The sequence below is a fragment of the Monodelphis domestica genome, chromosome 8 (genome assembly GCF_027887165.1).
Source record: "Monodelphis domestica isolate mMonDom1 chromosome 8, mMonDom1.pri, whole genome shotgun sequence".
Classification (NCBI taxonomy): Eukaryota; Metazoa; Chordata; class Mammalia; order Didelphimorphia; family Didelphidae; genus Monodelphis; species Monodelphis domestica.
This window is the reverse complement of record NC_077234.1, coordinates 10,097,195-10,237,815: the sequence shown is the minus strand read 5'-3', so window position 1 is coordinate 10,237,815 and position 140,621 is coordinate 10,097,195. Positions and strand designations below refer to the sequence as shown.

At 50.1% G+C, this 140,621-nt stretch overlaps 3 protein-coding genes across 8 annotated transcripts in view; 2 read left to right on the top strand and 1 right to left on the bottom strand.

The window, feature by feature from the left end:
• MROH2A (maestro heat like repeat family member 2A) overlaps positions 1 to 27,212 on the top strand; it is a 63,521-nt gene extending 36,309 nt beyond the window's left edge. Inside the window, exons 25-42 of one of the 3 annotated variants that reach the window (XM_056808136.1) lie at positions 1,957 to 2,065; positions 2,978 to 3,073; positions 3,477 to 3,581; positions 5,109 to 5,232; positions 8,024 to 8,139; positions 9,723 to 9,875; positions 9,960 to 10,114; positions 12,362 to 12,521; positions 12,681 to 12,874; positions 14,543 to 14,680; positions 15,323 to 15,437; positions 16,118 to 16,264; positions 16,346 to 16,528; positions 18,090 to 18,242; positions 19,296 to 19,424; positions 22,668 to 22,770; positions 24,616 to 24,681; positions 26,199 to 27,212. In XM_056808136.1, coding sequence (XP_056664114.1) covers positions 1,957 to 2,065; positions 2,978 to 3,073; positions 3,477 to 3,581; positions 5,109 to 5,232; positions 8,024 to 8,139; positions 9,723 to 9,875; positions 9,960 to 10,114; positions 12,362 to 12,521; positions 12,681 to 12,874; positions 14,543 to 14,680; positions 15,323 to 15,437; positions 16,118 to 16,264; positions 16,346 to 16,528; positions 18,090 to 18,242; positions 19,296 to 19,424; positions 22,668 to 22,770; positions 24,616 to 24,681; positions 26,199 to 26,344 — 2,392 coding nt within the window. In that variant the 3' untranslated portion in view covers positions 26,345 to 27,212. Of the gene's footprint in view, positions 1 to 1,956; positions 2,066 to 2,977; positions 3,074 to 3,476; positions 3,582 to 5,108; positions 5,233 to 8,023; positions 8,140 to 9,722; positions 9,876 to 9,959; positions 10,115 to 12,361; positions 12,522 to 12,680; positions 12,875 to 14,542; positions 14,681 to 15,322; positions 15,438 to 16,117; positions 16,265 to 16,345; positions 16,529 to 18,089; positions 18,243 to 19,295; positions 19,425 to 19,542; positions 20,679 to 22,667; positions 22,771 to 24,615; positions 24,682 to 26,198 lie in introns of those variants that run through there. The other 2 variants (XM_056808137.1, XM_056808138.1) reach the window with 2 other exon arrangements.
• A 4,962-nt stretch (positions 27,213 to 32,174) lies between these two features.
• LOC100012054 (receptor-transporting protein 1-like) lies at positions 32,175 to 40,667 on the top strand. Its single transcript, XM_001366204.4, has 2 exons — positions 32,175 to 32,515; positions 35,554 to 40,667. Exons 1-2 carry the CDS (start codon positions 32,241 to 32,243, stop codon positions 36,068 to 36,070), a joined length of 792 nt encoding a protein of 263 aa, XP_001366241.1. The 5' UTR covers positions 32,175 to 32,240; the 3' UTR covers positions 36,071 to 40,667.
• Positions 40,668 to 46,414: 5,747 nt separating this feature from the next.
• On the bottom strand, positions 46,415 to 135,993 carry MASP1 (MBL associated serine protease 1). 4 transcript variants are annotated; one of them, XM_056807691.1, is made up of 16 exons: positions 135,663 to 135,925; positions 125,606 to 125,837; positions 98,445 to 98,622; positions 98,198 to 98,329; positions 94,332 to 94,528; positions 90,705 to 90,852; positions 86,469 to 86,587; positions 85,746 to 85,824; positions 76,482 to 76,619; positions 75,838 to 75,912; positions 63,387 to 63,521; positions 57,815 to 57,931; positions 54,037 to 54,222; positions 51,078 to 51,145; positions 49,399 to 49,498; positions 46,415 to 48,211 (listed from the first exon to the last, which is right to left on the bottom strand). In XM_056807691.1, the coding sequence occupies exons 1-16, from the start codon at positions 135,836 to 135,838 to the stop codon at positions 48,021 to 48,023; spliced, it is 2,271 nt and encodes a 756-aa protein (XP_056663669.1). In that variant the 5' UTR covers positions 135,839 to 135,925; the 3' UTR covers positions 46,415 to 48,020. The 4 variants fall into 4 exon arrangements, with proteins under 4 accessions (XP_056663669.1, XP_056663670.1, XP_056663667.1 ...); XM_056807692.1 differs by lacking the exons at positions 46,415 to 48,211; positions 51,078 to 51,145 and having other exon boundaries at positions 135,663 to 135,924; XM_056807689.1 differs by lacking the exons at positions 46,415 to 48,211; positions 49,399 to 49,498; positions 51,078 to 51,145; ... (1 more) ...; positions 57,815 to 57,931; positions 63,387 to 63,521 and adding an exon at positions 65,079 to 67,351 and having other exon boundaries at positions 135,663 to 135,993.
• Between the last annotated feature and the right edge of the window lie 4,628 nt (positions 135,994 to 140,621).

Below are 140,621 nucleotides of genomic sequence, written 5' to 3'. Positions count from 1 at the left end.
CTTTAGAAATGGGGACAGCACCCAGTTTTTAGTCCTTCCCGTTAGGGTTGTAAGGAGGTGACCACCTGGTCATGAGAGCTCACAGACGCCCTCACTTGACTCCCAGCTCCACCTTGTGAACAGCAGCTTGCCCTCCCCTCCACCCCTTCATTCTCCTTATGTGTGGCCTCTTCCCTCCTTGTAAGGGCAGCTCCTTAAGGGGAGAGAAGGACTGTCTGGTTCACCCACATTTGTCACTGCCACCACTCTTAGCAGAGGCTTGTCACATGGCAAGTCCATAATAAATGTCCTCTGTCTCCCTCTCTCTCATTTATCTGTCTGGTGTAGTGTACGACATCCTGTAAATAGCATTGTTCTTCAGCTTTTTCCAGACACTTCCAACCCTTCATGACCCCATTTGGGGTTTTCTTGGCAAAGATTCTGGAGTGGTTTGCCATTTCCTTCTTCAATTTACCAATAAGGAAACTGAGGCAACGAGGATGAAATGATTTGCCCAGAGTCACAGTTGTTAAGTGTCTGAGACAGGATTTGAGCGCCAGAAGATGAGTCTTCCTGACTCCAGGCTTGGTACTCTATCCACTGCACCACCTAGTATCCCCGGCATGATGGGCAGATTGAGAACAATTTGTTCCAAGAGCCATAAAAGGGGCTGAAGTGGACCCCATGAAGCATTTAAAGCTTGGTCAGATGTCAAAGACACCAAGGTCTGCCATTGCAACCTGGACTATCACTAGTCATCTTGGTTTTTGTCTTGCCACTGGACTTTGATGCCTGGAAGAGAGAGTGAGGCTGACAACTTTGTGACATTTTGTCTCACATCCAATTCACAATTTGAGTCAAGACATTGCCCCATGATGTCTTGGGGCCTCCTTGAAATAAAGGATGAACAACAATTTATCTATCCATCTATCATCTGTCTATGAATCTATGTATCTATCTATATGTCTGTTTCTGCCTGCTTGTCTGTCTCTTTATTCATTAATCCATCCACCCGTCCACTCATCCATCCGTCCACCCACCCATCCACCCACCCATCCACCCACCCATCCATCCATCCATCCATCCATCCATCCATCCATCCATCCATCCACCTCTCTCTTGACCATTCATTAAGTGCTTACTATATCCAAAGCCTAATGCTGCCCTTGTGTTAGGGGCAGACCAAAATAAAGTTCAAACAGGTGAAGCTGTGTTGGCCACCTGGGGGAGGTGAGACCCTGAGGAGATTTGGGGAGGGCTCTGAGCTCCAGGGAATGTTTTTCGGGAGCTGACTGACTGGGAGGCAGTCGGGGGAGAGGAGTGCTCTACACAGATGTCAGGATCCTATATTTACATCTGGAAATGTCTTCAGAGGTGACAAGTCCAACCTCCCCATTTTGCAGGTAAGGAACCTGAGGCTTGTGGAGATCCAGGCTCTTTCTCAGTGGGACTGGCTGGAGGTGCCTGAGTCTGGAGCCCTTGCCCTAGGGCACTTGCTCCTTCCACTGCACCAGGCTGTAGATTTGGGTTCTGGGCTAGTCTCTGGCCCCCCACCCCCCCACCCCAGCTGGGTGACAGAGGTGTGTTCAGAGCCTTGGCCTCTGGTTCTCAGGTTCCTCTGCTACTAGATGGGCTGGTATCGATTTCCTTCTCACTCAGACCTTCAGTGGACATCAATCAGGTCCTCGAGGTCAGGGATGGTTTCAGTCAGGGATCGTTGGAGCACTACTATGTGCCAGGAACTGTGCCAAGCATTGGGCATGCAAAGAAGAGCCATGCCTGGTCCCTGGGAGCTCCCCCAGGGCATGGCTTGCACATAGTAGGTGTTCCAAAAACATTTACAGATCTCACTGAATCAAGGCTTGATAGAGTCCCCCCCTGACCCTGGAAGTTGGCCACTGCATCTTCCTTCCACCTGTCTAGGGCAGGCCTCTTGGGCCCACCATCCACTTCCTCACTGTCTCTTGCTTTTCCCAGCAAATTGAGGCCTCCTTTCACCTTGGAGGAAAACCACGAGTTGATGGACAGGAGTCTCCAGTGTGTGTTCCCTCTCCCGCCCCCAGGAGAGGACAGTGAACAGGTTCAGGTAGGTTTTCCTCTCAGGCCTCTTCCTTTTCTGGAGACTGAGGTGGGTCCTGCATTGGACACCCTGGCCCTTTGCTCCTTCACACCCAGGTACCCTGCCTGAGGCCTGGGCTAGGTCAGGTCCTTTGACCTGAGACTACGGGAAAGGGCTGGGGGGGGGGGGTGTTACTCTAGCTGTACCTATGGCTGGCCTTGTGACATGGAATCAGCCTTGCCCAGCCCTTTGAGGCACTCCGTGCCCAAGACCCACCTTAGGCACTTATCAGTGGACAAAGCCTTCCCAGAGAAGCCCACGGCTCCAGGGAGCCATGCAGGGAAGCCACTGAGGAAATGAGATCCCCAAGGTGCCCTGACCTGCCTCAGTGAGAGCCCAACCCCCTCCTCCCTTTTCTCTTTCCAATAGGATCAGCTGTAGAGGCACCGTCCCAGGGCAGGGCCAGGGTCTTCTAGATGAGAGTTGCTGTTCTGGGAATTTTCCAGATTTAAATCCTCCCCCCAGGCAGCCTGGGAATATGTGTGGGTGTGGACTGGGCAGCAGGGGGGCTCTGGCATCAGCTGACCACCTTCCTCTGCCTCCCCGGTCATGGCGATGAAGGAGAACCTGGCTCAGGTCCTCTCCTCCCAGTCCGCTCCTTCTGCCAGTTAAACTAAAAATAATCACCTAAGGAGCCTGGCAGTGGCCTCAGGTGCCCCTGTCTGAGGGCTGGAGTAGCTCAACGCCCTTTCATCTAACCCCTCCGTCTTACAGACAGGGAAACTGAGGCTCTAAACGTCCACATGGCTTCCCCGTGCAGGCTTGGATGAGAGCTCCCACCTCCAACGTCCTCCTGGCATCAGGTGGAACAAAAGACCCCAGTGCCCTGTGGCTCCCTTTGGGTGGGTAACCCCTGGACATGTCTTCTCTTGGTCTCAGACGCTATACCAGAATTCCATGAATGCACTGATGGTGCTGATGGAAAGCCTTCTGGAAAGAGAGATGGATCCCAAGGGCCTGCAAGAGATATTCCATGTGAGCTGGACACCCCTAACCCCTCTCCCTGTACCAAAAGAAGTTGGCCTTGCCCGTGGCCATAAGTGGGGCATCGTGGATTGCGAGCTTCAGTCCTCCAAGCTCCTCATTCTCCTGTTTGTTGTTCCGTAGTCCGTAGTAAAGAAATGTCAGAGGACGGGAGGAGCTGGTTATCAGTGGGAGTTCTGAGGGCCCTTCCTGTCCAAGCATGTGGAAGGATGGCCAGATGGGGCCCCTCTCCTGAATGCTGGCCAAGTCCCTGTCCCAGAGTTGGTCCTCCAGTTGGCGATCACCTTCCGAGGCACTCTTACTCTGGGGGGAATGAGCAAAGGGGTCTCAGGGCTTCTCTTAGGTGACTCACCCATCCTCCTAATGCCTGGTGTTCCACCTCTGCCCCCTGCAGCTCCTCGAGAAGTGGTTACATTCGGAGAAAGACTGGGAGCGCGAGAGAGCGGTCACCCTGAGCCTTCGTCTCCTGCAAGTCTATAGGGAGGGCGTCACCATCCTGGTGAGTCTTCCTCAAGCTAAGCGCTGTGCTGGCCTCCCCTGAAGTGACATGCCTGAGCTCTACTTCTCCAGCTGGGCTTTACTCGCTGAGATGCTGGCCTCAAAGGGCTGAGCCCCCCAACTCTAGCTCACGCTTAGTTCTCTCTCTCTGTCTCTCTGCCTCCCTCCCTCCCTCTCTGTCTCTAATCCCTTACCTTCCATGAACAAGACCCTCCCTCTCTTTCAAAAAGCAAAAACCAAACCAAAACCCTCACCTTCCGTCTTAGAATTGTGTATTGGTTCCAAGGCAGAAGAATAGTAAGGGCAATGGAGTGACTTGTCAGGATAACCCAGCCAGGAAGTGCCTGAGGCTAGATTTGAATCCAGGACCTCCTATCTCTAGTCTGGCTCTCAATTCACTAGCTACACAGCTATCCCTTATTTTATTATTAAAAGCAGATTTAAGGAATCTTTCTCCTAATGAATATTGACTTTCTGTCTCTTCCTCTTGGTTCCCCTTGCCCCCACTGAACAACAAATGCCCTGAAACCTTCATAGAAAGCAGTGATGTTGATTCAATTTAAAAGCCTTCGTGCCCCCTGAAGGGCCAGTTACTGAGCCCCTCACAGCCTGGGCAGGAGCCCGGGCACATCACTTAACCCCTCAGTACCCAGGCAGAGGTCTAAGACTGATAGTACAGATCTTCATTGGGAAAGGGCATTTCTTCACCGGAAGCCCTCTGGGCTGGTGAAATTGCACACCTGGGCTATTAAGTGCAAGTTGTTCTTATCACCTTCTGGTTTTAGGCCATGATCACAGCCCAGGGGAACCCTTCCTTATATCCAAACGAGAAAGACTTAAACAAAACTGTTTGCCACAACTAATGCATCTTAATAGACCCATGTTGGCAAACCAGTGGCATGTACACTGCTCCCTTCCCCTCTCCATGTGCCCCTGAGGACTTTTCATCTGCCTCTCTGCCCTCCAGCCCAGTGGGAGTGCTTCCTCTCTCTTCTGCCTCGGGTAAGGTGGGGTGAGGGGGCTCACAAGCAGCGTGAGAGTTGCAGTTTGGGCACTCAGTCTCAAAAAGGTTCACCATCACTGAACTAGACCACATCCTACACCCTCACTCCTCACCTTCCTAATGAGAGGAGAAGAATGAGGAAGGAATCTTTCCTAATTAATTTTCCAGTATTCACATGGATGGGAGGCAAACTAAAATCTCTCTGGATTTATATTTGAGCCTCAGTATGAGTGTAATAAAAGCAGGAGATACAGACAGACAGAGAGACACAGAGACAGAAAGACAGAGACAGAGAGGCAGAGAGACAGAGTTAGGGAGACATGGACAGAGACAAACTCAGAGACCAGAGACAGAGCCAAAGAGATAGAGGCAGAGACACAGAGAGACAGAGACAAAGAGACAGAAACATAGACAAAAAGAAAGACAGAGACAGAAAGAGACACAGAGAGATAGAGACAAAGAGAGAAACAGAGACAGACACATACAGATTCTGAGGCCATCAGTTTTCTGCCTCTTACAAACCAGATCCCCCTGAAATCTGGCCAGTTTGGCACTCTGATTGGACTCCTGGCTCCACATACCTGTGATTCTGAAGTGAAGACCCGCCAGGCCACTGTCGATGTCATCTGCTGCCTTTTAGACCTCCAGGGTAAGAAGCCAGCAATCACCCCTTCCACTCTTCCAGGGTAGGGTGGGATGGGTGGTAAGAGCCTGGCTCCCCACTTAGGAGCTCCTACTCTTATTGGGGTGAGAAAGCAAAGACATATGTAAAGCTAATAGACTTGATTTCCCCCCTCATGTTACTTTTCCTCAATTACATGTTAATAATCCAACTTCTTATTTTTATTTTTATTTATTTAAAAAAATTTTAAATCCTCACCTTCCATCTTAGAATCAATACTGTCTATTTGTTCCAAGGCAGAAGAGTGGTCAGGGCTAGGCAATGGGGGTTAAGTGACTTGCCCAGGGTTACACAGCTGGGAAGTTTCTGAGGCCAGATTGGAACCCAGGACCTCCCATCTCTAGGCCTGGCTCTCCATCCATGGAGCTACCCAGCTGCCCCCCAAAACTAACTTATTTTTTTAAAATATTAATTTAAAATTCTCTCCTTCCCCCCTTCCCTAAGTTAGCAAGCAGTTTGATTATAATTGATATTTGTTGATCATTGCCCAGTATTGCTCTCATTGTATACAATGTTCTTCTGGTTCTGCTTATTTCACTCTGCATCAATTCATACAAGTCTTCTTAGGTTTTTCTGGCACCGTCCTCCTCTTCATTTCTGATAGCACAACAGTCTGCCCTCACACTCATATATAACAACATGCTCAGCCATTCCCCAGTTGATGGACGTACCCTCAACTTCTGATTCTTTGTCACCACAAAAAGAGCTGCTATCAGTGTGTCTGTACGGAGGGGTCCTTTTCCTTTTCCTTTGATCTCTTTGGGGTACAGACCTAGTAGTGGCATTGCTGGGCCAAAGGGGACACACTGTTTTGTAGCCCTTTGGGTCTAGTTTCAAATTTTTCTCCAGAATAGTTGGACCAGTTCTCGATTCTGCCAACAGTGTTAGTGTCTCAGTTTTTTTTCACATCACATTTATCATTTTTCTTTTCTGTCATATTAGACAATCTGATAGGTATGAATTATTATGTCATACTTATTTGGATGTGCATTTCTCAATAGTGAGTTAGAGGATTTTTTCAGATGACTATAGATAGCTTTGATTGCTTCTTCTGAAAATGGCCTGTTCATAGCCTTTGAACATTAATCAATTGGGGAATGACTTGGATTCTTATAAATTTGACTGAATTTTCTCTGTATTTGAGAAAGGAGGCCTTTATCAGAGAAACTTGCAAAGTTCCCTCCCCCCAGCCTCCTGCTTTCCTTCTAATCTTTATTTTTGAAGTCACCTTTTTAAAATTAAAATTTTTTTTGCTTTTGAATTTTATTTAATTGATTAATAAAGAGAATTTTTCCATGGTTACATGATTCATGTCCTTTCCCTCCCCTCCTCCCAACCCCCTCCCTTAGCTGATGAGCTATTCCACTGGGTTTTACACGTGTCACTGATCAAGACCTATTTCCATATTATTGATATTTGCACTAAGGTGATCATTTAGAGTCTACATCCCCAATCCTATCCCCATCGACCCATGTGATCAAGCAGCTGTTTTCCTTCTGTGTTTCTGCTCCCACAGTTCTTCCTCTGGATGTGGATACATTCTTTCTCACAAGTCCCTCAGAATTGTCCTGGGTCATTGCATTGTTGCTAGTAGAGAAGTCCATTACATTCAATTGTGCCACAGTGTATCCATCTCTGTGTACAATGTTCTCCTGGTTCTGCTCCTCTCACTCTGTATCAGTTCTTAGAGGTCATTCCAATTCCCATGGAATTCCTCCACTTTATTATTCCTTTGAGCACAATAGTATTCCATCACCAACACATACCACAATGTGTTCAGCCATTCCCCAATTGAAGGGCATCCCCTCATTTTCCAATTTTTTTGCCACCACAAAGAGTGCAGTTATGAATATTCTTGTACAAGTCTTTTTCCTTATTATCTCTTTGGGGTACAAACCCAGCAGTGCTATGGCTGGATCAAAGAGCAGACAGACTTTTAGTGCCCTTTGGGTGTAGTTCCAAATTGCCCTCCAGAATGATTGAATCCATTCACAACTCCACCAACAATGCATTAATGTCCCTATCCTTCCTTCTATCTTGACAACTTTCAAAAGTTTTTAATTTTTATATAATCTAAGTGATCTATTTTATATTCTGTAAGTGTTTTGTCACAGATTATTCCCCCATCCATAGATGTGACAGGGAAACTCTTCCATATGCCCCTAATTTGCATAGGATATCCATGTTGACCTTACCTTGGGGTTTGGTGTGAGATGGTGGTCTAAACCTTGTTTGGAGGTGGGAGTTCTCCCCAAGGAAAGCAATGGTCAGGCAAGGCTATTTGGGAAGGTGATAATTAGCGTCTCTGTGGACCTTTAAACTCTCCTGTTTGCAATTTATTTGACCAGTTATTGTTGTCTCAAACCAAATCAGTCAATGAATAAGCTGATGAGCATTTATTAAGCAACTACTATGTGCCTGGAACTGCGCTAGCCTTGGAGGTAGAATGAGAATAGGAATTGGTGCCTTTGCTCCCTGGGCTTGTGTTTCACCTAGGGATGGGGGGTACCAAGTGGTGAGAGTAGCCTGATAGTGTGAGGAGGGAGAAGAGCACCCAAACTACTGAGGGGAACTGAGGCTCTTGCAGGGGCCTGGACCTCCAGATGGAGAAGGGGATCTGGGGGTCCTCAGGCTTGGACACTGATAGCTCTGAGCCCTGGGAGAGCTGTGGGGAGAGATTCACAGGGGCCTTGGCCTGGGATCTTTGCCCTCTCTTCTTGGACTTCCCAAGGATTTTCACTGTATTTCTGAATTGCAGCCCGGCCCTGGTCCATACAGGACACGGCAACCGAGAAGGAGCTGCTGGACATCAAGGAAGAACTGAAGACAAGTGACATGGACAAGCTCTATTCCTTGTCCTCCAGGATTGCCAAGGTGATTAAGGCTGGTGGCCTGAGCTCCAGACGCACCGAGGCATCTGTCTTTGGCTGGACCCTCAGACCCAGCCTGTACTCTCAGCAGAGCCTGGCCACACTTTGGTCCTTTTGGTGCTCCCTGGGCATCCTTGGGTGCTGGCAGGCAGACATGATGGGGGCTCCTGGGTCCTTGTGAGTACTACTACCGCCACCACCACCACCAACATGACAATTCTACTGTTACTACCACTAGTTAGGATTTATCTAGCACTTCAGGGTTTGCAAAATACTCCCCAAATGTAGCTCACTTGATCCTCACAAGAGCCCTGGGAGGTTGATAATATTATTATCTGAATTTTACACATGAGGCAAATAGTGGGGAAGTGATTTTTTCCCCAAGAGTCACACATCTAGTGTCTGAGGCAGGATTTGAACTCAGGTCTTTCTGGCTGCTGTGACAGAACAGCCCAAGGAACTTTAGAGGCAGCCCTGGCAGGCATCCCCTTACCTCCTGGCTCTGTTCTCTCTAAACTGCCCCAGGATGCTTCTTCCCAGACTGTGTAGTCACCTCAGAGCTTGGTTTCAGCTTCTCTCTGGGGAGCTCTGGGTCCTCTTGGATGATGGCCATTGCTTGAGATTTTGTCTCTGGTTCTGGGGCACCAGGTCACCAGGGCCCCAGGGCCCCAGGGCTGTAGTCAACTTGTTCTTTTGAGCATTTGGGAGGCTCCTATTTCTAGGCTGGGCATCAGGGCCTGAGTAGTGACAGAGGACAAAAGAGGGCTCTATAGGAGTCTTCCATAGAGTGTGCCAGCCAAGAGTGCTAATGAAGTCACTGGTGGTAGGTGGCCACAGAGGCATTGTGCCTAGAACCAGGAGCTGGTGGTCCTGCTGCCCCCTCCCTTGATCAGGCCTCATCAGAGTTCTGGACTCTAGGGAGTACATTGGGGAAACTGGAGGATACAAGGAGGAGGGCTAACAAGATGGTGGAAGGCACTGGGGCCTCATCCACCTTGTGAGGCTCAGCATAGGGCACTGAGGATCCTTGGCTGGAGAAGAGGAGGCCCAGGAGAGTTGGGTGCTTGAGGTCTCCACTTCTCTGAAAGGCAGAAGAGACTGATTCTGTTGGGCCCTAGAAGGTGGGTCTAGGAATGATGGATAAGAACTGCCAAGAGGCCAATTCAGGCTTGGTTCCAGGAAAACACTTGCCCACAGTGACCGGCCCAAAGTGAGGATTCCAGGCAGCCCTGGAGGTGCTTCAGAGCCCTGATATTCTGTGACATTCCTGGGTAGACCTGGGAAGAGGGGTCCCCTCTGGAGGAACCGTGAACCTCCAGACTGGGGGTTCTTGACCTTTCTTGTACCCTCGGGCAGCCAGGTGGAGATGAACTTCTCCAAAGAGTGTTTCAGTGCCTAAAACAACATGCTTGGGCTCTGGAGGAGACCTGGGGCAATGAGGGCCACTAAAGAGCCAGGATGTCCCACCCAGGTGGAGAGCCTCTACCCTGGGCTTCCAGGGGAGACTCAGGCTTACTCAGGGATCCAGGGAGACCGAGGCAGGACTCAGGGCACCTTGACCGCTGGCTGGGCTTGGTTTGCTCACAGGTGATCAGCAAGGAAGTGCGGTGGGAGGAGCTGGTCATCCTGTTCCAGAGCACCTGTGAGAGCCTGGGGGCCACCAACCTCTCCCATGACAAGGCTGCTGTCATCTGGCTCAACACCATCCTCATGCTTCGGGGGCACGAATTAGAGGACAAGGTAGAGTGAGGGGAGGCCCGAGGGGGGCCTCGAGGGTGGAGGCTGCCTGCCCCCCAACCTGGTCATGGTCTCCATCCTCCGCAGGTGCCAGAGATCCTAAGCACCATCTTGGCTCACCTGCCCTCTGTGGGCCACCCAGATGTGCGGCGTCCCCTGGTGGAGGCTGTGCTTTTGCTGGCTCACTCCTACCAGGAGACAGTCATCACCTCCCTCTTGAGGCAGCCACTGCCTCTAGACAGGTAGGTGGTGGGGACTGGGGGGACCCAAGGCTCAGCCCGCCTCTGAGGGGTGCCAGGCTCCCCCATAACTATATGTGACTCCCTCAATTCTTGTTATAATTGGCATGGAGCTTCAGTGCACACAGCCCCTGGGCTCAGGAACTGGGTCCATGCCTGCCAGCCCAGCTCAGCTCTTATGAGCAGGGGGGCCCATGGAGCTTGGGGACTAGCTCAGGCACAGCCTGGTGGGGGCACCCTGAGCCAGGCACCCAGGCAGCTCTCTGGGACCAAGGCCTAAGAGGAGGCGCCAAGTGGCTCTAGCACAGGGAGTGCCCAGTCCCTACAAGACCATAGGTGCAATCTGGAATCCCAAGCTGAGACAAGATCACGCACACTCACATACTCACAGACACATGCACACACAGTCACACACACACAGACTCACCCTCACCCTCACATTGATTCACACACACACACTCCCAGTCTCCCAGTCAGACATACACCCCCACACATGCGTACAGTCACAGACTTTCACACAAACTCACACTCAGATACACCCACACACTCAGACACACTAACACACACTCACCCCCACTCATACACATAATACACATATATTCAGTCACACTCTCATCCCTCCTCCCTCAGACACACACACATGCCCTCAGACAGATACTCACACACACATACTCGGTCACACACACAGTCTTATCCACCCGCACACACACTCAGACACATTCATACTGACACACATACTCTCTCTCTCTCTCTCTCTCTCTCACACACACACACACACACACACACACAGACCTTCCAATTCCCCTCAGAATTCTTCCTTAGTTCTTCCTCTCTGTCTGCTGCATGTGAGCCCATAGGTTTTAGGGGCCAATACCCTTGTGCCCTGGAGGTCCATGAGCCCAAGCCCCTCATTGTAGAGAGAAGGAAACCGAGGCCTGTGGGGCCAGAGGATGTTGTTCATGACATACTTGGGGTCCCCAAAAGGCAGCAAGGAAAATGACACGGGCACAGTTGAGTGTCAGGAGGGCTCAAGGCCCTGATGGCAGCCAGAAACACTTTATTGAAAGTCACATCTACTTTTATAGCTGGAGAGGTTGCACAAATGTCCACTTCCACAATGAAGGCGAAGGATTGCCAAGGCTGGTACAGAGGATCTAGTTTACCTCATCGAATCTAGACAGAGTTTTCTATAGGCTGATACACCAGTATGTCAATATGTAACCATCTACCTCAGATTCCCAGAGAATGCGCACATCAGTGGTTCTTGTTGGAACATCCAGTTTTAGCAAAGGAGGAGAAGAGGGAGGGTCGAAGCCTCAGGTGAGGAATGAGCCACGCAGTTGACTTTAGCTGCACTGTGGCAGAGTCTTTGCTACTGGGGGGTCTTTGGAGGCCTTCCAGAGCTTTTCTCAATGGAAACTCCTGCTGTTCTCACGCTGTCCCCACATGAGCACTGGCCCAGGGTCACTCAGAGATCAGGAGCAGAACTGGGATCATTCCCAGAGTCACAGAGTTGAGTCCTGGAAGGAAGAGCAGAGAACGCTGGTCTGATGTCACTGGCTGAGCTGGGCACCCTCAAGGAGGGGCCCATCTCCCTCCTCATCTGGTTGGTTATTTTGTGCCAATTGATCTGGTCTCATGTGATATTAAATGGAGACCTACTGTGCATAGAATCCTCTGCCAGGGGCCCGAAGAGATCAATGCCCACTTTGACTGAGAGGTGACTCAGGGAGGGTGAGGGTGAGCAGAACAGTGACATGCAACAGGGCCCAATGGGTGCCTCAGAGAATGGCAGACGGAGAGGGGGAAGGCTTCATGGAGGAGGTGCCATCAGAGGATGCCCAGGAAGAGGAGGGGGGTGTAGGCTGAGGAAGTGGGGGAACTGCACTCATTAAGAGCCTCTACAAGACCTCACAATGGTTCTGGGCAGTGGATGCCAGGATTTCCCCATTTTGCAGTTGAGGAAAGGGAGGTAGGCAAGTTAAAGTGACTGGTCCAGAGTCCCTCAGCCAGTGTGCGTCTGAGGCCAGCTTTGAGCTTGGGTCATCCTAATACTGTGCCCCTCCCAGAGGGGAGAGGATGGGGTATGTGTTGGTGGTTGGGCTGGGGCAGAGAACAGTCTTGTTCTGTTGGACTGGAGGGTGCTAGGAGATCAGGCTGGAGGGCTGGCGAGCTGGGCAGGGCTTGCCAGGGGAGAGCCTTGAATGTCAGACTGGGGAGCCGAGGCAGCCATTGATGGTTCCGTTCCAGCAATGTCACCGAGTTGTGGGAGGCTCTGGCAGAAGATACGGCCTTTGCTCAGAAGATCCTGCATGCCCTGATGGCCAGGATCCAGGAGAAGAAAGCCCCCAGGAGCCGGGCCACCTCCAAAAAGGATGTGTGGCGGCTGGCTGCCGTGGACCCCATCACGGTGAGCCGGTGTGGAGCCCCGGGGCTGCTCCTCTGGGGTGGGCACTGGCGCACTGTGAGCCCAGCACGTGGCAAGGACGGGGTGCAGGCTGGGTGGCCCCTCCGTGGTGGGGACTCCAGTGGGGGTGGGATCGGGCACGTGGGCTGCTCTCTCCCCCAGGCGGTGTGCGCCCTCCACAAGATCACCATGGCCCTGGACAGCAGGGAGAAGCTGCAGGACATCTTCCCAGACCTGTCCTGCACAGTCCTCCAGGAGCTGAGCAGCACTTTGGAGCCCTCGCAGGCCTCCCTGCCACCGGACTCCTGGGGGGTCATCCAGACTGGGAACCTGCAGAACAAAACCACGCCGCGCAGGTAGGGCCGGCTGGCCTGGGGTGATGAACTTCGACACCATACGGGGACGCCTGCCCTCCCCACCCCCAGCCTCCCCTCTCAAAGGTCTGGAGACCCCGGAAACTCGTTCTGCCCTGCAGCAGCCATCAATCATCTTTGCTAAAAAAGTACCTACTGTGTGTCAGGCCTCGGGACACGAGACTGGGGGAGGGGGCGTGGAGGAAGACAACACGTCGAGAGTGGTCTTCGGGCCCTTTTGTGGGGGACTCGAGGGAAGTGGAGTCACGTGCCCAGGGAGGGATGGCTGAGCAGAGCGTGGTGCAGCCTGAGCCGGCTGGGCGCGCATAGGCGTGGTGGTTCGACAACGCTGGATGGGAGCGGGGGAGGGGCTTTACAAGCAGGTCAATGCCTTTAGCACAGACCCCCCCAGAGCGAGAAGGCGCCCTCTGAGCAGGTGGAATAGGGCAGCCTGGCATGCGCAGATGGTGTTGGGGAGGCCAGGAGGCTGCTGGGATAGGCCCTGGGAGAGGTGATGGGGCGCAAGCGTGTGAGTAGGGGAGGGGATGGACGGACCCAGGAGACGAGGTGGAGGGAGGAAAGGCACGGCACCTTCCCCATCTGGATACTGAGGAGGGACGTGTCTGCGCCTTCCCGGACCAGAGCGTGGTCTGATGATGGCCCCTCACTGTGCCCATTTCCCAGAGCATAAGACGAAGGCTTAGGGGGTCAGCGATAGACTCAAGTCACTCTGACAGCTGGAAGGCCTTATGGAGGCCCCGGAGTCCTTTGGATTCTTAGTCCCAGGGTGGGCAGGACCAAGGCCAGAGGATGGGGACTGGGCTATGGCTTAGTGGGAGAAAGCCAACCAGGAGGGTGTGCCAGGTCTGGCCCAGAAAGTAGTGTGCCCCAACTCTGCCTGCCAGTCCCCCTCCTCCACTTCTTTCCCCCCTGATCCCCCAACCCCCGCCCTCCGAGGATTCTAGGAGCGCCAGGGCTGACGGTTTTCTCTGGTCCCTGTTCCTCCTTCTCTGGCTCTGGCCAAGCCACCCTCCTGGTCAGCAAACCCTGGGGACTTCCTCTTGCCTCTAGAGCAATGCTTTGTGTGGCATTCAAAGCCCTTCATGACCCAGCCGCACCCCCAACCTTTTTCAGGCTTCTTACTCCTCATTTCTGGACACTGTCTTCCCCCCAGTGACCTTGGCCTCCTGACTGTACCTAGAATAAGACCTTCCCTCCCTCCTGCTCTCTTTTTTTAACCCTCTCCTTCCTTAATCCTGTGCATTGGTTCCAAGGCAGCAGAACCAGGCAATGGGGATTAAGTGACTTGCCCAGCATAACACAGCTAGGAAGTGTTGGAGGTCGGATTTGAACCCAGCACCTCCTGTTTCTGACCTGGCTCTGTCCCCTGAGCTGCCTGACTGCCCCTGGCCCTCCCTCCCTTGGGTCTGAGCATTCTCTCTGGCCATCCCCATACCTGCAATTCTCTCCCTCCTCTGCTTTCACTACAGACTCCCTAGCTTCCCTGAAGTCCTGGCTAAAATCCCCCTCCTCCAGGAAGCCTTCCCCAGCCCTGGTAATTCTGGGGTCTTTGGTCTGTCTGTAGGGGCTGGCCTCTGCCTCTTCTCATGTGCCCTGCAGTGCCCAGCGCCCATCACCTGAAGGGCTGCTCTCCTTCCCTGGTTTTCCCAGGCTCACAGTCAAGACCCTGCAGGGCATAATGAGTCGCACTGGGAATGAGGAGATGATGCAGAGCCTGATGGAGCAGAGGGTTTGGACCCTCCTGGAGGACCCCCGGACACACATTGATGGAGTCTGTCTCCTGGCCAGGTAGCCTGGATGAACATGAGGAAGACAGGGGCCTCTGGGAATGTGGCTGGGGCATGCCCAGCTGTGCCACCCCCATCCTAGGAGTCCCAGAGGTGGGCTGGGGGCTCTTCTGCCCTTCAGATAGGACTTTTATGGGGTCAGGTCCTTAGGGTCAGCTGATAACCCCAATCCTGAGGAAGGTGCCCACCTGGCACTCTGCCCACCATGCTAGGGGCATCACCTGGCCCTTCCTTAGGGTCTGGCATCCCAGGCATGGTTCCAACTTAGTCAGCCAACTTAGAAGTGGCCTCAAGATGGCTCCTTTGTGGTATCAGCCAGTCAGTGGTCAAAGGGGGATTGTGTGGAGGGAAAGGGCAGAAACGAGGCAATGCTCACATTCTAGCTAGAGGAGACCGCATGAGGGCACATGGGAAGACACAGGGCAGAGACAGGAGGTGGCTGGGACTGGGGGCAGCGGGACAAGCTCTGAGCAGAAGGTGCTGCTTGAGCTGAGTCTGTGAGGAAGCCTTCAAGGCTGTAGGTGAGAGCAAAGGCACGGAGGTGGGAAGTAAAACATTGGGAAGGCTGGTTTGACTGGGCTGTGAATGGGATCTGGCCCGGCCCCAGCTGGGAGCTTCTGCCACCCCCTCTGTGCCCCCTTAGAGCCATGGTCCTGCACGTCAGCTCCCATAGCCAGAGGTTTGCTCAGCTGCTTCTCCCAGGCCTAGACTCGGAGTTCTTGCCCTGGCGCCTCAGCACCACGGCCTTCTTCATGGAAGTGAGTCATGGGTGGAGGCTGGTAGCTTTTGGGCTCATCATCACCCCTCCTGAGTTTCTTTGAGGCTGAGACCCTCCCCTCCTCCTCCTCCTCCTCCTCCTCCTCCCTTGTGGGGTCTCTGCTCACAGCACCAGGGTCTACCCCCAGCTCTCGGCCTGGTGGGACCCCAGAGAGTCCCTTTGGGAGCTGGTGGTGGGGCTCCCTTCACCCTGACTGCCTGGCTCTCTTGGCCCCTGGCAGGCTCCTCATCCCACCCCTTAGGCAGCCCTGGGCAAACCCTCCCTTCTCCTCACCTCTGCCACCAGGCAGACCGAACACTGATGGGAGACAGAAATGAAAATGGCCCCTTTGGAGGCCCCCCTTGGGGCTGCTCTCCGGAGCCCAGTGGATCTCTGGGGCTGAAGGAGAAGGGCCAGCTGCTTCTCCCTCCTGGGGTCTGTCCTCCCCAGGGCCCAGGCTCTGGCCTAGGAGATGCCCACAGCCCGAGTGAAGTCAGACTCTTTTTCCTAAAATGTGTTTCTTTTATCCTGTGCCTGCCAGTGCCCAGTGAGAGGGACAGCCCTGGGCATCAGCTGGCCCCTATTCCTGGGCACCCTGGGTACCCACTTCCTCCCAGAGGAAGGAGAGGTTTGCCCAGAGCCCAAGAGGACCCTGGGTGACCTGGCCCCCTCTCTCCCCAGCTCATGTGTGACTCAGTTCTCCACCGAAAGAAGATGCTGAAGCCCACGATTTTCAAGCTGGCCAAGGGAGCCAGCCACATCCACAGCACCCTGCGCCTGCTGTCCACCCGGGCCCTGGGCAACCTGGCCATCGGGGCTCCCAGCAAGGTGAGGAGAGGGCTGGCCGGGCCGCTTCTGGGGCTCCAGCCACCACGGAGCGAGTGAGGCCCTGCTCTGTGTCCTGCCCAGGTCAAACAGTACCGGAAGCTGCTCCTGAAGAAGTTTCTGTGCTCCCTCAGTGACCCCATCAGCACCCAGGTGATCGCGGAGACCATGGTGGCGCTGTCCAAGGTGCTGGGGCTCATAGGCGAGGATGACTTGGGCTCCTCCTTCGAGGTCATCTCCATGCAGTGCAGGGTCTTCCTGGACGATGTGAGTCGGAGCCCCTGAGCCCACCCCAAGCAGCCCCCATTTTACGAATGGGGAAACTGAGGGCCAATGAGTGGTGAACTAACTTTCCTAAGGTCACGGGGGGGGGGAGGGGGCGAGAGCAGGGCTCAATTGGAACCCAGGCCCTTGGGCTGCAGATCCAGGGCTCTCCTTCACTCTGTGGTCAGTGGACTCCTTCTGGATTGGGGCTGGCACAGGATGTCACTTGCTTCTCCTTCCCACAAAAGTCGGCACCCACTTATTGAGTCCCTGAGGAGGCCCTGGGCCAGACACATGAGACGCTGCACCTCGCCCTCAAGGCGAGGGCGCTAAGTTGGGTGTGAAGGAGTTGAGAGAGGCCCGGATGGCTCCAGGGAGGCGAGAGGAGGGCTGCGGTGGGCCTCTGGGCCAGGGAGAATGGCTGGTGCACGTTTGGGTCATTTCTGGCATAACACACAGCTGAGCAAGGCTGTGGAGCTGGCGCTGTGTGGGAGCGCTGGGCTGTCCAGCTTGGACAGATGAGCTCTGAGTAGGGAAGGGGAGGCGCGGAAGGTGGTGCCAGGAGGCTTGGAGGCCCCACAGCTCCCTGACTCGTGATTCAGAGCCTCGGGCCGTGGGCAGAGAACCCGGTGACTGCAGCTGGGGCCTCCGAGGACGGAGAGGCACCGCCGGAGTGCTGGGCTTCCGTGGCCGTGACCAGGAGCTTGGCACAGTTTAAGGGCGAGGGGGGGCCTGAAGACCCAGGAGGCAGTGGGGGGCATCTCCCCAACCAAGAGTCAGGGCCGGAGGAGACCCCAGGACCGATATGAGCATGAGGCTTGCAGGCGTGCGATCCATTTGGACTATGGCTAACCCACCCTGGCCGGTGCTGGTGACGGGAAAAAGAAGAATTGGTCCCCTGACCTCGAGGAGACAGGCCATACAGAGGGGATCAGGGAGGGCTGCTTGGAGGAGGTAGCACTGGGGTGAGCCTTGAAGGGCCAGAAGGCTTCTGGGGGCGTGCTGAGGGCGAGCCTCACTGAAGGACACGGAGGCCAGTTAGTCCGGAGCTTGGCCAACGAGGGCTTGTGGGAGGCAGGCCGGTTCCGAGCCTTCCTTTAGCCAGAAGCGATAGGGAGCCCGGAGAGGCGGTTCTGGTAGCTGTGGGAGCCGGGTGGATGGGAGGGGATGAGTCTGGCATCCGAGAGGCTGGGGAGGCTCTGGCCGTGTCTGAGGGCACAGGATGGGGATGGGTGAGAGAGAGGCCGAGGCAGGGCTGCTGGCGGCCCTTCATGCAGCTCCAGCTGGGTGCGGGGCGCTGGGCTGCTCTCTGGAGCTGCACCTCGTTAAGGCCAGGGAAGCGCAGGCTTCAAGCTGGAGGCACCTTCCAAGGTCCTCAGGTCCAAACCTCGCACTTCCCAGATGAGGAAACTGAGGTACAGGCTTGCGGGACTCAGGGCGTCTGAAGGAGGATTCGAACCCGTCTTTCCCACCGCCATGCCTGCCTTGTTGCTCTGGCCCAGCCCTGTGGGGAGGCAGGGGAAGGCCCTTCGGCCTCAGGCTCTGTCTGGCTCTCTTGGCACAGGAGGACGAGTCACTTCGCTTGCAGGCCTTCATCCTGTTTGGGAAGCTGGCCGTGTTGGCCGTGAAGAAGAAGGACTTCTTCCTGCAGGAGATCAGGAAGAGCTGGATCCCCCTGATCCTCCACCTGCAGGACCCCAGCCCCGAAGTGGCCAAGGTGAGCGGCTCCCCGCCCCCGGGAGCCTCCTCCCAGGCCCCTCTGGGAGGGCCCCTTGGCCTGGCCTAACGGATGGCCATCCACCTGCCGCCTGTGACCTTCCCACTCCGTAAGAGGAGGGTCTACACTAGACATGGTCGGAGGCGCGGCTCCAGGGAGCCTCGTCACCCTGCTGTCTCCCTAGGGACATCCGCACATGCTCCTGCGGCCTATCTGGGGCTTCCTCTCCTGCCTCTGAGCCATTCTGACTGGGTGACCCTGGGCCAGTCCCTGCCCCCCGGACCTCTCGCAGATGAGGGGGTGCCGGCCCGCTTCTCGGCAGGAACTCCCCATTCAATGATTCATCGGTTCAGTGATAGGGTTGGATGGAAAAGTATCTCTGCCCGATGAAGGCGTCCAGCGCCGCGCCGTGCCAGACCCTCCCCTCTGTCATCCGTGGCTGTGTGGGCAGACCCGGGGTGCCCCCGGCCCACACTCTGCCTCCTCAAGCCACCAGCCAGCAGCTTCTTTGACACCGCAGGACACAGCCTGGAACCATCTCGGGGAGCCGGGATGGCGTTTGGGGGATTTTGTGTCCCCAGAATTCTCTCCTTGTACCGCCTCTGGGGAGTCCTCAGAGCTGGTGGCAGGTCCTTGGGACGGTCATTTGGGCTTCTTTGGCCACTCAGGCCAGGTGACCGCTAGCCCTGGCTCCGCAGTCTTTCTTGGGTTCCCGAGGGGCCTGTGGGTACCTTTTTAGGGTAATGTCTACACCTATAAAATGAAATGCACCCGATAACCTGGGGAGCGAATTAGAGGAAGCTCAGTGAATTCTTGTGACTTGAGGCCACTCTGTCCCAAGTCCTGCTCCAACAAAAGCAAGGTCTTCCTGGCTATGGCAGCGGTGGGCAGCACTGGGCATTTCCCCGTGCCCACACTTCCTTGGCATTTGAAGCATTGTGCCCAGAGGGAACTGACACCACAGGGCAGCCTCGGCCCCACCTTCCCTGCCCACCCTGGCCCACAAGGCAGGGCAAAGCGGGCCAGCCCTGATCGGCTGCTTCCTCCTCCCAGGCCTGCGAAGCCACCATTAGTCTGTGCATTCCCTTCTGGGGCTGGAAGAGGCTGCAGATCTCCTTAGAGAAGTATGTCAGCCAAGGCCTGGACCTGAGCCTCTTCCAAATGGAGATGTGCAGTTACCTGGTAAGCAGGAGGGTCAGACGGGCGGGGGGGGGGTTCGGGGATCCGGGGAGGCTCCAGGGGGGAGCAGGGATCACGGCTCGCCCCTAGGCTTTTAACATTTTTCTCAACTTGGAACGAGGCTGGGAGGGACAGCCATACTGTAGGTGGCCACCAGGTGTAAATCCCCCAAGATCCCAGGCCTGACGGACCCAGGAGCTAGCCGGGACTCCTGAGGACCAGTGATGGAGAGGCAATGGGCCCCGGCGCAGGAGGAAAGAAAGGCCTCGGCCTGGCCGGCGTGGGACTTGGCTCTGCTAGACGGCCTCCTGGGCACCAGGGCGCACGAGGCTGAGTGTGAGAGGCAACACGGGTCTGGTGAAATCAGCACCATTTCCTCACAGACCGAACCCCATCAAATGGAAATGGATGGATAGACGGAGTCCACACTTGGGCTTACAAGGCAGCTTCAAAGTTCAGAGTGGGACATCTCCCCGAATGACCGTTTATCCAGGAAAGGTTGTGGGGTGTTGGCGGAGGACAGGCTCCATCAAGACGGAAATGAGCATGAGCAGTAAGAGGGGACGGGAGTCTTGTTCACGAATGAGCAGATCCCACCAGCCCCTGCTCTGGGGGCTCCTGCGGTCAGCTGGGGGTGCCATGTTCTAGGATGGACCTCGGTACGCCGGAGAGGAGGACAGATGGGTCAGAGGAAGGCCCGGAGTTCATGTCATGGGCAGATTGGCTCAGGCACAGAGAAGACTTAGGGAGCCCCCTGAGAGCTGCCAGAGAAACTAGCCCTGTTCTCTAGGAACAACGAGGAAGAGTTCAAGGAGGCCAGTTTGGGTCTGAGCTCCCGAAGGTGTTGGCCAAGACAGGATTGGGATGCCTCAGAAGTGTGTGTGTGTGTGTGTGTGTGTGTGTGTGACACGTGTGTGTGTGTGTGACACGTGTGTGTGCCCTTCCTTCCTCCGGAGGTCTTCAGACAGGCTGGAGAACCATGGTGGGTCTGAGCTCCCGAAGGTGTTGGCCAAGACAGGATTGGGATGCCTCAGAAGTGTGTGTGTGTGTGTGTGTGACACGTGTGTGTGCCCTTCCCCCCTCCGGAGCTCTTCAGACAGGCTGGAGAACCATGGTGGGTCTGAGCTCCCGAAGGTGTTGGCCAAGACAGGATTGGGATGCCTCAGAAGTGTGTGTGTGTGTGTGTGTGTGTGACACGTGTGTGTGTGTGTGTGACACGTGTGTGTGCCCTTCCCCCCTCCGGAGGTCTTTAGACAGGCTGGAGAACCACGGCGGGTCTGAGCTCCCGAAGGTGTTGGCCAAGACAGGATTGGGATGCCTCAGAAGTGTGTGTGTGTGTGTGTGACACGTGTGTGTGCCCTTCCCCCCTCCGGAGGTCTTCAGACAGGCTGGAGAACCATGGTGGGTCTGAGCTCCCGAAGGTGTTGGCCAAGACAGGATTGGGATGCCTCAGAAGTGTGTGTGTGTGTGTGTGTGTGTGTGTGTGACACGTGTGTGTGCCCTTCCCCCCTCCGGAGGTCTTCAGACAGGCTGGAGAACCACGGCCTGGAGTGTTGTTTGGGGAATTTGGGCCAGGAGGTCACTTCCCGGTGTGGTGCTCTGTGATGCCAGGGCTCAGACGGCTCTAATTGGTCTTTATGGAAGGCCAATTTGGGCTGGCTGGCTGGGCTACTGCAGATTTGGCTGTCAGTCACTCTGGTGTCACAAGGCACGTGGCCCGACATTCCCTTATATTACATACCACACCAACAAGTCAGAACAGTTTAGGAGGTGCCTGCTGTGTGCCAGGTGTGGGTCTAAGCTCCAAGAAGAGAAAGAAAGGCAAAAACAGTCCCTGCCCTCAAGAAGTTCACCTCTTCTTGCAGGGATACATCCCAGAACCCTAGAATCTGACCAGGGAAAGGAGAGACCTCAGTGGCTGCTTAGCCCGTCTCAAGCTCATCCTTTCTCCAGCCCTCCCTAAATGTCTCTATTTCTGTTGAGCAGGCCGCCATCTTTCTGGCCATGCTCATCCCAGCTCCAATGCATCCTTGACTCCCCCCCCCCTTCCTAGCTCCTCCTCTTCCCAATCTTAGCCATTGTTACTCATAGCAGTGGCCCCTTCGCTGCAGTCATAGTCACTGTTAGTTTGGACTGACCCTGCCTCACAACCTACCCAGGACATTTCAATGACCTTGTAATTAGTCTCCATGCTTTTTATGTCTCCTGCCCCACTCCAGACTCCACACAGCTGCCAAAGATCTCTTCCTAGAACATAGTCACTCCTCTGCTCACTGATCTTCATGGGCTCCCTAGTGACTGGCAGAAAAGACAAAGTGCTTGGATTGGCCTTTGAAGCTCCCTCATCAACTTCCAGATTGACGCAGTAGACTTCTTACACATAATCCCTCTTCATGAACTCCAAATTCTATCCACACTGATCTATTAGCCCCTCCCAAATTTGACACACCATCAGTGGCCACCATGTCTTTGTCCAGGCAGTAGCCTCTCTGATCACCTCAGAATTCTGAGTCTTTTGGGGAAGTTTGCTTAAATGCCACCTCCTTTGAGATGCCTTCCTTGATTTACCATAGTGTATTTGCTCTTCTCTCCACTCGCTCTTCACAATACCCTATTGCTACTTAACTGGGTAATAGTTGTATGGTCTAGTGGACTGTAGGCTCCTTGAGGCCAGTGCATCTCAGTAGCCTGGATGCTGTCGGTGTTCAGTTGATGTATGTCAGACTGTGTTGAGCCTTCTCTTCCCCAGGCCAAACCTCCTTGAGTCCATCACTTGGCTTGAGTCTCTGTCCCTCCTCAGCTAATCTAAGTGACTTGACTAGGACGCCCTCTTTGTAGGGCAGGAGCATGAAGTAGGCCATGCTGCCTTCTCATGATTCTGCCAATCTGGGTCCTTGCTCTACCAGTATAAGCCACAACAGTTCCTCTGAAGCTTAGGAGGAGCCCCTTTCAGGTCCCTCTTATCTTCCAGTCCTTGCCCTGACACCCCACAGGTTGTGAGCTTCCTGTTGGTTCCTGGGAAGTCACCTTTGGCCAAATGGGCCAGAGCTTGGGGTTGGCTAGCCCAGCCTCTGGGATTGCCTCAGGCTATGAGGGGCATGTATTTAGGGTCCAGCCACCCTTGCCTCTTCTCAGGGCTTTAGCTGCAGAAGGTGGGATTCTGACCAAAACTTGGTCTAGTGCCAGGGTTTGGGGGTTCCGAGTTCTTCCATGCAAATACAGAGGCTTTGTCATTTTTTGGCACAGGCCAGGAAAGACCCTGCACTCTTGGACATCTTTTGTGCAGAAGCCATTGGCTACTACGACAGCGAGTGGGCCAAGATTAAGGCGGCGGCCTGTACCTTTACAGGTGAGCTGGCGGCTGGTATGGAGAGGGCAGGCTGACAACTCCCATTTCTTTTTTTCCTCTTTTTAAAAAAATATTTAATTAATTAATTTAGAACACTTTCCCATGGTTATATGATTCATATTCTTTCCTTCCCCTCCTCCCACCCCCTCCTGTAGCCAATGAGCAATTCAATTGGGTTTTACATGTATTATTGATCCAGATCTATCTCAATATTATTAATATGTGCAATAGAGTGATCATTGAGAGTCTACATCCCCAATCATATCCCCATCGACCCATGTGATCAAGGAAATGTTTGTCCTTCTGCGTTTCTGCTCTCAGTTCTTTCTCTGGATGTGGATAGTATTTTTTTCTCATAAGCTCCTCAGAATTGTCCTGGACCATTGCATTGCTGCTAGCAGAGAATTCCATTACATTCTATTGTGCCACAGTGCATCAGTCTCTGTGTACAATGTTCTCCTGGTTCTGCTCCTCTCACTCGGCATCACTTCCTGGAGGTCGTCCCAGTTCACATGGAATCCCTCCAGTTCATCATTCCTTTGAGCACAATAGTGTTCCATCACCAACAGATACCACAATTTGCTCAGCCATTCCCCAATTGATGGGCATCCCCTCATTTTCCAATTTTTGGCCACCACAAAGAGGGCTACTATGAATATTCTTGTACAAGTCTTTTTCTTTATTATCTCTTTGGGATACAAACCCAGCAGTGGCATGACTGGATCAAAAGGAAGATAATCTTTTAGCGCCCTTTGGGCATAGCTCCAAATTGCCATCCAGGATGGTTGGATCAATTCACAACTACACCAGCAATGCATCAATGCCCCAACTTTGCCACATCCTCTCCAACATTTATTACTTTCCTTTGCTGCCATATTGGCCAATCTGCTAGGTGTGAGGCGATACCTCAGAGTTGTTTTGATTTGCATTTCTCTAATTATGTGAGTTTTACAACACTTTTTCATGTGTTTATTGATAGTTTTGATTTCTTTATCTGAAACTGTCTATTCATGTCCCTTGCCCATTTGTCAATTGGGGAATGGCTTGGTTTTTTTGTACAATTGATTTAGTTCCTTGTATATTTGAGAAATTAGACCTTTGTCAGAAGTTTTTATTATAAAGATTTTTTCCCAATTTACAACTCCCATTTCTTGAACCATTGATGATCCCCTCTCCATCCAGGACAGTCCTGGAACTGGAGCCCTCTGACTTTTGCTGATGATCAGATTGAGGCTCTGGGAGAGGAGGCAGCTTGCCCCATGGTCCCAGGGCCAGTGAGCATCCATAGTTATCTGACTCCAGGCTTAGTTCTCTTTCCTTCCAGTGACCTTGCTACTTCTAGAAGGGCCTTTGCTTTCCTCATGACTGCTCAGGGGCCACTTCTTTTGGAAAGCCTTCCCTGACTGCTCCAAACCCAGAGCCAGTTGTTAGTATTCTCCTCCTCCCCTCCAAGTCGTCTTTCCCTTTCCTTCCTTCTCCTTACTCATGGCAGCCTTGGCTAGGTACCCTTGGCAGATGCTTGGGGTCTGCTATTGCTGGTGGGCTTGGAGGGATGGGCCAAGAGTCAGGAGGACCTGGTTTCTTGAGCAGTCATTGGCAGTTTTTTGTCATTCTGGGCAAGGTGCTCCACCTCTTTGCTTTAGTTTCCTTAGCTGTAAAATGGGAATCAGAATGCCATCTACCTCTCAGGGTGGGGGGGTGTCAAATGAGATGCTGGATGTAAGCCACCATGTAAGTGGCAACACTTGGGATGATGATGATGATGATGATGATGATGTAGCACTGGGTAGAGGGAGGAGAACTCTAGGAAAGATAGGGAAAGTTCTTGTTCTGTTATCACTGTAGGGTATGTTCTGGAGCAGATGGTCCCCCTGAACCTGGGGGAGATGGACTTGGAGCGGCTGCACCAGTGTAAGTCATGGGACATCTGACTTTGAGTCAATGGGGGTGGGCACTTACAGCATCATGGACAAGGCAGCTGTCCAACCTGGTTCCTCCTCCCCTCCCCTGTGAAGCTCTGCAGTGGTCTAGGGCAGTGATGGTGAACCTATGGCACAGGTGCCAAAGATGGCACACAGAGTGCTCTCTATGAGCACGTGGCTACCCATCCCCACCCCCAGAGTTTGTTACTAGAAAGGCAGAGGGACTCAGGCAGAGCTTCTTCCCTTCCCTCTCTCCACCATGCCTAACAACATTTTTTCACATCTTTTGCCCCTCTGCCCAGCAGCCAATGGGAGTGCATGGGGGTAAGATGGGCAGTTTACAGGTGGCAAAGCTGGAGTGGAATAGAGTGCTCAGACTACTCCCCTCCCCCTCTCTACACTTGCTGAGGATATTCCTCAGTTCCCCTGCCTCTCCATCTAGCAGCCCAATGAGAGTGCTTCCTGGGTGGGGTGGGGGGAGGAGGGTGTGCCTGGCATTTGTGGAGGGGGAGCAGCATGGCACACAGTCTCTAGGGGTGGGGTGGGGCCTGGCACTCCATCCCTAAAAGGTTTGCCATCACTGGTCTAGGGGTTAGGCAGGCTGGCTGGTGGGTAGGAGGGCAGGGAGGTGGTGTCTCTTAATTTTCTTTTGAGAGGGTCAAAGTGTCCTTTTGGAGGTTCCTTTTGGGCAACTACTTTCCTTGTCTGGAGCTTTCCATTCTACACTTAGAGCTGTGACTTCTGCCTCTGAAAGCTTGGAAAGCCCCCACCCAACCCTGCAGTCCCCCACTTGCCAAGTCCCACAAGGAGACATCAGTCATCACTGGTTCATGAGATTTCTGCCCTTGGTGACTTCCTTGCAGATTCTCAAAGGGCCCAGAGAGCTCCCGTTGAAATCCATGGCCCTCTAGGTCACAGAGGTGGCTCTGGTATAGATATCTCCAAGAGGGCTATTTCTAGACAGACAGGCATCTCTAATGTAGCACCCCCAGAAAGGCTTCTCTAGGACACAGAGGTAGCTCTGGGGTAGACACTCCAGAAAGAGAAACCATTAGATGAAATGGAACCAGTTGCTTTTCCTCCAGTTTCTGTCTTTCCAGAGATCTCATGGAACCTCATTTTTGTTTCTTTTACATGATGTTTCTTTTCTTTTGTCCCCCTCCCCCATTAATAAACATTCATTTTCTCTTCCTTATACCATCCTTCCATTGATGAGAATACATCAAAAACAAAACCTTTGGAACAAAGATGCCCACCGAAGCAAGAGGAATGGGTTCCTTGGTGGTCACAGGAAGTGGCATCTCCTCCTCAACCTGAGCCCACTGGGTCTTCCCTTTCTTCCCCATCTCTATTCTGCATCCCTCTGCCCCAATGCTTATGAGCTGAAGAGGCTCTGGTCAAGGGCCTTGCTTGTATCCTGAGCTCTTGCTGATTGCTGGCTCTGGACAGTTTCTGGCCAGCGTTCCCCACAGCTCATGGATATCTCCTTCTCTTGTTCACTCTCAGGTCTTGAGGCACTACAGATGGACCCTGAGGTCATTGTCCAGAATGCTGCAAAGGAGACTCTTTCTGTTCTCCGGGAGAGGGAGCTCAAGGAGAAGGAGAAGATATCTGAGACCCTGAGGGAGGAATCTGCCCCCCAAGAGCCATAGCTGGTGGGCTCCTGCCTTCTTCCTTCCTAGGAACACTTGCTATTGAATGGGACAGACTCAAGTTTTAGGCTTGTTGTCATTTGAGAAAGGCTTGACCTGCCTCCCCAAGTCTGGGGCCATCTGGGGCAGTGGTGTTCAGGGCAAGTGGGCACCCTGGCCTTGGCCTCAATGCTCCTTGAAAGGGAGCCAGCATTAGAGCTGAGGATGCTCTGGCAAGGAGGGGGATGGACAAAGATGGATGAGGATGGAGAGGCGGCAAGTCCATCCATGGGCAGGAGAGTCCCTGACTGGTAACTACCTACACATTTGTCTTATTTCTCCTCCTCCTTTTTCCTCTGTCTCTCTCCTTGTTCTCCTCCTCAATGCATTTGGGCCCCAGGAGAGGCCTCCAGGACACTAAATCTCTTGGCCTCAAGTGCTTGGAATATTCATCTTCCAACTAAAATAACTACAGAGTGGACTGCCCAGAGTCTTGACCTTGAAGGAAGAATCTGGAACTTTGGCTGACGTGTTGGCTTAACTTTCTGCTTCAGAGTACCATATTGGCACTGACCATCTGGCCCACCTTAGGTTCAGCTCTGATGCTGGCTCATGACTGAGGTTAGCTAGATTCTCCTAGGTAGGAAGATCCCTCTCTGGAGCTGCCTATCTCCTTCAAGTCTGAGCTGCCCACATCTGGAGGGGATTTCCTGGGTTTTTCTCTGGGGCCTCTGGGGCACGAGTCCCATCAATCAGAGATTTTGTCTAGTTTTTGTCTGAACTGTTTGTCTTGGCAAAGACCCTTCTCCAGGCTTTCTTGGCGTTGGGTTTTCATGATGCATACTTTGTTTTTATTCTTGGTGGATTCTAATAAAGTTTCTTTCTGTGACCCTGTTGGCCTCATTCTTTTCCAAACCCATACTTCCCAGTCCTCAGTGAGTAATCATGATGATGGTACTGCATCATCTGCTTATGAAACATTATTTTACAAAAAGCTTTCACTTCTTTAAGGACTTATGAAATGTTATTTTACAAAGGACTCTTGCTTCTATAACTCCCTGACTCCCTATATCATCATCATGGGCTCCTCTCTTTTTAGCAGACTAGAGGGAGAGACTTAACTGTCCCTAAATCATTCATCAGCAGAACTATAGCCAGAACTCAAATCCAAGGCTTTTGACTTGCAATCCAATGGGCTCCATGTTTGCTCAGGAGCATATAGTCAGTTTGGAGGACACCAGCCACTTTTTTCTTGATTTCCCAGATTTCCCTGTTTGGTTGAAAGAACTGAAGATGTGTGTCCAGAGGAAGACTCAGAGAAGGTGTGAAATCATTCTTCAAGTATTTGAAGACCTGTCATCTGGAAGAAGAATTGGCTTTGTTGTCCTTGATCCCAGAAGTCAGGACTGGTCTCCAAGGGTGGAGGTCACAAAGAGATGAATATAGGCTTGCTTTCAGGAAGAACCTTCTGACCATCAGAGCTAGCCAAAGGTGGAATGGTCTGCCTTGGGGGCAATAGGTTGCACCTACTGGAAATCTCCAGTCAAAGATTGGCTGCCCACTTATTTGGAAAATTAGAGAGAAGATTCTTTTGCAGGGATGGGGTATAGACTAGATTAGATGGCCTCTGCAAGGCCTTCTGGTTCTGGTCTATAATTCTGAAAAATCCCATCTGTTATATATGATTGCAATTTTCTCAGCAAAGTACATGGGATAGGTAGACCCTTTCTTGGTTCCACTGTTTTTGCTGTGGTCTTCCTGTGCTCTTGTTGATAATAATGAGGGTTAGCTCTAGGAGTGTTCAATTAGACACTGTCCTGGCCCACTGGGCTCTGTGTCTAAACTAAACCTGGCTCTACACTGATGGGAATTGCATCATCTGGTTAAAAACACACACACACACACAACCAAACCCTTCGAAGATTCCCACCCTCTGCCTTTTTGTTTTTCTTCATTGGGGCTCATTATGCCAAAAGCAAGAAGGCACTTCTTTCTATAGGGGTAAAGCTTGCTGGTGGTTAATCAGGCTTGGCAGGCTGCCAGGTCATTAGCTCTTCAGAAGCACCTTGACTCTGGGGAGGACCCCGGCCCCACTTCTTTCTTGTGCCAGCATAGATTTCCATAACAACTGGTATTTGATATGGGGAATTAGCCAGGTACTAGGCTGATTCCTTGCTGGGCTTGGAGTTTTACCATTTCATCCCTTCCAAGAATAGAAATCTGAGGGAGTGTCCCTCTGATGTCACAGAATCTCTGGATGCAGCTTTGGAAGGGACCTTGGGAAGCTGTCAGGCTCAACCTGGCCCTGGATGAGAATGCCCCTAGACAATGTCCCAACAAGTGGCGAGCCAGCTATTACTTGAAGACTCTTGGTGAGAAGGAAATGTTTTCAATGGTCCTGTTGTCTCTGGAGCTGTGCTAATGGGAGTTTTTAGCCTGGAGACCATAGGGTTCCATGGACACATTTCAGGAGAATCTAGAAACTTGAATGGGGAAAAGACATCTTATACTATGTGAAGTCACTTATTATTAGTAATTATCAATGTATGAATGTGCAAATGCATTACATAGAAATAAATGAACATATTATTATGTAGTATTATATATTGTGTAACCAGTATGGATAAATAAATTAATATTTTAATAGTATTAAATATATAATTTCATTAATCTGTGGATAAATATATGATTAATAAAAAGTAACTGACATCTTTTGAGCTCACCATCTCATCCCATGAGATATCCTAGGCTGACTCAGACAATTTCAGTGTACCCAATGTTGATTGGCATGAGTCAGTTCCAATCCATAGACCATGGATCCATATACTCAGAGCACTGTATAGAATGTAAATTCTCTTTTAAAAATTTTATTTAAGTATTTTTCTATGGTTCCTTGATTCATGTTCTCTCCCTTCCCTCTTCCTTTTTCTCTCCCAGAGCTGACAAACAACTCCACTGGGTTATAGGTGTATTATCACTCAATACCTATTTCCATATTATTTGTTTTTGGTGAAAAACAAACCCCCTCATCCAATACCCATATGAACAAGTGAAAACTCAAATGTTTTCCTTCTGTGTTTCTACTCCCACAGTTCTTTATCTCCATGCAGAGAGCATTCTTTCTCATATATCCCTTGGGATTGACCTGGATCATTGCATTGCTAAAGTAGCAAAGTTGATTACATATAATCATCCCACAATGTTTTAGGCTCTGTGTACAATGTTCTCCTGGTTCTGCTCATTTCATTCTGCATCAGTTCATGGAGGTCTTCCCAGCTCATGTGGAGATCAAACAATTTATTGTTCCTTGTTGCACAATAGTTAGAACTCTTGAGGGCGTGGAAAGTCTTCCTGTCATCATATCTTCAGCCTGTGGCATAGAGCTTGGCACAGAAAAGGTGCTTCATAATTGGATGTTGAATTGAATGAAACAGTAATAATTCATTGAATGATTATTTATTAAGCCCTCTTTTATGCCAGGGCACTGTGGTAGGAGCTAGTGATACAAACACAAAAAATGAAATTGTTTCTCTTTGCAAGCTTACATTTTCCAGAAGAGAAACATCAAGCAACCCATTCATCTGCACTTATTAAGCACCCACTATGTGCCAGAAATTTTGCCATCTGCTTAGGGTACAAAGAAAAAGAAAAGAAAAGAAATAATCCCTATTTTGAAGGGGCTTAATTTTATCATCACTATCATGGTCATCGCCTATGTTAGCCAACTCTAGGGACAGCTAGTGGGCACTTTTCTCATCATTTCATGCTTACCCTTCATCCTACTGTTTCCTTGCTATTGAAAATGGAAAAATTCAAATTAAAAGCTCTCTGAGATTTAGATCTTCTTTGTGACTTCTCTGGTGGGAGGGCTCAATTGAGCTCATTTTAAAGGGAGCCATTTTATTCATGGACATTCAGAGCTAAATCTCCCCTTTGGTCACTAAAATATCACCTTTGGATGCCACAGCTTTCTGATATTTGGGAGCTGCTCAGACAATGGCTCTGTCCTGCCTGTGGTTCCCCTGATATCTAAAAAAGTAGGTAAGGTGGTTGGAGAGTGTGAAGAGTGTTGGCAGTGGGATGGTATGGCTAATGTGTGAGCAGCCTTCACCACATAATATGGTGTTGTGAGTGGTGGTAGCTGGCCAGAGTGGTGATTCAGCAGAAGGATGCACCCTGATTTACTTGAATCCTCCTCCAGGAGGAAGCCCCTGGAAGGACCTAAAGATAGATATAAGAAAGACTCTGAAAGAATGTAAACTATTTGGAAGTAGGGTCTTTGTACCCCTAGTGTCCAGCTATTCTAACCTGGGCCACAGTAGGTGATTAATAAATGTGTGTTGACTGAGTGCCTTCCAAAGAATGAAACTCAAAGAACTGGACTTTGGGAAGTATGACATAGTGAAGAGAGAGCTAGTCTTGAGACCTGGTTTGAGCCCTGCATATGATATATATAGATTGTGTGATCCTGGGTAAGTCACTTAACCCTTGAGTGCCCAATTCATTTTTCTGGGACTCGTAATTGTAGAGAAGATGCTGACTTCCATTAGCAAATGACATTACTTCATCAGAGAGTTCCCTTTGCCAGTTAAATCATCCAGTTTCTATCCCTTTTCTTAAACTATGCAGAGACCTAAATCAGACAAGTCAATACTGATCACCACTGGCCTGCTAAGAGTGGTTATCACTGCTTTGGCTGGGGAATGATTCCAGAAATAATGATTATATAATTGTATGTGAACATAGCCATGTAATGTGAATATATATTAGTCATGTGAATAATTATTCTTGATCATTCTATCATTTGGAGAAACATTTAAAAATCTGACTTTCTCTTTGATCTATTAAAAGAGAGGAGGCTGGAGTAGGCTGATGATGGTAAGCTCCTTGAAGGAAGGGACTTGGTTGTACCATAGCTGCACACCATATTGTTGACTGTGTAAATGATTATAGGTCCCTGGATACCCTCCCAATTTTAGGTCTATTACCCTATGATTTACTTAGTATGCTGTGAATATGAATGGTTTGAGATTGGGTACCCTTTCCCCCTTCTCTGTCTTCTATCCTTTGTCTCCATCTCTGAGTAGCCTTTTTTGAGGGATACTCATCACAGGGGTGGGGTGGGGAAAGGGGATCCAAGCCCAGTGAACTCACCTGTCATCCTTCAGAAATAGAGGGGTGGGGAGGGAAGCCCCATACTTCCTCTTCCTCTCATTCTGATCTGAAATGACAACCAACAAAATCACTCACTCATTAATCCTATAGCCCAGCCATGAAGGGGTGGAATGATTGCTGGAAACATTCCAGATCTACTACAAACTTTTCAGGTGTCTAAGAGAGCTTGGGCTTCCCCTCCCTGGGTCTCAAAGTCCTCTGCTGTCAAATGAAGGAGTTGGATTGGATGATCTTCGAGATAATTTTCAGCTTGGAATCAGTCTTTTTGCTTTGGACTTCAGCTTCCTTCTTTATTAAACAAGATGGTTTCATTGTGATCTAGTAGAAAAAGCCCTGGGTTCAAATCTCTGCTCTTCCACTGACTGCCTGTATGGTTTGGGGCAAATCAGTTAATCTCTCTGACTGTCCACTTCTTCCTCTGTAAAAATGTGGATATTGGACTATCTGATGGAGCCTGAGGGTCTTTGCAGCAGAGTCTTAGTATCAGCGGTGCTCTCCAAGGTCCCTGCCATCACCAAGTTCTGTGGCTGCAGGTGTTCCTGCAGGTGGAGCCCTCCATCTTTGCCTCCTAGCCCCTGCCTCTCAGTCTCCACCCCTGGACTAGGTCTCACTCAAACTCCCCTTAGATTTGTCTTTTCTCAGAGCTTGGGGTGCTTGGCTCCCAGCCTGGTTGCCGTGGTGACCAGTGCCTAGGAGGACAAAGGAGGGAGCTCGCTGGAGCTTTTGCTGCTAGGTCCTGTAGATGAGGAAGTTCAGACCGTGGAAACTCCGCTGTCCTGCCATCCACCTGCCCTCTCTCACTCTGTTCTCTCTCTGGAAGAGGGCTGAGCCCACCACTTCATCCAAAGGGGACATGTGTAAGAGCCTGACAACTGCAGAATGGAAGAAAATCTTCTACGAGAAGATGGAGGAGGCCAAGCCTGCCGACAGCTGGGATCTCATCATGGATCCTAACCTGCAGCACAATGTTCTGGCCCCAGGCTGGAAGCAGTACTTGGAGCAGCATGCCTCAGGCAGGTGAGCCAGGCCAGGTTCAGGAGGGAGAGAGTTCTGGCCCACCCCCTATGCCCAGTAGCTCGTGCTGGCAAAGTCAGCTCTGCTCTTCCCTTCTTCATATGGTGGGAATTGGAGTTGAGGGGGTCCATTGGTAGATTGGCAAGGTCCCAGTCAAGAAGGGGGCCAGTAAGCACAGGAACAATATCCAGGAGTCTTGAGTATCAGAGGAGAGGCAGACAGAATAATCTTTGCAATATATGATGAGAGAGGATGGGAGGGATTTGGGAACTAGAGAACAGGACTTGAGTGTAGAACAAGGAATTGGAATTCCAGTGGAAGTAGTTTGTGGGGAGAGATTAGAAGCTTGAGTCCTCATGATATAATGGATAAATCATTGACTTTGGAGTCCCAGGACTTGAAATCTCATCTGTGCTGACTGACCCTTTGCCTCACTCTACTCTCTATCCCCTTCCAGCTAGGTCAGTCTCTTACCTATTCTGAGCTTGTTTCCTCATCTATTAAATAAGAGAATTGAAGTAGTTGGTCTCTGAAGCCCATTCTAGCTCTTAGTCTATGCTTTTCTGTCCTCTCTGGATCTGTAAAATGTAGGTGATTGGATCTCAAATTCTCTGACGTCCTTTCCAGCCTTAAATTTAGAGCCTCTGCTCTCTTATTCTCAGGTTAGCCAGATCTAGCAACAAAGGGTGACATTCCATCTCCCCATCCCAGACCCTTCCTGACAGGGAGCTTGGACAGCCACATAGGACAAGGCTTGTGAAATGCTGCAGTCTTTGGGTGTAGGGTGAGGATGAAACCCTCTTCCTCCACCCTTCCAGTGCCTGCAAGTGTTGGTTAACCTTTATGATGCTGTGCACTTACTCTATTCCAGTCTCCCCCCTGCTATGGTCTCCCTTGGAAGGTTGGGTGAGAAGAGGTAACTCAGGATAACAGGGTGCTCAGGCTCTTTGGGGGAGGGCTTCTTCACCCAAGGCTTCTAGTAGCACCATCTCTGAGGAGGTAGCAACTAAAATATAGGACTTTTCTCGTCTCCCTTCTGAGCAGAGAGACAATACTCATTTAAAAATAGTTATTAATACATGTTTTTTGACCCAACAGTTCCCTCTACCCCCCACCCTGCAAAGTCCATTAGGGGAGAAAGACTTTGAAGAGATAAGTGAGTGTCCTAGGCAGAAGCAGGTCTGGCTGCCATAGGGTTTGCCTCGGTAGAATGTTGTTCCCCTTGTTATCTCCTTTCCTACTCTGCTTCCATAACCAAGCATACCCTGAAGCCTCTGCCCAAAGACTTTGGCATTAACCCAGCAGGGCTTGAGGGGGTTTGCCTGTTAGTGGAGAAAATGGGCCAGGTTGAAAGATGATTCTGGACAGGGAAGGGTCTTGATGACAAGGGTAGTAGGAAATGTAGCTGGCTTTGGAATCAGAGGACCTGGGTTCAAATTCCACTTTCATTGATTATAACTTGTGTGACCCAGGATGAGTCACGTAGCTCTCATGAAACTTGGTTCTTTCTTTGTAAAATGAATGGGATGGACCAGCTGGCCTCACTGTTGTCATCTGACTTCACCCACTGGATTCTAAGATGTTAGGAACAAATCTGTCCAGAACTGTTGGCCCATGCTTGGCATTCAACTAGTGTGAGGGGAGTGTGAAGCCATAGCTTATGACTTCAGAGTGCTTACAGTCTAGGAAAGGGCATGAGAACCAAGACTGAAGAAGGGCAGATCTGGCTTTAATACAAGACCATCTGGGATAGTTGCAGATGTGCAACCCAGGCAGTAAAAGTCGTGGGAGTTCACCTTAGGTGTGGAAGCTACCTGGAGGAGGAGAGGTCTTGGGATGGACCTTGTAGGGTGGATAGGAAAGAAAATAAAGGGTACTAGAAAGACAGGCTAAGATATTAGAGACCTAGAGTTGGAGACAGCAAGACCCGTGTTCAAATCCTGCCTTGGATTTTAATACATTAGCTGTGTGACTCTAAACAAATCACCTAACCTCCCCTAGTCTCAGTATTTTCCCATCTATAGAATAAGCAAAGAGTTGCTGCAAGGAGAAAATGAGATGACTAGCATTTATTGAACATTTTAAGGTTTAGTCAGGAACTTCACAAATATGATCTCATTTGACCCTCACAACAGCTTTGGAAGGGGGAAGGGGTGCTGTTATTATCCCTATTTTATAGATGAGAAAACGGAGGCCAACAGATGAAGTGATTTTCCCAGAGTCACCCACCTATTAATATCTGAAGATGAATTTAAACTGAGGTCTTCCTTCCGCCAGTCCTGGTGCTCTAACCACTGCACCACCCAACTGTTTATCTGGAGAGCTTCACTAACCTAAAGTGTGGTGCAAATGTTAGGGATGGTTATTATTACTGTTATGGCGATTATTATCGGGAGGGTCATGAGCAAAGGCTGTAAGACGCAATGCTATTGATTTAGAGCTTGGAGGGGATCTTGGAAATTGTGGAGTCCAGCCAGCTCGTTTTACAGATGAAGAAACTGAGGCGGGGATCCCAGTGGAAGTTCAGGCAGAGGCAGGACTCCTGAAAGGGCAATGAGCAGTGGGTGGGGGTGGGGAGATGGGGAAAGGGGGGTGGGGGATGGGGGATGGGGGATGGGGGATGGGGGGCCGGAAAGGGCCCAGCTTGGAAAGGCTTCCTCTTTTTGGACGTCCAGATTGTTCCACACCTTCTCGTGCTAAGCCCGGAGCTGGCCTGGATGAAAAGGAGGCTTGGCCCCAGGGAGCAGCTGGGGGTCATCAGGGACTTGTCAGGGGGTCTTATCCGGGGGGCCTCAAGGCCAGGGGATCGAGCTGGGACTCTGACCCGGAGGCACCAACGCCCCGGTAGGGAGGTAGGTAAGATGGGAGCCCTCGAGGAAGGGTCTCCTAGGACAGGAGGCGCTGAGGGCCGGGAGGCGGCAGAATGCTGCTAATGAGCCGAGGAGATGTAATAAACACTCCCCCCTCCCGGGTCCCCTGGGCCCGGCCGTGGTTGCTAGGAGACACGGGCGCTCCAGCCGCTGTGCTCTCCTCCCCCTCAGGTTCCACTGCTCCTGGTGCTGGCACTCCTGGCAGTCTTCCCACGTGGTCATTCTCTTCCACATGTTCCTGGACCCGACGCAGAGGATGGGCTGTGTGCGCATGCGGGTCTTTAAGCAGCTGTGCTACGAGTGCGGCACGGCCCGGCTGGACGAGTCCAGCATGCTGGAGGAGAACATCGAGGGCTTGGTGGACAATCTCATCATCAGCCTCCGCGAGCAGTGCTACGGCGAGCGCGGCGGCCAGTACCGAATCCACGTGGCCGGCCGCCAGGACAACCGGCGCCACCGCGGAGAGTCGTGCGAGGCCTGCCTGGCGGGCATCAACCACTGGAAGCCCAGCGAGAAGCTGCTGGAGGAGGAGGCCACCACGTACACCTTCTCCCGGCCGGCCAGCCCCTCCAAGGCTCCGGAGGGCGGCCAGGGCTGCAACTTCTGCTCCCTTCCCTGGTGCCTCTTCTGGGCCACCGTCCTCCTGCTCATCATCTACCTGCAGTTCTCCTTCCGCAGCTCCGCCTGACCTGCTCGGGGCACTGGGGGCCGCGGGGGAGCCCCCAGGCAGGGGAGAGCAGCGGGAGGTCGGCTGGCCAGGACCACCATGGCTTTTCCATCCCGGGCTTGGCTGCCGGGGAGCGTTCCCAAGAAATCCCGGGGAAGGGGCTCCCCGGGCGGCTTCCTCTGGCCCCACTCCATAGCCCAGCTCCCCCCCCCCCATATCCCACCTACATGTCCCAGTCACACCCGTCCCCCATCCCTGCCCCCTTCAGTTAAACCATAAAGGCGATGTTACCCTCAGGGAGGGGCGATGAGGCCCGGGAGCCATCTGCGTCCTACCTGACAGAGCCCGAGTCTTCCCTCCCCCCAGCCCCGGGCTTCAGCCTCCGGGGCTGGTTCAGAGCAGTCCATTCCCCACCCAGGGCTGCTGCCTTGGGGAGCACGTCTAGGAGAGCCAATTGCCTGAGGGATCTCAGCCTGAGCCCATCCCTGCCTCTGGCCTCTCACCTCTGGAGATGGGCAGCCCGGGATAGAAGCCCCAACTGTCCGAGCTCCCTGGGCCCTGGGGAGGCCTGGGAAGAGCCCCAAGGCTGAGGACCGGCAGGGGCTCCAAAGAAGCAGCCGCAAGCCTAAGCCACTCAAGAGACTTGGCCTCAGCCTAGCATGGTGCCTGGCGCATAGTAGGTGCTTCTAATTCACTGACTGAGGTGGGGACTAGAAAGGAGGATGGGGAAGACTAGTGAATGATGGGAAACTCTGCCTATAGAGAAGGGCTGTAGAAACCAGGATCTTGGAGCCCAGGTCAGTGACTGCACGTGGAGGATGGATAGGGCCAGCCTAGTCAGGCAGTCTGTTAGCACACTGCTGGTGTTGAGGTCCCAGATTCCTTTCTACCTGTTGGTCCCCAAGAGTGTGAAGTCTTTGTGTGTGTGTGTGTGTGTGTGTGTGTGTGTGTGTGTGTGTGTGTGAGAGGGCCACATTAACTGGAGCAACCCTGAATCTGGACTTCCTACGCATTCCTGTATTTGTTTCATTGACATATTTGCCCCCTTTCGGGCCTTTAAAAAATCCCTGCCTTCTGTTTTAGAATCAATGCTAAGTAGCAGTTCCAAGGCAGAAGAGTGGTAAAGGGATAGACAATTGGGCTAAGGGACGTGCCCAGACTTGCACAGCTGGGAAGTATGTGAGGCCTGATTTGAACCCAGAACCTCCCATATCCAGGCCTGGCTCTCAATCCACCCCGCTGTCTAGATACTCCCTTCTTACTGCATATGTCTTCCTTCTTTCTCTTTTGACTTAGTGGGCACCATGTTGACCTCAAAGATATCTGCCATAATAGTTGTAACATTCCCACTTTCTTAGGAGAATTTCCCACTGGATCTTGTCTGTCTCTGCTGACTGGCAGCCCTTGGTTCTGGTCATCTCTTCTCTGACAACTGGCTTCCCATATGCCAACCTTTATCCCAGCCCCAAAGGAATATTCAGGATCTCCTTCCTTCCTCCCTCCCACTCCCTTTCCCCCTCCTTTCCTCCCTCAGTCCCTTCCTCTCGCCCATTTCTCCTTGGTTTAAGTCACATCCCTGGTATTTGCTGGCTGTGTGACCCTGAGCAGCTTGCTAGACTTCTCTGATTCGCTTCTCCTGGCTCTAAAGCTAGAGAGTTGAATGAGAGGTCCTCTGGGCTAGCTTCTAGCTCTAAATCTTGAGAGCCTTTGATTCTGGGCCTCTTGAGATCTGACAGGTTGGGATTGGGGAGTTGGGATGACTCGTACCAGCCGTCATGGGCTCCACTGATCGCACTGCCATTAGAGCCATAGAGGAGGAATGGGTTCCATCTTGTTAGGAGTGGCCAGGAGCTGGCTGGTCCTCCAGGCATTAATCCTGTTGAATTTGACCTCTTCTCTGGCGCCCAGTGACGCCCAGGTTGGGACCAATGGCCTCAGAACAGGTTTCTCCTGGGAATTCCCACTGGCTAGCCCTGTGCTGCCGGGCTCACCCCCTTCGAGGCTCTAGACTCTGTTATTGGCTCCTGGAGCTTGGCGAGGCTCCTTGATGGCCCATGCCAAGGCCTTGGGTCTCCTGCCGTTGTAGCAGGAGGTGGACTCTGAGAGACACTTGGGAGACTTGGGCCAGGCACGAAAGGCCCCTCCACCTCATCGTCCCACGACTTAGCCAGGGAGGGGCTTTCTTCTTTTCTTTGGGTAAAAGCTGCAGAGACAGAATCTGGGGTACGAGCTAATGTTTTAATGGTGGCCCTTGTTGACACATCCTTGAACTCCCCTCTCCTCCCCCTTTGTCCCTCCCCTAAGCCGGGAGCTGTGCCCTGGACTTGGGCTTGACAGCACCTTAGGGGCCGCCCAGGACTCTCGCTTTCCAAGAGATCAAACTGAGGCCTAGAGAGGAGGGACTTGCTCGCCCGTGATGCCCGGGAGTGAGAGGACTCGGAAAGGAGAAGTCCGTCTTCATGGGTCTGTCTGAGGGATGCCCAGGTGGCACCTGCCTGGGAGCGGAGAGGAGGGGCTGTGTTTTTGCTTGACTGCAAATTTGTTACTGCAAAGTTGTTTTTCTTGTCAAAGCTGGAAGCATGAGAAGGAGCGAAGATTATTTTTTGTTCATTGAAATTAAAAGAGAGGCAGCAAGGTGGTTCTGTGAATAGAACCCAAGATCTGGAGACGGGAGGTCCTGGGTTCAAATGTGACCTCCGATACTGTCTAACTGTGTGATCTGAGCAAGTCACTGAATATGAACTGCCTAACCCATACCACTCTTCTGCCTTGGAAACAATACTTAATATTGATTTCAAGACAGAAGGTAAGGGGAAAACAAAGAAAGAAAAGAGGAAAGAGAGCCAGACAGAGACAGACAGACAGAGAGAGACACAGACACAGAGAGAGACTGAGAGAGAGAGAGAGAAAGAGAGAGAGACAGAGACAGAGAGACAGAGACACAGACACAGAGAGAGACTGAGAGAGAGAGAGAGAAAGAGAGAGAGACAGAGACAGAGAGACAGAGAGAGACAGTGAGAGACACAGAGATAGAGAGAGACAGACAGATAGACAGAGACACAGACACAGAGAGAGACTGAGAGAGAGACAGAGACAGAGAGACAGAGAGAGACAGTGAGAGACACACAGAAAGAGAGAGACAAATAGAGACAGACACAGACAGACAGAGAGGGCTGGAATTTGAATTCAGGCCCTTCAGTCCCCAGATCCAGGGGATCTCACTCTTCTGACCCTTGGCTTGCTGAAGCCTTCTGTTTCTCCCCTACAGACGTGGAACTGGCCATACAAGGGGCTGCAGTGGCCAGGCTGCTGTTCTCCCCACAAAGCAGGGGGGTGCTAGTTAAGCTGCTGTTTCCCACCTCTCTCCCTGATACCTCAGAACCTTGACCAAAGTTGGTGCGTTTCCCCAAGTGCCTGGGCTGCTCTCTTCCTCCGTGGCCCCGTCAGACAGCCTGTGCAGGGCAGGAGGAGGAAGCTTTGCTGGGCAGTTAGAGGAGGAGGCTGGCTGGTGATGGGGCTGTGGGGCGTGGAGGAGCCTCGGAGACAGTTTCTCCAGTTAGCAGCGACCTTCCCTGGCCGCCAGTGGACTCAGGCCTCAGCTTTGCAATGGACTCCTTCGTGGTGTGGACACCTAGGAACTCTGAGATGCCACCTTCTTGGGACCCGGCGAGCTTTTCAGAGTCGGGTGCAGGGAAATGTGATTAATTTGGAGCCTGCAGAGTGTGGAAACAGCAATAATCGGGGTGCTCGAGGTGGAGACTAGGCCCTGGTTTGGGGAAGCAAGTTAGGAATCTTGGTAAGATTGCTGGGAAGTTTAATAAGGAACACTTAGAGACTGTGGGACTAACTAGAAATGGTCTGTTCATTAAAGCAGGTCCCTGAAGGACCTGGAGGGCATTTGATTTGCTTTGTGTGCCTGGGGGAGCTTCATGCTCTTCTTTAAGGCTAGTCACTTGGATTTGGCTCCCAGGGCTCTGCATTTTAGGGATCTGTCCCACACCCAAATCCTTCCCAGTTTTTGTTTTATAAAAAAGAAATTCATTGTAGAAAGAACCTGCAGATGGCAGTCTTGGAACAGAGTCTGATTAAGCAAACCGATGGGGCTGGACTGGAAATGGCCGGGATTGCTCCTGCTTCTCCTCTCGGGTTGGGCTGCCCTTCCTGGACTGGAAGACAGTTGTGATGCTAGTGTAAGCCTCGGCTTCTCCAGACAGAACATCCCTCTTTCCTACATCTGATCTCATGATCTCCAGACCCTTCACCATTCTGATGCTGCCTGAAATATGGCGCCCCTGATGAAGCACAGGCCCCCGAGGAGGTCCGAGCAGGGCTCTGGACAGATGGACCTCTCTCTACTCCGCTCCATGGCCTTTGTCAAAGTGTAAAGTGCTACATGAATGTCAGTTCCTTATTATTCTAATATTATGATCCTTGTCAATGTTCCTGCAGTCTTATTAAAATGGAGATGACATTGGATTCTTTTTGCCCCATCAAGCTCTTGGTACGTATCAAGCTTGTTGTCCACTAAACCTCCTACTGGTGCCTTGGCCACGCTTCCCCCATCTGGTCCTGGTGCTTTGCTTTTTCAAAACCAAAATACAGTTTGTATTTATCTCCATTGGGCTTCCACTTGCTAGTTTGACCCATTGTCCAATAGAGATCTGAATTGCCATTTTGTTAGAGACAGCTTGGGATGGTGGTTGGAGCCAGGTAGATCTGAGTTCAAACTTTGCTTTTCATACCACCTAGGTGTATAGCAATCAAGATGCTGCTTTGAGCCTCAGTTTCCTCCTCTGGAAAATGTAGACAATAATCCCTGCAATGCCCACCTCAGAGGGTCATTTGGAGGCTCAAATGAGATATTGTCTGTAAAGCCCTTTACAAACTTCAAAGTAATATATTTATTATCATTATCTAGTGCATCCTTCCAGCTTTGTGTTCGCCATAATCCTGAAGAACAAAATCTAGATCTTCATTCAAGTCACTCATAGAAATCTAGAACAAAACAGGACCTATGAGAGAGCGCAGTGGCATGGTGGCATGGTGGAGACTACTTGGCAGTGCCTGCCATGTTTTCAGGGAGCCAATCATTATTCCTCATGTTTGATCATTCAACAAATTGTATCCACCTAAGGGTCCTAGCCTCGAGGCCACCTCTCTCCATCTTCTCATTTTCTGCCTTTTCCAGTTAATGACACTGGAGCCGTCTTCCAGAGTACATGTGAGAACTAGACACGGGCTTTGGGGCTGAGTTATTTCTCTCTGGTTACTTGAAATTTAGGAAGACTTCTATGGCCCCATTCCACAGAATGCCCTGAGGTGTAGACCTATGAGCAGTGAGAGGGAATACTCACCAAGCAAGTGGTGGGTGGCTTTAATCAACAGGCATGCACATGCCACACCCCAGTGGAGACAGTGTGTAAGGACCTGATTGGGGATCAGCTGATTAAGGGACACTTATTTGGACATGTAGAGGGCACTGATGTTTAGAAACCAGGAAACTTGACTCAGTACTGAAGCTGTGGGATCTTGAGCAAGTCACTTAATGCCTGTTTGCCTCATTTCCTCCACTGTAAAATAAAACAAGGCTAATAATAGCACCTGCCTTCCAGGGTTGTTGGGAAGATCCAGTGAGATGATTATGCTTAGCACAGTGCCTAGCATATATTAATGGTTAATAAATGCTTATTTCCTCCCTCCCTCCCTCTCTCCCTCCCTCCTTCCCTCCCTTCTTTCCTTTCTCCCTCCCTCCTTCCCTCCCTTCTTTCCTTTCTCCCTCCTTCCCTCCCTTCTTTCCTTTCTCCCTTCCTTCCTCCCTTTCTTCCTTCCCCCCTCCCTCCTTCCCTTCCTTCTTTCCTTTCTTCCTCCCTCCCTTTTTTCCTCCCTACCTCCTTCCTTCCCTCCCTCCCACCCTCTTCCTTCCTTCCTTCCTTCCTTCCTTCCTTCCTTCCTTCCTTCCTTCCTTCCTTCCTTCCTTCCTTCCTTCCTTCCTTCCTTCCTTCCTTCCTTCCTTCCTTCCTTCCTTCCTTCCTTCCTTTCTTCCTTCCACTGAAGAGCTCAATTGCATCATTTCTTCTGGAACACAAAGGTGCTTGGCTGCCATGTGCCAATACTCTCCACATGCAGCTATTGTCTCTCCATAGACATTTGAACCTCTGAAGAAGTCTGGGAAGTCCCCCCCAAAGTGTCCCTAGCCTGCCCCCCACCCCATCCAGTAAGCATCTATTCTAGACTATTTGAACGAGCATCCCTTTTAGGAAACGAACCTGTACCAAGCTCTCCAGTGAAGGGAGCTCACAGTTGTTTGTAAGTCATTCCTTGCCTCAATTCCTCTTTGCCTTTGCTCCTGGTTCTACCCTCTAAGGCCAAATTAAGTCTCTTCCACTGAATTTCCTTCAGTACTTGAAGAGAGCTTCCATATCCACCCCATGCCTGCTTTTCTCCGGTCTAGACATTCCCAGTTTCTTCAACCCATTCTCATTTGGCTTCGCCTCAAGACCCTTCACCATCTTAGTCACCCTCCTCTGGGTCCTCGTTTCTCACTGTCATTGCTAAAATGTGTTGCCTAGAACTACCCGAGGTGTTCCAGGGTCCCATTTTGAACCACATGCCCCTCTTGATTTGCTTTTGTATCACTGGGTTGTCTCTTATAGAGCTTGCAGTCCACCGAAGTCCCCAGCTCCTTCTCAGAACCAATGCTTCTCTGAGGTCACAGAATGCTGTGGGATTCTATAGACGGGAGTCAGCACCTCTGTCCATACCTGTCACACTTTCCCAAATTGGGAAGAAGACAAGACTTAGTTTTCAGGTGAAACTGCCCCAGTCATTGATGCCCACAAGCTGCAGGGGACCTTAGACTTCTTTTAGTCCATGTACTTTTATTGGACATATAGGGAAACTGAGACCCAGAGAAGGCAACTAACACTGACTTATCCAAGGCCAGACAGCAGGGAAGAGTAAAGAGGGACCAGAACTGGGGTTTCCTGAGATCTCGACCTCAGTGCTCAGGTCAGTCCACCACGTGTCCAAGCCTAGGCCAGTTCTGCTAATTTGAAGGAAGCTTTCAGAGCAGGACCCTGATGGGAACTGGGGGGATTGGCAACAGGCACTTGGTGGTGGCCGAGATGGAGCATCCCTGCTTGGAACCTGGAGGTGAGGTGAGGTGAGGGCCCATCCCTGTCTCCCTGGGCATCCTGCCTGCATCATCATTGGCTGTGTGAATATGAACACATGTTGTCTTGTAGCCACTGAAGATGGGGAGATCCTGGATCTCCTCTTGTGGCTGGTGGCCAATCAGCCTCTGGACCTTTTCTTATTCTGAGCAGTGACATTGGCTTATGCTGAGCTGGTTGATTGTACTCTGGGCAGTCAAAGGAAGCCCCACTGTGGTTGCTCTTGCTCCCATCCCTCTCTAACTGTGGAGAGCTATGTGTTTGGGTCCTGAATAAGAAAGGTGGTCCCTGGGACTGAATGTTGACTCCCAGGACCCTGGCCAGAGCCACGTATCCTCCATGAAGGGCAAGCAGCAGGGAATTTGGCTTCAGAGGCTCCATATTCTTTGGCAAGCCAGCTCCAGCCCCTATCCAGATCCACCTTTCATGTGTAGATCAGGGTTGGGATATGGGGAAACTGAGGCTGGGAAAAGGGTGGGGGAGCTTTACTGAAAGGGGCTGATTAAAATTTTGCATGGCAGCTAGGGGGCTCTGCTAGACCTGGAGTCAGGAAGTTGGCCACTCCCTACTCATCCAAGTGGTTCTAAGGTTGGAGCCAGGGCTCTGGGTTACTTCAGGCAGGGAGTAGGGTGTGGAGGGGGGGATTGGGGTCAACAGAAAGCCAAAAGAGGATTGGGCCACCTAATAGAAACTGGCAGTGAGGGCTAATGCAGTTGGGGGAGAACTTGAGTCCCTCAGGAATCTGTTGGGATCTGGGTGGCTGGGGGTGAAAAGATCTCTGTGATACCAACTCCCACAAAGGCCACCTGAACCTTTTGACATCTCAGCATCTGCCTGTGATCTAGGAGGAATAGCTTAAACCTATCAGTCCTTCATACTTTAGTATGAATCACATGTGTCTGATTGCTGAAGAAACCCAGGAAACCCAAGTGAAGAGAGGAGAGGGCACAAAAGAGAGCCTGGACTTTGTGTTGTTCAAGACCCTTGATGGTATTCAACTCTCACGTGTCTCTGAAAATGAGCTTGGTGCTCTCCCTGGCACATAGGCAGCTAGGCGGCCCAGCAGGTCTAGAATTAGACCAACGTTCAACTCCAGCCTCAGATCCTTACTAGCCATGTGACCCCGGACAAGTCACTTAACTCTGCCTCAGTTTCCTCCTCTGCAAAGCGGATGGAGAGGGAAATGACAACCACTCCCGTGCCTTTGCCAAGAAATCCTGAAAGGGGTCACCAAGAGCCGGACACACTCAGAAGGGTAAAGATTCTGTGCGGTCACCGCACGGTGGGGCCAGACCTCCCCACCAAAATAAACCTTGGGTGCCATCAGAGCTCCCGATTAGGGAGAATCCTTACCATTGGCACGGGTTCTCTCCAATTCGTGATCTCGTTTTCTCTTTGGGCAGAGAGGGGGGTCTTGACTGGCTGCAGATGAGGAAACAGGCTCGGAGGGTCCAAACCAGACCCGAGGCTTCTGCATCCAGTGGGGGCCAAGCCTGTTGGCCTCTGCCTCGGGGTCTCGATGGAGACGTCTCTGCCCTGCTTGTCCCTCTGGAGAGTGGGGCTGGGCATGGCAGGTCCGGGCTTCCCCCAGAGGGGAAAGAGGGAGCCCAACACGAGCTGCCCAACAGCCTCTGAACCCGTCTGCTGCAGGCCATGAAGATGGATGATGTCTGAGCCACAAGGGCGCCTGTTTCCGGTCTGCCGGCGACCCTTCGGAGAGGCCTTTGGGCCTCGGCGTCTCCCGCCTCTCCCTTTCCCAATGTGGAGCCTCGCATCGGGGAGTCGCCGTGACCCCACTTGAGCGGCCCCGACCTCCGGAGCCCAGCAGCGGGGCCAAGCCCCGTTCCAGGTGGCCAGGCTGGCGGAAGGGGGAGGGAAGGGAGGGAGGGAGACAGGAAAAGAGAAGGAAAGGGGGCAGGAGGCGGCTGGGGGGCATCAGCAGAGGGCAGCAGGGGGCGCGGCGATGGCCTTTCCCAAGCGGACCCCAGCGGGCCCAGAGGCCTCCGCAGCCGCTCGGCTCCAGCTCCAGCATCCGGCCACGTCGCCGTGTTTCCCTGCTGTTCTGGGCTTGAGGCCCTGCCCTGATCTCCCCATTCCTCTCCTGTGATCAGAAACCCATTGCTGGGAATGCAGAATGTTTTTTGGTTCCCAGCGACACTGTATCTTACACACACACACACACACACACACACACACACACACACGCGTGCACGCACACACACACACACACACACACACACACACACACCCCAAACCAGACCCAGGACATCCCTGCCAAGAATTTGTTTTTTTCCATTTTTTTAACAATTTAAGAGCACTCAGAAGTTTTCCTCATGGAAGCAGAGTCCCGGGCCTGGAGGGTCAAGGCAGGCCTTGGGAATGGGGAGCTTCTTCGTGTCTGGCCTTCATTCCCCTCCTCCCTCTGCTTCGGGCCGTCCCTTGCCCATTCGCCTGGCATCTGCCCTGAACTTTAGCCTTTCAGCAGGGGGGGGACTTTCCCCGGAAACCCTCCCTCTCTGGACCTTCTCTGTCCCCTGTGTGTGTTGGGCGGGGCCGGGGGATGGGGTCAAGGCAGGAAGAAGGTTACTGGTCAGGTGGGCCACACGCGGCCCCTCCCCACTTCCGGAAGGGGCGCCTCTTTCATTGGTGGTGAGTGAGAGGAGCTCACGTACAGTACTGCTTCCGGGGACCTCATCCTGTGTGTGGAGCCTCAGAACGGGCGCCATGCAAAGGATTGTGTGGCTGCACCATGGAAGACGTCAGCCTGCTGAGCGGCGATCTGGGGGAGGGGATTCCTGGGTAGACTGCTGCCCGGTCAGGGCAGGGTCAGGGTTAGGTTTTTATAGTCCGAGCCTCCAACAGTCTGAGTGAGGCCAGTGAGCTGGCCCCCTGTGTAAAAAGTTTGGGGACCCCTGGGTTAGGGAATACAGATTCCTCTTGCGGGGGTCCAGGGTCCAGAGCTTTCACCCGTGGATTGGCCAACTTCGGGTTTAGACATGGCTATATGAACATATGTATGTTGTTGTTCGTAAGGATGTTTTAAAAGAATCCAAGGTGGGATTTGAACTCAGGTCCTCTGGTTTTACTCTTTCTCCTATACATCTAAATTTTCATCAATACAATAAATCCTCGATTAGCTAGAAATGAGTGAATCAGGATATCTTAAAAGTAAAAACCAACACAAGCGGGGAGCTTTGATTCAATCAAGATTTTATTTAGAGCAGCCAGGATCTGCACAGTCTCTGTTCCTGTTGAACTCATCCCCTGACTCTTTTTATTTCTAACATTTGTTGTTCATCCACCAACTGTGGGCCAAGAGCTGTGCCAACAACTGGATGGCTTGCATTTCTATAGGGCCTTCACCGCAGTGTATCATTGGTCCCGACCAAAGGCATGTGCTCCAAGAGTAAGTGTTTTCCCCTGGGCTCGTCCAACCACACCTCAGAGGAGAGGTAGGGATATGATCCCATGCCACAACCTCTGGGCAGGGTTCACAAAGGTCCATTTCTGCTTTGGAAGACTGTGCCTAAATGAATTGCAGAAGGGAAGATGACTCTGGGGCCCCAGGAGACCCAGGAGGAGAGGCAGCACCTCCAGGAGAGAGTCAGTAGCGAGGTAGAGTGGAGGAGCGGACTTCTGAGATTCTCTTAGAGCTGGTTTCCAAGGGCGTCCACCTGCTTCAGAACTGGCCATGTCTTCAGATATCCCGACCAGAGAGAATGAGTAATGAAGACCCTGTCAGAGTGGTGTTTTCTTGTCTGTGGGATTTGATGCTCCACTGGTGGGGGATTCCCACTGAAGAAACTGTCCTCAGCTAAGTACTGTCCTGCCCTTACATGGTCCTAGACTGGGGACTCTCTTTGTGGCTTCTTGGTCTCTACATCTCAGTTGTTCTGAAATCCGAGAACCCTTCCAAATCCATTCTGGAGAACAGTGGGAACTTTAAGGGAAAGAAAGGAGGACAAGGCAATGTTCCCCAAATGGAACTTTTAGGATCACTCAGGACAAAATAAAGCAGAACTCCCACTGGAGATCCTGGGGGCTGAGTCCATAATGATGGGAAATTGAGAACTGAAATCCCTGGTTGGAGAAGAGAAAAAAACTCTTGAAACTGGAAAGAACTGGAAGAGAATCTGTAGCAATTTGGGCCCAACATTCATTTTACAGATGAAGAAACTGAGGCCTGAAGAGGTTTTAGTGACTAAAGTCCACAGTCCCTGAGTTGCTATGCTAATTCTCAGTAGCCTCCTCTGAGATCACCTGGCACTGCCAGAAGGCAAGCCTCCTGAGGGCAAAGGCTTTGTCTTGGTGTCTCTGGCACCCGATGCGGTCCCTTTTTTCTTGAATGATATTTAATTGGTTTGTTGTGGGCTATGTGGCATAGATGGGACTTTGAAGAAAGCTTCCTGAAATATTGGCTTCCCTCTTGATGAAGAGGGTATCCTTGATGCAGGGACATCAAATCCAGCTGATTATTATTTTCTTTTTTTTAAAGCTGTGATATTGGTGGCTGCCAGACAACAGTGCACATAGGTGGGACTGGGGGTGGGTGGGTGAGAAGGGACAAAGATGGACCCATGGACAAAGCCATCACCCAGCCTGGCAAGTCTACACCAGAGAAGACTGTCATGCTTCACCACTGGCCATGGTCAGCAGCTGAGGCAGAGGAGCCACCATTGCCCGGTCTATTATGGGGGAATGGACAGGGTGATGGGACCGGGGGGAGAGATGGGGCACTCTGAGGTCAGACAAGCAGCCTCCAGGGTCCCCCAACAGAGGAGTTGGCTATAGCCAGGAGCCTAGTTCTGGACTCCAGTGACCCTCTGAATCCAAGCTTGGTTCCTGTGGATGTGGGAGTACACGCCGTATCTCTCTCTCTTCCCACAGCCGTCCCCCCAGGACACGATGCCTGCCAAGTGCCAAGTGGATGTCTCCTCATTGTAGGTCACCATGGGGCCTCCAGAATCACCAGTACAAGAATCTTTCCCTCCTGAGGGAAGGAATAGGAACCGTGGAGGTCAGAGTGGATCTGTCCATAGTGGATCTCCCAGGCTTTCCTCAACCCCCAATCCCAACCTTTCATGTCCGAGTCTCTGAGTCACACAGGTGTTCCCTGCTAAGGGAACACCACCCTCCTGTAAAACATAGCCCCGGAAAGGACCTTCAAAACCTTCTAGTCTCGTCTTCCCATCTTAGTGAAGAGGATGCTGAGCCTCAGAGAGGGGAAACATCAGCTTGGCAGAATTGGGTAAGACAAACAGACAGACAGACAGAGACAGAAAGAGAAAGCAAGGCAGAGAGAGAGACAGAGTCAGATGCAGTGACAGTGAGATAGAGATAGAGAGAGGCAGAGACAGAGAGAGGGGGGAAGAGGGAGAGAGAGAGAGAGAAAGAGATAGACACACACAGAGACAGAGACAAAGACAGAGACAGAGAGAAAAATGAAGGCGGGTGGAAACAAAACCCTTCTAGCAAATGTGCAGATGAAGAAACTGAGATCCAAGGAATCAAGTCAGTTGTCCAAGGTCATGCAGGCAGGAAACCTCAAAGTCAGGTTTTGAATTCAGGTCTTTAGACTCCACAGCCCTTCCACTGTTTCACATAGCCCTCTAGCTAGTCCCACTTTCTCTACCCACAAAGATCTTCATTGCTTTTCTTTCCTATCATCTCCCAAACACTGACACCTTTTAGTTGAACTATTTCCAGTGTCATCATTGTCAACACTCACATTAAATAGTACTTTAAGATTTAAAATATGATTTCATTTTATCCTAACACCAACCTGAGGAAGCAGATGCTACTAGTATTATCGCCATTTTATAGATGAAGAAACTAAGAGGTTTCCTGCACAGCTGTTAAGAGTCTTTCTGGATTTGAATTCAGATCTTCCTGACTCCAGACCCAACCCTTTATTCATGGTGCCTTCTAGCTGCAAAAAGTGCTTGCAAACTACCTTGTCAGCAAAGAGGTAGGATTTAAACACCGTCTCCCTGACTTCAAGCATAATACTCTCCATTAAAGCCAGATGTCCCCCTACCCTCTTTCCACATCAGATCTGCTCCCTTGTGCCTAGCACCCAGGGCACCCATGAGTCCTCTCAATGACTCCACAATTCTCTCTCGTCCTCACCCTGAAGCCTCTGGTCTCCTGCCCAGAGTAGGCTAAAGATGGACCTACCTTCCCTTTCGCCAGCACAGATCATGTCACTGGTGATGTTCATCTTCAGTTCGGCGTATGCTGCCCTGCAAGTTTCCTGGTTCACTATGGGCACTTCAATCTGGAACAGAGGCATTAGTGATTAAATTAGGGGAAGGGCCTTTCCCTTTTCTGGACAGTCCACGGCTGTGTGCTCCCTGGTCAGAAATGGTATTTGTGCGGGTGTCGGCTGGCTCGGACAGCTACAGTGACCTAAGAGCCCGGGGATGGTCCTTCCAGCATCCTTTCTGGGCCAGGCCTGTGGGAGGAAGACTAACCCTAGGCCTGGGCTTCACCAATTGGCTTCCTAGTTGCTCCCTTTGTGTGGAGAGCCAATGGCTGGGAAGAAGACTGTGAGGTGCCTGCTAGGTCCCCAAGTTTGAATGATGGGACTGCCTGCCATGACAGAAAGTTCAGCGACTGATTCATGGAACCAGATGAGTCCTGGCATCCAACAGGTGAAGTGGGAAGAGTCCTTGGGGAGGGGCTTTGAGAGATGAAGAGAAAAACATTGATGGTAAAGCCTATTGCAATAGTGCAACATTTCAGAAAGGCGGAATTATTGGCAAAGGGTCTCATGTGAGTGTGCAGGCGTGTGTGTGTGTGTGTGTGTGTGTGTGTGTGTGTACCTGTCACAGGGTCACAGACTTTCAGAGTGCAAAGGGACCTTGGCAGCAGCATCTGGTCCAATATGCAACTGGACAAGACTTTCCTTTACATCATCCCCATCCCAGTGGTCATTTGACTTTCGCATAAAAACTGTCAATGACAGTGAGTTCATCATCTCCCATTCCACTTAAAGATAAGAATGAGATCTCTTCTACTTTGGCAAAGGGAACTCTCAGGCTGAGGGCTTTCTCTCGGATGCCAGGGAGCATTTCCTGTAGGACTTCTGGTCTCAGAGAGGTGCTCCTAGGCCTGGGAGTTCAAAGGCCATTTGGCCACGATGGGTTAGAAGTGAGACTGAGCCCAGGTCTTCTGAGTCCACGGCCACAACACACGGCCTCTCTCCACTTTGAGATAGCTCTAATTAATGACATCAAGGCTAAATTTGGTTCTCTGGAATGCACACCCATTGTTTCTAGTTCTACTTGCTGGATCCAAGTAGGACAAATTTCATTTCTCTTCCATACTGCTGATATTTCAGTGCTTGTAGATCACTATCACCCCTTCCTTTCTCTGGGCTACACTCCCCATGCTTCCTTCCCTGGATCATTTCACTTATTTCATGGCCTCTCAAAGGCCAACGAGCCAAGCCATGGCTAGAACAAATACAGTTCTGAGGGTTCTCCAAAGAACCTGCTGACCTTCTATATGACTTTCTATCCCTAGGGGACCTGCATTCATTTGCTGATGGGACAGGATGACCACTAGAAATCTCCACTCCCTGTTTCTAGGAAGACTTTCCCAAGGTACCATGGACAAGGGCTTCCCTTGAGTAAGGAAAGGCTCTTGTTGATTTTGGTTCAATACTCCAATGGGCTTTGTGAGATGGATCCAATGGGAAGCAAAGTGGGATTTATCATGGTTCCTTTTCCTCTGAGATTTGTTTTTATATTGCTTTCTCCCTCCCTCTCCCTGCTATCCTTGGAAGAGCTCCAGTGCAGGAATATTTGCTTTCACACAAGTGTCCTGCTGAGCCTGGAGAAGCTGAACATCACCTCCATCAGGACCTCAGGGAGTCTTTTTAAGAACTGCTTTCCCCAGCCACTCACAAGAACCATGAAACCTGGAAATGGGAGAAAGGATGGCGTGAGCACAGAAGTTCTTGACCCTCATTTCACTGCTTTGTGAAGGATGGACAAATTCCCTTCCTGAAAGAGAAAAGGCACTGTGGGATGGCTGAAAGGAGATTTATAGTAGTGTTCCCCAGGGATCAGTGATTGGCCTCATGCTATTGATCTTTAAAAAATTTTAAATTAATGACCTGGATGAAGTCACTGTTTATCAAGTCTGCAGGTGACACAGATCTAGGAGGGGGAGTCTACCCTGAGGGACATGGTCAGGATTCACACAAAGATCATGACAGCCTAGAACACTGGAAGGAATGGAATAGCATAAAACCCCATTGGGATCAATATAAAGTCAGATCTGTAGGCTTAACAGACTTATTTGACTCAGAGAGGTTGATCTACTCATGAACACTGAGTTCATACACAGTTCATTGCCCCCTGTGGCCCCCTAGATGCTCTCTTGGCTTTGAAGAACCACCTTCATGGGTCCAACACGAGGGAGTCCTGTCTAGAGAGCATTTTATTCAAAAAAGGTTGGGGCATTTTAGAGACCTAGAGCTCCATATGTGTCAACAGGCAGCCCCCAAACTGGGGTGATCTGAGTCTGGAGAGACAGACAGACAGAGAGATGAGAAAGAGAGAGAGAGAGAGAGAGAGAGAGAGAGAGAGAGAGAGAGAGAGAGAGAGAGAGAGAATCTCTAGGAAGGAGGAAGTCAGAGGAGTCTTGCCCTAACTGGAGCTCTCTTGAGTGTGGTGATGGTCCTGGGAGCCATATTTTAGGAAGGGACATAGACAAGCTGTGGAGTTTGTAGAGATGGTGATGAGGATGGTGGTGGGTCTTGAGGACATGCCATATGGGAAGAAATTGTATGATGAATAATAATTGCATTTGTATTGCATTAAAGTTTACAAAGCATTTATAGATCTTATCTCATTGGATCCTTACAACAATCTCTGACCATGCACCATTAAATGGTGGCTCAAAGGGTTTGGAGGATGCTCTGGAGAAACAAACAATGAAACTCCAGAGGAAATGGAGGAAATTTCTGTCCCATAAAATAAAACAAAACTGCTCCACCTGGTAAGAATTTTGATACATGAAGCATTTCTTTTATATTCTAGAGCAGTGATGGTAAATCTTTTAAAGACTGGGTGCCCAAACTACAACCCTCACACCACATGTGAGCCCCCCACTTTACCTCAGTTAGAGAGAGAGAAAACACCCCCAATAGGCTGTTGGGCAGAGGGGTAAGTGATGAGAGAAAGATTGGTGGAGAGAAGGAGGGGAACAGCCCCCTCCAGTATGCTCTGACACATATGCCATAGGTTCGCCAACAAAGTTCTAAAGCAAAACTATTACTGGCAACAAGATCTCATTGCACATCTATTTCCATGAGATTTTGAAAGACCATTCAGATTCTAGGATTCCAAGTCTCTTTGAAACTTGACATTCTATAAAGAATCGCTCTACTGCAAATATGAATAATATGGAAATAGATTTTGAACAATGATACATGTATAACCTAGTGGAATTGCTTGTTGGCTTTGGGAGGGGAGAGGAGAAAGCAGGAGGAGGGGGGTCATGAATCATGTAACCATGGAAAAATATTCTAAATAAAATTACAAAAAAGAAACTTGACATCCTTGATGGGGAGGAACTTGCCTCTCAATTCCAAGAGATCTATTAATTCAACCAATGAACATTTAGTAAGCACCTACTATGTGCCAGTCTCTGTGCTAAACATTAGAGATACAATTGACATGGATTAGTTCCTTTCTGAGGTCCTCCAAGGAGGGGGAAGCCAACACCTGTGCCTTTTTGGGATGACTCATTGTTAGGAAGAGTTTTGTGTCATGCAGCCCAAATGCATCTTTTTTTTACTCCATCCCACTCTTTACCACCAGTTCTGTTCTCCAGAATGGAGTAGAATACGTACCCCAATGCCACAGCACAATTCTTTAAGGTCAGTTCTCTCCTTGGGCTTCCTTCTCTAGGTTGTCTCTTCTGTTCACTGGACCTCCTAGTAAGAGGCCATCACATCTATCCCTGCCCCAACTAGTTATCCATCCTCTCTGCCTTGTTTATGAAGCTAAATTTTAACATAAAAACAGAACTTTCCAATTTTTCCATTTTGAATTTTGTCTCATTCAATTCAAGCCATTGTCAGCCTGTCAAGATCTTTCTGGATCCTGGCACCTCAGCCCACTTGCTAGCTGTTTCTCTCATCTTCGAACCATCTGGAAATTTGACAAGAATGCCTTCCACATTTTCATTCAAGCCATGAATAGAAAAATGAACCGCACTCTACCAAAGGCAGATGTGCTCAAGAAAGAGTTTTTAACCTGCGTTTAGTTAACTTAAAAAATGGATAATCATGTTTTTTTAAACCCTCACCTTCTCTCTTAGAATCAATAGTGTGTATTGGTTTGAAGGCAGAAGAAAGGTGGGGGTGAGGCAATGGGGGTTAAGTGACTTACTCAGAGTCACACAGTGTGACTAACCCCTCCCTGCCATCTTGTCAGAAAGGAAAAGCAAGAGGGCATTTGTTACCATCTGGATACCCTTGGTCTGCAGCAAAGCCCTGGTCTATCGAGTTCCTAGAATCTCTGTCCCCTTGGCCTCAGCATGACCAAAGGCTTTAATAGATCTTGGGCTTTCATTTCAGCATCCCTGAAGGAGGTGAGGACCTGGAGAGGGGGCCAGGGCAAGGCCCTCCCTGTGGCCTGTCAGTGGAAGGAGTCTGCCAGAGATCACTGCTGATACCCATGGCAGGATGGAGGCCCCACAACCCAATCATTCTAGGCACAGCAGAGCAGAAGTCTTTTTCAAAGATGGGGAACATCAGGTGACAAAGGGGGGCTTGGAGGATCTGCCTAGGGTGGGTACCTTCCTGCAGGGGCCCCTCTGGGAGGCAGATGGGCATCACATAGTCATTCATCACTGGCTCATTCAGCAGCTCAATTAGAGCGAGGTCATTCTTGATTGTTTTGGCATTGTAGGATGGATGCAAGATAAGTTTCTTTGGCTGGAGCTGCTGCTCAGTGTCATCCCTCCTCAGGGTCCTGTGCTTGCCTAGAAGGGAAGAAGGAAAGAGGGGGAGGCAAAGGATTCATTTGGAGGAGGGCTGGTGTAACTCCTGTGGGATGTTGGCATCTCCACATTCACCAGAGGACTGTCATGGCTGAGGAACATGGAGGACAGAGGCAGGAGATGGAAGATGGCTGACTTAATCAGTTGGTGAGAAGGACAGATTTACAGTTTCTCTTTTAAAGAAGTCTCAGAGCCAGAAGGAATAAGCATCCACCCAAGACAAAAAAAAGGTGGCACTGGCCTTGAGCATAGGCAGAGCACGTGGTTGTCTTCACTTGGGTGGTACTAAGGTCTGGTCCACTCCACAATGGAGTTCTCCCACTGTCTTTCTGATGTCTGAAATTCTACCATTGTTTTGTCACAAAGTCTTTATTCTCTGTTAAAGTAAAAATCATCGGTTCATTGTATTTATGGCAGGAAGAGACCTTATCCTACCATTTAAGGCTGAAAAGATCTCATCTATGTGTAGTTTCACCCAATAGAATGTAAGCTCCTTGAGGGCAAGAACTGTTTAGAGTAGTCTTTGTCTCCCTAGCACCCAGCATAGGCCCCTAAAATGATTGTTGATTGATTTAGCCCAGTTCTCCACTTTACAGATGAGGAAACTGAGGACAACCTAGAAGTCACTTGCCAGCAGAAGTAAATAGCAGAGCAGAGCTAAGAACCCCAATTCTTGGACTACAAGCCTGGAACTCTTTCCACCATCCTCTGTTACTTGTAAATTCCCATGGAAGGGGGAATGCTTGAAATATTATCAGTCTCCTTTGCTAGGACTTTGTATCCAATGGGGGGGTGCCTTCACGGCACTTTCTTGGGACCCCCTTTTCTTCCCTCAGAAAATTTCACCAGCTCCTCTGAGGGCTGGGAGAGACTGAGAGCTCAGCTAGTCTTCCTCACTCATGCTCTAGATGGGGAAATGAAGGCTGGAGCTTCTGGGGCTTGTCCAATGCCACACCGGCATTAATTAAGTGGCAAAGGTTCGATCCAAAGCCAGATTCTCTGATTTTAATGTAGTGCTTTTCCCACTCTCTCTCAGATCATCAATACTCTCTCCCCACTTAGACCATAAGCTTATGGGTGCAGGGACCACATTCTAGAGAAGGTTGGATATACAGCAGTCACTCAACAAACACTTCTTAAGTTGTACCTTACATTTATACCTTTTTATATATACCATAGTGCAGCCAGGTGGTATAGTAGACCTGGCCTGGAGTCATTCCTGAGTTCAAATCTAGCTTCCAAAACATGAGTGTGACCCTGGACATGTCATTTAACCCTATTTGCTTCAGTTTCCTCATCTGCAAAATGAGAAGGAAATGGCCAATCATGCCAGTATCTTGATGAAGAAAACCACAAACAGGGTCATGAAAAGTTAGCCAGGACTGAAAAGATGGGCCAACAAATGCACATGGTCCTATTGGGTCCCCATATTCTCCTTATAAAGCCCATAGAGAAACTACTTTGTCTACGTTTTACAGATGAGGGCATGGAGGCACAGCGAGACACAGAGATGCCCCTTGCCAAAGGGCATCGGGGCATGCTTCTATGGGCAGAGGCAGGATCTAACCCAAGTCTTCAAGACCCAGCTCTGAGAGTGATTCAAAGGATCTCAATCTGCTCTTCCCTCAATGGATGATGTGGTCAATCCAACAAGCATCCAATGCCGTCAACATAGCTTACTAGTATCTATCTCTATCTATCTCTATCTCTAACTCTATCTCTATCGCTATCCCTATCGCTATCCCTGTCTCTCTCTATCTCTATCCATACCCATATCTATATCTACATCTATATCGTGGAAAAGGCATGGAGAGAGAGGACTTGCAAGCCAGGCCATGCAAGAAACAAGGCTGGGGACCTGTCAATCAAGGAGAAGGTTCCAAATGGAATGTTCCAAGGAGGAGGAGGCAGTTGAAGCTGGAGGGGACTTTGATTCTGTCTCTCTCTCTGGGGGTGAATGACCAAGAAAGGAGGCAAGCCCGGCTGAAGGGGGAAGAAGCTGAGAACTAATATTATTAGTTTCTGTCCCAGACTGAAGGACCCTTGAGGGGGGCTTCTGAAATTAGGCTGAGAGACCTTGGTGGCTTTGTGAAGAAGAAAAGAAGAACAGTTGTCCTCCATCTCTAGTCAGAGAGATGCTCCCCTGTCATAGTTGTGGCTGGACTGATTTCCCAAACCCTCAAATTCTCCTAACAGTTTAGGGAAACCCTCATCCCTCTTTCCTCAGTTCTCTACCCTGTCGTTTCCCAATAAACCACTTACCTGAGAAAGAAAACAAGAGTATTTTATAGTCCACTCAGGGGGGAGGGGCGAAGCCACAAGCTTCAAGAAGAAACTAGGAGGGAGAGGCTGGAAGAAGGGAGGGGGGTGAGGGAGTGTGTGGGATCTGGGAGTGAAGGGAGGAGGAGGTTAGGAAATAGATCGATCTACTAGTCATCAATAGTGATCAGTAGGCAGAGCCCAGAGCATTCCCCTGTAGCAGTATCTCTCAGTGTCACTCAAAGTACACCTCTTCCCATTTTAACTAGGCAGCCCTCAGGTGTGTCCCCTACTAGTAGCAGCCCTCTAATCTCAAGTCAGAGTACATCAGTCATCGCAACAAGAAATAGTGTCACACAGATTATCGATTCTAATACAATATATATCTATATCTATATCCATATCTATATCCATATCCATATTCATGTCTATCTATCCGCCTGTCTGTCTATCTATCTATTTATCTATCTGTCTATCCATCTACTACCTATCTATCCATCTATTTATCTATCCGTCTATCTATCCTTCCATCTATCTACTATCTATCTATCTGTTTATCTGTGTCTGTCTGTCTGTCTATCTCTCTATCTGTCTGTCTGTCTATCTGTCTGTCTGTCTATCTCTCTATCTGTCTGCCTGTATATCTATCTATCTATCTATCTATCTATCTATCTATCTATCTATCCATCCATCCATCTATCTATCTATCTATCTATCATCTATCTATCTATCTATCTATCTATCTATCTATCTATCTATCTATCATCTATCTATCCATCCATCCATCCATCCATCTATCTATCTATCTATCTATCTATCTATCTATCTATCTATCTATCTATCTATCTATCTTTCTGTCGGTCTGTCTGTCTGTCTATCTGTCTGTCTGTATATCTGTCTGTCTATCTATCTGCCTGTCTGTCTATCTCTCTGCCTGTCTGTCTGTCTATCTCTCTGTCTGTCTGTTTGTTTATCTATCTAGAGAGTGAGCGCGAGGCACGCACATCGACACCAGCAGATATTAGGCAGCTCCTGTATGCTCTCTATCGATAGGATGCTCTAGAGGCCAGCTCTAGAGGCGTATGAGAGGCTGCTGCTCTCTACCCAACACGGATCCTCTGGGCGATCTCTGAATGGCATCCCTGGCGCACATGGCATGCTCTGGCAGCCTGCAGGCTATCTTAGAGACACAGTTCAGAGCTGGACACGGATGGACATGTCTCCTAACTCCACGAGGAACACTGAATGGACTGTCCTCGCTGGACTGGCCAAGGCTCCGTGTCATGGGCGCTCGCCGCGTGTCTCGATCACTCACCCAGGATGACTTTGAATTGGGAGGCGGGGAGGATATCCAGGCTCTTCAGAGCGGGGTCCTCGTGCTCCTCCAGGGACTGGTGGAGGCAGTGGGCAGCCGTCACGATCCACTTGTTTCCTGGAGAACAGAAACCCCCAGCGTGGGCACCCGGCGAGCTGAGTGGGGGGGAGGACGGGCCATCGCCGGGGCTGCCCTTCTCCAGCCTCTCCCAGCCACTAGAGCCTCTGGCTTACCCCACGGGTCTGGTTCCACTCAAGGCCCGGCGTGTGGCCAGGCCCGGGAGCCTCCTCGCCCAGCCAGCCCTACACGCCAGGTTGGGGAAAATCAAGTCATGAAAGGTGGCGCCTACTTCCTGGCTCTGCCCAGCCTTTGCGGGTCAGCTTGGGCGGTCTCCGCTTGAAAAGGAGACCAGCCAGGAGGGGCCGCACCTGGGGGAGGGAATAGCAAGGAGGAAGGGACGGTAACGGGGCAGGAGGGAGACGCCTCTGCGGCTGGCAAGGGAAGGTTTCAGGCAGGAAAGGATGCTGGAGTGGAGCTCTGGAAGAGTCCTGAGATGCTGGGGGATGGCAGCCGGGGCCAAGGCTGGAGCCTGGTGATGGAGGGCAGCCCAGGGAGGCTTATCTGCCTGGGCCAGGAAAGGCTCTGCCTCGCCCCAGTCTGGGGCTCCCAAGCAACCCCAGATCTCTCTGAATGTCCTTCCCCGGCTCCAGAGGAGACACCCAGGCGGCCCCTGGACAGGATGTCCTGGGAAAGCACCCCTGACACCCCTGGCTGGATCCAGTGGCCTTCCTCCTGCCTGAGCCATAGAAACATGGCGCCATCAATAGACGCAGAAAAAGCCTCTGATAAAATACAACACCCATTCCTATTAAAAACATTAGAAAGCATAGGAATAGAAGGGTCGTTCCTAAAAATAATAAACAGTATATATCTAAAACCATCAGCCAACATCATCTGCAATGGGGATAAACTAGAAGCCTTTCCAATAAGATCAGGAGTAAAACAAGGATGCCCATTATCACCTCTACTATTTGACATTGTACTAGAAACACTAGCAGTAGCAATTAGAGAAGATAAAGAAATTGAAGGCATCAAAATAGGCAAGGAGGAGACCAAGTTATCGCTCTTTGCAGATGACATGATGGTCTACTTAAAGAATCCTAGAGATTCAACCAAAAAGCTAATCGAAATAATCAACAACTTTAGCAAAGTTTCAGGATACAAAATAAACCCACATAAGTCATCACCATTTCTATATAATTCCAACACAGCTCAGCAGCAAGAACTAGAAAGAGAAATCCCATTCAAAATCACCTTAGACAAAATAAAATACTTAGGAATCTCCCGAGACAAACACAGGAACTATGTGAACACAACTACAAAACACTCTCCACACAACTAAAATTAGACTTGAGCAATTGGAAAAACATTAACTGCTCAAGGGTAGGATGAGCCAATATAATAAAAATGACCATCCTACCCAAACTTATTTATCTATTTAGTGCCATACCCATTGAACTTCCAAAATTTTTTTTACTGATTTAGAAAAAAACCATAACAAAGTTCATTTGGAAGAACAAAGGATCAAGGATATCCAGGGAAACAATGAAAAAAAAATACAAAGGAAGGGGGCCTTGCAGTCCCAGATCTCAGACTATATTATAAAGCAGCAGTCATCAAAACAATTTGGTACTGGCTAAGAGACAGAAAGGAGGATCAGTGGAATAGACTGGGGGTGAGTGACCTCAGCAGGACAGTATACGACAAACCCAGAGAACCCAGCTTTTGGGATAAAAACACACTATTTCATAAAAACTGCTGGGAAAATTGGAGGACAGTGTGGGAAAGATTAGGTTTAGATCAACACCTCACACCCTACACCAAGATTAATTCAAAATGGGTGAATGACTTGAACATAAAGAAGGAAACTATAAGAAAATTAGGCGAACACAGAATAGTATACATGTTCCCCTTTGGGAGGGGAAAGACTTTAAAACCAAGCAAGACTTAGAAAGAGTCACAAAATACAAAATAAATAATTTGGAATACATCAAATTAAAAAGGTTTTGTACAAACAAAACCAATGTAACTAAAATCAGAAGGAAAGCAACAAATTGGGAAGCAATCTTCATAAAAACCTCCGACAAAGGTTTAATTACTCAAATTTACAAAGAGCTAAATTAATTGTACAAAAAACCAAGCCATTCTCCAATTGATAAATGGGCAAGGGACATGAACAAGCAGTTTTCAGCCAAAGAAATCAAAACTATTAAAAAGCACATGAAAAAGTGTTCTAAATCTCTTATAATCAGAGAGATGCAAATCAAAACAACTCTGAGGTATCACCTCACACCTAGCAGATTGGCTAACATTACAGCAAAGGAAAGTAATGAATGCTGGAGGGGATGTGGCAAAGTAGGGACACTAATCCACTGCTGGTGGAGTTGTGAATTGATCCAACCATTCTGGAGGGCAATTTGGAACTATGCACAAAGGGCGATAAAAGACTGTCTACCCTTTGATCCAGCCATAGCACTGCTGGGTTTGTACCCCAAAGAGATAATGGACAAAAAGACTTGTACAAAAATATTCGTAGCTGTGCTCTTTTTGGTAGCCAAAAATTGGAAAACGGGGGCATGCCCATCAATTGCGGAATGGCTGAGCAAATTGTGGTATATGTTGGTGATGGAATACTATTGTGCTCAAAGGAAGTGGAGGAATTCCATGTGAACTGGAAGGACCTCCAGGAAGTGATGCAGAGCGAGAGGAGCAGAACCAGGAGAACATTGTACACAGAGACTGATACACTGTGGTACAATCGAAGGTGATGGACTTCTCCATTAGTGTCAATGCAATGTCCCTGAACAATCTGCAGGGATCTAAAAAATACTATCCACAAGCAGAGGATAAACTGTAGGAGTAAAAACACTGAGAAAAAGCAACTGATTGACTACAGAGGTTGAGGGGACATGACTGAGGAGAGACTCTGAATGAACACTCTAATGCAAATATCAACAACATGGAAATGGGTTCGAATCAAGGACACATGTGATAACCAGTGGAATCGTGCGTCGGCTGTGGGAGAGGTGGTGGGAGGGGGGAGAGGAAAAGAAAATGATCTTTGTTTCCAATGAATAATGTTTGGAAATGACCAAATAAAATAATGTTAAAAAAAAAAAGAAACATGGAGCCAGGACGGGGAGCTCCTCTGCCTTCTGGGTGGAGCACTGGGCTCAGCCTCCAGGAGACAGGGTGCTCCCACCCGGGACAATGGGGGGGGGGGGCGTGGGCAAGCCACACCTTCAGGAAGCCTCAGTTTTCTCTCCTGTAAAATGGGGGTGAAAATGCCTGGAGTGCCCAACGGGATGTTCTGCTGGTGTGCTGGCTCTTGTTATCGTTTCTGAACCCCGTAGGCTACTCCTGGCTCTGACGCTCACCTCATGCTGGCCAAATTCTGCCCCGGTGGAGGTGGCTGCAGCAGCTGGGTCTTTGCCACAGCAGTGCCCAATGCCCGGGGCACCCCCTCCTCCAAGGAGCCGGCGTAGGTCCCCCGGCAGCTCCCGTCCTGGCTGGTCTGCCGGGTCGAGGGCTGTGCCGTGAGCTCTTGCCTGGTACTGGGGGTGTGCGGAGAGCGAGCCGGCAGCCCCCTCCAGCGCGGGCCCAGCTTGGGAGTCGCTTCTCCCTGGGGGCTCCGCTCGGGCTTCAGGGGACGGTGATGGGCGCCCGGCTTGGCTGGCTGGAGAAGGTGCTGCCGCAGCCCCCAGGGGTCCCAAGGAGCCCGGCGGAGAGGGAGAGCCAAGCTTCTTCCCTGTTCCTCTCCAGAAGGACGGAGAGGGGTGCTTAGGGAGCCCCCGCCAAGCCCTGCACAGGCGCCTCCCTGACGGCTCGCCAGCCCCAGCAGTCCGTGCTAGCGTTGTCCCATTTTACAGCCCAGCAAACAGAGGCCACATGGCCAGCGTGGCCGGACTGGCTTTGACCCCAGGCCGGCTCTGCACAGCCCCGGGCCAGGAAAGAGTGCAGGGAAGAGTGCGGGGAAGAGTGCCGGGCGTCCCTGGGGCTCAGGGCACTCTGGAGAAGCCCCGGGGACACTGGAGGGCCCTCCAAGCTCGGCCTCGGTCTCCGGGGGAGCCTTGGGGACCTCATAGGAAGGGGGGCCCAAGGCGGGCAGAGGGAGCTGGGTGTGCTGGGTGTCCTGGAGGAGCAGGATCGCCTCCTCTTCCATACAGCGGCTCCCCACCCCGGGCTTTGTACCCCCTTTTCTCCTGGGTCTCTCCCTGGAGCCCGGCTCCCCTGACTGCTGAGGCAGGCCCCGGCCAGCCAGCTGTCCAGTGCACGGACCCCTGGGCGCTCCTCTGGCCGGCCCAAGGCCCAGAGTGTCCTCCGCCTCACCCCTGCCTCTGCAGTCCCCGATTCACGGCCCCAGAGCTGCGAGGGGCCTCGAGGGGGTCCGGCCCGACTCTCTCTCTCTCCAGGCGGCGGAGGTGGCGGAGGCCCAGGGCTCCTTGTGTAGGAGGGCCGGGGTGGGGGGAGGCCGGGACCCTGCCAGGCCCGCAGGTTGAGGGAGCCTCGGAGGGTCCCGGGGTCCCGACGGCCGCCATGTTGGTTTGACCCCCAGCCCGAGCCGGATGCTGGAGAAGCACGGCATGACCTTCGGGCCCCGCTTCCCGGAGACTCCGTGGACAGTCCGGTTCAAGAGCCTGGTGGGCCCAGCGCCACGTCAGAACCGGCCCCGTCCGAGCCCAGACACACTGGGCACCGAGACAGCGCAGGAGAGTGCTGGCAGGAGGGTGCCCACTTCCCTCTGCAGGGCCCCTCGTCAGAGCCAACGGGTGCCGAAGGGAGCGGGCCGTCCATCTCTGGTCCTCAGGGTGTGTGTATGTGGGGGAACCCAGGAGCACCCATAATCCCTCAGCTCTGGGAAGGGATCAGCTCTCTCATTCGAGTCTCAGAGCTACCCTCCAAAGCTACCCTCCGATGATCCCCGCCTTACAGATGAGGAAACTGAGGCCAACAGAGGTGGTGACTTGCTCAAGGCTACATCACTAGTAAGGGTCTGGGGTGGAATTTGAACCCAGGTCTTCCAGATCCCAGGCCCAGTACCCTATCCACTGTACCACCTCTGCCTCTGGGAAGAGAGGCCGAAGGCTACTGACTCACCGTAACTTAGATTAAAGGCTGGAAGGGGTCTGGGAGCGCATCTACTCTGATCTGCTGATTTCTGGTCACCCCCAAGTTTGTGGATGAAGAAACAGAGGTCTGGACATTTTTGGCTTCCTTGAAGTCTGAGCTTGGGAGCTACCTCCTACAGGAAGCCTTCCAGGACTTGCCTGCTCATTGGCATTCTTCCCTTCCTTTAATTGCCTGGTATTTATTTCCTTATGAATTGACCTACAGTGTCCTCCCTGGAGGGCCGAACTGAGTTGAATTGGAAGAAGATGGGAGTCCCTTCAGGCCCGGGGGAGGCTCGTGGAGAGGCGGACAATTTTGGGGTTCAGCTGGGTCAGGGACTTTCTTCTCCCACTGCTTACACTGTTGAGGAGCCTGGGGAAGCAGCCCCTCCCCCACTCCTTACCTAGAAGGGCACCCCCACAGAAAGGCTGCCCCCTTGCGGACAGCATGGCGATCCACGGGGAGATCCCCCTCTTGGCCGGGCGCCCGTTGGAAATCCTGGTCAGCAGCTGCCTGGAGAACTTGGGTTTCCCACACACTGCAGCCAGGGAGGAGAGCTCCATCAGGGCAGGAATGGCCTCCCGCCTCCTCAGGCCCCCCCCCCAGCCCCCCCCCCCCAGCCCTTTGCTGGCCGTGGCCTCCAGCAGGCTCTCCCTGCCCTCCCCAAGGGGGGAAGCGCCCCGGCACCTCAGAAGGAGCATGGCCGGCCCTCCTCTGCCTTCTTCTTCCTCCTATGGTGCTCCTGGGAGCATCCGCTGCCCCATCCCTGGATCTGGCCTCCATGGCTGGGGGCTGGCGGGGCCCACTGGATCCCTCTGCCCCAAGCTCACCCAGACCGGCTCCCTCCCCCCCTCTAGCCTGGCCTTGGGTGCCCCACGGGAGACGCCGCACACCAGAAATCAAGATCCTCGAGGTGTTTCGGGAGCAGATGGACCGCCTGGGAAGGGGCACCTTGACGTGTGGCCCTTGGAGGTGGCGGGCCTTGGGAAAGTGGCCCCCGAGCGAGCGGGATCTGCCCGGAAGACTCCCTGCCCAAGGAGCCAGCGAGCCGAGCGCTCTGGGAGCGCCTGTGCTGGGGAGAAGAGAAGCTCCGAGCTCTCTCCCTCCCTTCTCGCCCCACTCACAGCGCCTGAGAACCAGCCAGGGAAGAGGGTTTCGTCCATCCCAGAGGCTCATGTAGGCGCCCAGAGGCTTTCATCTTTCCCAGAGATACACAGAGGCTTTTATCCATCCTGGAGGCACCCAAAGGTGCCTGGAGACTCCCAGAGGTGCCCAGAGGCACTCGGAGGTGCCCAAAGGCTTTCATCCATCCTGGAGGCTCCCAGAAGCACCCAAAGGTGCCCAGAGGCTTCCAGAAGTGCCCAAAGGTGCTCAGAGGCTCCCAGAGGTGCCTGGAGGCTCGCTCTCTGACTCCTGAGGACACTAACCGGTCACTGGCTACTGCTGGGCTACATCTTGGCACATGGAGGAAGCCATGGAGTGCTGAGGAAGGGCTGACCCCAGTCCCCCAAAGGAGCAGCCCCCCAGTTCTCATGAGGCTCATCATGCAGGTCAGCCTGGGGGAGGCTGGCGATGGCCTAGGGAGTACAGACGCAAAGTCCAGGCTAAAGAACCGTGTCTCAATTCCCTGATTCTAGACCCACCTCGAGGCTTACCACACCTGTGGAGCCCTTTTAGCCCCTGCTCTCACGGCCTCCCTCTAGATGCAGAGGCACAAGGGACCCCAGAGGGCATCTAGTCCAACCTCCTCATTTTACAGATGAGGAAACTGAGGCCCAGGAAGGGGAGGAACCTGTCCTGAGGCAGCAGAAGTGGAATTTCAGATCCTGCCACACTACTCAGCACCCCTCCCCCCCATCCCTCTGAAGCCAGTGTGGACTTGTCTCCTGGTGGGAGGAAGTACAAAGAACACTCAACTGGGTTTCCTGTCCAGAGTTCTAATTCTGACCCCGTCGCTTCCTAGCTGGGTGACTTTGGGCCTCAGTTTCCCAGTTTATAAAACGAAGGGGTTGGACTCGATAACTTGGTGGGTCCCTTGCAGAGGCAATGCCTGAAGGGGGGTCACGGGGTCCGAGCACAGAACTGCTGCCTTCCCGTAGTTAGTCAGAGGGCCTTTATTCCCGACTCGGTCCCCTGGGAAGGGGGGTGGTGGTGGCTAGGCACGTCCCTCCCAGCCCTGGGAAGCTTATGCTATGGAGTACAGAATGAGAATTTGGTATATGGTCCCCCGAAGAAGGCCAGGAAGGCCTTTTGTTGCTGCTGTCACGGCAGCCTCCCCTCTACAGTCTCACATTCCCAGCTGGGGAACACATGGGCCAGCACGGAGGGTCTTCCCTGACCCCCAGCCCCTTCCCAGGCCAGAGCTGGAGTCAGGGTCCCTTGGCACTTGGATTGGCCAGAAGGACGGTGAGGGGGGACAAATGGAGGGGCTGAGCAGAGCCTGGGGGGGGGAGGTTTCTGCATTCCTTGACCCTGTCGCCAGAGCCCTGGAGAGGAGGGAGGGAGGGCTCCGGACGTCTGTTTGGTCCTGGGATCGTGTCTGGGCTTGTGGTCAGTCTGGTGGAGGTGAGATGATGGCCCTTTGGCCAGGCCTGGGAGGCCTGAACCCTCCTGGGTCCTCCAACCCCGCCTCTGGGAAGGACCTCCAAGGGAAGGCTTCTGGTCCAGACTTCTCACTTCACCGATGAGGACACGGAGGGCCAGAGTGGTCACCGGCTTAAGGGAACTCCCACCGGCTGGCGGTCAGAAGAGGAGGTGCTGTTGGGACCAGAGCCCAGTTCATCCTCCCACTGGAGAGCGTGGCCAGGTGAGGCAGGGGATGCAGCAGGAGAAGAGGCAAGCCTTGGCTGCAGGTGAATAGAAGCCCTCAGGGGCCCCCGTCGAAGCTGGCTGCCCCTGCTCTCTCCTGACCCAGGGAGCTCTCCCCCAGCTGGGTACTTGGTGCAGGTCCGGCCCTGGAGGCCGCCTTTACCCCGGCATTGCCGAAGCTATCCAGGTTCTGTTGGGAATCCTCCGCGCCTGCCTGAGGGAGCTTGTGGTGGCTTAGGAGGGAGCGACCCCATTCCAGCCGGGGCCGCCCAGGGACTAGGGAAGGGGAGGCCTCCGATCCCTCTCCGTCTGTCCTGGAAACTGGGCCTTCCCTTCCCTCTCCCTTGCCTGGAAGCGAAAGCGAAAGCGCGCTGAGCAGAGGGAAAGTTGGCCCAAAGGCGCTGCGGGAATGGAGGCCCTCAGGGTGAGGACCGCTTAAGCCCCAGAAGGGGCTTAAAAGGCGGGGGATCTGCGAGGTCCCTGGGCTTCTGGGGTGCTGAGAGAGCCCGTCCGGGCCGTGATTCCATGCCTGTGGAGGAAGCCCCGCTGGGAAAGGGCACCGAGGGCTGTGGTGGGGTGACGCCATCTTGTTTTACTCATGGAACCGAATGGAGACAAACCAGAGTGAAGACTTCCCAGGACCAACCAGGACAGCAGGCTGGGAGGGGCCTCACCGCTCTGCCTCAGCCTCAACTTCCCCCCGGCCTCCAGGGGAGCCCAGCTGGGACCACAGCCAGCGCACGTAGTTGGAGACTTTGGTGTAGACCCCGTACACCTGCTTGCTGCCGCACTCTTCGGGGCCGCCCCACGACACGAGCCCTTGGGCCACCCAGCGCCGGCTCGGGGCGTCCTGGATCACGAAGGCGCCCCCACTGTCCCCCAGGCACGTGTCCTTCCCCCCCTCGTAGTAGCCTGCGCAGAACATGTTCTCTGTGACGCTGTAGTTGCCCGAGCGGGACTCGTAGCTGGCCTTGCACTCGGCATGGAGGACCACCGGCAGCTTCACGTACTGCAGCACGTCGGACAGCGTCCGCATGCCGCCGCCGATGATCTCATCCACCGTGACGTTGGGGTTGGAGATGCCCCAGCCCGCCACCAGGCCCAGCGTGTTGGGCAGGGGTCCTTCGGGCTCCGGTGCGGGCAGGCAGACGGGCAGGACGTGCGGCCCCAGGGGCACGGGCTCCTTCAGCTGCACCAGGGCGATGTCGTGGTTGTAGTTCTGGATGTCGAAGTCGGGGTGCAGGATCACCCGGGCCGCCGTGCGGTTGACCGCGCCAGACTTGTCGCGCACGTCGTGCAGGCCCAGGTAGACGGTCACGTGCTCCCTAGACACCGGGATGACCGTGTTGTCTCGTCGCTGGGAGCGCAGCACGTGGGCTGCCGTCAGGACCCAGGACTCGGAGAGGAGGGCCCCGCTCCCGAACCACTTGTCGTTGGGCACCCGGGAGGTGTCCTCCACCACGATCAGAGCCTGCCAGGGGAAGAAGCCGGGCTCCGCGTTCCGGCCCCCGATGATCCTCTTGACCAGGGCAGGCAGGGAATGGGAGGGCTGACCACACACTGCAGGGGGAAGAGAGGGGGAAGCAAGAGAGGGAAAGAGACCAATCACCCAAAGCAGACAGAGCCCAGGGAACCAGCAGGCAGCAGCCTCTGTAGATTATGCCACCCTAAGCATTCCATGGAGCTTGGTCCTCTGCCCCTTCCTATCCGCTCTGGATTGTGCCTCAGTGCTCAAAGCCAGTGGAGGGGAGCCGGCTGGGACATCCCCTCGCCGTCCGGACTGGGCTTTGGGAAAACCCTGACCCGTAGAAATGCCTTCTTGGTCAAGAGTAGCATTAGCTCAAATGACTCCTGGAGGGCCCTCAGGGATTCCTCCTTCCCTGGAATTCCCCAAAGCCTTCCCTCGCGCAGTGCCGAGGGTCCTGTAAGTTGAAATAACTGTTTATTGAATTCCAGGCACTGCGCTGAGTTAATGAAGTGGGTATTTGGGTCGTGGCCTCAGAGTACCTTTGGGATGCAGTTAGAGCATCCTGGCTCCCAGGCTGAGAGGACCAAGGACCTCCAACCCCACCTTCTGCAGGGCTCTCCCCAGAGCCTCCCCACTTTGTTGCCTTCCTGCTGTGATGCCTTCCTTCTACTCTGAACATATCTCCTGTGTGTCTAGGTCTTTGTATGTTGTTCTCCCTTAGACTGTGAGTTCCCTGAGAGCATTCTTTGAATCCCTGTGCCTAGCATTGTGTCTGTACATAGGAGATGTTTAATACATGCTTATAATTGACTTGACTCTAACTCAAACCAAATGCAGGAAAAGGTGCTCTTTGACAAGGAGCCTTAGCAAGGGTATCAGGACTCTTGGATTCTATCTAGTCTCAGATTAGACATTCTTCTCCCCTTTCCCCCTGATGCCTCAGTTTCCCCATCTGTAAACAAGGGAGCATTATCTTCCTCCCACATTTCTCTGTTCCCTCCCATTCTCAGAAGCATAATTGGGAAAGTAATAGCCAACTTCTTTTACTGCCTCAGACTCAGGTCCTAGAAATGTGGCTGGGCAGCACATATGTGTGATAGAAACTGGAGACTCTTGGAGTCAGGGGGAGTCCTGGGTTTGCCTTGTACATCTGTGTACTTTGGGTAAGTCATGGGATCCTAGATTTAGAGATGGAAGGGACAGTAGAGCTTGTCTAGTCCAATCCCCTCCTTTTAGGGACCCCAATTCCCTCATTTGTAAAAAGGAAGGGGTAAGCTCTCAGGTTCCATCTAGAAAGGAGTTTCTGTGACTCTGGAAGCCCAGGCCAGCTGATGTCGCTAAGCCACATTCTTTACCCACCCCCCCTGTGGTTCTGAGCACATGCCACACGTGGGATCAATCTCTCAATGGCACACTCATTTGGGGCTACTTCTGTCTTCCCTGATGGGCCCAATTCACGCCCTGGCTTTGATGAAGTTGAGTCATTCCTCGTCTCAGACAGCTTTTTCAGATTGAGGGGGACATACGCTCCCTGTTTCTTATTTTGCCTTGCACACAGTACCTTGGCCTTGGAAAAATGTCTCAGTTTAGATCTGTGATCTCTTTGGTTTCTGACAGAGAGCAGGAGCTTAATTATTGGGGTACAGCACTCTCAGAGAGGAATTCCCTTGATCAATGCAGAATGGCAAAGCTCTGAAATGAATAAGCTTTAGAGAATTATCAGATGACTTGTCCAAGGTCTCATAGTCAGTATATGTCAGAGGCAGGACTTCTTGCCTCTGCAACTAGCTCTCTGGCCTTAGCTTCAATGGTCTGCCTCTAGCTCTGGGCACTTAAATGCTGCATGAGACTCCACATTAAACTGAAAGAGAGTGGGGCCTTGTAGTCAATCAACTGCATTCTGGAAGTGTGTGGAAAACTGGACAAATGCAGGTTTTGCAGAAATTAAAAAGCAAAAATCCAGACTGAAACAAGAAAACCCCAAACTCCTCAAGACTGAAGTGAATAGTACCAATAGTAATAATAAACCTTGAATGGATGGATGTCCAAACACATTCAAACTTGCCACATGGGACCTTGCAATAAGATCAGAGCCTTGTCATGGATCCCCAAATTCATTTACTCTGTCTCTCTCTCTCTCAGTTGAGCTGGGCTGCTTCTTGGGTGACAGGCACTTAGTCTCTAGATGAGCCTGAATCGAAAGCCCTTCCAGCTGGGGAGGGTTATTCCATGAGAATCCTGAAGACTTTTTCCATGGACCTGTGGCCACCTGATCATGGAGATCAGGCGTTACAAATGGTAAATCCAGGACAAATAGTAGCTGCCATTTATCTGGCCCTTGAAAGTTCACAAAGAAATAGACCCGGAAGTCAGCACCGTTAATCAAATAAAATAACAAAACAAAATCATCCTCATTTTATAAGGGACGTGAGGCACAGTGGTTGGCTCATGGTCCCAACGGAGTGTGCTGGAGGGTCTCAAGCCCAGGCCACTCCTGACTCCAAGTCCAGAGCCGACTCCCTCGAACTGAAATTTAACAAAGTAGTTTCACATTTATAAGACTTTCTTGTTAACTTTAAAACTATAACAACAACAACAACAAAACTCATTCCTTAGCTTCATGGGAGCTTGGGGAAAAGACAAAAAGAAACTTGACAGTGCTGTCTCTCTGTCCTGGGAAGCTGCTTCTTCCAAACAAAAGACAGGCCTGCCAGAGTGTTCTGGGATGCTGATCTCCCTTGGGCTGCCCCTTGGCTATTTGACACTGTTTCTAATCCCATTTCTATTTTGGCAGAGGGGATTTCAGCTAAGTCCAGGAAACATGGACTGGAGGCAACTGCTGACACTATTTTGGTCTTTCCAAGGAGTGAGAGGAAGACTGGCTAGCCTGAGGCTTCTGTGTGTTCATAGGTTAAGTTGAAATCTAAGGAGGAAGAAATTCCCCAGCCCCTTTGAGCACCTAATCCTGTGCATGCATGCATCGGTTAGTCTAGGTGTGCTGTGTGAGGCATGCTTTAGTGACAGAAGCAGAGGACATTCAACAACATTCTATGAAAGTGGCATCTTCTATTGACAAAGAGATTTGAAGCCAAACACATCATCTTGCCAGGCTTCAGAGGACATGCTTGAGGTTAAGAAGGTGAGAGAATAGAGTATGAGAATAGAAGTTCTTATTAACATGGATGCCATGAGCAAATTAAATGTGTCTTCTTGGGGAAGGTCATGCTGAGCTGTGAATAGCATTCTTGCTGGGCTGAGTGGACTCTACACACAATGTGTAGGGTAGGGGTAGGTGGCATAATCTACCAGCAATGATGCCTGGGTCCTCCTGGGAGCCCTTCATCATTGCTCCCTGGAGCCCCACAGTACCTTTTGGGGAGGAAGGGTCTTAGCAAACTCTGCTCCACCGAGGAAAGCCCCAACATGCACATGCACCTGCTGATGTCCTGGCGCCTGAATCCCCTTCCCAGAGTGGGATGGTCTTCCAAAAGGCCCCAGCTGATGAGAGAGAAACTCAGACAACCCATCACTTAATCCAATCCTGGGCTTGGGGCTTGCTGTTGAATCCTTGGTAGCAGATGCCCTCTTAGCATTCCATTCAGGTGTCAAACCTGTGTGCTCCATCTCCCTGAGTGCCAACAATCTGTACCTCCCTCATGCTTGGGCCTTCAGATTCCCTTAGAATTTCTTCACAGATTAAAAATCTTTGGAATTTTTTTTCTGGAAGCTTGGAATGGAAAACCATTTCCGGGCCTAATGGGTTTCAGATGTTCTTTTCCTCAGTGCCAACAATGTCCCAGAAACTCATTTTTGATGCCTGGTGGGGGGCTCCTGTCACCAGAGCCCTAGCCAGATGTCTGCTGGCCTTCACTGGATGCCTGCCTCCAGCCTTGGGGATCTGGAGGGCTGTTTCTGCTCCCTCCCCAATTACAGGACAGCCTTCAGGGCACTTGGATTCATCCTCCTTATAGTCTGTTGCTGATCACTTGTCATGAGTTATTGGGTGCTGAACATCTAATTTGGTCAAAGCCACGTAGAACTGGCTCTGACACAAATATGGATGTGGCATTTGGCTGGTATTTCCTTGTCTTCTCCTCCCTCCCAGACCCATGTATGCCCTTCAGAGCTCTCTCACGCCACATGATGTTGGCATTCAAATCACTTCCCCATCTGGTCCCAAACTACCTTTTTCTAGGCTGTTACACAGTCTTTTTCCATTGTGACCTTACATTTTCTGGGCTCCATACCTTTGCCCTGGTGGTCCTTCTGCCTGGTACACCTCCCTCAATTCCACCTCTCAGAATCTTGGGCTACTTTCAGAGCTCATCTCAATAACACCGCCTAAAAGGGCCTTTCCTGACTCACCCAGCTGTTGGCTCCTCTCTTGAAAAATCAGCGTATTAATTTTGTATGTTCCCTGTCTTCTTCTATGGGTGCAGACTGGATGGAGCAGTGAATGAAAACTGGATTTGGAGTCAGGAGGACTCAAGTTCCAATCCTGCCTCTGACACTTGCTAGATATGGGACCCTGGGTAAGTCTCCATTCTTCATTTGTAAAATGAGGATAATGATAATACTTCCCTTTCCAGATTGTTGTGAGGATAGAATGAGATGGGCTTAGGGGCTAAGGTGTCCCCTAAATGCTGGGTATTATAAATCTACTTCTTCAGGTCCCTCGCACCTAGTACAGAGCCTGAAATACAAGGACCAGGCTTGGGACTATTATTTTACCGGGAAAAGGAACTCCCTCTATGAGGGCACGATGCTGCCTTTAGTCTGGGGCTCCCAGAGGCTAAGCAGTTTTCCCAGGGTCATTTGGGCAGCTTGTGTCTGAGGCAGGACCAAACCTGAGGTCTTCCTGGCTCCCAAAGCAGTTCTTCCCAGTGGTCCTCACTTCCTCTCTCCTAGACAAGGGAGGTTCTTTTGGTTCAGTGACGGCACCTTGGACAGTTCTATCAACCAGGATGATGCCTTGTTTTTTTCTGGGCACTCCCAGGAACTGCCAGTCACCTGAATGTCTCATCCTCACAGTGTGGGCAAAGCCAATCCAGCCGCCATCTTTATTCCTAAGGTGAAGGACTTGGTTCCTGCTTTTTGTCATTGTCTTTGGTGCTCAGCACACAGTAGGGGCTTAATAAATGTCTGCTTTGTAGAACTGAATGGATGACTGTCTCTAAAGACTTGGTAGGAGCTCAGTGTGCTCCCTCTGATGGCCCAGAGAAATGAAAGATGCCTGCCCTAGTGTAGGGGAAAGGGGCCAGGGTCCTGATGCTCAGATCGAGGTGCCAGTGAATAATAATAGTGATGATGGTATCATTTATTTAGAACTCAGTGCTGCCAGGGTCCTGACCCCCCAGATGCAAGTTTGTCTCACTAAGTTGCACTAATAATAATAAAAAAAGATCCATCTAGCACTTGGAGGTTTGCAAAGCACTTTACAAATGTTCTCTCTGATCCTCACAACAGCCTGGGAGGTAGGTAGTATGATTATTTGTTTCCATTTTATAGATGAGAAGACTGAGGCAGGTCAAAGTTAAGTGACTTGGCCAGGGTAACCCAGCAAGTGGCTATCTGCAGTCAGAATCCAGCTAGATGCTGCCCCCAGTCAACAGCCCCACGAGTGGATTTAGGTGTCTCTCCCCAACATGTTTTTCATTACCGGCAGGGAAGAGGGTGGAGGTAGGGATTCTGAGGCAGAAAGAGAGCTAGCTAAAGAGGGCTGACTTTGAAGTCTGAGGACCTTGGTGTGAATCCTGCTAAATTTGTTCTTGGCTCCCCACGTGGCCTTGGGTAAATGCCTCTGGCCTTTCAAGCCTTGCTTTGCACATCTGTGAAAAGGTCCAGGATGGGTGGGCTTCAGCTGTAAATCTGCCATCCTGTCCTATGTGGGGTCTTATAGCGCTCCCAGCCTCCTGATGGGAACCAGTGGGGCCCCTGCTGCGGTGAAGAGGGGAGACCCCAGAGAGTGGCCCTGCCTATCCAGGGGACTTTTACAGGCCTTGAGGATGTGTGGGCACGTCCTTCAGGGCTCTGCTGATCCAACCCCATCTGGCCTCTAGTTTGTGGCTTTGGGACTCCAATCTCAGGCTCAAATGGGAAGGGAGTGGGATGGAAGGGTCTCTCCTCCTCCTCCCTGCTCATGGCCTTCCAGCGCCAGCCCTCTTGCCAGGCTTCTCCAAGTCCCTGTAGCCTGTCTCTTTCCCTAAATGTTGTAGCTGCCTGGGCTGGAAAGCCTCCTCCAGAAGCCTGGGGTCACCCCAGTGCCCTGAGGCTCAGAGGGTCTTGGAGATCTGGGGGAGGGAGCACTTGTCCTGGACTTTTCTGGGTGCTGCCACCCCCTCTTGTTGTTCTCTATACCTGAGGGCTTCTTTCCCTGCCTGGATCTTTGCTAAGACGGTCCCCTGTGGCTGGAACGCTCTTGCTCCTTCCCTTTGCCTCAGAACTTCTAGTTCCCTTTAAAGCTCAGGGTTGGGGCAGCTTGGTGTCTCAGTGGATAGAGCTTGGCCTAGAGATGGGAGGTCCTGGGCTCAAATCTGACCTCAGAGACTGCCTCGCTGGGTGACCCTGGGCAAGTCACTTAACTCCAAATGCCTTGTCCTTACGGCTCCTCTGCCTTGGAACCAATACTTAATATTGATCCTAAGAGAGGGTAAGGGTTTAAAAAACCAACCAGACCACCAAGCTTGGGGCTATCTCCCACAAGAAGCCCCTCCTGGTTGCCAGGCTTCAGTTGCTGGTTCCTCTGGAATTATCTGGAATATATTTGCATTCACTGAAATGTAGGGAGCCATTTCCTGCCCGAGAGGATGGAAGCTTTTGGAATCAAGGCTTGCCTGGCTGTCCCCAGTGCCAAGGACCGGGCAGTGCACACTGGCTGCATCAGGGGCACATGAAGGAGGGCCTGGAGGGGGCTCTGGTTCGGCCTGTGGGCCCCGAGGACCCTGGCTCCTGGGCCTTGTGCTCCACCCTGGAGCTGTTTGGAAAAGCAAGGAGGTGTTGGACCAGCTTCCCCAAGGCTCGGCACCAAGCCCGGGTCTGGGCAGAGCTGGGCTGCGCTGGCCAAGCAATGGCCAAAGACGGGCTCGGCCTCTCCCTTCCTCGCAGGGTGACTCACCGAGAGCCTGAGGCAGAGCGGCTCTCCTTGGGGGACGTGGAAATGCCAGCCAGGAGGCCCAGAGCTCTTTGGAGGTGGGGATGGAAAGCAAGAAAGCACTGGAGGAGGCTCCAGAGGGGCGCCATCTTGAGAGGCCCATGTCCGAGCTCTTCTGCCACTGGAAGGGCCATTAGCCCGGCTCGGTGCTCTGGGCCGCTTAGCTGCCCCTCTCTCATTGGATCTTGACAATCACTCTGTGAGGCATTTTCCAGATAAGGAAACTGAGGCAAGCAGAGGTTAAGTGACTTGCCCAGAGTTAGCTAGTAAAAGTCTGAGGCTGGATTTGAACTCAGATCCGTCCGCCTTCAGGCTCAGAGCTCTGTCCATTGTCCCTCCACTGGATGGGGGACAGCCTGAAACAAGGTTCTTCTCCTTCCTCGACTGGACCGAGACCATAACGTCCTCGAGTCCAGGCCTCCCTGATTTCAAGGACTGACCCTCTGCCCTCTAAGCCTCTGCTCTGCTTGGGGGGAAATAGAGGACAAAATTTAGGTTTAAAATGGAACTGAATTGAGGTTCAGTCTAGCACCCAGACAATCCCGGAAGGAGAGCTCTGGATTCTTGGTCTTGCTCTCCCCACCCTGATGCCCAGGCAGGACCAGGCAGCCTCCCCCAGCCTGGAGGGAGAAGCCCTGGGGGGCTGTCTGGGGCACGAGGGACAGATTCCAGGGCTCCTGGCTCCTTCTCCCTCGGCCAGATTGGAGAATCGTCGATGACTCGATCAGAGCCCAGAGGGGCCGCTGAGCCCGACCCCCTCATTTTACAGAGGGGCCCCAGCTAGCACGTCTTCCCGACTCCAAGCCTAGCCTTCTTTCCCATGTGGGGCGCTGCAGAGAGTGGGGGCAGAGGCCCAGGAAGGGGAGACTGAACCCACGGGCTCAGCCCTGTCCCTTTGGATGGGGGCCCGGCCTCAGCGGGAGCCCTCCTCACTGGAATCCGGGGCCCAGGAGGTGAGCCCTGCAGCCGAGGGGGAGCGAGAGCCCCTGCCAGGGCCCGAGTCAAGGGCAGCCCTGCTGCCAGAGGGCAGAGGAAGAGGAAGGGGAGGAGCCCTCATTTGGCCTCTGGACAGTGGGCAGCAACAAAGGGAAAGAGGAGCTCAGGGAGGCAAGACTGGAAGCTGACATCCTGAGTCCTCTGGGGCACAAGGAGGGGTTCTCGGGGGCCAGCGGGGGCCAGCCCAGGACAGCTGAGGAGGCCCAATCGAGAGAGGCTAGACTAGCCCAGGCCAGTCGGGCCCAGTCAGGCCCAATCTAGAGAGAGGACAGTGTAGCCCAGTCCAGCCAGGCCCAGCCCAGTTTAACCAGTCTATCCTAGCCACTCCAGCCCAGGCTATTCTAGTCCACCTCAGCCTAGAACATCTGAACCCAGTGAATTAAGGTCCAGCCCAGCCCCATGTAGCCCAGCCCAGCTTTCCTGATCAGGTACCTGGTAGACAAGTGGGCAGCTTTTCCCCCAGCTCTCCGTTCATCCAGGTGCCTTGGGCCTCACAGGCGTACGTGCCTGGAAAGAACCAAAAATAATGAAAGTAGAGACAGACAGACAGACAGACGGTCAGGGATGGGGCAGAGGGAGGGACATGGAAGACAATGAAAGAGAAGAAGAAGGGGGAGAGAGACAGACAGACAGACAGGGATGGGGCAGAGGGAGGGACATGAAAGACAATGAAAGAGAAGAAGAAGGAGAGAGAGAGTCGGACAGAGAAAGGAGTTAAGAGAAGGAAGCAGACAGACAGACCTGGGACAGAAATCATGGCACCCTGGCTTTAGAGCTGGAAGGGTCCTCTGAGGTCAGTCACCCTTCATGTTACAGATGAGGAAACTGAGACCCAGGGAGAGGGTTTTCTTGTACTGATGGAGGAAATTCCCTGAGCCGGGGGTTCCTTTCACCAATGAAATCATTTCCCTGAACAGGGCAGGGTTCCGGCTCTTGGGGTCACACCTTGCCTATGGGATTCTGGGGTGCTTAGCTTGAGAGTCTCTTCCCCTGGTGGCCCAGAGGCCAGGATTGTACTGACTTCCCTTCGCAGCCCCCGACCACTCGAGGACACGCTGCTGGAGGAGAGGCCTCACCTGTGATGTTGGGAAACAGCTGGTAATAGGGCTGCTGGCAGGAGTAGTGGACCTCGGACTTGTACAAGGTGAGGTTACTCTTGGTGGCAAAGGTAACCTGCCCGTGCTCCAGCTCCTTTGGGGTGCCACAGTCTACAACTGAGAGAGAAGAGAGTTGGCCATACCCCGGGGCCCAGAGAGCTCCCCGTCCTCACTGCCCGTGGCCCTATTGGGTGTGGGAGCTGACCCTTCCCCCTCAAAGCTCCCATCTCCAGGCCCCCAGAAGCACAGTGGCGCCATAGGCCTCCCACAGCATCCTGCCAGCCTTAGGCGTAAGGCCGGCTGGTGACTCATGGGGGGACTTCTGGTCGCACTGATCCCACATTCTCTGCTCTTCTTCCAGCCCCAACTTTGGAATGAGTACAAGGATGGAGCAGAAGAAGCCTCTGGAAGCAGTGCCTGGCGATTACACATCTCTGCCCTGGCAGGAAAAAGCTTGGAGAGAAACTGATACATCCTGGCTGAGCTTTCAGAAGGTTTGTGGCTTCTGGAGCCGAGTCCTGTTGGTCACTCTGGCTTGGAACAGAATGGGCAGGGGGTGGGGGAGGAGGCAGAAACCCCATTTTAAAGGAATCAGCAATGTGTTCCACTTGGAATCTTGGAGGATGCAGGACATTTCCTATGTCGGCATTTGAACCCCCCTTTTTAACTTTTATCTCTGCCCCTTTTGGGGGGCTTGTACCCCATTTTTGGAGACCCCTTGAATCTGGACTTGTATTCATTCTTCTGGATGTCTCAAAATCCAATTCCTGATATCACAGATGCCCCCAATTCCCTGAAATCCCCATTGGAGCCCAGCACAGTGTATGGGGGGACACTGACCTGGAAGGATGGGCAGAGTGGGAACCTTTGCAAAATTGTGCATGGGGGCTTGCAATTGAAATGCGTGCCCACATCTATACCCTAGATACCCCTCTTGGGCTTTCCATTGTCCAAGGAACCCCCCCCAACTGTTTCATTCTCTCAGTGCCATGGGGCATTGCGGCATTCACCAATACAACAAAAAGAAAACATGGGATTCTCCTATCCTTGGGGAGTGGATGCCTTATTTTAAGCAATCAAATCCAGCCAACAAGGCAAAATGCTGGCTCTCTTGTGGGGAGTTGGGATGATGTTCCCCAGGTCTGTAGTTTTGTCTTTCATGCCTTCCTAGATTCATCTGTTCTTTGGGGGTCCCTGTTCTCTCTTTCACTTGGACATTCTGGGTTGGGGTCAGATCCTGGTGTTTGGCTTGTCTTGGCAGAGGCTCACTAACACTGGGTTCCCATCACTCTGAGATTTCTGGAGGAATTGAATCATGCCAGTCTCCCAGAAGACCCAGAGGAGAGCAAGCCCCCTTCAGAAGTCCCATCTCTGGTTTTTACCTGCCCAGACCAGGCAGCTACTAGCCAATTTCATGGCCCAGGACCCCACGCCTCCACACTGCCTCCTGGGTACCACTAAGGCTTTGGTGCTGCCCATTTTCCTGTGAAACATCACATTTCACCCATGGGATGACATATTCTCAGCAACATCTATGCAGGGAGAAGGCATAAGGGAAACTGTTCTCTAAAAAGCTTAGTTCTGGGGGATAGTCCTGTCCTTCTGCAGATCCTCCCCTTCTTCCTCAGTTTTACTCTAGTTGATCTCAGGTGCAAGACCAGTAGAGCCCCACCTTCTGGACGTGGAGTCCATGGAGATGCTTGTGTGTAGACACAAGGCTCAGCTGAGCTGCAATAAATGCCGTGGTGTCTAGAATCAAGCTGGAAATGTTGGTGGATGGCCTGAGCAATGTGGAATAGGAAAGGAAACCCAAGCAAGCACCATTTTATGGCCCTCAGGTTCCCCGATTGCACCTTTGATGCTTGACTTGGCCAAATAATCGTGATGCTCCTTGAAGAGAGGGGCTTCTGTCGTGTTTCCATTTTTATCTCAGGGGGCACATTAGTAGCATCCTCTGGCCAATGGCCAACATCAGCTACCTCACAGTGCAGGTTATTTGGCTAATGTTGGCCATTGGTCGATCCCTGAAGAGCACGTAGAATCTATCCACACAAACTTCCAAAGTGACATCATATTTCATCTTAGAGAATAGGAATTCATCCTTTCTCAAACAGAACTTAACCTGCCTTTCTTCTGGGAATGGTGGAGAATATTCATCCTCGGCCTTAGGATGGATTCTGGCATTGGGGATTCTCCCTCTCACCCGCTTCTCATTAGGCAACCAGATAGTGATCTCACAACAAATATTTCTCCGTCTCCTCCTCCCTCCAACTCTCCCATCAATTTGGGCCAAGGACTTAAGGGGAAAAGAAAGATATGAGCATGATGTCATGATCCTTAGTAGGCCTTCTCCTCATTACACGGGGGAGTTTGATACATGAAAAAATGCCCCAAGACATATTGATGGAGGCAAACTCTGGGGTCAGTAGAAGGTGGAGACATTTATTGATTTAAAAAAATCCACACAGCTTTCCCATTTCTCCATCTACATATGATTAGATCAGTTTTCTCCATTTTCCATCTTCTCTGAATTCCAAGTCTGAGCCTCCTCTTTCCCGAGCCCCATTTTGGAAGGAGTTTGTAGCTAAGACTTTCCCTTCATCTTTCTGACTGAGTCAGATGGGTTTCTTCTGTCAGTGTACCCTGACCCATTAGAGCATCCCATTGGTGGATGTCTGCCTATGAACTAAGGCCCTTGGCATGAACAACTTCTGCCCTTTCCTCACATCCCTCCTTTCCCTTTCATACTGTTGAGCCAAGACTCTTCTTCCTTTGGGCATTTCCTCAGTTTCCCAGTTTCTCTTCTCTCTAGGGGTGTGTCCCCGTTTCTGTCTCTTTCTCTCTTCCTCAATGCCGATGGTTTATTCCTTTTCCTTTTCCTTCCCTCGTGGCTTATTTATTCCTGGACCAAGTCTCCCCACTTTCCTTCTGTCTGCTGCGTACTTCCTGTGAATGTTGAGACTCAGGTGTGCTGAGTGGGGAAGAGGGTGATCAGAATCAGGGCCCTCCCTTGGTCCCCCCACCCCCAAGGTCTTCTAGATGAGATCTGGCAAAGTCACCATCCCTTTACTCTCCAAGGGCCCTGGGGTGCCATGGCCGAATTCTGAGCCTCTCTGTGGAAGCCTGGACTAGGACTGAAGTGGGGAAGACCTTGAAGGTCCAAATGGAGGAGGAGGAGGGGAAAGCTCTTTGGATGGAGGCCATCTCAATAACCGTCCATTCAGAGAGCCACCAATGAAGAGAGCTACAGAGTGTCATCTGATGATAGCATTTTAGTGTTGCTGCATTTCCACAGTGTACAGAAGTGCCTGTCATTGGAGACAGAAAATCCGTCCAAGCCCAACGGAATGAATCTCTAATGGTGGTGTCCCTTGAGCCACAGCCCACGAGAAGCTCCCTTTTCCAAGCTCCGAAGACCAATCCTACCTCTATGAGGAGTGAACAGCAAGTTAAACAAGAGAACACTTAAGCGTAGTGAGCTTTGCCTAAATCACACTGAGGGAGTCCACCACAACCCCATCGTGGCCTGCCTGGGCTGCTCCCTGGGTTCAGTCATTCCTCTCTGGGTCTTGGGATCAGCTCGTCCTCTGACCCAGGCTCAGCACTGCTCAGAACCCTTCACTGATTGTCAGGGATGTTGCCAAGCCAGTCAGAGCCCAGGCGCGAAGGGGATGGAGTGCCCGAGTGGGAATGGCCAAAGAGGTCAGCCATGCATCTTGGCAGGCCGGCCCGTAAGGACTCCAGCTGGGGAGGTGCATCCGGGGCCCACGAAGATCCACTCCTACTGATCTGCAGAGGTCCCAGTGCCAGGTGGGTCCTGCCAGTCACTCCATCTCCTGCTCTGCAGGGACTTCACTCTCTGTTCCATTTTCAGGCTCTGTACCCATGGCGGAGGACAAGATGGGAGAGGGCAGAGCCGAGGAAGAGAGCCACAAGGGAGGGGAGAGAAGGAAAGAAAGAGAGAGGAGAGAGAGAGAGAGAGAGAGAGAGAGAGAGAGAGAGAGAGAGAGAGAGAGAGAGAGAGAGAGAGAGAGAGAGAGAGGGAGGGAGGGAGGGAGGGAGAGAGAGAGACGAGAGAGAGAGAGAGAGAGAGAGAGAGAGAGAGAGAGAGAGAGAGAGAGAGAGAGAGAGAGAGAAGAGAGAGAGGGGGAGAGAGAGAGAGAGAGAGAGAGAGAGAGAGAGAGAGAGAGAGAGAGAGAGAGAGAGAGAGAGAGAGAGAGAGAGAGAGAGCGATTACTGGGCGAAGCAGAGGCAGCTCATGCAGGAAAGACAGAAATCATTTCACACAGGCTGGGGAAGGTGAGCAGGTCAATAAAGCCAACGAGTAGGAGAGAAGGGCCACTTTGCTGCATCATGGGATTCTGCTTGGGTCAGACGTGTGGCTTCATTGGCTAGGGACCTCCTGGTGAGGGAAATCCCTCCATTCACCCAGGACTTGCTTTACCACTGATAGATGCCTAGGATAGGTCACATAGCCAGTGCCTTAGGCAGGACTTGAACTCCAAGCTTTCTAACTCAGAGGCCAGCTGTCTGCCCACTACACAGCCAAGTCCGGTTCATGGTTCTACATACATGCTGCCCTGGGGTCATGGACTCTAAACACATGGTTCACAGACTGCTGGGAAAGCATCCCTTCTGTTTTTCCAAGCCAGAAGATGAATATTCCTGCATGGTTTCATGCTTTAAAAGCATTTCCTTCACAGCAGCTCTGTGAAGGAGGCAATGGACGTGGTATCAGCCTCCTGTCATGGATGAGGAAGATCCCAGAGGCACTGCGATGTCGCAGCTTTAGGATCACGAAGGACCTCAGAGGCCACCTCATGCAACGTCTTCGCCTTCTAGATGAGGAAACCAAGGCCAGAGGCCTGGCCCAAAGTCCCCCAGGCTCACCCTCAGACTAGGCCCCCCGGCTGGAAGGGCTGGACTTTCCCCACCGCAGCCCATGCTGACGTGCCCGGAATTACACAGCTGGTGTCAGGCCCAGTTTGTCAGGCTACAAACCCAGAGTCTTTCCTACAGACCAGAGGTCAGAGCAATATAACATTCCAAGAACACCTCTGGGTGCTCCAGAAGAATACCTGCGAGACATTGTCACCAGGTCCTGGAGGGGGCCCAGGGCGGGCATTCATTTCCTGGGGCACAATAGGTTAGGACTCTGCAAAGCCCAGGCACTAGCCTTGGAGGCAATGGGTGGGAGACTCCAACCTACAAGGGCTCTTTCTCTCAGAGGTCATGAGATCCCAGATCTAGAGCTGGGAGGGACCTCAGTGGCCATCGAGTTTGACTCCCTCATTTTACAGATGGGGAAACTGAGATCTAGCAAGTTTCAAAGTGAAGGGTCCAAGGCCACCGTGCAGTTAGTAGCAGAAGCAGAGTTCGAACTCAGGTCCTCAGACTCCAAGCCCAGAGCTGTACCAAGTAGCCCCCAGCCTTGTCACATGCAAAGGAAAATGGAAAAGAAAAAATGCACACCCAAGCCCCAACCCCAAAGGGCTACTCAAGATTTTAGATCAAAAGAGAGTGCTCAGCAGCCTTACCCAGCAGGGCTCAGTTAGGTTGTGGGGGAGGACGTTGCTTCCTCATGGGGGCCATTGTCTGAGAAGGGCTCCCCAAGGATGGAAGATTATGAGATGGCCCAAAGACCCCGAGTCTCTTCTATTGTGAAGCACAAGCTCTATCAGATTCTTTCTGTCCCTCTCTGTCCCCCCCCCCCTGCCCCGTGACTTTTATCCACGTGTCTCCCTGATTATCTCTTGCTCTCCATTCCGAAGCTCCAGGCTGTGCTTGGAACGCAGGATCCTTGTCTTTGGATGCTGCCCTGCCATGTCTTTGCCGCCCCTCTAACACAGCAGAGCTCTGCACGCTTGATAAACCCTCCAGATGCTCAGAGTTCAAGGACATGGCACTGAACGACCCATTGTGTCTGGGTGAGAAAGGCCAGTGGAAGGACAGTTGGCGAGCTTTCCTCACAGGGATGAAGATGGAAGCGGCTGCTCTGGTTTTAGGGATGTTCCCCAAAGCTACCCCGACTGATTTCGGGGGGCCCGGCTTCATCTCGCAGACTGATGGAGACCAACAGAGCCCACAGGAGGGCATTGGTGGCAGAGAAAAGAGAAGTACAAAGTGCCTCTGGAGAGCAGGATGTGGTCCTGGCCTTCGGGGGACGACACATTCACTGGCTCCTTCAGGGTGAAAATTCTCCGGGATGGAGAAGAAAACGACTGGGAGATACGGTTGGGGAGTGAGTCCAGAGAGGAGCCTGAGGGAACGTTTTCAGCCTCGGGAGGAGCATCCTTCGTGGACGTTGCCAACTCCTTCCTCAAGAAGAGAGAGAAGGTGACGCAGAGAGGGAGTGTGGGCTTTCCTGTCCTCGCAGAGTGTCTGGTGTCGCAGAACCATCCTGCCATGGTCGTGCTACATCAGCGGTTGGTGAGAGCCGAGCGACAAGGGAAAATCCCTGAATCAGGAGCCACATGAGGTGAGAGGAAACGGACCCAGGCAGAGACGCGTGAGCCACTTCTGGAGGGCCAAAGGGATGTGCTGATGCTCATGAGGAGGAGGTTGACACTGCCTGGGAACTGCCTGGCCTTGACGAGTGGGTGGAGGGAGGAAGATGCTAAAGCATCCCTTTAGAAGACCTCATATGCCAGGAAGCCTACGGAAGAATCCCTCTCGTGTCACACTGCTACAGTCTGCCAAGTGATGAAGGAAGATCTCGGGGGACTGCCCGGCCACCCAAGCCCATTGTGCCTGTAGGGTGAAGGCAGGCAACAAGCCCAGGCCAGAAACAGATCTGTTAGCATCCTCACAGCAGTTCCCGTACTTGGGGGGAAGGTGGACCATCCCATTTGGACGCTGTCCCTTCAGGACCAAATGGGAGGAAGCACCATGGCGCAGGGGAAGATGGTGTCAGGAAGGGGAAATTCCAAGCTGAAGGGGACAGTCTGCAGGCCTCCGAGCACACATGACAAAGGAATGGAAACCCCCCCGGATGGAGCAGCTCACTAACAGACCACGTGACGAGGAAGACGCGTGTGACGATCAACCCATGTGCAGACTTTCTCGTCTCCAGAAAATCTTCTTGAAAATGGCATGAAATCAACCGGAGAGAAAAGACAGCACGTGGACTGCTGGGTTGTTTCCTTCAGTTGGCCAAATCCCGGGTGCAGCACTTCACCTCGGTTCAGCTTCTAAGTTCAGTACTTACTGTGTTCAAAGAGAAGAGACGTCATGGCAGAGAGGGTGGAGGGTTTTCCTTAGCATAAGAACTTCCTGAGCTCAAGTCACGTCACTGACACGTGCTGCCGACGTGGTCTTGGATAAGTCCCCTGACTCCTTGTACCCCTGGCAGCTCCCTAATCTGTGGATTAGCTGCTGATCTCCACTGGCAGAGGGGATTTCCTCAGTGAGAATATTCCGTGCACCAGCCGCATCGTAGGTTTATACCAAAATAAAAGCTCTCGAGCCGCATGATCGCAGACACGTCACTGAAGCCCCGAGAGTCCCAGACAACTTGCTAACCCGATGAATCATAGATGAACTGCTCCTCTGTGTCCTTAGGAGGGGCTTTCACCTAGGGGTCCCCCATACCCACAAGATCAGAGGTCGAGGGCCAGATGGTTAGTGCCGTGGATAGAACACCAGTCCTGGGATGGAGAGGATTGGAATTCAAATCTGACCTCAGATAGTCCCTAGCGGTGATCCTGGGCAAGTCTTTTAATCCCAATGGCCTTGGCCTTGCCTTTCTGTCCTAGAGTTGTTGCTAAGACGTAGAATGAGGGCTTCTTGTTTTAAACTCCGACCTTCCACCTTAAGATCAATCTGGGGCATTGGTTCTAAGGCAGAAGACTTGCCCAGGGTCACCCCGCTAGGAAGTGTCTGGGGTCAGATTGGAACTCGGGACCTCCGTCTCTGGGCCTGACTCTCCATCCCATGAGACACCCAGAATGAGGGTTTAGAAAAATATCCACCCCCCCCCCCCCAAACCACAAAGTCAGGCATCGCCTAGTCACTGGCAGCCCTCGTGCTCGCTGTACTGGTGGGCTGCGCATCGCTGTCACTATCGTATCAGCTAAACATGGCGGTCCGACCAAACGTGGCGGGACAGACGAGAAGGGGGGGGTCCCTGGGGACTCGGAGACCCTCCGAGGAAGCCTTGCGGGAGGAAGCGACATCGGAAGAGACGAGAGAGGCTCCTGCCACACCCTCGGGGTGGGACGGGCAGGATGGAGCCTGCCGTGCCCGGACACTCGGGTTTGACCAGAGCACTGAAGAGAAGAGGAGGATGGAGAGAGGAGGGACGGCAGCACTCGGAGCAGCAGTGGGTGTGGAGTGGAGCGTGGGACGTCGAGGCCCTTCGCGCCCATGAAGAGTGGCCAGAGAGCGGAAGCCCAAGCAGGCCGCCATTAAAAGACGAGAGGAGAGGAGGGCTGTCGGGCTGGAGAGATGGCGCCAAAGGGGCGGGGCCTGCAGAGGCGGGGATGCGCAGTGGGAGGTGCACCACTGCACGTGGGCTTTCTAGAGAGCCTTTGACCCGGGGAGCGAACTACCCCCCAGGAGCCCTGCACGGAGCAACGTGTTTCCTGTCCACGGGTGGAAACTGTGTAAGACACAGACAGACACAAGCTCGGAGAACTTGGCTTGACAGCTGACTGCTGCTCACACCCATGCACACACATGCGTGTCTACATATGTAGCACATGCACCTACATATAGGCACACACATGCACACCCCTGAGCCACAGATGCATACCTACATGAGGCGCCCCCCCCCCCATGCAAGCGCCCTGGCGGCCAGGACTGCTGCAGCTGCCTCTGTATCCCAGGGCTGAGGGCACAGCCTGGCCCACAAGGGAGCCACCAGTTGGCCAAGGGGTGCTCTGCTGCAGAGTTGGCTGCCCTTTAGAACCCTATTATAAGGGAGCTGAGCGTGGAGGCTGCCCTGCAGCCCGGCCCAGGAAGCGGCCTCCTCCCCCCGGTTCTGCTCCAGGGCTCGGCCAGCCCCAGCCTCCCCCTCTGCAGGGGCTCCCCGGGGAAGGTCCCCCCCCTGGCCGGCTCATGCCCTTGCTCGGTCTTACGCAGCTCGGCCCCTTCCAAGCAGAGCGGAGCCGGCCGGGCCCCCCAGAGGCCTGGGTCCCGGGACCCGGAGCTCCGGCTCTCCTCCCGGGCAAGGCTCGGAGCTCCGGCACAGCCAGGGAGGCTCCACGCAGAGCCGAGCGAGAGCCCAGGCTGAGCTTGGCTTACTTTTGCAGGCCGGGACTCTGTTGCTCCAGGTTCCGTCTTTCAGACACTCTATCTGGAACGTGTCCAGCTCGAGGTTGTCCTGCAGAAACAGAAGAGAGCACATGAGAGGGGGAGGGGCAAAGCGGACCTTGTGGGTCACTGAGGTCAGACCTGCGTTCCAATCCTCCTTCAGCTGCCAGTTAGCAGGGAGGCAGTGGATCAGTCACCTCCCCTTGAGCTCCTCCCCCTCCTTTGTAAATCTGTTGCATTGGGCCGCCTCTCCGCCGCTTTGGCGGCCTTCATGAGCTTCAGGCCATCCAGAGGGAGGCTTCAGACAGAGACTGATCCGGAGAAGAGAGGGAGGACCGAGCAGTGCGTGAAGGGACTCTGGAGCTCGTGTGTTCCGGTCCTCCCACTCTGGGGAGCCCTCGAGACGTGGCCGAGGCGCTCACCCAGTCCGTGTCTCAGGCAGAACTTGAACCCGGGTGCATCCTTCCCGTGGCTTTACCAGGTTGGGGGACGGAGGTGTTTCCCTCAGGCGTGCCCAGCCTTGGCTTAGAACCGGCTGGTTTTGTGGCCGAGAGGGAGGGCGGAGCAGGAGGGCCTTCGGGACCCCTTCTGGGTGGCTTGGGCGCGGCGCCCACTCTAGGAGGTTGGGGAGGGAGTCGCTGGGGCTGTGGGGCAGGGCTGGGATCGCCCCTACGGCCTGGGGCCACTCCCCGAATAACTGCGGAGCCCCCCTACCTTCACCACTTTGTAGCCTGCGGCGCAGCTGATGAGCACTTGGTCTCTGAAGGTGTACTGCGCCTGCGCCGGGTCGATCTTCCCACGGATGGGGGGCTGCAGGGCGGGGCACGGATTCCCTGGTGGAAGGAGGGGAGACAGAAGGGGCGGGTGAGCCAGTCAGGAAGAGTCCGACAAGTGAAAAGCGGCTGAAGCCGCGGCGCAGCTGTTCTCTATGAATGGAAGAAGAGCCTTCTATGGCATGCGGCACCGGTGGAGGGTGCACCAACACCCAAGGGAACCGGCCCGGGTCTGGGGAGCTTGTGTGCTAATGAGGAAGGGGAGGGGGCAGAGGAGGAAGCAGGGGTGGTGAGCCAGCCCAAAGGGACAAGATGAACGTGCTGTGGCAGCCTTGATTGGATTCCAGACCAAGAGCAAGAGGCGGAAGGGTTGGGGGGAGGAGTCAGGAAGTGTCGGGGGAGACTGTGAGATGTCCACCATGGGGGGTAGCCCTTGGGGTCTATTAGATCACTGGACAGGGTATGAGGCCTGGTATAGGGAGGGCTAATTCTAATGAGCTGAAGGAGCTTATGGGGCAGCTAGGTGGTACAGTGGTTAGAGTCCCAGTCTGTAGTCAGGAATACTCAACTTCCTGAGTTCAAATCTGACCTTGAACACTTTATAGCTAAATGACCCTGGCCAAGTCACTTCACCTTGTTGGCCTCAGTTTCCTTCTATATAAGATGAGCTGGAGAAGGAAATGATAAACCACTCCAGTATCTTTGGCAAGAAAACCCCCAAAAGGGTCAGAAGGAGTCAGACATGCCCGACAAGACTGAATAAAAACAAATGAGCTTGCAGTGACTCTTCCCACTGACCCATGACCCCAAGACACAATAATTAGGGGTGTAACAATATTGGGATGCTGGAAGCCCAGACTCAACTTGAAATCTCTTCTTATCTCTTTCATCTCTTTTAGGAGGTGATAAAGGTGAACTGAGCCATGGGCTGGTAATTCAATTTAATTCATTCCATTTTGATCAAATTCAATTTTTCAAAGAAGTTGTGGCCAGCCTTATTACATGCCAGACACCATGCCTGGTGCACAGGAAACAAAGACAAACAAACGAACAAAAAAGAATTTTTTTAAAAAAATTATTTTTTAACCCCTCATCTTCCGTCTTGGAGTCCATACTGTGGATTGGCTCCAAGGCAGAAGAGTGGCAAGGGCTAGGCAATGGGAGTTAAGTGACTTGCCCAGGGTCATGCAGCTGGGAAGTGTCTGAGGTCAGATTTGAACCCAGGACCTCCCATCTCTAGGCCTGGCTCTCCATCCACTGAGCTACCCAGCTGTCCCCCCAAAAAGAATTCTTGCTTTAAAGGAGTTTGTATTTCCTTGGAAGGGATACCCATGGCATGCGAGGCAGTGGGTCAGCCTTGTAGTCAGGAAAAGGTAAGTTCAAGTTAAGTCTCATTACATGCAGATGAATTTGGAAGAAGGGGAAGAATGGTGGGAAAATAGTGAGTTCGGTCTTCAACATGCTGCGCCTTCCAGGGGGAGCGTCCAGCTTCGAGCTGGCGGTACAAGGCTGGAGCTCGGGACAGGATTAGGACGCGCTGCATAGACCTGGGAGCCAGTAGCACAGAGAGGATCATTGACCCCAGGGGCGCGGATGAGAAAGAGAGGCTGAGGGAGAAGGAAAGAAGACCCGGGATAGCCTCGGAAGCATCCATGACTGTAGGGGGGCATCTCGATCATTGCTCTGCTCTGCTCTTACATAAAAGCTTGAGGGAATCTGAAGTCCCGGCCAGGAACCAGAGCTGCCCTAGAAGGGGGCTCAGGAAGAAGAGGAAGGGCGCCTGCGTGGCATCTTCCATGGCGGATTGGCTGAGCTGTCCATCAGCACCAGGACATCTACAGGGTGTTCTCCAATACCGTCCCTGACTGGCCAGAGGTCCGCTAGCCAGTGACACTGATGAGCCCAGCCACGTCTCCGCCCTACCACATCTCCAAGTGCCGCCTGCGACAATCTGGGGATTTTGTAAAATGAGGAAATGTCTACGATGTGGCTCTGGCAGGTGGAGCACAATGTGGGGATGATCCGTCTTTTCTATTGTCTCTTTGCCCGCCTCCTGGAAACTATCATGCCTGCATTTGGCGCTAAACATTCCACTTAAAACTCGCTTCCCCACAACAGAACTAACTTTCTGAAGAGCAGATCCGGAACAGCTTCTTTCTCATCTCTGCCTGCTCCGTGCCTGGACTAGGCAATTACCTAATAGATGGCTGTTGGCCATTGCTGATTGCTACTATTACTACTACTACACTACCACTACTACTACTACTACTACTACTACTACTACTACTACTACTACTACTACTACTACTACTACTACACTACTACTACTACTACTACTACTACAACTTACTACTACTACTACTACTACTTACTACTACTACTACTACTACTTACTACTACTACTACTACTACTACTACTTACTACTACTACTACTACTTACTACTACTACTACTACTACTACTACTACTACTACTACTACTACTTACTACTACTACTACTACTACTACTACTACTACTACTACTACTACTACTACTACTACTACTACTTACTACTACTACTACTACCTGGATAAGAGTTAGTGCTTAACAACACTTGCTGAATTAAATTAAAATGAGCTCATAAGGAAATTTGGGGAAAGCCACAAAAAGCTAGACCTTCTCACATCTCTCCACCCTCTGCTTCCCAGAGTAGCTTCATACTCAAATGAATGGCTTGGACTACTCTGGCCTGGGCCGTTCTCTCCAGTTTTCGTCAGAATGAAGCCAGCCCTGGGGAACATTTTCGGGAATGGGGAGTTTGCCAGGTCCCCCAATCCCATGACATCCCAACCCAACCCCAGGGGCTGGGTTTTCTGATCTAAGATGGCCAATAGTTGTGTGAATTCTCAGATTAGAACATATCCTTCTTCTCAGGGCTGGGAGAAGGGAGAACTCTGTGAAGCTGGGGAATGGTAGAACTCAGAAGGAAGTTGACTTATTTTACACAGCAGAAAACTGGGTTGCAGAAAGGGAAAGTCAGTCATTCTCCAAACACTGATGAAGCAGCTCCTGTGTAAGGCAGGCATGGTGCTAAGTGCTGGAGACAGGAAGACTAAAGAGAATTCTGGCTCACGAGGAGCTCCCAAAGAAAGGAGGAGAAAGCATGCAAATAGCAATGTACAAACAAGTCATATCCTGGCTAAAAAGGAAATAATCGACGGAGAGAAGGCAGCACCAGATATAAAAGGGAAAGGAGGAATTTTAGCTGGGACTTGAAGGAAGCCCAGGAAGGCAGGCGGCGGAGATAGGGAGGATATTCCAGGCACAAGGGACAGACAGCCTGTGAAAACGCCCAGAGTCTGGAGCCTAAAAATGGAGTATCTTGTTTGAGGAATAGCAAAGCGGCCAGTGACAATGGGTTGAAGAGTATGTGTGATGGGGGCAGCTGGGTGGCTTAATGGATTGAGAGCTAGGCTTACAGAAGGGAGGTCCTGGATTCAAATCTGGCCTCAGACACTTCCTAACTGTGTACCTCTAGGCAAACCCCACTGCCTAGCCTTTACTACTCTTTTGCCTTGAAGCCAATGCCCAGTATTGATCCTAAGACGGAACGTGAGGGCTTAAAAAAGAGTGTGGTGTGAGGGTAGGTGGTGGGTGGTCTCAGATGGGAGAAAACTGGAAATGTAAGAAGGCAGATGATAAAGGACTTGGAACCTCAATCAGAAGACTTTTCATTTGATCCTGGCGGGGAGGTTATGTCGAATGTGTCCTTTCTGAAAATTCCTTTGGTGGCTGAATGGAGGATGGGTTGGAGGGGAGAGACCCAAGGCAGGCAGAGCCCCAGCAGTTACGGCACTAATCCCGGCACGAGGTGGTGAAGGTCTATACCCGTGGGGGCACTGCCAGAGGAAAGGAGGGGGCACATTGGGGAGACGTTAGGGAGGTAAGATTGACTCGCGCTGACGGGAGAGCGGTAGGGAGAAGCGCAGGATGACGCCTAGCTTGTGAGTCTGGAGCACCCTCCTCAGTAGTAGAGAAGGGTTTGGGGAGTCACGTAGCCAGCAGTCTGCAGTCCTGGGATTGGCAGGCAGGTGTCCTGCCCCAGAGTCCAGGGCTCTTTCCACTGTGTCCCAGCAGACTCCCAGCTCCTCGGCCTCTGAGAGGGAAGTGCAAGGCAGTAAGGGGGGGTCTAGTTACCTGAGGATGAGTAGGAAAGCCTCCAGCCTCCATTCTCCCCTGAGTTGTCGCTGTGGAACAAAATCTGGACGCTGTTGCTCTGGGTGACGATGCGCGCTGGGGATTTCTCTCCACAATAGGGGCCAAACTCTTTCTGTCCAGCCTTAATCTGCCCAGGGACAGAGAGAAAGAGAGAGAGGGGCAGGATTATGAGGGGCTGGTGCCAGGCCTTTTGCCCTCCTTCTGTCACCCTCTCAAGGCTGAGATCTGGGTTCCTTCATCTGAAGGATCTGACCAGCGTGTCCTTCCTATCTATGAGCAGGGAGGACCCCAAATCCCCAGCCTTGAGAGAGGTGGGGGGGCCTGGGATATCCATGGAGGTAATTTGGAGCAGAGCGGGGTGGAGAGGGAGAGCAGTAAGGGCTCCTCTAGCACCAAAGTGAAGCCAGGAAGGAAGCTAAGGATGCTAAAAAGGTGGAGGTGAGAACATTCCAGCATGGGATTCTGCCTGGACAAATGGAGAGAAAGCCCCAGGACATGCTTGGTGAGTTTAGAGAACAGCTAGGAGTCAGCTTGGCAAATGAAACAGAATGTTAGAAAGTCAGTGTGAAAAGGTAAGCAAGAGTCAGCCTGGGAAATACTTGAGATAGCAAGCTGAGGAGTTTGTATGTGATCTCAGAGGCATTAGGGAGGTATGCAAGGTCCTTGAGCAGGCGAGCAGCGTGGATCACAATTCCTTAGCTCTCAGTGCCTTCTATTCATGAGGGCCAACCTTCTTTACAACCATTTGGTCACATCTATGAACATAAAGGATGGGTTTGTGCTTCCCCCTTATTACAGGGAGGGAGGCTGCAAATTGGAGTCTGAATAGAAGAGAACACTGAGGCAGCTGGCAGCTCAACTAAGCAGAAGCTCGTGTGAAGAGCTCCCTCCTGAAGCATGTGGAACCTCCATAGCTTCAAGGCAGGCTTGAAGACGGAATCCATGCTTAGCTTGGCCTCCTAACGGATGCTCCCAGGTTTCCTTGGCCAGGCTGTTCTGCCCTCTCTACCAGCTCTGTTGCTGTCATTATAGAATCCTAGATTTATGGCTGCAAGGGATAGACCTTAGAGATCATCTACACTTGCCCTCTCTTTTTACATATGAGGACATGGAGGCCCAGGGAGGTGAGAGGACTTGTCCAAGATCACACAAGTATGACAGAGCTGGGATGGGATCCCAGGTATGCTAGAGAAAGAGACAGAGAGACAGAGAGATAGATAGAGAAAGAGGGGGACAGACCGACAGAGAAAGATGAAGACAGAAAGATATAGAGTCGGCAGAGAGGGGCAGAGAGATAGAAAAAGACAGAGAAAGACAGAAAGTCAGAGAGAGACAGAAAGAGAGAGATAGACAGACAGAGACAGAGAGACAGAGAGATAGATAGAGAAAGAGGGGGACAGACCGACAGAGAAAGATGAAGACAGAAAGATATAGAGTCGGCAGAGAGGGGCAGAGAGATAGAAAAAGACAGAGAAAGACAGAAAGTCAGAGAGAGACAGAAAGAGAGAGATAGACAGACAGAGACAGAGAGACAGAGAGATAGATAGAGAAAGAGGGGGACAGACCGACAGAGAAAGATGAAGACAGAAAGATATAGAGTCGGCAGAGAGGGGCAGAGAGATAGAAAAAGACAGAGAAAGACAGAAAGTCAGAGAGAGACAGAAAGAGAGAGATAGACAGACAGAGACAAAGAGACAGAGAGATAGATAGAGAAAGAGGGGGACAGACCGACAAAGAAAGATGAAGACAGAAAGATATAGAGTCAGCAGAGAGGGGCAGAGAGATAGAAAAAGACAGAGAAAGACAGAAAGTCAGAGAGAGACAGAAAGAGAGAGATAGACAGACAGAGACAGAGAGACAGAGAGATAGATAGAGAAAGAGGGGGACAGACCGACAGAGAAAGATGAAGACAGAAAGATATAGAGTCGGCAGAGAGGGGCAGAGAGATAGAAAAAGACAGAGAAAGACAGAAAGTCAGAGAGAGACAGAAAGAGAGAGATAGACAGACAGAGACAAAGAGACAGAGAGATAGATAGAGAAAGAGGGGGACAGACCGACAAAGAAAGATGAAGACAGAAAGATATAGAGTCAGCAGAGAGGGGCAGAGAGATAGAAAAAGACAGAGAAAGACAGAAAGTCAGAGAGAGACAGAAAGAGAGAGATAGATAGACAGAGACAGAGAGACAGAGAGATAGATAGAGAAAGAGGGGGACAGACCGACAGAGAAAGATGAAGACAGAAAGATATAGAGTCGGCAGAGAGGGGCAGAGAGATAGAAAAAGACAGAGAAAGGCAGAAAGTCAGAGAGAGACAGAAAGAGAGAGATAGACAGACAAATACACAGAGAGACAGACAGACAGAGACAGAGAGCTTGAGAGCTTGATACTTTCTCTGGGCACATCACAGGACTCTCGATTCCTTTCCTTGTCATGCCCAAAGAATGAGTCATTTTTACGTCTCCACTTTTTTAACGAAATGAGACACAGTTATGAAAGAGTTCCTCAGGTTAGTTCCAGCTGTGGAAAGGACATAGATCCCCCGAAGGACACCGAACTCAGAACTCAACTGACCTCTTCAAAGATGACTGAACTGGGGAGCCCCAATCCATTGGGTATGAGAATGCTGCTTCTCAAAACCCTCCTCCTCTAGGACGGGAGCTTGGAGGCATTTCCCCAGGCATGGCAGGGGGTTTCCATGAGTTATTTATATTTTTGCCCAATTCTCTTTGTGATCCTGGTCCTAAGTAGCCAAAGGGAATTTCTTCCACTTCTGCTGGCCTTAGTTTCCTCATGTCTAAAATGAGAGAACTGGACTTGTTGGGGACTCCTCTGGGACTCTCCATCATGCCTTCCTTCTTCAGGAAACTGTTCTTTGGACAATCTTGTCAGCTTGACAGATTGAATCCACCCTGGTCCTTCCATATTGCCAGTCTCCTCTGCCCCTCTGACTGGAGGGCTATGTGCCAGACCCAGTGCTGAACACAAGGGATACAAATGCAAATAAAAACAAAGATAGTCCCTGCCCTCAAGGGGCTTACACTCTGATGGGGGAAGATAAGATGTGACCAAAAGCAGAAAAGAGGGAGGAGGAAGTACATGGTGCAGAGATGCATGGTGGAGAATTCCAAAGGGGTCCAAAAGCCATGAAGCTGGTAGGAAATAAGGAGAAGATCACACTGCACACCTCTTTGTATTTTTTTCCCCCTAAAACCCTTATCTTCCATCTTGGAATCAATACTGTGAATTGGTTCCAAGACAGAAAAGTGGTAAGGGCTGGGCAATGGGGGTTAAGTGACTGGCCCAGGGTCACACAGCTAGGAAGTACCCCCCCCCCCTTTAAAGCATTTAAGAAGTATTTATTGACTGACTGAACTTGATAGTCTCTAAGGTGTCTGCAGATCTAAACTGATGATCCACCTTTAAGCCCAGGGCATGGAGCCATGTGCACAGCTCACTAGCCTACTCCCACAGCCATATCCGAAGGGATGTGACTTGCCCCTGGTCACACAGGTAGTCAGTGAAGAAGCTTGAAATGACCCCCAGGTCCAGGCTTCTCCTTTTCATTCCCAGGTACAAGGCTCTGCCCTGGCCCCCCAGCCATTCTCACCTTGATGTAATCGTAGGGGCAGGACACCTCGGGGTGGTCTTCCACATCGAAGCTGTCCTCAAACTGGAGGGTGATGAGGAAGCCATCCTCCAGCTCGATTCTGTAGAGGCAGTCGGAGCTCTTGGGGTACGGGCCGGGGAAGTCAGGGCTGGTGATCACGCCCGTCCTCTGGGTGAAGAGGTTGTCGCTGCACTCCACTGCTCAGACACAGACAGACACACACCACATGAGAGGCTCCAGCCTCCTCACACCCCTCGGCCCCTCAGCAGCTTCCTTGGTGGGATGGAGGAGCCACAGGAGAGATAGCGCTTTACAGAGTCCCGAGAGCTTTCCTGCTCGTTTCCTCACTGGGGCTCCCAATGACTCTGAGGAAGTCGGGGCAGGGCAGGGCTAGGCGAGGGTCACTGGGAAGGGTGGCTTATTGATCTCTACTCATCTGTTTGTCATCTGAAAAACTCCTGGGAAAACGGAAGCTCTCAGACAGGGGCTTTGGAACCATTCTTGTCTGTGTCCATGCCCAGTGCCTAGCTGGGGACAAGGAGAGCCCTGATAGCTTGCTGGACTGACTTCGGGAGGATTAATGGAGTCAAAGGCTCGGGAAGCATTGACGCACCAAGGAAGATGATTTACAAACATGGTACCTACTCTGAGAAGCTTATAATCAAATAGGAAAATGACATGGACATGACTAATGCGAAATAGCACCTGATGACTGCATCATAGCTCAGGCTTAAATATGATTTTAAGATTTGCAAAGCACTTTACAAATATTATCTCATTTAACCCTTGCAGCAACCCTGGGAAAGTAGGTGCTATTATCATTCCCATTTTGCAGATGAAGAAACTGAGGCTCATAGCAGTTAAGTGATGGGTCCAGGGTCACACAATTAGTAGATGCCTGAGGCTGGATTTGAACTCAGATCTTCATGCCTACTGGACTAGTCCTCTATCCACTGTGGTATCACTTAGCTCTTTCTCTGAGATCATATAAGGCTCCCATATCTAGAGACCATCTAATCCACCTCCTTCCTTTTACAGATGAGGAAAATGAAGCCCATGAAGATGGAGGGGCTTTGCTCAGGGTCACACAGCTGGCAAAGGGGAAAGTTGGGATTTTAACCCAAGGTCTCTGACTCCAAACAGAATGTGGAGAGTATTTTTACAGCTTTTTCTTTTGGCCAGAGACCATTCCACTGCCGTATTCCCAAGATCAAGTTCCTTGATTAGAAACCATCATTTCCCCTTCTTCCATGAAGCCTGTCCAGACTGTCTACCTCACTGTTCTCCTCCCATTTGAACTCAAGACACTTACTTTATGCCTCAAATCAAATAATCCCAGACTATTTGGTGGCACCTTCTCTTCTGTGTCTTACTATGTTGTTCTTGTGCTCCTGTCTAGACTGGAATCTCCCTGAAGCTAAGGACGCTATCTTTTATTCCTTTGGGTGGCCAGTGTTTTTCTTGAGAGCAAGAAAGAGCAGGTACTCCAAAAAACGTTTGCTGAATGAATAAAAGACCTTCCCCGAATCCTTTGGAAAGCCATCCGCTCATGAACATGCTTGCTTCACTTCCCAACTCCTCAGTGCAAATCTAATTAGAGAAAGCTGAGGAGCCGAGTGAAGCCTTTGTTTAATCCTGTAGCTATAAGCAAAGCCGGGTTTCCTTGGTTAACCCTCCCTAAGTCCTGCTGGTGAGCTCACTCATGTTGCCTCTCCTGCTGCTGCTCTCCCTCTTGAGTAATCCCTGGGGGCTCCTTGGCCACCTCAGTGCCTTGGCAAAGGGCTGTGTGGTCTGTCCCTTTGCCAGTGGGTGATTCCAGGCTCCAGCTGGCACCAGAAGCTCTGTCGCTCCAAGAGAAATTGGACACATGCTCCATTAGTTGAGAGACTGGCCCTTGGGTGGCCACTGGACTCCCCCAAGGACCCTGCCTTTCCCCCACCTCTGTGGGTGAACCTACTGAAATGAGGGACTCACTAGAAGGCGCCCATCCTCATCTTGTGCTGGGCATCCCCTGGCACCCCCATGGAGAAATTCTGCCTTTCTGATGAACAAAACACACCTTTTGGTGCCCGGGAGAGAGTGAGACGGGTTCCAATTTCAGTCTAAGGATGGGATTCCCCTAGGCACTGGGGATACCTGGATGAGAACCAAACAGTCCCTGCCCTCAAGGCGTTTCCGTTTTATTTGGGGAGGTGGAAGACACAACTCACATTTACACAGATCTGTGGTCCTCACTGCCATCCCAGGAAGGGGCGGCATTATTATCTCCATTTTACAGATGGGGAGACTGAGAGAAATTCATTGACTTGCTTAGTCTGAAAGGTGCACAAGGGGAGACCTGGAAAGAGTTTGAGCTCTTCATGTAAAAGGGAAGGGAGCCCAGAGGCAAAGGGACAGAGCCCGAGGGGACAGTGCATGTTAAATAAATTAGGTGGGAGCTCCTCCTGGCTCTCAGCTTGTCTGGCTAGGAGGCCTGGGAGCTCAGATTTGAACCCTGATTTTCTGACTCTGAGTCAAGCCATTTTTTCCTCTCCATTGCGTGGTCCAGGGATGATCCAATGACAGGAATACGGTAATATATGAACGTGTGGCTACACACACACATAGACTGTATAGAGCTCACGCTTCCGGTAATCCAAATAGAATGCTGATCATTAGCTCTCGAAACCCATTTCCCCACCCTTGGCAAGCCAGGATCCCCCTTTGGGCAGCCTAGCATTGTGAGTGTCACCATTCCTGCCCTTCTGCCCTCCACCATCCCAGAGAAATGTCCCAGGACCAGGGGCTCTCTCTTGGGCACTCTCACCTGCCTTTTGCACTCAATCCAATTCACCAAGAATTCTTAAGTACCTACTATGTGCCAAGTACTGGGCTGGGTCTTAGAGGCAAAGCCGAGCCTGCAGGAGCCCCTGACATTCCCCAGAAAAGTTGCACCATGTCCCCAGAGAAGTAAAGGAGGAATCTCTGCATACTAAATGCCAAGCGCTTTTAGAATGGGACAGCGCTGCCAAGGGGGTGGGGGTGGGGGGGAGACTAGATAAAACATGGAGGTGGGAAATGGTGCTTTCAGTTGTGGAGCATGGTAGTGAGTAGTGAGTGGACCAGTTCATCCGGAATATAACTCGTGGGAGGGAGAGTAATGTGAAATCAGTGGAAAGAGAGCAGAATCAGACTTTGAAGGTCCTCGCTTGGTCATTTCATTCACATCCAATTCTTTGGGACCCCAATTAGGATTTTCTGGGCAAAGACACTGGAGTGGTTGGCCATTTCCTTCTCCAGCTCATTTGAAAGATGAGGAAATGGAGGCCAACAAAGCGAAGTGATTTCCCAGGGTCACCCAGCTAGGAAGTGTCTGAACTCAGGAAGATGAGTCTTTCTGCCTCCAGCACCATCTGGCTTATGGCTATTCCCTACAACTTTTCAACTTCGTTCATATCAGGAAGGTTTGCTGAGCCTCAGTTTCCTCCTCTCTAAAGGAGGAAGGAGCCTGCCCCCTACCCCTTCTGCTTTGCAATGATGGCGGCAATGGGTTAGAAGAGGAGAGGAAGTTCCCAAAGGATCACTTAGCTCTTAGATCATCCCTGAAGACTAACAAGTTGCTTTTCTAAATGTGACACCCTTGTTTGGTGACTGATAAGTGGATGTATTTCTGGAAGAGTTGAATGGGATGGCGAAGGAGAGATGGATAGAGAGAGCACTTATTGGGCACCTACTGTGTGCCAGAACTGGGGATACAAGGACAACCAAGTGACTCATTCCACCCTCCCACCCTATCCTGCCCAGTCATGTTGGATTGTGGGCTGAGGTCAAAGTTGAGGGGCAGCTGCACCCCCCCTCCGCTGCCCCCAGGCTCTTCTAGGCCTTACCTCTGCAGGTCCTGTTGTCTGTATGGAGGATGTAGCCAATGCGGCAGGAGCAGTAGTAGCCCCCAATATAATTGTGGCAGTAGTGGTCACAGGCCAGCTCCTCATCACTCTTCTCTGTGCACTCATCCACGTCTGGGGGAGGGATGAAGGAAAGATTAGCTGTGGGAGGAGGAGGGCTGGGGGACCAGAAAGCAGACAGGGAGGGAAGCCCCATGGCGCTCATGTGAAGAGAAGAGGCTCCACTTACCCACCGCCATGTAATGGGCATCAAAGCCAGTGAAGCGCTCCTCGTTGGAGAAGTCCGATCGGAAGGTGAGGGCCATGAACGGCCCGGGGGAGAGGACCGCCTGCTGGCCTGGGGCTTGCTCCGTGTCCGTAGTCTCGCGCCCACAGAAGAGAGCCAGCACCTGGTCTTCAGCTTCCACCTGGAAGAGCACCAGAACCAGAACGGCTCAGCCTGGAGGGCAGATGCATCTAGAACCGCCCCTGGTTCTAGAGTACCTTCCCTTCAACAGCTCGGGGGGGGGGGGGGGGAGGCAGTGAGCACGGCTCTGCGCTTATATGGGAGGAAACTGTAGCTCGGAGTGTTTGAGGCAAACCCTGGCATCACCGATGAGTCAAGCCCAAATCCTCCATGTTGGCAAACACCAATCATCTTCCTGGATCCTCCTGATGACCCTTGGAGGCAGGGCTATCAGCAGCTCCATTTTACAGGTGTTAAGACTGAGTCAGAGGGGCTGCCATCGAAGACACCCTCTAAGAGCCTCAGATGGCATTTAAGGAAGCCATCTCAACTCAAGGGTCGAGACTCTCTGAATCTCCTGACTGTGCCTTGGTGGTCATGCCGTGTGGCTGGGGATGGGAAGATCTGGGACGGATCTAAGCTAGGGGTTCTAGGATATTAGCGTTCTGGGATGGGTCTTTTCAGGCAGTCGGCAGTATGATAGGGCAACCGAAGATGGCTGAGGAGGTTTCCCGGAGTTCCACCAAAAATGACTGGGTGGATCAGTGGCTGGAGCTCTGGACTAGAGTCTTTAAGACTTGAGCTCCGATCCTGCTTGGACACTGGCTGTGTGACCCCCAGCAAGGCATGGGAACAACCACACCATCTCTGACCCAGGATGGTTGTGGGGCTTAATGGAATACTCAGGCAGAGGGCTATGTGGGTGCTCGCTATTAGTATCCTCCTCAAAGAAGGGCTTCTTCACACAAGGGAGGTGTCTGCAGTTTTGCCAGAAAGTGGCTTTTTCAACAGGCAGCCTTCGACGCAAAGGGCTTCCCATTCGATGCAGCCCCCAGAATCCCAACCCGCGGACTAAACCTGCCACGTGCCAGGCTAGTGACCGGGGTTACAAAGGCCAAAGCAAGCCTCCCCGCCACAAAGAAGCTACTTTGCACTGGGGCAGACATGACAGGCGCACAGCCAAAGAAATAGGGAATGGGGTGTGTGTGTGGGGGGGCGGGAGCTGTTGCCAGCAGCTTAGGGAATCAGGAAATGTCTCCTATTGAGGGTGACCCCAGCTGAGCCTTGAGGAGAGTGAGGGGGCCCAAGAGGAGAGGGGCAGAGGAAAGGAGCAAGTGTGTGCGCGTGTGTGCACCCATGTGTGAGTGTGCATGTGTGTGTGAGTGTGCGTGTGTGTGTGTGTGTGTGTGTGTGAACCTGAATGATACCAAAGAGGGGGAGACAGGATGCCACATATAGGGAACAGTCAAGGATTCAGACTGAGTGCGTTAAAGGATGCCCAAGTGGTCTGGTATCTGGGAACCAGATTGGGAAAGAGCTTCCTCCTTCTGTTTTATGATGGTGGCAAGAGAGAGCCATAGACACTTCTGGATCAGGAAGGAGAGGGACAGGCTCATACTTGGGTTTTGGAATGTGGTTTTAGCAGCTGTGTAAGGGAAGGAGGGATTGGATAGGACAGAAGGGACTTCAATGAGGAGTTCAGGTATGTGGTGATGAGGGTCTCAACCAGGATGGTAGCTGTGTGGTGGACAAAAGGGAGAAATGATACAAAGGTGGAGCGGTAACTAGGTGGTGCCATGGGTAGAGTAATGGGGCTGGAGTCAGGAAGACCTGAGTTCAAATTCAGCCTGTGTGACCCTGAACAAGTCACTTAATGCTATTTGCCTCAGTTTCCTCACTTGTAAAATGAGCTGGAGAAGGAAATGGCAAACCCCTCTAGAATCTTTGCCAAGAACACCCCAAATGGGGTCCTGAAGAGTTGGACACGCCTGAAAAATGACCATTTGGAGGCAGACTTGACAAGGCTTGGCATCTGAGTGGTCGTGGGACAAGGAAGAGGTGAGGGAGAGAGAAGAGGGGAGGATAATTCCAAGGATTCCATTCTGAGGGCCTGGGAGGAGGATGGTGTCCTTGACAGAACTAGAGAAGTCAGTTCTCTCTGCTTGGTCCTTGCAGAAATCTTCTTCCTGTGTTTGTCTCACTGGCTGAGGGCGGAAGCCTGCCACTGACAGATGGATGTACCTACTTGGGAATAGCCAGAAGGGCCCTGTAGGAGAGCTGAGGGCCCTATAAATCATTAGCTCAGGCTTCAGCTAAGCAGAATAAACAAACCTGGGGGGCAAACAGGAGTGAATCCAGCTGCCTTGATTTGCTTTTCCAAGTAACCAAGGCCAAGTCTGGAACTTTTCCAAGTGGAGCATCACAGGACTTAGAGCAGCTTGAAGTTCAGTTGGTCCAGCGCATTGATTTATAGAAAGGATGGGAGGCCCAAAGAGGTTCAGGAGCGATCTAAGCCCACACAGGTCGTGCGTCTCCTGAGCGCCTTCTAATGGGTGCCTTTGCTCTGTTCTGTTTACTTAACTCAAGCCAGAATCATCTGAAGGACGTTGCTGAACGCTGTTTCAGAGGAGAGATCTCTGAGCAACATTAGGAATGGGAGGGAGACGGCCAACATCCTCGTTTTACAGCACAAGCTCGGAAAAGGGAAGACGCCTGCTCAAAGTCAAACGCCTCATTGGTGGAACCAACCTACTGGTCTGTTTCCTTAATAATCTCTTCTTTGATAGAGTGTTTCAAGCCATGCAAATTGCCTCTGAAGCCAGCCTCGCAGCTGTGTGGTTGTGCTCGAGGTGTCTTCTAGATGGGCTCACTCTTCCTGGGCTTCTTGAGTCCATGGGGATCATGGTAGATTAGTTTGCCACCCACCATCTGACTGCTGTGTTCTAAGTCTGGGATCCTCAAGGAGGAAGCCATGGGGATGCTTGATGGCCAGTTGGGAATCCTCCATCATCCAGACAGTGTCCTTTATGGATCCTCCTAAGGGGGTGGTACTTGCAAGAGTGAATGGGTCCATGGGAATGTTCCAGGTAGGGACGCCCCTTAAGTGTTTGGCACTTGCCAGGATAATGGCCACCCCCCAGAGCAGCCCAAAGTGCTGAGATCAATGAGGTGGGAACATGCATTCCATGACCCACCTTTGGAGATGCTTTCAGCATTTGCTGTGGCCCAGGAGTCCAAGAACTGGTGGCCAACTTTTCCAGGCTGAACCCCTAAGAGCCAGTGACTGTCTCTTACTGAGCTTGCCAGGTTGCAGCCTTCCAGTCAGGTAGGACCTATCAGAGCCTTCCCTCTGCCAGCATCCCCTCCAAAAACACAAGATCACCTGACACTGTTGTCAAGGAGACGGCTGGGGGATCATATGGTGCCTCCAGAGCTAGAAGGGACCATAGAGGCCATCTAAGCCACCTTTGCAGTTTATAGATGAGGACATTGAGGCTTAGAGAACTTAAATGACTTATCCAAGGTCTATTTGTATTAAGTGGCAGAGCCGAGTATTGCAATCCAGGTCCTTTGACTTCTAAACCAGTGTTTTTGTAGCATTCCAGACACTCAACTGGTACCTGCTAAGTCTATTAACCAACACACAGTTGTGACTGAGAACATGTCTACCCCGGGATCAGGAGTTGTTTTAAACCCTTACCTTTCATCTTAGAATCAAAAGCAGCAGGGCTAGGCAATGGGGGTTAAGTGACTTTCCCAGGGTCACCTAGTGAGGAAGTATCAGAGTTCAGATTTGAACCCAGGACCTCCTCTCTAGGCCTGGCTCTCCAACCACTGGGCCTTCTTTCTGCCCCCTCCAGTTGGAATCTTAATACAGACCAGAGTTAGTGCCCATCAACCATCAATCAATTAGTCCGATAGTCTCGTTTGGACGCTCCTTTCAGCACAATGGAATGTTTTGTTTATTTAAGTGACAGGCACTAGGTCTTCATTAGGGGTTCTCACCAAGCCAAGATCATGGCTATACACAACCCAGCCTCCTCCCCAGATTAGCCTGGGGTGGGGGTGGGGAGGAGAAGAGAGAGAGTCAGGGAAAGGAGAAAGAGAGAAGGAAAGGAGGAAGGGGAGCAAGCGATGGAGAGGAGAGAGAGCAGAGCCGCATGGAGCTCTGGCTACAAGGAGGGGCCCTCACCCTCCGGGGGTCCCTCTTTAGTTTGGCTCTGGGCTGGATCTCCTCTGGGATGAAGGTAAATCCCTGGGGGGAGCCTCAGGATAATGGAGCCTGATCTGATCCCGTAGTGGACCCCCTCTATGGAATAACAAGCCATTCTCTAGAGCAAGTTCATTTCCCCTCCTTAAGACTTCAGAGTCATTCATGAGGGTCATCACAGCTCTCTCCTGTTGCCTTTACCGAGGAATCATTTACTATCACTGAGTCAGTAAACCTTGATTAGGTGCCTACTGTGTGCTAAGTGCTTCAGGATACCCAGAAAGGCCAAAGACAATTTGTCTTTGAGAAGGTGACAAGAGCACTGCCTGGAGGCAGTGGGCTGCTTCAAGTCTGGATGCTGACCCCTGCCATAGGTAGGACCTCTGGCCTTAGTTTCCTGTCGGTGAAAATGGGTCGGATTGGTCTAGATGACCTCCAAGTTCCCTCCTCTCTCTGGATCTTGGACCCTATGATCCCTCTTGTTCTCAGTTTCCCCTCCTGTAAAAATGAGGGGGTTGATGCATGGCCTTTGAGGTCCCCTCCAGGTCCAGTCTGGATCCCCGGGCAGGATTCTGACTGTGCCAGGAAAGCAGACCTTTAAGGGGACGTCGTCTCTATCGAATCTGATGCTTTTCTATAGACAGTGAGCGAGAAACCCTCCAGGATCTGTGCTGGGCACCTGCTGGTCATCGGTGTGCTTGCAGAGGCGGAACCCGGAGCCACCTTCCACTCCGAGGGTCCAGGCAGAGGCCAGAAAACAGGGGCTCCTCATCCTCTTGGGTTCTCTTGTGGGACTGCTCAGGCTGAACTCCTTGGAATGATGGCGGGTCTCCTCCAGGACTCTGGCCCTCCCAAAGCTGCAGGCACAAGTACCAGGGACAGAGCCCTGGTCCCATGTTGTACCAGCTGTGCTGTGCTGCCATGGCTGCTCCCCTGGGGCAGATGGACAGCCTGACACCCTCCCAGGGAGATCAGGGAGAAACTTGCAGGAGTTTTACTCTTAAAACAAGAGTGGCTTTAAAATCTGGCTGCAGACACTTCCTAGCTGTGTGACCCTGGGCAAGTCACTTAACCCTCAGTGCCTAGCCCTCACGGCTCTGACACACAGTTCTTGATCCCAAGAGGGGGGGCTAAGTGACTTGCTCAAGGTCACACATCTAGGAAATCTGAGAGCAAAGGGTTAAAAAAAGTAAAAGGAGAGTGAATGTCACCAAGGACGCCTGCGTCTGGACAGCCTTCCTGTGCAGGGGAACATCTGTGCCGGCACCAGAGGTCTGCGGCTCCTACTTTGGGAAAGGCTGGAGCACCCCCGGAAGTCTTATCTGCCTCCCACGGACGGGATTCCAGGAAAGACGGAGCAGGGCCGGGCCCCATAAACAGAGGCTGCTGGCCCTGGGCAGGCTCCGCTGCCCCTTCGGTGAAGCGTCCCCGTTCCCAGATCATTTACAATCCCCCAGTCGAGGAGAGATTCAGTCCTGACCCGTAGCTTGTTTGGAGGACTGGCCTCGGGGTCATCGAGTTTCACTGGAGAACGTCCTCAGGCGGGCCTGTCCAATGTGGAAGTGAGACTCCTTCCGGCCAGGCCCCGCCCCCCTGGCCCCTTTGCCCTTCCTTCCGGTCGATGATCTCATCCTCCAGCCCTCGGCGGCTGGATTCCCCAGGAACGTTTCCGTCCAGCTTCTCCCCAGGGAGCTCCCTGTTCGAGACCCACCTGGGGGTCCCCCGGCATCCACGCTGGGGCTCCATCCCAGCCCCCCGGGCAGACCGCTGCCACCTCTCAAGTACTGTCTATGGGGACACCGAGAGGCCAGAGCGAGACTCCTGCCCTGACGGGGCCTCCATCCTCAAGGACGAGCCCACCGGCCTGCAAAGCTGCGCCAGGGCCAGGGGAGGGGCCACACTCGATGCACGTCTACAGCACACAGGCGCGCTCCATCCTCCTACAGAAGAGCCTGGGGCTAATGGGCCGACCCTCGTCCTGAATTCCAATGAGCCTTGCACACTTCTTAGCTTCGTGGCCCTGGGTGAGTCCCTTCACCCTGTTGGCCTCAGTTTCCTCGTCTTTCAAAATGAGCTGAGAAGGAAATGGCCAACCAGTTCAGCATCTCGGCCATGAAGAGCCAGACTGGGCTGGAATGCCAGACAACGACCTAAGACGGGCTTCGGAGCCGAGGCTTTCAAAGAGCCAGGGAGGGTAGGGAGTGAACTGGAGGGCTCAGGGTATTCCTGGCAGGGTGAAGTCTTGGGGGGGGGGGTAAGAATCAAGGCAGAGCCAGAGCAGAGGTCAAGGAACCAAGATGGCGGCTGGGCGAGCTCACAGAAAGAATGGGAGATTTAAGCCCAGGCGCCTTAGGGAGCCCCTGGGGTTCAGTAAATGAGGTGAGAGCAGGGGCGCAGGGTCAAACCTCGCTTTTAGGAAGCTCATGTTGGCAGCTGGGCAGAGAATAGATTCCAGAAAGTCCAATGAGGAGGCTAGTTTTTTTGTGTTTTTTTTGTTTAATACTACTGACTGTCTTAGAATCAAATCTGAAAACTGGGTCCAAGGGAGAAGAGAGGTAAAGGCTGGGCAATTAGGGGGGCAAGTGATTTACCCAGCTAGGAAGTGTCTGAGGTCAGATTTGAACCCAGGACCTTCCATGGCTAGGCCTGGCTCTCCATCCACCAAGCTGCCCCCCCAGGCACAGGCTATTGTGATGATCCAGGAGCAAGATGCTGAGAGCCTGTTCGGGGGAGTGGCTAGGTGCATGGAGAGAAGGGGATGTAGAAATGACAAGATCTGGCAAGTGACTGGATTTGGGTGATGATTGGGGTCTGGGAGAGGGAGTGGAGGAGGACCCCAAGCTTTCCAGCCCCTTGACAGTAACAGAGAAGTGTAGAAATGGGGAGGGAGTGGTGGTAGATAATAGCAAAAGCAGCTGCAACGTCCTGATGCCTGGGGAGCTTTGCACACACACTGAGCCCTTGGTGGATAGAACCCAGGAAGATGTAGGGCTGTTGCTTTTTTACAACATCATTGCCATTTTACAAAATACGAAACAGAGACTCAGAGAGGCAAAGTCATTGAATCACAGGATCATAGCTCAAGAGCTGGAAGGGGGCCCCTTAGGAATCAGGGAGCCCCAGCCCCTCAGGAATCCCAGAGAGGGCAGTGATTTACCCAGGGTCACACAGTCAATTGAGACCAGATTAGCCTCCCTGCAGCCCAGACAACATCCCCGATGGAATCTGCTTATCAGCTTCCTTTCTCTGGGTTGTTCCTGTCCCATTACTTTAGGTCTAGAATGAGGCAGGCACCCAAGGGTTAATGGAGCAGGCTCCTGTCTTTTCTCTCCTTCCTCTGTTTGGGGAGGCAGGCGCCTCTGATTTTCTCTCCTCTAGGGACCCCTCCCCATCACCTTTCCCAGCAGAGCTGACGATGGTTCCAAGGACCTCATTAGTCAGTGTGAGCTAGGAGCGACACCTTCAGTGTGAGCTTGCTGCTGGCTCAGCACCTCCTGGAGGGCTCAGGGCAGGGGAGCAGAGGCTGCTGGGACTGAGGCACCTCCAAGCTGTGACTTCCAAATCCCTCCCTAAAGCTGGAGTCTCCCCAGGGTGGGGTCCCCCCACTTCAGTTCCATCAGGTGACTGCAAGTAGGACATTTGCTCACAGGGCTGCCCACCCCCAGTAGGTAACTTTATTATTAATCCTGTGGTCTGGAGGCTACCCTGAAAACTCTGCCTGGTGGCTGGACATTGCTAAGGAAGGTCAGGTGTGGAACCAGAAAAGAAGGGCATTTATGAAATGAGAATGAGGAAGAGGGGACAGGGATGGGGAGGAAGGCAGTGCCAGAAGGTAGACAATAGCAGCAATTAAAGGGAAAGGGGCCAGAAGGAAGAGATCCAGGTGGAGAGAGCCCAACAGAAGGTCCAGGCAAATGGCAGGTAGTCAGCAACCAGGAGAAAAAGGGAGAGGGGAGCAGAGGCAAGTCGGGCAGGATAATCAGGGAATCTTAGGCATGGATGGTTCCTCAGAAGCCCATGAATAAGAAGCCATTCTGCACCATGCCAACTTCTGTGTGAAGACCCTTTGGGGCAGGGGAGCTCACTACCTTCCAAGGCAGTCTAAGTCATGTGGGGACAGCTCTGATTGATGGGAAATTTCTCCCGACATTCAACCCTCATTCTGACCTCTACAGCTGAGCAGAGCTCATTGCAACCCTCTTCCTGAACAACCTCATACATCCTGGAAGACAGATCATTATTGGATCCCTACTAAATCTGGTCTCCTTCCAGTCAATACATTCCCAGGTCCTCTGACCATCATTGAGTGGACCAGTCCCTAGGTCCTTCACCTCCTCTACTGGGACCACTCCAAGGCTCCAGCCTCTTCAGCCTTCTCCAACTGGAATTCAGAAACCCACCCCAGGGACCTTAGGGTCCAGGGAGCATTTTCCTTATCTTGCCCAATCCTGGGGCCACCATGGACTTCCTTGAGCCATGCTTCCTGCATCTTCTCACTCCCACTGTCCACTGAATGCTCCCTTATGGTTTGTTTTCCCACATGAGAATGGGGAGAGAGATTGTTGTCTGTCCAGTTTGCTCTTTTTCATGGAATGCCCATCTCTTAAGGAAGAATGCCTGAGACAAAGCAAGCTCAATAGGTGCCTTTCCTTCCTTCCTTCCTTCCTTCCTTCCTTCCTTCCTTCCTTCCTTCCTTCCTTCCTTCCTTCCTTCCTTCCTTCCTTCCTTCCTTCCTTCCTTCCTTCTTTCCTTCCTTCCTTCCTTCCTTCCTTCCTTCCTTCCTTCCTTCCTTCCTTCCTTCCTTCCTTCCTTCCTTCCTTCTTTCCTTCCTTTCTTCCTTCCTTCCTCTGCCTTTGTTGGTTTTTTCTCTGCTTTGTTTCTTCCTTTCTCTTGTTCTTTCTTTGTCCCCTTCTTTGTTTCTTTTTTTCTTTCAACAATTTGAATATTAATCAATTGGTTCCAGCAAACTAAAATGTGAGCCTTTGCATCACCCATAGAGGGGAGCTTAGCTTTGTTTTGATCATGGAACACAACTACTCCTCCCCCTTCCTCTAAACGCAAATATTTTTAAAGACAGTACACTGACCTTCAGATCTCTCTTGAGTACTGAATGAGGCCTAGACCTAGACTGCCATTCAAGATCTTCAAGCATCTGGTTCCAACTAATGTCCACCATTGTCTCTTACTACTCTTCCTCAAACAGCTATTTTCAATCTGGACTTGCCTGCTCCTCCCCCAGAGCCTCTAGTTTCCTACCACCATGATGGATAGAGTACTGGACCTGGAGTCTAGGAGACCCAAGTTCAAATGCTGACTCAGGTTCTTACTAGTTGTGTGCCCCTGGGCCAGTCACTTAACCTCTGTTTATCTCAGTTTCCTCATTTATAAAATGAAGATAAGAATAGCCCTCAACTCCCAGGGCTAAAGATCCAAGGAGCCTTAGAGATCACAGTAGAACCCCTTCATTTTACATATGGGGAAACTAAGGCCCAGGGAAGGGATATGCCTTTGCCTAAGCTGATAAAGAGAGGGAATGGCAATGTCTACATTTGAACCAAGCTCATCTTCCACTCTTATGAGCTATTATTCTCTGAGTCTTCCATCAGAGACCTCTTTTCCTCCTCAAGCCTTCTTTCTCTAGCTCCCTCGACATGATCAGTGCCCTTTACAGCCTCCAAGATCCTCTACACATCTCTGTTTACATCTCCAAATCCTACCAGCTAGCATTGTGAATGGGTCTTTCTCCCTTCTGCTACTGGATGGCAGAGGCCAGCCTTTACTCTATGCTAGAGCCTCCTATGATGAAGAGCACAGGGCTTTGGACACAGTAGCCATCCCTTGGATGAGGCATGTTTGAGGGGAGAGGCAGTAGCTGACCTTGCACTTTCACTGGTGGAGAGAACTGCCAGGTAAGGAGAGTCCCTCCATCAATACAGGCTGCCATCTCTTCTGCAACTCAAATCTTAGAAATTCCTTTGAGCACTAGGAGGTAATGAGTGCCCAAGGACATACAGCCAGCAAGGGAGGTAGAGGCTAGCCTCCTTGACCATCATGTCTCAGTACCTCCTTAAGTGGCACCAAGTGCTTTCCTCCAAACCAACTAACCATTGGACTGGTTCCAACAAACCAAGGTGTGGTTAAGTATAAACAAGGTGGTATCAATACTGCTAGTCCCATTTTATAGCTGAGAAAACTGAGGCCCTAAGAGGGGAACAGGTTTGCCAAAGCTTGAAAACAGTGAGTAAATATTCAGTGATAAAAATGGGATCTGTACTCCAGGACTCTAAACCCAGAACTCTTTCCACCACTCCATCCTACTTATGGACCTGTTTCTGGGCTCTGAAGTCAAAACTCTTATCTCTGACCTCTGGGCCTTTGTGCATGTTCTCCCCATTCTTGACACATTTATTCCTCGTTTTGGCCTCTAACGAGCTCTCCCTTCCTTCAAGGGGAGCTTCTCTAGATCCCCCACTTGGAACTGCTTTCCATTCCATTTTCTTTCCTGGAGATGATGGAGAATCTGAAGGAGTTGGAGTCCCTGTAGTTGGAGTTCCTGGCATGTCTAGGTGCTGAGTAAACATTAGCACAGTGCCTAGTAGAGGCAAAAGCTCAGTAAATACTTTCTTCAACCATTTGTTCTTTTTGAACATGGAGTCCTGACAAATTGCCCCAGCTCTCAGAATAAACTTATTCTCCTGACTGATTGACATCTATGGCTCCTTTCGTGAGCCTTGTTAATAGAAAAAGGCCATATACATGTGAAGAATGATCCTGCCCGGCACTTAATGCTCTTTTCTCTGGGCTGAGGTTTCTTCAATGTGTGTCAGGGCACAGTGGGAATCCGCCACAGCCCTCCATGAGGCCTGGGGCAATTCTCTCTGGACATTAGTTCCTAGCCCGGTAGCTCTGCAGCTCCTCAAGTATCCTCGGTGCCCTTGACACCAGGATTCTTTCCATTGACGTAGATGGAAACTCAACCATGCCTGGCTAAAGCATCTTTCTGAGTTGCTGGAGCCAAACCCCTCATCACTGGCCTCTGATGACAATGAATTCATCCCGTTCTTGGGTGACAGGAGAATTGGTTAGATGACCAGGCCTAGGAGGACTTGTTGGGCTTGTGCACTTCAGACAGAGACTTTAGGAGCCATGGGGGACCCCTGCACTCGGGGACATTCTGGAGTCACCTCCAGTGGCAAGTCTATTGCTAAATAGTCAGTGTGAGCACTTACACTTCAGAAATGGGCAAATGCTACCAACTGAGACTTGGTTTATTGGTTTGTTGATTATCTAAATTCAAGAAAATGAGGAAGACGATGTTACTGATTGGAGATTAAGCTTAGAAGTATGTTGTGCTGTTTTCAGAGAGCTGGTGGTTAAACATTTACCATCACACTGCTGCTCACACCCCAAATGGGCACAGGGCAGAGATGTGGTCTATACAATGATGAGGTCGGGTTAGATTATCTCAGACCCCTCTTCTAGGTCTAGCCCAAGGGTTCTATCCTCTGAACTTCCATGGCCCCCATTTCCCACACACCTGAATGGAGGCGATTGCCCTGGCTCTGAGGTTCTTTCCATCTTGGGCTAAATTCTACCATAGAGGGAGGTGATCCATGACTCCAGCTGATTCCTGAGGTAACCCTTCATTGTATTTTGCTGCCCAGCAGCATGGAAACGTCTGCTGTCATTATCATCATCAGGCAAAACCTTCTCATTGGACAAGTGACAATGCTGAGGCCCCGAGACCCTTTGCAACGTGTGGGCCAGGTTGTTGGCAGAGCTGAGACCTTACTGCCCCCAGGATTCCCATTTCTCAGGCCAGTGGTCTGATCTCTCTTGCTCATTGTCTCCTTTGCCTCTTCTCTTCCTCTCTTGCTCTCTTTCCCAGTGACTCTGACTATGTTGGCAGGGGAAGCCATGACCAGCTCCACTGGCCAGGGGATGACCTCCGTCTGCTGACCATGATCTTCCAGGTATCAGTGGGCCCACAAGTCATATTGGATGAAAACTGACAAAGTCATTCAATGGGCATTATTCCATTTGAGTCTCACCACAGCCTTCTAAAGCAGGTTTTATTATTATCTCCATTTACAATTGAGGAAACTAAGGCACACAGGGATTGAAGTGATTTGTCAAAGGTGATGGCATGATCATTGAATCCTAGACCTTCAGCCTCATTTCACAAATGAAGAAATGGGAAGGGTCCAGAAGGAGGCAGGTTCAAGTCTCTCAGTGGGTCAGTGCTCAAGCTGGGACCAGCAGGAGTGTCTCCATCCTCCCAGCCTATATGAGGTTGGGCTGGTAATAAGTACCAGAACCAAATGGAAGAAGGCGCTAGACACAAGGAGGGCATTGTTCCTACATCACGGCTGAAGGCCAGAAATAATGGGTGGGACAGAGCAGCAGCTGGCAGGGCCCTGGGAGGCTGGGAAAGTGGTCGCTGCCAGGATGCACCCTGGGTGGGGAGGGAGGGGGCAGAGAGAAGGATAGAGTCAAGCACAAATGCAAGAGGGGAGAAGAAAGGGCCGAGTCCTGGGAATCCAAAGACAGGGGCATCCCGCAGGTGGGGGGCAGAGGCTTGGTCCTTTATTCCAGGCAGGGGCTTGGAGAGAAATGTCTGGGAAAGAGGAATAGGGAGGAGTCCTGGGAGATTTCCCCTTCCAGCTCCTTTGCCATGGTGAATAGCATGGGCTGGATTTGTGGGACATGGGGAGGAAGCTGCTCCATCCTCTCCCCATAAGTCGCATTCACATGCAAATCCCCTCCCTGGCAGTCTAGAGATGTGGGCAGCTCAGGGTTTGGGCGCCTGGCCAAAGAGGGAGGGGAATAGCCCAGGAACTGGTAGGCAAGGAAAATCCAGTGCAGAAGAGGATCCTGAGCTTCTGAGGATGGGGAGTTGGGGGTGGGGGTGGGGAATATGGAGTCCATTTTCGGGGTCACCTCTTTTGGAGAGAGAGAACGATGGCCAGAGAGAGGGAAGTATCACCAGGTAGGTACCTATAGGTACCCACATAAGTTTATATAAGTACCTATGTAAGTATAGGTACTTATAAATGATTTGGGGGGCTGGACAGAACAAGGGAGAGAGAGAGGCAAGAAGATCTACTAAGTGCTAAATCTGGAACCCCAAGATTCTGGATTTGAATCCCAGCTCTGTATCTTCCACTTGTGTGATCTTGGGCAAGTTACTCAACTCTATTGAATGAAGTTTCCTCATTTGTAAAATGAGAGAGATGAACTTGATCATTGATAAGGTCCCCTCCAAACTTTTGATCTATAATTGAATAATCTTTCTTTCCTCAGATTTTACTGGCAAAAGTAGCTGCGTGGGGCAGGTAGGTGGTTCAGTGGATAGAGAATTAGGCTCAGAGATAGGAGGTCCTGGATTCAAACATCTCAGACACTTCCTAGCTGTGTGATCCTGGGCAGGTCGCCTAACCCCCATTGCCTAGCCCTTAGTATTCTATTCCTCTCCATTGGGACCTATACTCCCTACTGATTCTAAGATGGAAAGGGCTTAAAAAAACACCTGTATGTTGGCAAATATTTAACAACCAGGTCTTCCAAAAAACATGATACATGAGTTAAATCTGCATTCCCCGCATATAGTACCAGCCCCCTAAACTGTTCAATATTCTTTCTTTTGATATAGAAAAGTTCCCATCTCAGATTTCATAATGGTTTACTTTTTGATAAAAGGAGGAATTAGTCCTAGGTTCAAATCTGGCCTCAGACACTTCCCAGCTGTGTGACTCTGGGCAAGTCACTTGACCCCCATTGCCTAGCCCTTACCAGACTCCAAGATGGAAGGTAAGGGTTTAAAAAAAAAAAGGAATTAGTCAACATTGGAGGTCATCGAAAGACAGATGTGTTGTTGGTGTACCTGTCAATTGCTACAACTATTTTGGGAAACTCTTTGGAAAATAGACTGAAATATCCATACCTCTCAGTCCAATTCTATTTCCAAGCTCATTGATGATAAATTATGTCCCAAATATGCCAAAACACTGTGGCAGCATTTTTCATTACAGCAAAGAATTCCAACAAAGCAGAGACCCCTTGATTGGGGAATGGTTAAGCAAATGGACAGCCAGGTGGCATTGTGGATAAAGTGCTGAACCTGAGTTGAAATTGGGACTCAGACACTTACTATTTGTGTGACCCTGGACAAGTCACTTAGCCCTGTTTGCTTCAGTTTTTTCATTTGTAAAATGAACTGGAGAAGGAAATGGCAAATTTCTACAATATTTTGCCAAGAAAACTCCAAATTGGGATCACAAAGAAGTCTGATAGGATTGAAAAATGGCTAAACAACAACAACTAAATTATGGTACATGAATTCAATGGAATATTCCAGTGCTGTAAGAAATGATGTATGAGATGAATACAGAGAAACCAAGGAAGTTGTCCATGATCTAATGTAGGCTGAAGTCAGCAGTCAAGAGAACAATAGACACAACGACTACAACAATGTAAATGAATGAAGAAAAAACTCACAAACTCAAAAGTGAAGGTTGTGAAATCACAAAGAGTCAGCTTGGCCCAGGAGAAGGTGGATGAGAAGACCAGGCTGATGAGAAAGTCCTAACGTGGATCATGGGTGAGATGGCTGGGGAACCCCCCACCCCCAAAGCACTATCTGCAATGTTAACATTTTAGCATCACTTTCTAAAGTCTAGGTAACCATCAAAACAATTTCCCTAACTCAGAACCTCTTTGGATTTCTGAGGTAAATGCTCACAACTTTGTTCCAAAACCTTGGATAGCTCCCTATTACCTAATTACATGAGTGTAAAGAAGATCAGTTGGATGGAAAGCTGAAGCAGGCAAGTGAAGGGAGTGTTAGGGCTCTATTGACTCCTCCAGGTGAGCATAGGGCACCAATGGGGGAAAAGCCAATTGGGCTGGCTTGTGGGCCAGCGTGTGTGTGTGTGTGTGTGTGTGTGTGTGTGTGTGTGTGTGTGTGTGTGTGTGTGTGTGTGACTCAGCTGCAGACAAACTTGGAGGAGGTAGGGAGCAGTGTCTGTGAATGCCCTACTGAGCTTCCTACAAGACTAGGAGAGTGGAGCATGGAGCCAGGAGGGAGAAAGGAAGGCTGGCAGTCCCCTTTCCCCCTTTGCCATTTCCCCGGGCCAGAAGGGGTTTGGTGGTGATGTTCCTGCCTTAGCAAATCACCCCCTTGCAGGGGAATCCTCCAGTCAGAGGTCTTGCTGAATATGGCAGGGCAGGGCTCCAGGCTGTCTCCCTGTGCTCAAAGGAGGCCACTCCTGGCCTGCAGATGTGCCTGGGCTCAGGGAGCTGAGGCCTGAAGGAAATCAGACCACAGGCCACAGAAGGCATTTGAACAAAGTAGGAACATCGAGCTCAGGCTGGGGTTGGGGTCCTGCACTTTTTCAAACTCCTGGTGCTCCCTGTCATCAGAGCCATCATCGCCCTGGCACTGACAAATGTGGGATGGGCTGGGGAATGCTTCCCTTCTGGGGTTAGTGGGCGCCAGAGTCCCCTGGAGGAGCCTGGCCAGGGGGGATGTGGCAGGGGGCAGTCAGCCCTGACGTCCCACTGGAGCCCAGGGAAGGACTGACTGAGGAACCTAGTATTGTTCAGTGAAGCTTCTAGAAGGGACGGGGGCGTTACAATATTTTCCTGACCTTATTTGACAAAATACTGCCCAAGTTTGGTTCTTTCCTTTCCCTTACTGAAGTGGGAACTGCCAATAGGGGGTAATGAAGTGGGAGTAGAGAGTGGTTTTTATTAGTGTAGACAATTCCCAGGTGAGGAAACTCTAGTGCAGACTGGCATCATCTCTGCAATTTGTACTCTAGGAGAGGCAACTGCCTGATGGTGAAGTGACTTGCTCAGGAACACTCAGCTAGTATGTGTCTGAGTTGGGGTATTTTTTACCCTTTACTTTCTTTCTTAGAATCAATTCGGTGTATTGGTTCCAAGACAGAAGTGCCATATAAGCTAGGCAATGGCGATTTAGTGACTTGTTCAGGGTCACACAGCTAGGAAGTGTCTGAGACCAGATTTGATCCCAGGACCTCTTATCTCTATTCATACTACCTGGATGGCCCAACCAAGTTGGAATTTGAACTCAGGTCTTCACAGCTCCAATGATATTCATATATCTTTTATGCAATGTTTCCTGAAAAGCACATCCTCCTAAATGGTGACTATGACTTGGGACACAGGTCCAACCTAGGGACATGGGGTATATGTGGATGATGCTGTGTTCAAAGGAGATTTAAACAGAAAAAAAAATCCATGGAAAACGTCATAGATTATAGATACCTCATGGGGTCATTGAGAGGAAGTTAGTCATTGAAGGGACATCACTTAAGAGAAGGATTAGACTGGCTCTGCTTGGTCCCCAGGATCAGAATGGGGAGGACCAGACTTGAAATCAGGAGGACATGTTGAGCAGTTATGTACTAGTGGCATGACTCTAGACAAATCAGTGCCCCCTTTGGGGCCTCAGTTTCCCCATCTGTAAAATCAGGGGATGGTTCTTGATAAACTCTAAGGCCTCTTCTAGTTCTAAATCAATCATCACGAATTCCAAAGATAAAAATTTAGGATGGAATTGAGGAAGCATTTCATAGCTACTAGAGATGGTTGGAGATCGACAGTGGTTTGGGTTCCCCATCACTGGTGGTCTTTGAGTAGAGGCTGGATGACCAGGATGATCTGTTCCTCAGGTAGGGGTTGGCCTAGATGCTTGCAGAGGTCCTCACTAGCTCTGAACTTTTGTGACTCTGAGATTCTGCTGTCAGTTTGGGTATGTGGTGATGATGGTGACAACAGCCAAATCACACCCTCCCGGAATCACTGGTCCTCAGCAGGGTGATGACATGGAGGAATGTGCTGACCATCTCCACGCTGTAGACTATGGACCATTCTGCTCAGTGTCCAACATCTGTGCCATCTGTGCGGGGCTGGGCGTGACTGGGCAGAGCTGGGGAATACACCACCCTCATGTGTGCCGTTGCTTTAGCCAAGTGGGGAGTTCTGTGGAGCACATTTGTCCATGGGGTCTGTGGAGGGAGGGATCCCTGCTACCCTCCGAGCGTTCTCAGAGTGCCCGCCAGCCTGGCCTGCTGCATGGGCTGGGTCAGTGGCTACTCAGAGCAGCATCAGGGCTTGTCTAATGCCCCACAGCTGTCGAAAACACTGCAACAGAAGTCAGTCCCAATGCCAAAAGGACATTGTGGAAGGAAACTGTGTAAGCTCCGAGGAATAAACAAACGAGCTCTTTTTCCAGTGTCCATCTCAGATTCCAAAGGAATGTGGAGTGCTTTTGCTGAGAGCCAAGGACCATAGCAGAGCACCAGGCAGGCAGAGCTGGGCTTGACTGCCCAGCCCCCAAACTCTCCCTGGTTTGTAGTCAGTGGCTAGGATTTGGGAATCAGATCTGAGATCTGTCTGAGTGTTCAGGGCTCCCCAAGTGCCCATGGCCACTCCATGGCTCCTTAATGCCCACGTGGAGCACTTTCCTGGACTTTCTCTCGGTCTCACCACTGACCTTGTATTAATCTCATCTTCCTCTGCTAGTGTCTGTTCTGTTGTCTGATCTTCACTTTTCAAGAGTCCTGATGACATCACAGCATCATTGATCCATGTGTGAATTGGACTGAAGGGAGATGGAGCGGCACAAAGCCATTAACCTCACTCCCTCTTCCAGAGTCATCCAAGACCAGTGGCAGGACAGAATACGGGTTCCCTGAAGGCAGAGTCTGTCTTCCTTTTTGGGGTCTGTTTCCTTGGCTTAGCACAGTGCCCAGCACATAGTAGGTGCTTCTTCATTCACATGTGGCAATGTCTTTTCTCTGATATGGTATAGTGGATAGGACATGGGTCTTGTGGTCAGAAAGACCTGTATTCGGTTCCTGCTTAGGAACTTATAATTTGACCCTTGGAGGCCACTAGATCTCTCTCTGCCTCTGCCTCAGCTTCCCTCATCTGTAAAATAAAGGGGTTGCTAAGCTCCTTATCACTAAATCTATGATCCTATGTAAGTTCCTTAAGAAGTGGGACTGTATCATCTTCTGGTTTTGCATTTCCAGAATCCAGAACTCCATTTACTTAATAATTATTTGATGAGTGGACTTTGACTATCAGATAACGTGAAAACTCATCCAGGTGGCATTGTACAAACCAGTGCCCAAATAACTTTGGGGTCTCTTTCACACAAATCTTCTCCATCTACTCAGTATTCCAGTCAAAGTGGTTCACTACACTGTTAACTAAACTGGACTTGCCATCTCCTTTGCTCAGGCTGTCCCTCATGTGTGGAATCTACTCCGTCGTCATCTCAGAGTGTCAAAATCTTTCTTTTCTTTCCAAGATCAGCCTATTTCCCCTCTTCTTTCTGAAAAACACCCAGGGGAGAAGAGGACGTGGGTCCCTCATTGACACATTGATACGTCTGATTAGAGAGTGAGGAGGGCAGGGAAGGGCTACCTGCCAATGTCTCCCTCTATCCAGGGCCCCGTCAGCAAGTCTTTTCCTGCTACAAGATGCAGCTGATGACGGCTGCTTTTATCTGCTTCACCAAGAGGCTGATGGATTTTTGTCATCCTGACACTGTCATCCTTGCAAGGTCTGAACATGGTGCTAATTAGTGAGAAATGGTGTTCTCGGTTAGAGAAGAGCTGAGAGCCAACACCTCCCTAAATCTCAGAACTGGATCTCAAGGACCGCGGGTCTGACCTGAACCCTCGGGATCATTCAGGCAGAGTGGTCTTCCAACCTTGCTTGGTGGGGTGTCCACCAGCTCCCTGGGGCACCCAGTGCCATTCTGGGACAGACCTCGTTGTTAGGAGGTTTTCCTGACTTCCAGCCCAGATCTGCTTCTCTGCCATTTCCACAAGCTCCTCCTCTGGGGCCAAGCAGAACAAGGTTAATCCCTCTTTCATGTGACAACACTTCAAATAACCAACATAGCTTGAGTCCATTCCAAGAAGAAATAGAGAAATAAAAGCCACCAAAAAGAGATTCTCCACCAAGCATCACTTATGTGAAGTCCCTGCTCTTCCTTGCAAATCCAAGCCAACCAACTTTTATTAAGCGCCTTCTGTATGCCAGGCATGGTACTAAGGCTAAAGATAAAAAGAGGGAAAACCTTGCAAATGAAACAAAACAAAAACCAAGAAATAAAACCTGCTCCTTGTGTTAATCTCATCTTCCTCTGCTAGTGTCTGTTCTGTTGTCTGATCTTCACTTTTCAAGAGTCCTGATGACATCACAGCATCATTGACCCATGTGTGAATTGGACTGAAGGGAGATGGAGCGGCACAAAGCCATTAGCCTCACTCCCTCTTCCAGAGTCATCCAAGACCAATGACAGGACAGAACACAGGTTCCCTGAAGGCAAAATCTGTCTTCCTTTTTTGGGAAGGTTTCTATGTGCAGGACACTTTGCTGGGCTCGGAGACATGAAAATCACAGGCTCCTGAATCTAAAACTGGAAGGCACCTCAGAAGTCATTGCCTTCAACTGCCTCATTTTATAGAGGAGAAAACTGAAACCCAAAGAGATTATGACTTGCCCAAGGTCACACAGGCACCAACACCCAAGTTCTCCTGACTCCAAGTTTAGGGCTCTGTATTCTTCACTGAACCATAGTAGCTCTCAAGGTATCAATGACAGTACCTTACCTAGAGGAGCTCGTAGTCCATGGGTACACTGAGAAAGGGGTGGGAGGATTTGTGCAGGAGAGGTAGAGAAAATGTGAGGATGGAGAAAACACTTTGATGGTTGGGGTAGGAGTTGGAGGGCTGAGGAGGTGCCAACTCAGCTGAACTGAGCCTGGAAGGATGATGGAAGGAAGTTTATTGGTTGACTAATATTTAGCAGTCTCACATCATAATTAATTGTATAGCACTTTATGGAGAACTTCAGTATATACTACCTCATTATGAATGAATGCAAAACAAATAATCAAACATTTTATGAGCTATGTGGTAGGGATAGAAGTAGAAAAACAAGACAGTTTTGGTTGTCAAGGACCTGTCATTGTAATAGGAGGATTGACGAATATCTTTGTAAATGCAGCACCCCCATTTTACAGATGAGGAGACTGAGGTCTTTATGAAGTTCACTGATTTCTCTAAGGCCATATAGCTAGCCATAGAAGCACAGAATTTTAGAATTAGAATGGACCTCTGTGGATATTTCATTCAACTCTTAACCCCCAAAGGAGTGCCCATCAGATGCCCTATCATCATCACACACTGTCTGGTCTGGTCAGTGACTTGCAGGCATGGAGACCAATTAAAAAATGCAAGACTCCAGCTATATATACCCCCCACTTGTCTTTCCCTCTAGTCTGGCTCATGCTGGCTACTGGATTGACTCATGGCTAGAAATGGTTAACAGATGTGGCCAACTCTCTTTGGGGACCAAGGTTTGTAGCAATCTTTTGAGGGAATCTGATAGATAAGTGGATGGAGGGCTGAGCTTGTAGTCAGGAGAACCTGAATAACAATATAAAGTCAGACATTTACTAGCTGGATAAGTGTGGAGAAGTCACTTAATCTTACTTTGCCTCAGTTTCCCCATTTCTCAGGGTAGTTGTGGGACTCATTAAGATAATAGGCGTAAAGTCTTTGGCAGCTCTGAAAGCAGCTATGTGAGTGTTGTTTTGTCAGGCATCAGCCCTTAACTTGGTGCTGGCTCCCCTTTCCCAGGCCCCACAAGGTGATTTAGTGCCCACCGATTGGGACCTCAACATAGACTCTACACATTGAACTTGGGGATGAGCGCATGCCTAGAGGACATTTTCTTGCTTCCTTGAAACAGTTTTGTTGTCATGCTAATGACTGACAATGCCTCCAGACAAACATCTTCCCTTTCTCCCTTGCTCAAACCCACCCAATAGACAGACTCTGACAGAAAGCAAGGAGAGTCTGTCATTCTTCTAGGTCCTTTTATTCCAATTGTTTTCCTCCAAATTAACCGAGTAGGAGAGAGACAGTGCTGTGTTCAAAGGCCAATTTTTTGTTTTTCTACACGGCTTGAAATGTCCCAACCTGCTCCCTGTGTCCATTAGCTTGCAGTGGGGAGAGGGGGGTTAGGAGAACCTCCTGACTGGTGCCACATTTGCACTCGGTCTGGGCCAGGATCTGTCCTGGGTAGAAGGCTGACCTCCAGTTGATGAGATGGCTCTCACCAGAGCAAACTAGTGTGCATGAAGGGAACAGATGGAAAAAATTCAGCTGAACTCTGCCCATTCATATGCAGTCTTCCGTTTAGCACTTTCTGATGTGCTGAGCTCTAAGCTCTGCGCCATGGGAGAGGACAAGGGAGGCTGAAGGTCTTGAGTCTGCCCTCAAGGACATTTACAAGTGACTGGAGAGAATGGACAAAGGCTTATTCAGCTAATGTTTCCAGCATGGTGGGGGACCAGTGTAGAGGAGGAGGTATGGTTCTGGTTAATCCAAGAGCCTAGGAGAGGCAGAGTCGATTGTTCTCTTTCTGCCAGTGACACCGGGAATATTCACTAAGGGCTTTACCATTTACAAAGTCCACAGGACATTGGGTGGGTGAAGTTCTTTATGAGTATGGCTCCAGTAAGGGAGAAAAGGAAAGATAATCCTTTGCCAGTAGGAATTGCTGAGCATTAGCATGATAACAAAACTGTTTTAAGGAAGCTTCCTGGAACAGTGGCTAGAATGGTGGAGTTGGAGCTAAGAAGACTTGGGTTCAAATCCCAAGCCTGACTTTGCTAGTTGTGCAACATTGGTCAAATTATTTAATCACTTTGTGCCTCAATTTCCATATTTGTAAAGTGAAGGGATTGGGCTCAATGGATTCTTTTTTTTTTAAACTTTTACCTTCCATATTGACTCCAAGGCAGAAGAGTGTTAAGGGCTAGGCAATGGGGGTCAAGTGACTTGCCCAGGGTCACACAGCTGGGAAGTGTCTGAGACCAGATTTGAACCACTGAACTCAATCCACTGAGCTACCCAGCTGCCTCTGGCTCAATGGATTCTAAATCTAAGATGCTTTTCTCACAATAACCTAAGTTCAGATAATGCAAATATCTATATCTATTTTTGTTTCAGTCCTGTGATTCCAATGGTGTAAGGAACTCTCAGTGAGGAAACTCCCTTCATCAACATAGACCAGTACTTGTTCTACTCCTTACAATCTTAGAGAATTGACTAGAGCCCTGAGAAGCTAAGCATCGTGTCCAATGTCACCTAACTAGTATCTTTCAGAGTCAGGGGTGAAACCAGGTTTTCCTGATTCCAAGGCTGGCTTACTGTTCACTATGCAAAGCTACCAATCAGTGTAAGTATTGCTTTCTTTGCTTTATAATTGAAGACACTGAGGGTCAAATCAAAGTGGTTTAAAGACTTATCAATGATCATTTGGTTGTTAAGTGGAAAAACTGAGCTTATTATTAGCCAGAACTAAAATCTAGGTCTTCTTAACACAAATTCAATGTTTAACCCTCTATATAAAGGGATATATTGTGTAAAGATAGAATTGTTTTTTCTTTCATCCATTCCAATCCACTCCATCCATCCATCTACCATCATAAACAAATATTTAATTCCCTACTACGTGCCAAGCACTGTACTAGGTGGCTAACACAAAGTCAAAAATGAGCCTCTTTTGCTCCAATTTGCACTAGTCCAATAACAACCAGTCGAATCCAATCCAATCTACCAATGGATACTTGATACATATGGAGAATGAATGGTCTTGTAGCACCAGGGAGATGATTTTTTCATAATGCCTTACATATATTTAGCAACTCATCACAGAATCTCTGAGTAGGAAAGAATCTCAGAGCACATGTAGTTTATACCCGAAAAAATCCCCAAATCCTTTGTATAGTATCTTCAAATGGCCAAACAACCTTTGCTTGAAGACTTCTATTGGGGAAAAGTCCATTACATATGAACGTTTGTATATGGTCCCAAGCCTGACAGAGTTCACAAGGAAGAAACTCTCCACCCTGACAATCCTTTGGACTTCAGGATCATTTATCATTTTGGAGTTAGACAATGTGATGAGGAGGCATCCTTTCAAGAAAGCTTTAGAAACAGCCTGGATGAAGCATCTAGGTGGTACAGTGTCTAGAGCATCAGGCCTGGAGTTGGAAGGATCTGGGTTCAAATCAGACACTTCCCAGCTGTGTGATCTTGGCAAGTCACTTATCCGTTTGCCCAGCCCTGGTCCTCTCTTAGAGTTGCTACTAAGACATTGAGTATGGGTTTAAAAAAAGAAAAGAAAAGAAACAGACTCGTATCTCTTCTCTTAAATGGGGTTTTCATATGGCATTGACTGAATTCAAGAAGATGAAGATCATGCTCTCTGCAGTTTCTTTCTAGACAAGAGATTTAATTGTTCAGGTCAGGGTCTGTTTCCCAGAAATTTGTCTTGAAACTTAGTGACTGACCCTCAGGTTCTGTGCTAGGGCTAGGGACACAGAACGAAAAGGAAACCATTGTCTACCTCTAATTCCACTGGGGAGATACAATGTATAAACAGGTTAATAAATACATCAAGAGGAGAAAGTGTTAGCACAATGTGGGGGGGGGGTGGAGGGGGTGGAGGGACACATCCTAGTAATTCAGCATTCTCTAGTATTAAGGACCTGTGAAGTGGTCACTAATGTCTGTGTAAATGGATGCTAATAGCCTGTCTTCTTGAGGCTTTAGCCTTGGTCTAATGGTTAGGAAGGTGTTCTGGACCTTAAACTTCTATTTACCTCTTTGATCTAACAGACTTAATCTCATAAAATGAAATTTCATAGTTATAAAAGTAAAGGCTTATATGCTGTTAATTATATTTATATTCCCAGGACTTAGGAACTTAGCACAGTGCCAGAAACATAGTAATGGTTATTTAAATTATTCTCCCTCTTTCTCCCTCTCCCTCTCCCTCCCTTCCTCCCCCCCTCTTTCTCTCTCTCTCCCTCTCTCTCCCTCCCTTTCTCTCCCTCTCTCTCTCTTCCTCTCCCTCTCCCTCTCCCTCTCTCCCGCTCCCTCTCTCTCCCTCTCTCTCTCTTCCTCTCCCTCTCCCTCTCCCTCTCCCTTCCTCCCTCTCTCCCTCCCTCCCTTCCTCCCTCCCTCCCTCCCTCTCTCTCTCTCTCTCTCTCTCTCTCTCTCTCTCTCTCTCTCTCTCTCTCTCTCTCTCTCGTTCTCTCTCTCTCTCTCTCTCTCTCTCTCTCTCTCTCTCTCTCTCTCTCTCTCTCTCTCTCTCCCCCCTCTCTCTTTCTCTGTCTGTCTTCCTCCCTTGCTCTTCTCTTTCCTTGTCTCTGTCTCTCTCTCTCTCCATGGTATTCCTTTTTGTTTGTTTGTTGATGCCTTCTTTCATGATGTTGGAGGTCTTAAAAGCAGATGATGCCAAAGAAAACCCGAATAAAACAATAGTGGTCTGTGTGACTGGGGTTATTTCAACCTAATTGTGTCTGAGTTCAAAGGCATAAAGTTCGTCATGTTTGTTGTTTTCCCCTCAGCTTGGGATTCAACAATTTGGCTCAAAGTCCACCAGGATGAGCACAACTTGTTTCCCAGAACTTTGTTTGCCTGACCTTCCCCAGAGAACCTGCTGGATAGTCATCACTATTTTCCTGTAAGCCCTCATGGTTGGGTTTGTCTTCATCTTCACCCAGAAATAGAAACTGGGAAATACACTGGTACTTTTCTGCCACCAAAGTGTCGGGATGCCATTGAAAGCTCTCTGAAGGCAGGGCCTGTGTGTTAGCCAGATGATTTAGAACCTAGAGATATCTATGTGCCCAGTGACCACTTTAGCCCTGCCTTTTGCCACTCTCTAAATGAAATGGAAAGGTACAAGCTGGGAGAGGTCTTCTAGTCAGCTCCTCATCCTTAAAGAATTCAAAGATTCAAACAGAAAGAGAATGAAAAAGCTGAAACAGCCTAGAATTTCTTGGAAATGTGTTTGAGGGATGACTCTGTGGCAGGAAGGTGAGGATTTTCTGTCTGCAGAAATCCAAATCTATATCTATTTCTAGAAGTATGTATATATCTATATATGAATCTACATAGTTATAGAGATCCATCCATCCATCTGTCTGTCTGTCCATCTATCTATCTATCTATCTATCTATCTATCTATCTATCTATCTATCTATCTATCTATCTATCTATCACGTCTCGCTCTATCTTTGTCAGGACTTCCTTCAATTAATTTGGTTTGAGCAGAATCATCTTTCAAAAAGACAAACACCCCTGGGAGGGTCAATGAACTCTCAGTTATCCACATGATTGTGAAAATTATTTGGTCTATTTTCCTTCTGACCCCTGACAAGATACCCATCCAATGAGCAAATGGGAGTTTTGTGAGGGGAGATTGAAGGGAACACGAAATACACTGCCAAACAAGTAGATGCAAAAGGGAGACAGAATAGGAAATGGGTAGATGCCAAAGACAGATGTCAGTTGGCTTGTACTTAGGTTACAGACACTTTTGTGTCATACTTTTAAGTCTTCCAGCTAGGCATCTAGGTAGTTCAATGGATAGAGTACTGGACTTGAAGTTAAGAAGATTTGAGTTCAAATCTTGTCTCACACATTAGCTATGTGACTTGGGCAAGTCATTTAACCTCCATTTGTAGTAGTTGCCTTTCTCACAGGGCTGTTATGAGGATCTGAGATAAAATTTGTAAAGCACATAGAAAGCACTTAATAAATGCTTATTTTCTTGGCAGGGCCTTCCAGAGCTTGACCTTCATGGGTGTTGTTGTATCTACATGATGGGTTTAAAAGCTTTTGTTGGCCAATTTGGGAAGCTAACTGCCATTGTTTCTATATGTTTCAATGGGAAAATATTGCTAAAATTCCAAACACTTGGTATTTATAACTCAATTATTTATTGGACTCTATTCAAAGGGAAGGTTGCCTTGATAATCCACAACACCCAGCAACCCACTGGCATCTTCCCCTCTGTTATTTAAGGCCCAGACTGAATTCTGCCATCTTCAGGAAGACTCTCCTGATTTCCCCCTCTTCAAAACCCCCACTAGACTCAGTATTCTACCAGTTATTACAGTCACTGGAAGGAATGGCCTTGTGGATGTTTCTTGAGTCCTTGAATGTTGTAACCATGGTTCATCCATTTTTGTGTCCTAGCTTGGGTCATAATTGGTGCTTAATAAATGAATGAACGACTGATCAGATGAATGGGAACAATGAAGAACATTAAATCTGTAGAAGAATTTATAAGGATACAGGGACTCTCTGTCTCTCTCTCTGCATCTCTATTTCTGTCCCTCTCCTCCCCTCTGTCTATCTTTTTCTCTGTCTCTTTTCTCTTTATTTTCTCATTCTCTCCTCTCTCTTCCTCTGTCTCTTTCCTCTCTCCCCCTCTCTCTGTTTCTCTTTCTCTCTCCTTATGACTCTCTCCTTTTTCTCCCTCTCTCCCCCCTCTCTTTTCTCTTTCTCTTCTCTTTCCTTTGTTTCTCTTCTGTCTCTTTGTCTCTTTCCCTCTTTTTTCTCTCTCCCTATGTCTTTCTCATCCCCCCCCCACTTCTCTCTTTTTGTTTATAATGACAAAATCATCAATACTAGTTTATCCAGGTAGTGGCTCTCTGACCACACTTAAATTGTAGGTCATGGAAATCTCTTCTCTGTGGTAATATTCTGGCACACATCCAAAGATAGCCTATATGAAAACATTAGTTTTATCAAGGTAATAGAAGACAGCTAGTGATGCTGGCAAGATTCCTTGCAGTATGCCTAAAGCTTTAAATCTCTGATCTTATTTGATGAGGAAGATCATATTGGTCATTGGCAAAGGGATAGGAATAAATATGGCACCTCTTCATGGCTAAGATGATATTCTAAAAATGGCGTCATTGAGAGGAGGAAAACAACTGAGAAGCTGAAATGCCAGAGGAGACTACAGAATAAAGAATTCTTCCCCATCCCACCCCTAAACTTGTTTGGCCTTGGTTTGAGGGAGGATGCCATCTCACCTTCACATAGTCGTATTCGCAGAGGTAGGAGGACTCCAGGTCAAAATGCATGAAGTACAGCTTGATCCGAAATCCCTCTGGTACTGTGATGTTCCAGGTTACTTCGGAGTCACTGGGATAGGAATCAGGGAAATTTGGGGACTGGATCTCTCCAAACATATCATTCAATTCCACCATGTTTGCAGATGTTCTCAGCAGAGACACATACAGGGAGCAGCAGAGCAGAAAGGCCCTGAAAGACAGGGAGGGGGCCACAGAAGGTCAAGCAGCTTTCCAAGGGCACCTGTGCCTGAGAAGAGCTGATAAAGAAGATAGAGCCTTTGGTTTGACATTCAGGGGGAAGCTAGAAGGAGGTTTTTCATTTTTGAGTTACAATTTAAAATTTTATATATGTATATAAAGCATAATATAGAACAGAAGAATAACATGATACATATAATTTCTTAAATTATAGTAAATAAATTTATCCCAGAGCAGCAAATTCTCATATTAGTTTTGTCCAAAAATTTGTTTCTCATTCTGTTTTTCCCCCTTCCACCTCTCCCCATCCCCAACAAGGCAGGTAATAGGATATATATACATATATACATATAATATATATGTATACATATGATATATATACAATATATATGATATAAAATATACAATATCATATATACATATATATCATAAATATGTATAGGTTGTATCCATATTACCATATAGCACCTATCTCCCTGTTCATGGTTGTTAGAGAAGACATATATTGCTTACATAAGAGAAAAATTTATGTCAGGGATCAAGGGAAGAATAATGTTTCCATCTGCATTCAGAGTCCATCTGTTCAAGACTTTGTTTTTAGCATCATAATTGAACTCACTCTAGAAAAATTATAGTAAAAACTCATGTTGATGACTTATACAGTTCTTTTGTCCAAAACTCTATGAAGCCAACCTTGGAATCAGAAAGACACGAGTTCAAATCTAGGGTCCTGATGCTTACTAACTGTGTAACTTTGAGTAACTCAAGGCTCTAGACAATTGTCTAGACCTGCTTTGAGAGAGTTCTTCACTGGGACCTCCCTATTCCAGTGAAATCACAGATCCATAAAATCTAGTTAAAAATAAAACAACCGATGAAGTAGGTAGAACCAGCATCATTGTCTCCAGCTGAGCACACTGAGGCCACAAGATGTTGAATGACTTGCTCAGTCATAGAGCTCCTTGGACTGAGGTCAGACTGGACTCAAGCCCAAGTCTCTGACACTCCATTGAATTCTCCTTTCACTGTCCTATCCTGTCTACCCTTACTCATCCTAGTGACCTTTCTACCAATCTTGTCTAGCTCTGGGGCCTGATTTCTTTCATGGTACCTTGAAAATAGGACCATTCAAAGGAATTCAAGACATTTTTTGAATTGTGATACTTCCTGGAGTCTGTGTAGGAATACTTGCAAGTATGTGGCAGGAGTAGCATCTACTCCACACTAGCTGGATTAGTTTTTTCTTAAAAAGCAATGATGGGGGCAGCTGGGTGGCTTAGTGGATTGAGACCAGGTCTAGAGTAAGGAGGTCCTAAGTTCAAACCCCCATAGCCTAGCCCTTTCCACTCTTCTGCCTTAGAACCAGTGCTTGGTATTGATTCTATGATGGAAGGTAAAGGTTTAAAAAAAGGCAATAATACCCTCCTAACTGGTCCAAGAGATGAAGGCTTGAACCACTAGGGAAATCTTCTGGTGACTAAGAATAAAAACCCAGCACATGAGTACTTGACATATTCTTCTGACCAGGAGAGCTGCCAAGGTAAACTCAGAACCGTGGAGAGCCACTTCTGCCTGAACCAAAGTAGGAGCCTTACTGAAGAGCATTTCCATGATATCATGAAACAAACTTCCTTTTGCTAAATGGATGTAAGGTTTAACCTCTGGATTGTCCTGAGTTAATTCTGACCCACATAAAGGGATGTGTGTGTGTGTGTGTGTGTGTGTGTGTGTGTGTGTGTGTGTGCGCGTGTGTGTGTTGGCTTACTTCTTTGAGGGTATAGACCAGATATCTTCAAATTTTCAAGTCTTTGTAATGGTCTCACAAAGAAGAGGGATCAACCTTGTTCTGTATGGCCCCAGAAGGCAGAAGTAGGAGTGATGAGCAGAAGCTATGGAAGACAAGATTTCAGCTGGATATCAGGGAAAATTAGAGCTCATAATTAGGGCAACCTGCAAATGGGATGGGCTGCCTTAGATGGATCCTGACCAATACAGAGACCTGGAGGTTTTCACACAAAGGCTAGCTGACCCATTGCCAATGTTTTCCTAAGCATTGTTTTGGGGTTTGTTTGTACTTCACAGCTTAAGAAATCTCTGCCAGATTTGGAAATATGCCCAAAGGGCTTTAAAAGACTCTGTATCCTTTGATCCAGCCATACCACTGCTGGGTTTATACCCCAAAGAGATAATAAGGAAAAAGACTTGTTCAAAAATATTCATAGCTGTGCTCTTTGTGGTGGCAAAAACTTGGAAAATGAGGGGATGCCCTTCAATTGGGGAATGGCTGAACAAATTGTGGTATATGTTGGTGATGGAATACTATTGTGCTGAAAGGAATGATGAACTGGAATGACCTTCAGGAAGTGATACAGAGTGAGAGGAGCAGAACCAGGAGAACATTGTACACAGAGACTGATACACTGTGGTACAATTGAATGTAATGGACTTCTCTCCTAACAGCAAAACAATGATCCAGGACAATTTGGAGGGACTTATGAGAAAAAACACTATCTACATTCAGAGGAAGAACTGTGGGAGTAGAAACTCAGAAGAAAAACAATTGCTCAATCACAAGGGTCGATGAGGATATGACTGGGGATATAGACTCTAAAGGATCACCCTAGTGCAAGTATCAATGGTATGGAAATGGGTCTTGATCAATGAAACATGTAAAACCCAGTGGCATTGCTCATAAGCTATAGGAGGGAGATTGAGGGAGGGGAGGGAATGAACATGAATCATGTAACCATGGAAAAATATTCTTAATTAATTAGTTAATTATAATAAAAAAGAAGTCTCTGCCAGCTCTGAAGTTATGATTTTGTGAAGTCCCCACAACAGATGTTCTTTGTCTTTTTTTTCACATTTTTTCCACATCTCTCTTCTAGCATTTATTATTTTCCTTTCCTATCATGTTAGTCAATTTGCTAGGAGTGAGGTGGTATCACAGAGGTGTCTTAATCTGAACTTCTCTTATTGAGAGTGAGTTAGAACTTTTTGTGTTGTGATTCTAGCTAGTTTTCTATGAAAACTCTAGATAGTTTTTTTAGTGAAAACTGACAATTCAAATCCTGAGACCATTTATCAGTTGGGGAATAATAAAACAACAACAACAAATATGCACTGTTGGTGGAATTGTGAACTGGTCCTACCATTCTGGAGAACAATTTGGAACTGAACCCAAAGGCTGATAAAACTGTGCATACTCTTTGACCAGCAATACCACTACCAGGTCTATATCTCAAAGAGATCAAAGGAAAGAGAAAAGGACCCCTAAATACAAAAATATTGGGAGCTGCTCTTTTTGTGGTGGCAAAGAATCGGGAATTGAGAAAACATCCATCAATTGGGGAATGGCTGAACTGATGTGAAGGAACTGAACAGAACTAGGAAGACCCAGGAATAGCAATAATCTAAGGATAACCCACTGTGGAAGACTTAGTCACTGATAAAGCCAGTGATCTAAGACAAACCCAAATGACTCATGATGGAAAGTACTCTCCACCTCCAGAGAGAGAACCCAATGAACTCGAAGTGCAGACTGAAGAATATTTTTTTAATTTCTCTAGTTTATCTTGCAACATGGTTAATATGGAAATATATTTTGCATGACTTCACATGTATAATGGATATCATATTGTTTGCTTTCTTAATGGGTGGAGGAGGGGTGGGAGAGAGGGAGAGAATTTGGAACACATAATTTAAAAAAGTATGAAAAAGAAAAATTAGAGTTGAATTGCCTCAATCAGTGTCTGATTTGGAAAAATATTATAAAGATTAAAAATTTTAAAAATTTAATTGCTTTTGATGATTTTGCATGATATTTATCTGCTCCATATTATAACTCTCAAGAAAATATGAGCTCCTCAGAGATGAGGACTTCTGCTTTTTCATTTGTTTTCCCACTGCCTAATATAGTGCTTAAGAAATATTGGTGGAATTGAGTTTTGGGGAAGATGAAAAGGGAGTCATTTAACTAACAAATCAGGCTTCAAGAAAAGCAAATGATATGCTAGAAAGAGCAATGACTTTGATTCAAATTTTTGAGTGAGGATCCTGGAGGAGCAGAGGAAGGAAGTTAACTATCCAAGGTCACCAAGCACACAAATTAGCTCCAGAATCTGTAAGTTGTGATTCCAAGGACAGCACTCCAGCCTCTTGCTCATATCCTGATGCTTCCTCCTCCAACCCCTGCAATAGCTAGAAAAATCCAGTGACTGGATCTTATGATGACATTATAAAATATTTTCAAGTTTGCAAGTCATTTTATATATAGTATCTCATTGAGGTTCCTAACAACCTTATAAGATACTACTAAAGCTAGATTATCCTCATTTTATAGATGATGAGACAGAGTTTACCCAGGATTACACAGTAAGTGTCAGAGGAAAAATTTGAACTCAAGTCTCTGTGGTTCTTAGGCTAGAGTACTACCCATGACACCACATTGCTTCTGATGACAAAAAACAGGATGCACCTCTCTAGATGTCTTCCACACCATCTCCTCCCTCATTTTCTGTTCTACAAAGAAAGCACTAGCCTTACTGGTCTGGCTCCAGAATCAGTCTTACCTTCATCAGCATGCCCTGGATTGCACAAGGTTGAAAGGTCCAGTTTCCCCATTGTTGTTTTTCCAAGTCATGTGATTGGGACTTTGGTTTCCCCAGTCCATTTTTGTCCATGACTGGAAAGGCATTGATTTATGCCACACTCTGGGCTTTTCCCCTCTCTATACCCTCACGATGATTTTTAAAGGCTCTAAGTCAACATCCCCTCACATATAGAGTAATCCATGGTGCACACTTGGAAAATTGCTCTAAGTTGCCAACTGAGGGCTATAAATGCCCACAGTAATTCACCACCAGCCCTCTCCCTGTCCTCAAATGTTTTATCCAGTTAGTGAAGGCATTGTCTATCCAGCGTTCAGCAGCTGCTCTCTATTAGCAAAGAGGAAACCCGACCAGTTTTTTTGGCTAGATGATAGGGGCAGAGCTCTGAGGGGCAGAGTTCTGATGCCAGGACACCATCTTCTTCCACAGGAAGAGAAGGCACAAGTGTCTGTGTGAATGTGATGAATTGGGGAGAGGAGGTAGAAAATCTCCTGGACCCCAACTCCCCAAGGAGGGAGAGATCAGCCATTAGCAAATGAAAGGGAGGGCCATTCTTACACTCTCTGCTTACAATGTTAGTCATTTAACCTCAAAATAGCACTTGGATATTTTCATAGGATAATACTTCGAGTAATCTATTAATCACCAAACATTTATGAAATGCCTAAGTGCCGGGAACTGTGCTAAGTGCTGGTGCCACAAAGACAAAACCATCCCTGCCCTCGGGGAGCTTCCATTCTAACAGGGGGAGATAACATGTGATAAGCACAAATATCAAAATGCAGGATTATGGACAGAGTGTGGAGGATAGAGACCAGAAATGGCCCAGATAGGAAAAGCTGCAGGTAGTAGCCAGTGCTCAGATAATTTCCATGTTAAAAAGAAAAACCATCTAGACCAGGGACCTCCTGGAATGGAAAGGTCCTCTGCCACTTCAGCTCTGCAACTCACTGTCTCAGAGGTGGACCCATAGCCCAGAGAGACTGTGACTTGCCCAAGGTCACTTAGCCAGTGAGTGTCAGAGGTGAGGTTCAAAATCAGTTTTTAAGGACTCCAAGGTCAGCCCTGGAATCATCAGGAGATGCTCTTCTCCAGCCTTGCTTTGCTGATGAGGAAATGAAGTCCAGAATGGTTATGTTACTTTCCCAAGACAATTAATAATACTAACTAGCATTTACATGGCACTTGAAAGTTTGTGAAGCACTTTACAGATATTTTATCTCATTTTTTCTTTAAAACAACTCTTCAAGGTAAGTGCTACTGTTAGTCCTGTTTTACAGATGAGGGAACTGAGAAAGCAGTTTGCCTAGAGTCACACAGCTATCGCCCAGGGCCATACACACAAACGTTTGAGACCATATTCAGACTCGGGACTTCCTGAGCCTTGGTCCATCCCTCATTGGAGAACCTTTTCCCAGTTCGAGTGCCAGTTCGAGAGGGCAAATTCAAGCTGTCTGTGAACCCCTGCTTACTGGAGAGAGTTGAGAGAGAAAGTGCTTGCTTTGGGGGCAAGAGAAAAATGTCTTTTGATGCTGGGAAGAGGGGGAATGGAGCAGCTCCCCGGCACTAGGGCTGGGCCACGTCTTCCTGCTACATCTTCACCAGCGATGGATCACTTTGCCACCTAGCTGCTGAGTTATCCCACGGGTAACCGACCCTGGGCTTTGTGAAGGGGACCCCAGAGCTGCCACACCCTTTCTGTTGGCTATTCTGAGGATTTAGATGGGCTGCTCTGCTGTATGTGCTTGGGGAAGGCACTGTACAAATGGAAGTTACTGGGGTCATTCTTGTCCCCCCCCCAAAAAAAAAAGAAGATGGTGTGAGGCTTGGCCAGCAGCACTCACATGCAAAAGTGAGGGGAGAGCTGGGAAGGTGTGCCATGAAGAGCCCTTCGTTTCTCATTTGATTTTGCTTTGGTTTCATGGACCACTATTCATTATGGTCAAGTCCATGTACCTACTGTATGCAGTCTACTGCTAGCCTCTTGGGGTCCTGCCTTTGAGGACCTTAGATTTTGCTTACTTTTGTAGATCAAAACAGATTCAGGTGGAAAGGACAGGGTCCGACTTATGGCTCCCCTCAGTGAATCCAATGGGTCAGACTGAGAAAGGCTGGATTAACTCAAGAGACATGATTTTCTCAGGTCATCGGAACCCTGAGCCCAAAGGGTTGCTGCATCCCAAAGGGGCATCCTGGGGCTTGTGGGATGACTTATGCACCTACAATGAGGAGAGACCTCAGTTCAAATGTTGCCTCTTCATCACTATTTGTACTGAAGTTAACTCAGGGATAACCAATCAGTCAATAAACATTTCTTAAGCATCTTCTTTGTGCCAGTCACTGTGCTAAGGAAAAGATGGGAAAAGATATGAACGAAAGAAAAAGGCAAAAGAGTCTCTGTCCTCAAGGAGCTCACATTCGAATTAGGGAGACACCCTGCAAACAAATACATAAAAGCTAAGCTAAATAGAACATAATTAAGAGAGGGAAGGCACAGGAATGAAGAGGAGAGAGGAAGGCTTCTTGGGGAAGGTGGGATTTTAAGGGAGCCGTGGAAGCCAACAGTCAGAGGTGAGGAGGGAGAGCATTCCAGGCATGGGAGACAGTGAGAGAGAATGTCTAGTAGCATCACATAGAGAGTAGTGAGAGCATCCCTGTGGGGAACCTCCTAGAGCTGAAGGCTTCACCTCTGAATTTACTCTGTGGGTGACCTTAGGTAGGTTGCATTACCTCTCTAGACCTCAGCTTCCTGAAATACTAACCAAGGGTGTTGGACCACATAGTCCCTGAGGCCCCTTTCAGCTTGAGCTCTAGCATCTGAGGCTCTGAAGCTCTGAGCCTTAGTTCCCCCATCTGTAAGTTGAGGCGGAAGGCACCGACAAGCTCATGGAGTGGGGAGGAAAGCCCTTTGTGAGCCTAAATAACCTTAAATTAAACCTCCTCTGTGCTTGAAGCTAAAAGCAAACACTGTCTTGCACTGGTAGAAGGAGCTCTCTCACTGGGACGTCCTTATGCCCATGAAATATTTTTTTAAAAGTGCTCTAGAAATGTGAGCTAATGATGAATCTCTGACCATGCCTAACAATCACAGTGAAGAAGAGCTCATTTATCCCAGTACAGTAGAAATTAATAATGATTAGTAATGAATGAAAGTCCTGCATTATATCATTATTTATGCTTATTAATTAAAGTAATCAAAATGAATAATAAAATACAATTCCTAATGGTTATATACATATATATTTGGACCAGACCTATTAATTCACTGGCATGGTGAAGTTCTTCCAAAGCAGGTTGGCAACTTCTCTCCAATTTCTAACCTTGTCCAGATGGACACTGAGAAGCTACATCATTTATTTACCCAGGGACACATAGCCTGCATGGGTCTGGGGGGGGACATGAACCCTGGTCATCCTTGCACTGAGATTATCTTTTTTTTCCTCATGGCTAATAATTCTCAGTGATTTAAGATGGCAAAGTGCTCTGCACTGATTGTATATTGGAACCCCATAATCCTATGAGAGAGTTGCCACGGCCATTATCAGGGAAGAAGGAAGTTTACAAGGAGCAAACAAGAACCAGCATTCAAATCCAGACTCTGATTTTGTGACCTCAGTTTCCTTCTCTGTAAAGTGAGGGGGTTGGATCAGGTCTCTTCCAGATACAACTCCAAGGTTCTCACTGGGTGCCCTTGGACAAATTGCTTCCTGAGGACTCAATTTCTTCGGTTGTAAAATGAGGCAATTGAACTAGATGATTCTGGAAGTTCCTTCTGCCTGTGAATCTTTGATTGTCATTTTACCAATAAGAATACTGAACCCGGGGCAGCTGGGTGGCTCAGTGGATTGAGAGCCAGGCCTAGAGATGGGAGGATCTAGGTTCAAATCTAGCCTCAGACACTTCCCAGCTGTGTGACCCTGGGCAAGTCACTTGACCCCTATTGCCTAAAAAAAAAAAAAAAAGAATACTGAACCCCAGAGTGGCCATTTGACCAGGATCTCATAATTAGTATCCAGAATGGGACTAGAACCCAGATCTTCCTGACTCCAAGCTCAATGTCATTCTATTTCCAAACCATCACCCTCTAAAGCCTTTCTCAATGAAAACAAGTCAGTTGAGGCAGAGGGAAGGGGTGACACTGTGTTTGGGGATTCATAAAATCTGAGGAGTTTTTGTTTGTTTGGGGTGGTGGTGTTCAAATAGCATCCCAAGGATGCTTAATAAGTTAGGAGATGTGCTACGTCGTAGGAGCGCCCCTAAATGGGACTGCTCTGCTCTGCTCTGCCTGGGGAGAGGAGGGGAGGAGGGATTTGAGAGCCCTCTGGAGGGGTTAGATCAGCCCAAGGTCAGGGAAGCAGGCAGGAGGTTTCAGTTCTTTCTTGGAGGTCTTGGGCTTTGTCTCCCGGCCCTAAACATTCTTAATTGAAGAGGCGCTCATTGCATTTTCCTGATGCCAGTTGCCCAGGCAGTGACTTAGAGGGGACTGTTTGTGCCCTGGTGACAGGTTTTCATTTAGCCAAATTAAGGTTTAACTGGCAAACTTCTGAAGGCTTGGGAAGCCGCAAGAACCCGGCAGTGGGGAAATTGCCTTCTTTTCTGTTCCAAACAAATAAACACCCAACACACACACACACACACACACACACACACACACACACACACACACACACACACACTCACACACACACACACTCACACACACACACTCACACACACACACACACAGCAACACTCCCCCCTTAACCCTGACAACACTATGGAGAGAGCCAAGTGCCTGCTTGTTTCAGAGGAGGAGGCAGAGCAGAAAAAAAGTCACCTTCTGGTAAAGGCAGAATGCAGTTAGCTGCAGGGTGTGTGCCTGCGTGCGTGCGTGTGCGTGCGTGTGTGTGTGTGTGTGTGTGTGTGTGTGTGTGTGTTGGTGAAAGCTAGGGATTCCAGATGGGCGCCCGGAGAAAGTGTCCGAGGGGGAAAGTTGCATCTTTTCAAGTAGCAGAGCAAACTCCAGGCACACTGACCATCCCAGCAAGAACCAGAGCGGCAGACTGAGGGGAGACCAGCCAGCCTGCTCGGCATGGGGAGAGAAAGATTCGCTGGAGAGTAGATACAGAAATGGTCAGAGGGGCCCCTCCAGGCAGCTCTGTTTGCCCCCGAGAGGAAAAGCGCTTGCCATCCCCGCTCCTAGCATTTCTGGGGCCCCTGGCACTCACCTCATGGTTTCTGCCTTGGCTGCTCTTGGGGGCTTTGGATTCTGCCTCCCTGACTTATTTTTGCAGCGTCTCTTCCCTGGTGTCAGTTCTGGGGCTGGCTCTCCTGGGCTCCACTCTGTCTTATCTTTGTTCTGAGAGTCCTGTGTGTGTCTGGGGAGTTGGCTGGCATTCTCCATTCAGGTCACGCCTTCTCCTGCCTGCAACAGACCTCTCTCTCTCTCTCTCTCTCTCTCTCTCTCTCTCTCTCTCTCTCTCTCTCTCTCTCTCTCTCTCTCTCTCTCTCTCTCTCTCTCTCTCTCTCCCTCTCTCTCTCTCTCCCTCCCTCCCTCCCTCCCACCACCCTCCCTCCCGTCCCTCTTCTCCCTCCTTTCTCCTCTTCCTGTTCCTCCTCCCCCCTCCCCTAGTCTCCCCTACTACTCTCTTGTCTGCCTTCCCTTCTATTCTCCGTCCTTCAGTCCTCTTCCCGTCCCTTCTATCTCTGTCTCTGTGTCTCTCTGCTCTCCAGCTCTCTGGGATTTTTTTCTGTGTCCTTTTCCAGATGGCCACAATTGCTGTCCCTCAGGACATGCTCAAAGACAAGGCAAAACAGTAATAACAAAACACACCAAAGGGGAAAATGCCATTTACTAGGAAAGAACAAATTGCGAGGAAAATCTTCCCCTGCTCACATGAGACGGCACCTCTGGCCAGACCCCGAGTCCCCAGCCCAGCTCCTCAAGCGAGTCTGCCAACAACTATAGGTTTCCTATGAAAGGGAGTCTTGGCAAGGAACTCCAGGCAGGCTAGGTCCCTTCTCTTGCACAGTTGGTCTTTCTCACTAAAAGTAAAACTTTTGTAGTTGTTTACCCCCTCCTTGGGAATTGTGTCACTGTCCAGGGAGCCGATCCAGCCCAGAGAGACATGGTGGATCCGAGAGACCTCAGGCAGGGCATGTCTGCAGAAATGTACATGCCCATATGGACATATGGATTCTAGGAAAATACAACCCGGAATCCAGGCAGAACTTCTGATTCATCTTCTTCTTTTTTCTTTCTCTGTCTCGGGTTTGGCTCACGCATGGGAATGGTGACAGAATGAGAGTTTACTGCATTGAATGAGGGTTTCAGCGAAGCCCCTCACAAAGCTGATCTCACTGAAGTATCGAGATAGATGCTCTTGTTCCCCCTTTCCACTAGCACCCGCCCCCAACTCTCTTTATTGTGTACCTACAAATGGATGTTCTGATTGTCTCCCCCAGTATAAACAGAAGCTCCCTAAGGGGGGACTGTTTCCTTTTTGTCTTGGCTTCCCCAGTACCTGGTAAATAGTCATCACTGAATTATTCTTTGTTGATCAGTCTGACAGCTGGGAAAACTGAGGTTTGGTGAGTTTCATTGGCCACTTTCACATATAGTTAGTGGTAGACGTGGCATTTTAAATGAGGTCTACCTAGCTGCAAGTCCAGTACTCTCTCCATTGTGCATAAATTTAGAGCTAGCAGACACCTTCAAGGTCATCCACCCTACCCTTTCCTTTGAAATGTGAGTAAATCAGGGACCAGAGAGGTTAAGAGGCTTGAAAAGATGTGACAGGTTTTGAAGCTCGATCCTCTGACTTTCAAATCCAGCATTGTTTCCTCTGTGGTACTCCCATGTTTAAAGTACTGTAGAGACCAATAGTATCCTAACTTTCTGGGGACTACTCCCATTTTTACAACTCTCTCTGTCTGTCTCTCAGTGTCTCTGTCTTTCTGTGTCTGTCTCTGTCTCTCTGGCTCTGTCTCTCTGTTTCTCTCTCTGTCTGCCTGTCTCTCTGTCGGTCTCTCTGTCTGTCTCTGTCTGTCTGTCTGTCTGTCTGTCTCTCTCTGTCTCTCTGTCTCTGTCTCTCTGTCTGTCTCTCTGGCTCTGTCTCTCTGTTTCTCTCTCTGTCTGCCTGTCTCTCTGTCGGTCTCTCTGTCTGTCTCTGTCTGTCTGTCTATCTGTCTGTCTCTCTCTGTCTGTCTCCCTCCCTCCCTCTCTGTCTCTGTCTCTGTCTCTCTGTCTCTCTCTCTCTCTCTCTCTCTCTCTCTCTCTCTCTCTCTGTCTCTCTGTCTCTGTCTCTGTCTCTGTCTCTGTCTCTGTCTCTGTCTCTGTCTCTGTCTCTCTCTCTCTTGGCTTGCCAGCAAGGGTGTGATGGAACAGCTCCCACCCACTTTGTGGGTGAAAATGGAAGGGATGAGAAAAGAGCATGGAGTTTGTACTCTTTTGGCAAACTGAGACTTTCTGTTTTAAAAAAAAAAGCCAATGGCTTTCAAAGTCTCATTAAAAGACTCAAAGGGCTTCTTAGACATCAAATGACTCACAGAACAACATTTTAATGATTTAAGTGCAAATGAATCGGGAACACATGGATTAAATTTCCCTTGGAATACATGAAGGTTTTAAAAAACGAAGAAGAACTTGGCCCCGCCAAAGCTGGTTCATGGGGTGTCCTGTCCATTGGAGACACTCACTGACTTCACACCTTTCTCTAGTACAGGAGGGAGATCCACATGGCTGGACAGAGTCTGCTGAGGAGAACAGATAGCACAGCTTGGGCAGCCACTGGCCTCTCCTTGTAAAATGTCAAATATAAATTAGGTCTCTCAGTGTAATTTTCCGTCAGTGTCTTCGAAGGGCTGCCAAAACATGATAGATAGAAGACTTTTGAAATATGGTCTACAGAAGTCCTGCCAGCTCTGGATTGCAGCTCTGGTATGTGCTTCTTTGGGACTTGCATTGCTCAGATGATGTCTGCATGACAACAGGGTCCCTGTGGTTCAGCAAGTTGTTGGGACCCACTGGATGGGTCTCTCTTTCTGACATCATCCAAGGTCTTTGGTAATGATGATGGTTATAACCAATAATATTTTGTTTACTCTCCCAATTGCATGTAAAAATAATTTTTAACATTCATTTTCAAAAATTGTGAGTTCTGAATTATCTTTCTTTCTTCCTCCCCTTCCCCCTTTCAGAGACAGCAAGCAATGTGATTATAGGTTATAATCTTCCAAACATGTAGAACATTTCCATATTAGTCATTTTGCGGCAAAAACTCGAACAAAAAAAAGAAAGAAAGAAAAGAAAAAATAGTAGACTTTGGTTTGCATTTAGACCACATCAGTTCTTTCCATGGAAGTAGATAGCATTTTTCATTATATGTCCTTTGGAATTATTTTGGATCATTTTATTGATCAAAATGACTAATTCATTCATAATTGATCATCATGTAATATTTCTACTGCTGTACATAATGTTCTCCTGGTTCTGCTTACATCACTTTGCATTAGTTCTTATAAATATTCTCAGGATTTTTTCTGAAATCATCCTGCTCATCATTCCTTAAAGCCCAATAGTATTCTCTCACAATCATATACCACAACTTGTTTAGCTATTAATTGATGGACATCCCCTAAATGTCCAATTCTTTGTCACCACAAAAAAGCTACTATAAATATTTCATATATATGGGCCCTTTTCCTTTTTCTTTGATCTCATTGGGATTCTGACCTAGTAAAGGTATTGCCTGGTCAAAGGACAATAACAATTTTATAGCTCTTTGGTCATAGCTCCAAATTGCTCTCCAGAATGGTTAGATTAGGTCACAAGTCCACCAAACGACATCAATGTCTCAATTTTTCCACATTTCTTTTAACATTTGTCATTTTCCCTTTTCTGCCATGATAGTTAATCTGATAGATGTGGGGTGGTATCTCATAGTTATTTTAATTTGCATTTCTTTCATCAATAATAAGCCAAAGCATCCCCCCCCCCAATCTTTGATCATTTATCATTAGGGGAATGGCTTTTGTTCTTATAAATTTGATTCAGTTCCCTATGTATTTGAGAAATGATACATATGTCATAGAAATTTGCTGCAAACCCCGCCCCCCAGGTTTCTTACTTTCCTTCTGATCTTGGCTTCATTGTTTTGTTTGTGCAAAACCTTTAAAAATTGATATAGTTGACAATTATCCTATTTTATATCCCATAATGCCCTGTATCACTCATTTGGTCACAAGTTTTCCTCTTATCTATAAATCTGATAGGTAAATTTTTCCATGCTCCCCTAATTATCTTATGATATCATTCTTTATGTCTAAATCACATGCCCATTTAGACTTTATCTTGGTATATGGTGTGAGATCATGGTCTATATTGAGTTTCTGTCAATTGTTTTCCAGTTGTCCAAGGGTTTTTTTTTTATGAAATAAGGAGTTTTTTTGTCCCCAAACTTAAATCTTTGGGTTTATCAAGTACTAGATTACTATTTAATTTCATTTAAAAAATTTACCCTCTTCAAAAAAAAGGAAACTCTTGCTTCATCCAGGAATTCTAATTGAATTTGTGGTCAAATTGTGTTTTGCTTTAAGATTTTGCCTGTAGATGTTTTGGAGTCTCTTCTGGGTTTATGTGCTAAATACCCCTGTCATCAAAATAGCATTTTGTTGTTTTTGTTACTGTTGTTTGATCATTTTTCCATTCTATTTCCTGACTTTAGATTTGATGTTGGAGCCAGGTTCTGTGAACTTCTGGAGAGACACTCTGGGCTTTTCCTTTTGATGTTTTCTTGGGTTGTTAAATATTAAGTTCTCCCAGGATCTCAGGGACAGCTTATGCTGGGGACCTGGAACTTTTCAATGTCCTCAGAATGATCTGATTCAGGGCAAAGTCTGTTTGCTAACCTCTGAATTGAGTTCTGCAGATTCCTGACCTGGGTTTTGTTCTGAGCAGCAGTAGACTGCTTCTAGACTCAGCCTCTATCAGTCAGCTGGGAAGTTTCAGAGTGAAAGAACTATAGTCTTCCCTTTGATCTAGGATTCCTGCCTTGGTTATTCCTCTGCAGACTTCATATTGAGCTGGAATCTGGAACTGAGACCTTGCTGCACTCCTGGGGTCAAAACCACACTGCTTCTACTTGCTCTTTTCTGGGTAGACCACACAGGACCTAAAACTGCTCCTT

Bases quoted from the DNA above. Each gene is read 5' to 3' on its own strand.
- MASP1 (XM_056807689.1), bottom strand. From the start codon at position 135,838: ATGGAGAATGCCAGCCAACTCCCCAGACACACACAGGACTCTCAGAAC. The intron at 98,623-125,605 runs GTGAGATGGCAT...GTGCTCTTCCAG, and splicing joins GCGAATACGACTATGTGAAG to GTGGAAGCTGAAGACCAGGT. The intron at 67,352-75,837 runs GTACCTGATCAG...TTCCCCCTGCAG, and splicing joins GCTGCCCACTTGTCTACCAG to TGTGTGGTCAGCCCTCCCAT.
- LOC100012054 (XM_001366204.4), top strand. From the start codon at position 32,241: ATGAGGAAGTTCAGACCGTGGAAACTCCGCTGTCCTGCCATCCACCTG. The intron at 32,516-35,553 runs GTGAGCCAGGCC...CCTCCCCCTCAG, and splicing joins GAGCAGCATGCCTCAGGCAG to GTTCCACTGCTCCTGGTGCT.